The 144,179-nt window shown below is 42.9% G+C and overlaps 3 protein-coding genes across 3 annotated transcripts; all 3 read right to left on the reverse strand.

The window, feature by feature from the left end:
• Nucleotides 1-12,924: 12,924 nt before the first annotated feature.
• On the reverse strand, nucleotides 12,925-14,104 carry PTF1A (pancreas associated transcription factor 1a). The gene is made up of 2 exons (XM_058817542.1): nucleotides 13,480-14,104; nucleotides 12,925-13,385 (listed from the first exon to the last, which is right to left on the reverse strand). Exons 1-2 carry the CDS (start codon nucleotides 14,102-14,104, stop codon nucleotides 13,183-13,185), a joined length of 828 nt encoding a protein of 275 aa, XP_058673525.1. The 3' UTR covers nucleotides 12,925-13,182.
• A 23,729-nt stretch (nucleotides 14,105-37,833) lies between these two features.
• Nucleotides 37,834-47,127, reverse strand: MSRB2 (methionine sulfoxide reductase B2). The gene is made up of 5 exons (XM_058818747.1): nucleotides 46,947-47,127; nucleotides 45,883-45,989; nucleotides 44,837-44,913; nucleotides 40,746-40,893; nucleotides 37,834-38,219 (listed from the first exon to the last, which is right to left on the reverse strand). The coding sequence occupies exons 1-5, from the start codon at nucleotides 47,107-47,109 to the stop codon at nucleotides 38,112-38,114; spliced, it is 603 nt and encodes a 200-aa protein (XP_058674730.1). The 5' UTR covers nucleotides 47,110-47,127; the 3' UTR covers nucleotides 37,834-38,111.
• A 12,680-nt stretch (nucleotides 47,128-59,807) lies between these two features.
• Nucleotides 59,808-121,376, reverse strand: ARMC3 (armadillo repeat containing 3). Its single transcript, XM_058812432.1, has 19 exons — nucleotides 121,238-121,376; nucleotides 114,458-114,501; nucleotides 110,027-110,075; nucleotides 102,517-102,634; nucleotides 100,404-100,529; nucleotides 99,274-99,342; nucleotides 98,760-98,935; nucleotides 97,233-97,427; nucleotides 96,419-96,602; nucleotides 91,042-91,194; nucleotides 90,811-90,916; nucleotides 78,353-78,602; nucleotides 77,072-77,208; nucleotides 73,482-73,650; nucleotides 72,524-72,624; nucleotides 69,632-69,694; nucleotides 64,255-64,449; nucleotides 61,659-61,821; nucleotides 59,808-60,096 (listed from the first exon to the last, which is right to left on the reverse strand). Exons 3-19 carry the CDS (start codon nucleotides 110,072-110,074, stop codon nucleotides 59,896-59,898), a joined length of 2,454 nt encoding a protein of 817 aa, XP_058668415.1. The 5' UTR covers nucleotide 110,075; nucleotides 114,458-114,501; nucleotides 121,238-121,376; the 3' UTR covers nucleotides 59,808-59,895.
• Nucleotides 121,377-144,179: the final 22,803 nt, after the last annotated feature.

The raw sequence follows: 144,179 nt of genomic DNA on the forward strand, positions 1-144,179 counted from the left end.
CCGCAGCCCCGGGCCGAGCCGAGCCGAGTCGGGCCGAGTCGGGCCGAGCCGAGCCGAGCCGAGCCGAGCCGAGCCGAGCCGAGTCGGGCCGGGCCGAGCCGGTTTCTCTCCAGCTGTGCCCTCTGAGACCTGCTGGTACCCACAGGCAGCTTGGGAAATCACTTCGGCGTTTTGCCAGCTTTTAAGGGTGGCCCCAAACACTACCTGTAGATATCTAAAAGACTGTTATTGACTGTGATATTGGATTATTAACAACTTGGCAAAATCCATTGGAGTCTATGCTTCAGCTTCCTCATTATATAATCTCCCCTTATGTGGTTTGGGTTGAAGCTGAGAGTTTTGTCTGTGGATATGTTTTACTTTAGTCTCGTTTTAACATGAGACCACAAAGGAATATCGAGAATGCACACATTGCAGCACTTTAAAAAAATGTTCATATAGTAACTTGGATGCAATAGTGTAGGAAATACTGAAAATCTGCCCCTCGAAATACCTCTCAAGATCTGAAGATGCTCTTTCACATCACTTAAAGACTGAAGGAGCCTGTTCAGGTCCTGGGACCCTTCAGTCTCTTAGTGATGTGAAAGAGCTCCACTAGATCCCGTCATGCCTCTACAGGATAATCCATAAAAGTAGCTGCAAACTAATCCCTTCCAGGCCCACCACCTCCTAGATGGATTTATAATCAGCACTGCAGCTATGGCTAGAAAACTCGAAACAGTGGTAAACTGTCTTTTATTTAAACTTACATCTGCCCTTTTGAAATGATGCTGCGGAGAGATCCACCTTTAGGGATGGCAGAAGGAAGTGTGCAACACTGGAAGGTGAAATTTTGCCACAATATTTACTCTCTTCCTTGTTTGAAGATGATAAAACCGAACACCTACAAACATCTATGCTTTCCATTGTATAGCATCCAGTGTTGTTGATTCTTATGTACTCAGGGAGAGTTTTCTCACAGTCTGGTGTTTGCATCTATTGACTTTGTAATCTATAGACAGACTCTTAATGAGCAGAAAAGACAAGAATCTCAGAGATAAAGCCTTGGAATAACAGTGGGCCTTTACAGCTTGTCAGTAGGAGAAAGCTCAAACATAAATATCTGATTTACAGAAGTAACACAACTTATTTTGATAGATTACATTGTTTCTGTTTCAAATTACTCTGTCAATCGAGAAGGAGCAGGTTAAGAGGTCATATTTTTAAAAAAAAAATGCTTGAAAGGGCTCTTTCAAGGGATTTTTCTTAAATTTCACCCCCATAATTAATTGCTTATTTGTGATATTGCAGAACCTCTACTTTGTCTGACGAACATGCTGATATTGTGAAACGTTGCTTTACAATCCCCTCAAACAGACAGGAACAGCACCAAAGCCCCTACACGTGGACTGAAATGCAGTGGTTTGCGCCACACAGTAGCTCTTGGCATGTCTTCGTCGCACCTTTATTTCAAGTTCGATCCTTTTTCCTTTGGTGGGTGAGGCTTTGTTGCTGTTTTGACCTGTTTCACTTCGGAATGGATCATGCAGAATTCCACATGGGCTTTTTTGCTGTTTTGACCTGTTTCGCTTGGGAATGGATCATGCAGAAAACCACACGGGCTTTTTAAGCAGAAGTGAGGTCAAGGCTGAGAATGGTCTGTGTTGGAAACTTTTAGACCAGTGGTTATCCAGCAAGAGACAGGCGAGGAGAAAGGTTAGGGTGTAAATTCTTGAAGCAAGGTGCCTACAGTGGGGCTTAACTTCATTCTGGAGTATCAACCCAACGCCCTGGGCCAGCCTATCTACTGGAGACGGAGCCTTCTGTCTCTCCCGTGCCCTTTCCATGTCATCGGCACCCGCGGCCGGGGACGACACCCGGCGGGACACCCTCGGCACCCACGGGCATCCCGCCGCTCCCGGGGACGGGGTGCGCTCCGAGGGGGTGCGGAGAGCCCCGTGGAGCCCCCGCCGGTGCCGCGCAGCCCCTCGGGACCCCGGGCACGGGCGGGGCACGGGGAGGGCACGGCGGCTCCTCTGAGGGCCGGGTGGGCACCGGGGGCTCCCGCTCCGGGCAGAGCGGCCCGCGGGCCCGTGGGGGCTGTGCCCGGACAGGCGGCCCTGGAGGCCCCGGCGGGTCCCTCGCCCGCCCCGTCCAGCCCAGGGCGGCCCCGGTGGCGCGGCCCGACGGCGCTGGGCCCACGGGCGCCGTGCGGCACCGGGAGCGCCCTCACACGCGTGGGGCGGCGAGCGGCGGCTGTTCGGCCCCGGAGCCCGCCCTGCCCGCTGCGCCTTCGCTCTTGCAAGGGCTCGATTGCCCGGCAGCCGGCAACAGGAATAAATTACAAAGTCGCACTAAATGTTAGTGACTCTTTAAATGGAATTTTTCATTCAAAGTTTGTCATTAAAATAGAAAGGCCTTTTGGTTGTGACCATACAGGCATAATAAATTGTATATGTTTGCGATACTGAATGAATCTTGCCCATATGCTGCACTGCAAGGCTACATGAATGAAGCATTTACCAAATCAGGCCCACCACATTAAACAGAAAAACAATCTTTATTCATGGTAACTTATCAGTTTCAATTAATCAACCTCAACAATAGAAATTCTGATGTGTTCAAGCAACTTGAAAGCAATAGGTCATCTCCAGGGCAGCCATGTTGTGTCTTTGTGCCTATGGCTTCAGACAAAGCAACATCTCCAATAAATGTACATCCCCACACACAGATGTGTGACTATATCTGTATAAACATCCAGGCGCGCTGAAGGCCCTGGTGTACACGTACGTAGAAGTGTTTAGCTTTTTGTCATACAAAAAGTAATTGTTTGTAAAAGTAATTTTTTCTTTTTTTGGAGCTCCACAAGTTTAAACAAAAGAAAAGAAATTTCCATTGGATGACCATCCTTTCAGTTTCTCTGCTGCTATGTGAATAGCATTGTGCAAACCATTCCAATGGTATTGAAAAGGGGTAACCATTGGTTTGATTTGGTTACACGGTTTCGTAAAGAGCTCCCTCCCACTGCCTTAGGGTCTGTGAAAGGTCTGTGACCTGTTTAGAACTGCCAAGTGAAATGTCATGTCGCCCCTCCCAAATGGGAGTATCTGCATTCATTTGATCAGTATAAAAAATGATTGGGGATGGCGAGATCAGGGCTTTTGAATTGCAATTTATAGCAGTTTACAAAAATGCACATTGTTGGAAAAGAAAACATGGAAGTGTCTCTTTCTAAATTGCATTACCTGTGAAATGTCATTAGTCTTTTTAGGATATTGCATCCTATTTTTTATGATCTCAGAGAGAGGCTTAAATGAAGAAGTTGAGTGTTTGCTTGAGGTAGGAAGACACAGCGCACTACCCACATCACCTGTTAAGTTTTGCCATCAGCTGCTGGAGGAAATGTTTCCCCGTTCCTCTCCAGCTTGCGTCCGTAGCTCTGCTGTCATCACTTGGTGGTACCACGTATTTCAGGAGATTTTGTCATTTTGGTGCAATGAGACGGGGCTGCTGCTTTCTGGGAGGGTGGTTTGTTCATGTCCAGGGCTCAGCATCCTCCTGCCTCCCGCCGAGCGCTTTGACCACCACCGCCTTGTCCGGAGACGGCTCCGCCGAGCGCTTAATTTGTTCCTCCTGCGATTGCCCGCACCTGAACAGAAACAAAAGCAAAGCAAACGAAACACAACAGCAAGAAAAAAACGAAGGATCGGTTGCACTGATTTAAAACTATCCTTCCTTCAATGTGCCATCTCTCAGCGCCATAGCCCCGGGGGCTACGCCCTTAATGCGCCCTTAATGCGCCCGGGGTTGGGGCGCGGGGGGCGCAGCTCTGGGGAGCGCCGTGTCCTGGGGCTGGGCACCTTCCCTTCCCCGCTGCGTGCCTGTCACAGCCCCACAGCCTCAGCCCTGCCCGGGGATGCCAGCGCTGCCCGGGGGATGCCAGGGCAATGCCAGCGCTGCTGCCACCGCGGGCACAGAAGGGACCGCACGGGGAGCGGTGGCTGCTCTGTGAGCGGTGCGGGGCAGAGAACAGCGGGGGACACGGCTGTTTCAGAGGCAGGAGCGAAGGGTGAAGGGGTCCCGGGTCTGCCCGGGACGGCGGGTGCCCTGCAGTGTGCTGGAGCCGGGCCCCGGGGGCGAGGGCGGGCAGGGATGCTGCCTGCAGGGCCACAGACAGCGCAGGGAGCCCAGGGCTGCTCCTTCTCCTGCAGGTGCCGGCTCCAAGGGTGAAGCTCTCCCTCATGACCTCCACTCCTCATCTTGCAGGTGCTCTGCTGCCTCTGAAAAGGGCACCCACCCTCCGGGCCGGCTCACCGAGGCCTCGGCCGGCGGCCGGGTCACACTGGGACTTCTCTTCCCCCGCCCAGACCGAACTAAAGAAAATGTTTTCTTTTCCTGCCCGCCTAAAGGTGACACCTCAGCGCCACGGAGAGCCTTGGAGCGGCACCTTGGGGACGCCAGGCTGCCCTGGCACGGCTTCAGCGCCGCGGGCACAGAGCCCTGCGAGGGCAGAGTGCGTCCCTGTGTCCTCTGGGGCTGGTCCGGACCCCGGGACAGGGGACATGGAATGTCCTCGCCGCCCAAAAGCTGCACGTCAGGTTCTGCATCCAAGGAAGGGGTCACGGCACTGAGCCTGACAGAGGGCAAGAAGCGCCTGGACAATGGTCTCAGGCACATGACGTGATTTTTGGGGTTGCCCTGCTCAGAGCCAGGAGTTGGAGTTCTATGACCTTTGTGGGTGCCTTCCAATAGAGTGTTTTCTATGATTCTATGACCATGTTGACTGGGTCCGGCACAGATGGTCTTTGTAGCTGTCACCCAAGGCTGAAACGTTAAAACAGGACAGATAAATTATTAGGAGTAAAAGCCTCGAGCGGCTTAATTGGGAAAAGCAGTCCTGGTTCCAACCAATGTCCGTACAATTGCACACTGCAGTCCACCATTATTCGAGCTTCATCTACTATGCACTATATACCACCGTCTCCAAAGGATTGTTGCCCTAGAAACTTGTTTTAAATCTCCAGCTATATATCAACACCTTGTTTTAGCAGTCCTTGGCTGAATTACAGTTACACAGTTTGGCGCTTCTTTCAAATTTCCTCCCATCAGTTTGGCCAAAGAAAGGAATTTTTCTCCTTTAGAAATGAATTGGCTTAATTAGTAAGTAGATTAATGGCAATTGCTGGTGAGTTGGTTTCCAGCAGAGTTTCACCAGAGAGGGTTAATCGGAGTCAGGTCTGGAATCTTTCCCAGAACTGGCTGCCAGCCATTTCCGTCAACCAATCAACCCCGTAAACAAACGCGCCATCCGCTGAAATAGAGTTTATTTCTTACTGTCATCCCGCTGGAGTCATTTCCCCAAACAGCCGCCACCTCGCCATGGGTTTGAAATGGATCACCCTGAACTCGGGGATTCTAATTTTCGGTGATTTCTCCAAATCTTTGAAGCGTTTCTCCGGAAAAAAAAAAAAAATTGTTGGGCGCATAGGCATTCAATAAACAAGTAACCTGCTTTCACCAGCCTCCAGCTGAGATTTTTCCCTTCTAAGAAGCTTATAATTCGAGGCAAAATCAGTTAGCATAGCAGGGTGATTCAAAACTCTTTTCCAAAGTCACTGTCTCAAACGTGGGGCAAACAAGAAAAACGTCAGCATTGACTTTGACATCTTTTTCAGCCTTTCCACTTATTTTTTTTTCTATACCGATACAACGTATTCATACATCGACTTGCAGCTGCATTAGTCTTGCAAAAAAAAAAAAAAAAAAAAATCCCTGCTGAGAAATGCATATAATAGGAAAAACAGATCGGCTGGACAGCAGCGTAATTAATGCCAGAAAGGGCTGAGGCCGGTTTCATAGTTTGTCTTTTGAGGATATCAAGACGAGACCTGGTGAAAAATGACGCATGCTTTAACGTTTCAGAAAGCTGGCAACTAGCAGCTCTCGCCCCCCCTCCACCCCTCCTTTTTTTTTAAACTTTATGCCTCTGAACAAAGGGGTCGGCAGAACTAGCTAGGTTGTAATGAGTTCTGTGTCCCTAGCACATTAAGTGCATCATGGAAACATATTGTATCGAAATAGTTTGGAGGAGAATACTGGGGATGAAAGAGAAAGGGTGCTTTGATCAGCTCCCTGGGGTCCTGAGTGCGCGCAGACCGACTTGCAAGGACTTATTCAGCTCCAGCGAGACACACTTACAACGCCATTCAAAGAAATTTGCATATCTGTAATTTATCACATTTGTCCCCAACATTTTTGCAAGGTAAATAAAAGTTGGCTGAATAAAAAATATCAATCATCACAGGGCGAGGGAGAGAGGGAGCCGGGAGCAGGGCGAAGTGTCTGTTTAACCAGACTCCGTTTGGAAAACTTTTGCTGAGCGCGGGGTAAAACTGACCCCGAAGAGTTTTGCAGTTTATTTCAAGGCGGTGACCGCGCTTGTGACCGCGACCGGAGCTCCGCGCCCCGGCCAGGCCCAGCACGGCCCGGCTGGGCCGGACCCGCACCCCCGGGGCCCGGCGCTCCGGCATTCCGCGGCGGCAGCACCCCCGCGCAGCACCGAGCAGCACCCCGCGCCCTCGGCCCGCGCCTCGGCCCCGCCGGTCCCCGGAGCCAGGGCCGGCACAGGGGAAACGGGGGAGCTGGAAATGAAACCTCGGAAAGGGCCCCCGCCAGGGCCTCGCTCAGCTTCAGCCGGCGGCGACCGCACCGCCACCGGCATCTTCAACTTGACCTTGGCGAGGGGTCCGCGCCTTCGCCTCATCTGTCACCCGCGCCCGGTGACAGTGATGCATTTCACGCATTGTCGGGGCAGGGCACGGCGAGAGCCGTCGGGGACGGGACGGGCTGGCTGCGGAGCGGGTGCGCCGTGTCCGGGCGGTGGCAGGGAACAAAAGTTATAGCGAGACGTCTGTGCGGCTAATTCCGTGAAAGGCGCGTCCCGGTCCCCCCCGCGGGAAGGTCACTGTCGCGGGCTGCGCTCCGCCGAGGGGGGGCCGCAGTGCTCCGCGCATCCCGACCCCGCTCTCCCCACGCCGGCGGGCGCGATCGGTCAGACAAGTCCCGGAGGCACCGCGTTTTCCCCCATTTCCCAAAACAGCCATTCCCAGCCCACAGGCCCGAGAGAGGCTCTCCGAGCCGCGTTAACACTACAGGGTCTCTCCCCGCTCGCCCCACCGCGCCTCGGGCCGCTTCTCGCTTCCAGCAGCAAGGGGCAGCTCCCCGTGGTACCGCCCGAGTGGGGGTCGGAGCCGTCGGGGATGCCCGCCTCGCCCGGGGCCGTCCCCGCCCGCCATCCTCTGTGGAGCGTCCGCCCGGTTCGCGCCGTGGCTCCGGCCCGGCCGTGGCTCTGCCCGGGGCCGGAGCGCGGGAGGCGGGGGCGCTGAGCGGCCGCCCTGAGTCGGTCCCGGCCCCTGTGAACTCGGGGGTCTGTGCAGCCGTCGGGGCGCTCGGCGGAGGCATTTCCCAGAACGGGAAGCCGCCTTCATCCACCCGGGGAGTGCGGAGCTCCTCCGCCGAGTCCCCTCTCTCTGCCCGGTCCCCTTACCGCGCCCGTCACGGCAGAGGGCTCCGGCCCCGTCGGGGCGAGGGGCGCTGGCGGCGGCTGCTCCGGCCCGTGCGGCCCCGGGCGCTGCCAGTACTCGGGGAGCGGACAGCCCCCGCCCGGCGGGGCCGCAGGCTCGGGCCGCGCCGTTCCAGCTGGAAATCCCGGGGTGGCGAGGTTCAGGGGGACCGGGGTGGCTACGGTCCGTCCGGGCGGGGCCGGGCAGGGCCGGGCAGAGCCTCTCGACACCCCGGTGCTGTCCTGCGGGGCGCCAGAACGGGGCTGACACGGCGGCACCGGACCGGCCCTGCCTTCTCCAAGCCGCTCGGCGTTCCGGGTTGCGCAGAGGAGGTGCACGGGAAAAGCGGGGTCCGCACCGATCCGGGGCGGCAGGCGGAGGCTGGGGACGCGGGGACCGGGGCGGGCAGGGGGTCGGCGCTCCCGTGGGTCCCCTGCGCGCCGGCTCCCGGCCGCCCGGTCGGCTACTGCGCCCGCAGACGCAAAGTGGAGTGCTGCCTTCGGAGCCGGCGCCGCCGCCCCAGGGGCCGCCCGGGGGGAGCCCCGCTCATTCCGGCGTGGCCGCCGCCAGAGGCGGCCCCGCGGCGCGACGCGACGGCTCCTGGCGGGGCCCCCCCCTGGGCCGCCCCCGGCGCGGCCACCGCACAGGGGCGGCGCCGCCCTCGCCCGCGGGGGCTCCCGGCAGCCGGGCCCCCTCTTGGAGACCTCCATGCGCAACGCGGGCCGGCGGGCGGGAGAGCCCCCCTGCCGCCGCCCGCTGCCGCTCGCCGGAGCCCCGACGGCGGCGGGTCCGCACCGGGGGCCGCGGCCGGGAGCCGCCCCCGGCCCGGGGCCGCCCCGCCCGCCCCCTCCCGGCCGCGGCGGCGGCGCGGGGAGCGGCGGGGCGCACGTGCGCCCGCGCGGGGTCCGGTCCCGGCGAGGCGCGCGGCGGCGCGGGGCGCGGGGGCGGCGCGGGGCCGCGGCGGCGGCGCGAGGGGAGCGGCGCGGGGGACGCGCGGCGCGCGGGGGGCACGGACACCCCCCCGAGGCCGGACGGGCCCCGGGAGCGGCGGCGGCGGCGCGCTCGGCCCCGCCGGGCGGTCTCCGGAGAGGCCAGCGGCGGCCGGGCGCGCCTCGCCTGCAGCCGGAGCCATTCATCCCCCGCCCCTTTGTTCGCCCTGAGAGTAACGCCGTGAATTAAAAGAAATGACAATATTTCGTATCTGCTCGCCCGGCCAGGAGAAGGGCCCTTGAGCCTGGCAAAAATCAGGCGGATCATTCATCGTGCCACCCCGCACCTGTGGGCTTGGCATTGAAAACCCCGCGGACCTCTTCCTATTCAACCTAATTATTCCCCTAAGGCGCACAATGGTTGAAATGGAGCAGGTTGGAGTCTGTTTATTGGTCGTAAATGTTTTTCTGAAGATCTTCTGAATCTCATTGTTAGCTCGTTGTTTGAGGCTGCCCTCTTTCTTTCAGACGAGAGTAGCCTTGGACTTTTCAATTTTCAATCGTAACATCTGCTTAATCGTACGGATCAAAATATGGAGACACAAAACATATGTAATGGTTGATTTGTTAAATCCTGGTAATGAGTTATTAACAAGGGAAAACAATAGGGCAGGATGGTGAGAGCCTTATGGTAACAGAGTCACTTTATGCAACGCCTGACGTTTCCCTTCTTGATAAATGGAACTAAGGTCTGAGCGCCAGGTGATAGCAAGAAAATCAATGTCTTTAGGGGCCGGCACCGAGACTTTTTTTCTATGTGAAAAATTAGGAGACATAAAATTTAATTGGCTGATCAGGGGAAAGCAGTGGTCTTAAGTTTAATTGCCAGTAGGCTTAGCGAGAGAGACAAAACAAGATTTGGGCCTGTTTGTTTGCTTGCATCCCAGCGCCGAGTCCAAGTGTATCGTTGAAAATGTGTTTTATTATAACACATGTCATGCTTTACAGTTCCCATATTGTGTAAAGACAATAGTTAATGGTACATTAAAGACAAGCAAACCATGCCAACACGTCTTGGACACATTGTAAGGGCCTCTCTCTTTGCTCGCTTTAGGCAGCTGCAGTCCAGGACCCAGAAGCACAAAAAGAACAAGTTTGAAATACCAGGTGCATCCGAGAGAACCACGACAGGGATTGATATGTTATAGCCCAGGACATGAACCTAGCAATAAAGATATCATTGCGATTGTTTGCGGCTTCCACGCCATGTAAAGCCGGAGGCGCCGGAGCAGGCTGCTTTCTGGCAGCGGAGGCTCTGCCTCCCCGGGCTCCCCCGGCGCCCTCCGCCAAACCCGAGCACCTGTTGGCCAGACCCCGGCCCCGTCGTGGGAATCGCCTCCTGCCCACGCTTCCAGGTCTCGGCAACGCGGTTTGTTGTGGAGTTATTTAGGACCATTCCCACCGGCTGCGGGATGCTTTGGAAAGCGGGAGGTTTACCAGGGGACACTCAACTGGTGTTTGTTCGACCTCGCAGCTGGTACTCGGTGCCAGCGAGAGATGCGTGAATGAAAGAGGGATGAGATCCCGGGCTCGGGAGGCTTCACGCCCCGCGCCTCGCAGGGCGCTCACCCGACTGCCGGCAGATGAGAGGCCCTGGGAACCGCGGCGGGACGGGTTCACAGTGCCCACGGCAGCCCCTGCCTGCGCGCCGCTCTGCCCACAAGTCACGCACGCCTTCCCATCCCTTTGCTGGCTGTGCAGGCGAGCGGTCTGATGCTTCCCTTCCTTTGGGTGGGGGGCTTGTTGTTTTTTGGGTTTTGTTCGTTGCTTTGGTTTTTCGGGTTGGGTTTTTTTGTTGTTATTGTCGTTGGGATTTAGGGTTTTTTGTTTGGTTTGGGTTTTTTTTTTTTATGGAGGACTGTCGGTTTCGGTAATTAAGTCGTCTTCACACCTGGGGCATCGCGAGCGATGCTGGCTCGGGAAGCACAGCACCGGCCCGCACACCTAGAATCCGCACCTCCCTGCTGCGACCCTGCGGGAAGCAAACCGCCCGCAAGTGCCTCTAACATTCCCTCCCGCCCCAAGCGGGGCTGGGGATTCCCCCCTTTTGTTCTCTCCGGCCCTCCCTTCCAGCTCCCGCGGGGCCACGGGCAGCGGCGGAGGGAGGCGGGACGGTCCCGGGGCTCGGACCGGCCTCCCCCGCCCCCGGGGCGCCGTCGGGGCAGTGCGGGCGCGGAGGGGCGGCCCCGCGGAGCCGGTGCGGATTTGGGGGGACAGCGGGGGCTCTGGGAGCGGGGCAGGGGGCGGGGAGCCGCTGCCCACGGGGCCCCGGGGGCAGCGCTAGAGGGTGCAGCTCACGGCCGCAGGGAGGAGGGGGCGGGCGGCTGCGAACGGGGGTTGCGGGGCTGTCAGTCACGCCTTCCCCACGCCGGTCCGTACCGCGCCGAGCCGTGTTCCCCAGCAGCAAACCCCCCAGAGCTGCCGCAAGAGCTGCGAGCGGCGTTGCGTGAGCCGCCTCTGGGCCGGGGACCTGCACAGGCGGGTCGCTCCTGCCCTGCGCCGCGGATTCTGTCGCAGGAGCGCGGCGCTGGGGTGAATGGATGATGAGTCAGTCAAAAGGAGCTGTCAGTCTCTTTGAAGATTGCGTTTAAAGGGACTTGCCAAGTCAAGACGGGAGAGTGACAAGATAGAGACCATGGTGCTTTACATGCGAAGGCCGGCTCTTCCGCTTCATCTGCACCATACTAAAGGATGTGTTGAAGCATTGAATCACAAAAAAGTGGCACGCCAAAGAAAAGGTGCCACATAACAATGATTGTAGTGTTTTAATTGTGGGGGAATCGCATCACCAAAGCCAATTGAGACGAACGAGGCTATGCACAGAAGGAAACGGTACAACACTTCCATAACTTATAATTAAACTGAAGTCCGACTAACATTTGACTTTCTAATGAGTGTAATGAGATTACATGCCTGATGGAAGCATTTGTGAAAAAGCGACTTTCTGTGTTTAATGAGGTCCTAATACAGGACAAGATCGAATTATAGGTCGGCTCTTTTTCTCTCAAAGAGCCCCGTTTAAGTTCAATGACACCGGTACCGCCCGCCTGCCGCCGGACGGGGCGAGGCTTGCGGCCGGTCAGCCCCGCCGCAGCCCAGAATCGCACGAAAAGTGACCAAATAAATAAGCAATGACCCCCTCCCTCCCCACCCAGCCCCCGGCCCGGCCCAGCCTCGGCGTGTTTGTGTGCGTAAGTAGCTCCTCTAATTGCTATTGGAATAGATCCATGCCATCCGCGCTAGGGAACTAAATGTGTTTAACTAGGTTAATGCAATTAGCATGCATGCAACATATTGCTCCCACTTTGAGGCAGTTCGGAAAAAAAAAAAAAGAGAAGGAGAGATGTACAGTATATGATGAGTTATAATTATGCCTTGGCTCACCCGGGCCGTTCCCATCCGCCTGGGCACCGCGCGGGGACAGCGCTGCTCCGGCCGCGGGCCGGCCCGGGCATCTGGGGCTCTGCCGGGGGCTGAGCCGTCGGGGCCGAGCCGCGGGTGCCACGGGAAAATCAGCACCTGCGGCGTCGGGCCGAGCCCCCCGCCCCCGCCGGGAGCGCTCGCAGCCCCCGGCCCGCCCGGCCCCGGCCGCCCCCGCCCCTCGCCCCCGGGCAGGTGCAGCCCAGCCGTCCCTTCCGCAGCCGGGCACGCTCAGCTGGGGCTACCGGAGCCATTCTGCCACCAGTTGCACGATGGCTTTGCCATGCCCCTGTCCCCCCTCCCCCGCCCCCAGCGGCAGCCCCGGGGCGAGGAGCGCGGGGTTTGTTTCCAAGACGCGGCCGCGGGGGGAACCGCGGAAGGCTCGGGGCAGCCGGCAGACCCCCAAGCCCGCCCGGGCCCGGCCTACGCCCTTCCCTCCCCGGCAGCTTCAGGAGCAGCTTTGGGCGGCTCTGGACAGCGCGCCCATTCCCACGGCGGCGCGGTCGGGGGTACGAGGCGGGGGACGCACACCCTCGCAAGGTTTGTGTTGGGGGACTCGGGTCTTCCAGCTGGAAACCATAAGCGGTGCTGAGACACTGAAAGGAGGGGACCTTCTAGAGATACACAAAGACATCAGTTGGAAGCACTTCAGAAGAGGACGTCAAAAGGGGTGGAGAGAAGGCGAAAGTGTGTCCCCGCCCGTCCCCGTCCCCCCGGCGCTATAAGCGCAGCCCGAGCCGGCGGTGGGGCAGAGTGGGGCCAGCATCAGGCCTGAGGGTGCCATGAGCCTTGGGGCTCGCCCCGCCGGGACACCGGTCCAGGCGTTCATTGCAAGGTTTCCTCGGGATGTGGCGGCGCTCTCGGAAGCCGCTTCCCACAAATATACTGCTCCGCAAGGTACAATTCGGGTTTATTATTAACAAACACAAGGAGAGTCCACGTGCGGCAATAAATTATTTTCACAGGTTCTGACGTATTTCCCCCATTAAAATTAAAAAAAAAAAAAGGTGCTGGTGGAATAAACCTATTGCATATCTTTAAAAAAATCAAGATAAATTATATAAATTATATATTCAAAACAAACGATTCTACCTCATTATCACTATTCCGTAATAAATAGATAAATAAATTTGATTGCCCTTAGAGTCTGAATCTTAAATTACATTTACAATATAGTCTCTACATACAGCATGTACAGAGCGGGCGGGGGCGGGGACCACCCGCGCGGCGCCTCACGCCACGTAGTCGAAGGGGGGCTCGTTCTCTATGTCGTTGACGGAGGGTTTGTTGTTCACCTTCCGCGGGTCCTCGGGGGTCCACACTTTGGCTGTCCGGATGATGTTTTGTTCCTTGAGCTGCTTTTCATCAGTCCACGACAGCGAGTGACCGGCCAGCGGGGGGAGTCCGTAGTCGGGGTCGCTCGGAGAGGGAGATCCTGGAGGGCAGGAGGGAAAAGGGAGCAGGGGGTTATTGCCGGGGCCGGCATTCCTGCGGAGCGCGGTGCCAGGCCGTACCGGGCCGCCACTTACTTGTGCCGCGGTGGCAGATGATGATTTTCTTGGGCTGGCTGGGGCTCTCGCTGCTGGCGCTGCGCAGCGGCAGGTCGGACTGCACCAGCTCGCTGAGGAAGTTGATGTAGCCGATGGCCAGGCGCAGCGTGTCCACCTTGGAAAGGCGCTTCTCGTAGGGCAGGGTGGGGATGTGCGAGCGCAGCCCCTCGAAGGCGTCGTTGATGGACTGCATCCGCCGCCGCTCCCGCACGTTGGCGGCCTGACGGAGCTGCTGCAGCTCCGCCTCGGAGCGCACCCGCCGCCGCCGCTTGGCCGAGCCCAGCGCCTGGAGCCGCCCCCCGGGGGACAGCAGGGCCGCGCCCGCCGCCCCGCAGCATTCGTAGGCGAAGCCGGGCGAGGCGGGAGACGGCGGGAAGGCGGCGGCCGGCGCCGGGCAGCGGTAGCCGCCCTCGGGGTCGCCGCCGTCGCGGTAGTACTCCTGCAGCTGCCGGCTGAGGAAATCCACGTCCGGCTCCAGCAGCCCGTCCGCGGCCAGCGCGTCCCGCGGAGGAGGCTCGGAGAAAAAATCCTCCTCGTCGAAGTAGGGGGGCGAGGAAAAAGAGTCCAGCCCCCCGGGGAAGTGCTCCAGCAGCACGGTCTCCATGATGCTCCCGGGCCCGGCGCGGACGGGACGGGGCAGGGGGGCCGCCCCGCCGGGACGCGCCCGCAGCCGCTGTGTCCGGCCCGCTGCCCGAGCCGCCCCGGCGGTGGCGGTGCCGGTGGCGGGGCCGCCCCGCCCTGCCCGCCGCGCTGTGGCGGGGCCGGGCCTCGCCGCCGCTCTCCGGGAGGGGCCGGAGCCGCTGGCGCCGCGGGCCGGCACGCGAGGGGTCTTATAACGACATCCCCGGGCGCGTGCCGCCGGGCGCCGCCGCCAGCCAATCAGGGCGCGCCGGGGGGGGCGGGGGACCCCGCGCGCGGCCGGGGGGGAGGCGCCCAGCACCCGGCGGGGGGGGCGGGCGGGACCCGACGGAGCCCCCGCCCGGCACAGCCCGGCACGGCACAGCCCCGCCCCGCCCGACACCCCCCGGTACCGCCCGGCGCGGCACAGCCCCGCACCGCCCCGCCCCGCCCCGCCCGACACCCCCCGGTACCGCCCGGCACCGTCCCGCACGGCTCGGCACAGCCCCGCCCCGCCCGGCACCGTCCGGCACTGCCCCGGACCGTCCCGCACCGCTCGGCACCGTCCGCACCGCCTCGCACCGCTCGGCACCGTCCGCACCGCCCCACACCTCCCGACACCGCCCCGCACTGCCCCGCACGGCCCGGTACCGCCCCGCACCTCCCGGCGCCGCTCCCAAGGGCGGCCCCGCACGTCGGGCGAGGGGCCCCGGAGCGCCTCGGCACCTCTCCTCAGGAGCCGCTACCGAAACGCGCCTCTGGGCTTTGGCACGGCCTCCCTCTCGGCACCGGGAAGCGTCACCCGGCGCGTTTTACCCCCAGCGCTTCTCCCGCTCCCCGGGAGTGCCGGTCCCCGCCGCCAGCAGAGCCGCTGTCACAGCGGGCATAGGGGAATCGATGGCGCGGGTTTTTCGTGGCGTTCGAAGTGAAGGCAATTCTATCGCAACATCAAAATTCATCACGTCAGCTCTCGCGCCCGGCCGTGCATCGATTTTGACCTCATCGGGCCTCATTGCGTCCTCCCTTTCCCATTCCCATTGCTCCTCTCTGGACGTGCTCGCTCGGCGGAGGCTCTGTTAATAATTCCCTAACAGACTCTCACTGATTAAAGCCTTAAAAATTCTCACTAGAGTGAAATGGATTACCCGCCAGATTAGGAGAGGATTATCTCTGTCATTAGCGCTGCAATAGTTTGTCCGGCAGAGTCTGTCGAGGTTTATCGAAAGTGACTTTGCAGCGCGCCACCAACGCGGGCAGAGATCAAACTCCGCGTGGAAACGTCCCCGGGTCTATCAGCAGAGTAAGACAGGGCCAGCTCCGGGAAGGTGATAAATGACCGGACTTCAAAGCCGCTGACATGGCCGTGATAAGGGCAGGGAAACGCGTGAGTCACGGGAGGGAACAAAGAGCTTTGCAAGAGCCGCTTCGTGGGAAGTCCCGCCTGCAGACGGCCCACGCGAAAAGAGCGAGAAGGGAAGGCGGAGACCTGTGCGCGAAGTCAGGAACCGCCCACGCGTGGCCGTGGGGCTGCTCCCACTGTCCGGGAAAGGGGAAGCTGTGGGAGTGTCCCGTTACAGGGTCGATGTGACTGCAGTGCTATTCCCCGTTCACGTCCACCCGCGGGGCGGGACCAGGGACCTCGGAGGGGACTGGGATGAGCGCGTCCGGGCTCCTGTTCCCATTGACGCCCGCCACCCCTCGATCTCTCACCCCGCACTCTGCCAAGAGCCAGGCTGCTGGATGCCCGTCCCCACAGCGCGGCGGGATGCTCCCGACACCGCCTCTGCCCCAGGCTGAGCCAGCCCCGCTCCAAGGGAGCCTTCCCGCCCCAGGCAGCTGCCCCGGCTTCCTCTGCCTCGCCAGCCCTTCGCCCCTCACGGCTGTTTGCTGCACCGGCTGTCCCAAAAACGCCCGCAAGTCTTCGATGCGGTCTGACGAGCGTCGGGTGCGGTCAATTATCCCTTCCCTCGGTCCCGTGGGCTGTGATGGTGCCCACACCGCTCAGAGCTGCCGCTGGCGTTCCGTGCGGCCGGGGCACACGGCTGTGGCCTCTGTCCTGCTCGCTGCTCGGTGGCTTGGGAGGGACCGCTCCGAGCGGCACCGAGCACGGCGGCCAGGCTGTAGCTTGGCAGAGGCATCGCTCGCCCTCGGAGCACTCTTCCCGAGCAGCCCTGTCCCGCTGAGCCGAAAGATCCACCTGGGAGAGCAAACACAGCTTCGGCACCGCACCGACAGAGATGCTTTCCCTTCCCCGCCCCGGGGCTCCCCGAGGGGTCGTGCTGCCCCCTGAGAGCATCCCAGTCCCTCCTTTGCCCTCCTCAGGGCTGGCTGGATTAAACGCTTCGCCACCCCACGGTAACTGAGTGTGAGGCCAGGGACCTGGCGTGGCCAGCCCTTGAGGCTGCCGGGGGCGGTGGAGAGTCCGGGAGAGTCCCCGGCCGCCCAGCAGCCCCAGGGCCCCCAGGGCCCCCAGGTTACCGCAGCCGGTGCCGCAGCTGCGCTGCTGTGCCGAGGTGCGGTGCCCGCTCCCCTCCAGCAGCCCGGGCTCCGGGCCTGTGCAGAGCCGGGGAACAGGGGCTCGGCTCCTGACTCTTCCTGTCCCGCTGGGACACATCTGAACGGGAGCCTGCCCCTTCCCCACCTTGGCCCCGTGCAACGCAGAGCAATCTCCTTTTTCAAAAGCAAATGGACTTGAGTGCAGCCAGGGAATTATCGCTACCATAGCCAGAAGCACAAGTATAAATCTAACATATACCTTGCATCCCTCTCAAATCCATGTCACACCTACCGCAAAACACACGGAAAATGAAGAAAGCAAACCCCTAGCAACACCGACGTGATTTCCGGGCTCTGTTCCCTCCCTCCCAAGGAGTCATCACCCATGGGGCGGCGAGTCCTTGGTCATTCCACTTTCTGGCTGGGGCCGGACACTTGAAAGCCGATGAGCAAACCATGTCGAGTGGCTCCTGACCCCACTGCCTCCGCTCAAGACACGCAGAGCCACATACACCCACCCTACAAAGTTTCTCCCAGGTCAGACAGGCTAAGTGCCGCCAGATCCTGAAGGGGAGTAACACCATCAAACAGGCTCTTTCCCCAAAATCTCTGCCACCAGCCTTCTGCGAGCGCAGCGTTTTGAGCACGGTATGTCCCTCTGCTCGAGAGCACGACAAGGCACCAGGCTGCCTCTTCTTAACGCCGTGGTGGAGCATCTTCCCGACAGCCTTACTGAAGGTCTTAAGAGGAGAAGAGGATCTCTCCTGTTGGTCCAAGAGCAACATATACCCAGAGGGGCTGGGGACCCCAGCTCATTTACCATGGCAGTTCATTTACCATGGCAGTCTTTCCCTCTCCCCCAGGGCTGCCAGTGCGCTCAGCTCTGGCGCACGGTGGTGCCGCGCAGCCGGAGTGATGCGAATGCCACACTGGCGGGGTGGCGCGACACCACCGGGCCACAGAACTCAGGCAGGTAGCCTGGGAAGTCAGTCTCTGCGGTCTGTCTGTCCCTGAGAGGCAGCTCCGTCAGGACCGACGGCGAAGGGAGCCAGTGGCAAAGGGAAGCGGAGGGATATTTTGAGAAGCCACTGTTCCAAACTGTTGGAGGCTCGGAGCTTGTCTTGAAACTAGGTCAGACCTAGCAGATCATTGGAAAATTTGGGAGCAGTGTCCCAGGGAGGAAAGCGATGCAGGGAGAGCCCCAGGACAGGCGCGGCTAGCGCTCTGCCCGTGCGCTGGGTGCGCAGGCAATGAATGGAACATCGCTCTCCGGCTCCGCAGCGCTCGATGCGACACCCGGCAGGAGCGGTTCCCTCGCTGTGCCGGACTCAGCCCTCATCCCTGCGGCAGTGATGGCTTTAAAGACGAACGATTCCAGTTCGTACATTTGCCTTTGGGAGATGAGTACCGTCTCCGAAGGAACCGCCTGAGGTGCGGGAAGGTTCCTCTCGGGTTGGCCAAGATATTACAAAAGGAAATGTGCGAAAACCAGGAACGTGTACAAGCAGAGCCTGGGCCGCCGCGCAGCACTTGGGCACCACCGCCTGTGTCGCAAACTCCCTTCTTTCAATATTTGTCCAGCACGGATGTCTCACCCGGTCCCGTTTTGCTCTCGGGAAGGGCACCTCCCTGCACCGCTCTCCAGCAATGAAAATGGATGAACAGCGCTTGGCACTTCGCTATTTCTATTCACCGAAGGCAGTAACAAGTGTTAAGGGGGAGGGGGAAGGGGGGTGGACAACGAAAACACCTTTGGACACTTTTGGGCGCACGCCAAAAGGCGCATCGCCTTTCCCTCGGAGTCAGTGCCCACACGACAAGTCTAGCTGGCAGCCACCTTAATGGGAACCAGGATTCGCCAAAGGTCCAGAGACAGGGCGGGACACGGGGCCATGCAGGGCTGCCTGGGGAGTCTGGCCCAGCAGCACCCACTCCCGACACCCCACGGGACCACGCAGAGCCCTTCGCAGCGGGAATAAGGAAAGGGCACGGACTTTGCATTGAGGAGACCCAGAGCACTCTCGGCCCTGACTCTGCTGGGGTGCTCGGTCCTCTGCCCGTCCCCGCAGAGTAAAGCGAGCCCAGCCCAGGAGAGAGGTCGAATAGGAATTTATGATAGAATTTGTTTTATTTTTAGGGTTGTGCTTTGTTTTAGGGGGGTTGGCAGTTGCGTCTAACCGCTCCCATTGTGACGGGGTGCTGGGCTGGTTTAGCGGCAGCTGCAGGGTGTGGTTGGCTGGCTGGCTGGTTGGTTGGTTAGTTGGTTGGTTGGTTGGTTGGTTGGTTGGTTGGTTGGCTGGTTGGTAAGCTTGGGGGTTTCCTTTGTGTCTCTGGTGCTTGTTATGGTTTATTTAGGGGGAATGTTGGTGGTGTTTGTTTATTCAGTGTCGCTGGCGGCGGATCCTTACCCAGATCCAGCCAGCTGGGGAGTTTCAGGGGCTCGTCTTGTCCAGGGCAAGAGGCGCGCCTGGCCTGCCGCCACCTATCGCTTCCCGCTGATAGAGAGCTTTCCTCTCGAGGTCTCTCGGAAGCGGGACGGGAAGCGGGAGCAGTCCCTCGCCCCGAGGGGCTGCAAAGCTCACGGCCCCTGCCATGCTCTGTCCTTAGTGGGACAGGCTGCCCGTCCCGGCTCGCTGACTGTCCCAGCACCTGCCGCGCTCAGCACGTCGGGCCGGGCCCGAGGGTCGGGTCCTGGAGGGCTTTGCACTCCCCAAAGGTCTGCCCCGATCCCCACGAGCACCTTCACACGCCCATGTCCGGGCTGTCTTAGCGGCGGGCGCGGCGGGGAGCGTCTCCCGTCGGGCAGCAGGCACCGGGCGCTGCTCCTCAGCCCTCGGCGGGGATGAGCCGCGGGTGAGGAGGGGCAGCGCCCGTTTGCTCCTGTCCGCGCCCCCGGAGCCCCGCGGGTGCTGCGGGAGAGGCAGGAGCTGCCCGGCCCCGCTGCCTCCGAACCGCCCCAGCCCGCAGGGGCCCGGCTTCCACTGTCTGCCACGTCTCACCCAACAGCTGGGACACGGAAAATGCATAACGGGGGGCGTTACAGGGGCAGCAGTCCGAGGGGAAGGGGACACACAGGTGAGGGGGGAGATCCGCACCCCGCACGCTGCCTTTCAGCCCAGAGTCTTGTGAAGCAGCTGCAAACTCAAGTGATATTCCAGAACAACGAATCCTGTTAGCCAAGCTGAGGTAAAACCCCAGGTCCCCAGAAAGTGCTCAGGTGCGTTTGGTTTCCCATCCAACTCTTATTCCTTTATTACCTGCATAATTTTCCTGACTTCTATTGTTGATCCAATACTCTTCATGGGGGTCATTCCACAGCCATGGAAAGACAAGTCAGGAGAGCTCCATCTTCATCCATGCAGGCTCTACCCAATATTCTTCTCAAATCTTCATATCCACACTGTCAGCGTTTGGTTAAACAAGAAGTCTGAAGTCCATAAAGTCTCAGTGGAGCAAATTCTGAGTATGATTATTTTCCCCTCAGATTATAAAACTCAATAGCTCACCTGCTGGGATTCCTTGGCTTGCTACAATTATTCTGAGTTGCAATGTTTGATTGAGAAAGGAAGCAAGAGTATTTTAAAAGACCAGAGTTTGCCCAGCATCTGTGCAAATGATAATTACCAGGAGAGGTAATTTCCCACCAGGTAAGTGAGAAAAAAAAACCCTGCACTTTGTTGATCAACTTCTAGGAATTTTTTACCACTGATAGCATAATTAAAATCCCACTTTGTTCAGTGCAACCTTGGGGCACTGTGTTTTTCATGGTAATAGACATTTACACAACTTTCCTGGTCTCAAGACGCGGTGAGGAGTCCCGCCCGCCAGGCACCAGGCAGAATTGAGCTGCCAGGTACTGGAGACCCAAAACCACTTTGCAGATACGTCTGCGGGAGCTCGTTTGCTTCCCGCGGGCCAGCAGAACCTCCCGAGCCCACGGCACCCCCGGCTTTGCAGCCCAAGCATCCCCGGAGCAGGGACGGGCCCGGGGGGTGCGGAGGGAGCAGAACGGGCCGCGGCGAGCCCACCCCTTCCCCCTCGACCATGTGCGGCCCATAAACAAGGCGGGGAACGGCTCTCCCCCCTCGGAGCCGCTCCGGGGCGAGCGCGGCGCGGCGGGACGTGGCCCCACAAAGGCGGCGCGGCGGCCCCGGGGCTCGCCCGCCCAGAGGAGGAGGCGGCACCTGCAGCCGGGGTCGGCCCGGCTGTGCGCCCTCCCCTCCGAGCCGGTACCTGGGCGCTGGGCTGGTAATGCACCATGGCGGGCCGCCTTTCAGGCTCTTTCAAGCCGAGATCGCGGAGGTCACCGTGTCTGCAAACCCCCCTCCTCCGGCCGCGGTGCCAGTGCGGCAAGCTGGAGAGCAGGCACAGCCCATGGGAATCCCAACACTTGTGCCGCCGGCTCCCTCGGCCCGCCCTTCTCCCCCCTCCCCGTCCCGAGGAACCGCTGAATGTATCAAATGAGCTGCAATCGATCTGCGGGCACGGGGGAAAATCAAATTATATGGTGCGGCTGGGCGGTCGCGGCAGGCAAAAGGTGCGGGCTGGCGGCGGGCGGGCTGCCGGCTTCCCTGCGCCGGAGAGCGGAGCGGCTGCCAGCGCCAGCCGCGCTCCCACCGAGCCCCGCTTGGCTTCCCCTGCCGCTCCCTACGGGGGCTGAAAGGCGGGGGCTCGCCGGCTGCGAGGGGCTCGCCCCATTCCCGCTAAACGCCGTTCCTCGGCCGGTCCCTGCCCACCCCGAGGGGTCGGACGGGCTCCCGGCCCGCGCAAAGGTTCCCCGGCGGCTACGGCAAAGCGTGTGCGGGGGAACGGGATGGGGCGGACCGCAGCGAGGTCCTCCCTTCTCTTCTGGTGCCCGTTTCAGGTCTCTCCGAGCTCCTCTCCCGGGCCTGGGACTGGCAAAGGGGACGGGCCCGTCCCGCACCTGCGGATCCCGGCCAGAGGCGAGCCGGCCAGAGGCGCAGCGCCCCGGCCAGAGGCGAGCCGGGCACCCGCCAGCCCGCACGGCAGCACCTGCCGAAGCCGCGGGCTGTGAGCGGAGGGGTTTCAGACAGCGAGCTCGTACCTGAGCCCTTTCTCGCCCCCCAGACGCGCGTACGGGTTCGGCTCCTCTTGGGAAAGCTCCGCGCGGGGCCGGCGGTTGTCGGCGGCTCCATGGGAATCTGGCCACTTGTGCCGGCCGCAGCCGGGAGGGGGCTGTGCTTCCTTTACAAAAAGAGACACAATTAAGCAAAATGCTCAATGAACATTATAAATGATGTGCAATCGCCTCGCAGATTGCCTAGCAAATCAAATTATATGGTTGCTCACGGATGATTTCCATGTTCTTTAAAACGCAAACAGGTACTTTCTAATTCGGGGGGGAGGAGTGTTGGTAGTTTTTTTCCTAGACAAAACAACAACAACAAAAAAGCGCAGCGCTTTAAAATTGCGAAGCAATGCCACACGCTGAAAGGCGGCTGTGTGAATATTCACGTTCTCCTTTGTTCGCCCCTGAATTTCACAATAGCCCGGGAAGGGCACGTTCACTGCGCTCTTGTAAATTTACCAATCCTTGACGAAAACCGCCAGGCACCTGCTTGGCAAAGCACAAAACTGCCTGCGTTTCCACCAACAATTTACTGTTTCATCAGCTTCTAAATTGACCCGTCAATAGAAGGGCCCAAAGTTAATATCATTCCCACCAGGGAGGTGCCCGGGCTCGAGGCTCCGCGGCTGCGCCCGGCGCTCCCTGCGGGAGCTGCTCAGGTGCGAGCGGGGCGGCCGTGCCCGGCCTGTGGGGCCACCGGGGCTGCCCTGCCCGGCCCGGGGCACGGACACGCCGGAGGGAAATGCAGCCACGGGGCTGCAGGGTGCGGGATACCGGGTGAGTGCCGGTTTTGCAGGACGGGGTCGGCGCAGTCTCTCCTTCAGTGCGGCGCAGGGGAATGAGACCGCAGCAAACCCCGCTGGTCCCTGCAGGGATCGGGCTCCTCCGAGGGGCCGTGGCCGCCCCAGAAGGCGCGGGCAGGCTGGGAGCAGGGGCTGGCTGCCCGGGCTGCCCAGAGCCCCCGGTAGGGCTCTCCCATGCCCCCCGCCCATGCCATGCCGTACGCGGGTGCGGTGTCCCTCCCGTTCCCCGTGGGGAATGCATAAACAGGGCCCTGGAGGGAAGCAGTATGTAAAAAGCACATTTGGTAAGGAGTCTCTCATCTTCCAAGACACAAAACCACCCAAGAGAAGGGGAAATGGTTCCTTGAGACGGGGTCCTGACAGCCCTGCTCTGAGGCAGGATCGCTCGTTTGAAACACTGCACGAGGCTGTCCCCACGAGCGCAAAAGGGTTCGCTGAAACACAGCGGGGCAGGGCGCAGCTGGAGGAGCGCTAGAGACTTGCTTTACCATGTAACAAGGGCACTAAGGCTCCCCAACACCAGCTGGCAGGAGGCGCTGTGATTTGGCGTCAATTTTTTATTCCTGGCAATTTCCAACAACTCAGAGTCTTATCCCAGTGGGTAACAGAGCACTTCTTCACTCTGTTAAGCACCTGCGTTATGTCATTTCTTCCATAAATAAAACCAGCTCTAGATTAAATAGAAATTAAGCTTTCCAGTCATTGACCCTTTTTGTTGGTTAGAGACTCCATTAATTTTCTATCCTCCTCCCTTGAATTCTTCCTTCCTGGTTTATGCCCATCTGTTCCAATGTGGGTTGTTGGTTCCCACGAAAGATCTCAGTCTCCATGGGATTTTCCCTTAGGTCGATAGATGCATGCTCCTTTCCACCTCTCACTTTGCCAGGGCAAGCAAAGCAAGCTCAGGGTTGGACTCCCCCTTTCTTTATCACCTTTCCCTGCCCTTTTCCCCATATAAGTTAATCTTCTGGGATAGCCGGAACCGTAAGGGTGCACAGCTGTCCACAGAGTTCTCACAGCTCCTTGGAGAATGATGTCAGCATTTGCCTTTCTGCCAAAATCCCTCATTTGTACTGCAAAGGTTACATTTACCTTTTTCATGGCCATGTTCCTTCAGTGGCCCATGACCACTTTGTCATTAGCTGGCGACCCAAGGTCTTTTCCCTCCTCTTCCTGGCAAGGACTATGGAGACACAGCCACAGCACATGTTCTTAACACACGTGCCTGAAGTGCCACCTCGTAACGCTGGATTTCTTTCCTTCTCTGCCACTTTGGTCCTCACAGTGCTAGGCTTCTTCTGATTATTGTTCAAGCCCCTTCCACATGGGATGCCTTTCCTGCTCCATGACTGACAAATACTGTTTACAATGCTTCTTTTGTTCTACAGGTCTTCCTGAAAAATTTTATGTTTTGACCATAAGAGCAATGAGATTACTATCCTGGGCCATGGCATAGATCCATGTGTCGAAGAGTTCTTGATACATTTCCCTCTCCCTCCCTTCCATGAACTTGTCTAATGGCTTTTAAAACTAAAACAATTTTATTAAAGGTATTAGGCACTGTTTAGTAGAGCTGAGTTTTGAAATTATGATTCCTGTCTTGGAAAGAGATAAGGCTTGGAGATGCAGGAAAAACCAGAGACTTAAAAGCACCTTAAGAGTCCACATTTCTCAGGAATCACCCATCAACTACCACATAACATTACAAATGCCTCTCACAAGGAAATACTCTACATTGTTGATGTTTTTTTGAGTAGTCTTGGGTGTAATATCACGTAAAAACTATCATGATGACTTTTGACGAGAATGGCTGACCTGTCATGGTTGCTCAGTTCCAGGAAAGGATTTCTGCAGCAGATCCCTCAACCCCCACTTCTCAATGCAGTTGTTTTTGTCCAGCCCAGAGTCAGAGATATTTTTTGGCTCCCTACTGAGCCCAGTGGGTCTCTCCTACATTCTTTGTTGGTCACCTGCCTCTCACTATCCCAGGAGCCTTGGGGCTGTGTGCCCAGCACCTACAGTTTAGGCATTGCAAAACCACATCTCTGCATCCATTTAGCCCTGAGGCTTTTATCTTTGTGGCAAATTATTAACCAAGCCAGGGACATGAAAAACATCTACACAAGGAGATGCTGCATTTCCTTTGGAAGTTGTCAACACACTGAAGGTACTGTTTTACTCAGCCTGGTAGCTCTTCTCCAGAGCTCACCTTCTGGGAGGCATGGGAGAACACTGTTCATGCCACTCTATGAAAAACTTTCTTACAACAAAGATTGTTTTCATGTCTCTTCTGAATGACCTTTTCCTGAGACTAAGCAAATCCATATCCCTTCAAGTGTGCACTTCTAAAACATATTAACATTTTTATGGTGTTTGCTGCTAATTTCCCTGTACCATTTCTTTAAGTGTAGTGTCCAAAGCTGTACTTAGGCTAATCCTCACCAGCGCCAAGTAGAGCAGAATAATTACCTCAGTGCTTTACCCAAAACACTGCCGTTAGTGTACCCTCAAATGACATTTGTTTTTTCTGCATCTCCCATTTTGCATAGTGCATAGTTCACAACAGCTATCTGATCTATTCCTGCACTGCTGCTGCCTTATTAGTTATTTATTTCACAAATCATGCATTTGATCTGTCTTTTCTCCCAAGATTGCATTTTGTACTTGTCTTATTACAGTGCAGCTTATTGATTTCAGGCAAGCTCTCCAATCTGTGAAGATCAATGTGAGTCCCAATCCTGTTCTCCAAATCAACCTCTCCCAGCCAGCGCTCTCAGGAGTGGAATTAAGCACTCTCTTTCCTTGTAGCCTATTTATTGTTGAAACATTGGAGCTGCAACAGACACCTGCAGGACTCCACTTGGCACATCCAGCTTTGACAGTGAACTGTGGGTGAGCACTTTCACATTATTCAAACTTTATAGGCTCATTTCAATCCCTATTTTATTTAGATCTCATTAAATGGCTTTGTTTATAAGAAGAGTAAATGCTTTGGACACTAACAGAGTTGACATATATTACATATATGCCTTTACACACTTGGTTGGTTAGTCCTTCAAATAAGAGCACTGAATTAATTGGAAGTGATATGTTCTTGATTAATCCATGCTGATATGTTTTACTGCCTTCTTATCACTTATGTGCTTACAAATTGATTAATAATTGACTCTCATTATCATGGTTAGGCTGATGGATTTATCCTTCCCAGGACTCTCTTCTTTGCTCTTTTTTAGGCTTGTAAACACATGCCTCTGGCATCAATGTCCTCAAGCAAGTCACTTAGGGTGTGAGCCCTCATTAACTTCATCCAGTCAAGAGCTGGACACTAATTAGAAGAGGGATTCAGTCCCTCACACAGAGCAATGACATACATGGTCTAATACTCTGTTAAGTACTACAGAGTATCCAGAACTTGGGGCTTGCAGATATGACACAGGATCAACAGGAGACCTGCACCTTTCTGGGGGCTCAGCTGGAACTTCCATGCAGGCTGTCCTTGTGGGATACCTGATTTACAACAGGATTGGGCATCTACATCTATGCTAATGTAACTGCCCTCCTAAGTATAAGGTGTTCATTTATAGTCAAGGGGAAAAGATGGGTGCAACAAACCACCCTCAGGAGGGAACCTTTTTAAGGTGGAGTCTGGTGGCCATTGAAGATGCCACTCTTGGTTCACTGGCAACAGAAGGAACTGAAATAGTTTACCTGCAAGTCAAAGGACTAGTATTTAGGCAGCTACATGTTTCTCAAGGCATCCTGCCATTAATGATTCAAAAGCCTAACGAGAGTTTTGAAGAACTCAAGCACCTTGCACTCAGTCTGGTCCATACTTAGTCTGGCTGATTTTTTAGCACTACTGAAGATATGCCATGTAGGAAGCTAATTCAAATTATTTCTAGACCATCTTTACATGCTTATAGGTCACTAACAACTACAAAGAGAACTTGCACGGTTTAAACTTTAGCTTATGTGTTTTTCTTGATTCAGGAGAATCCAGGATTTCATAACACAGCCCTACCTACTGAATGCAGAAAACAGCCTTTCACTCCCTCTCAGGTGAGGATAACCAGAGGAAAGCTTGCAGAGCACTCTGATTTGTGCTAACAGAGCCACAGGCACCCAAGGCAGATGCATGAAGTAGTGCAGACTATGAAACTGGGAATTTGCATGAGCTGGGTAACAGCTCCCTCCAAATCTACAGACAGGACGCCAGTGGCAAGACATGCCAAACCCAAAAATATGCAACAGTCATAAGCAATAAATTTGGAAATATCACATCAGATGACAATTTAATATTTTGAACAATTTCTTGTTACCAAAACTCTCAAGACCTCTTCTGGACATAGCAAGTCCCAAAGGTGTGTGAGCACTGCAAATGCCCTGCATGCATACAGTCAGGCTCATCTAATGTATGAGGCTTTTATAATCAATTATAGCTTAATGAATTAATGAATGAATAAATTACATAGAATATGTGTGAGAAAAGGATAGCTTGAGAAAACAGCTTCTCCATCATCTGTGCCTTTATTTGCAAGCTGTCAGAAACCTGTAGAAGAAGTTCCACTGCCAGTATCTTACAGGCTGTTTGATTTGATTTAATCCATGGCTCCATCGGCTTCCCAATCAACAGAGCCAGCAAGGAGTTATCAAATCCAAATGAGCTGCTGCAATTTCCCACTGCAGCATGGGGACTGAACCTGAATTGCCCCAGGCCACCTGTCCCCCCTCACCACTGCAATGTACAGTAGAGGGATTTAGGCCTTATTTGTAATCTTTTGTCTGCAGCCTTGTTGTTTGGGTGGGGCTGCACCTGTTCGTGGTGAGTGGGAATCCCTTAATTATGGCTGTGGGATGGGCAGCAGAGCTGGCCCTGCACCCTGGCACACAAAGGCTCGGGGCAGTCGTGTGAATTCAGTGCCCTCTTTCTGCCATGCCAGCATTCATTGCAAATCCTCCATAGGGCTTCACGGCTCAGCTGCATTCCCAGGGCTCCTGCCTGGTGTTTCACACACCAGATTGTCCTCTCTTCAGAGGGCAGAGATGCTGCCTCCCTTTAGTTTGGATCCCTGGAGACTGCAATTGTTTAGGAATAGCAGCCAAGACACAATAACACATTTTAAGTTAACATTAACTTTTTTGGTTATAACATTGCCAGTTTTTGTAGTGTTATCAGATGCAAATGGAGTTTACCTGGTAAACATATCCCCATGTATTTTGTGTTGTTGTGTTAGCAAGGATAGCTTGAGCCACAAGACACATCCAGGTTACACAGGCTAAGGAGTCCTCAGAGATGCTGTTATCCATGGTATCAACCCAGGCTGGGGAATGGGCAGAGTGAGAGCAGCCCTGCCCAGAGGGGTTTGGGGGTCTGGTGGGTGAGAGGCTGGACATGACCCAGCCATGGGCACTCACAGCCCCGAGAGCCAAACCTGCCCTGGGCTGCATCAAAAGCAGCCTGGGCAGCTGGTAAAGGGGGGGGGGGGGGGGGGGGGAATTCTGTCCCCATACCCTGTTCTGGCGAGACCCCACCTGCAGTGCTGCATCCAGCTCTGGGGTCTCTAGCAGGGAAGGTGTGGGCCTGTTGGAGCAAGTCCAGAGGAGACCATGAAGTTTATTAGAGGGATTGACCACCTATGAGGAAAGGCTAAGAAAATTTGGATTGTTCAGACTGGAAAAGAGAAGAGTGACTTAATTGTGACCTTCCAGTACCTAAAGGGAGCCTACAAGAAAGATGAAGAGAGACTATTTAAAATGGTGTGTAGTGCTAGGACAAGAGAGAATGGCTTTAAATTGAGAGTAGGTTTAAACTAGACTTTATGAAGAAATTATTTACTGTAAAGGTAGTAAGGCACTGGAACAGGCTGCCCAGAGAAGTTGTGGATGCCCCATCTCTTGATGTGTACAAGGCTGAATGGGGCTCAGAGCAACCTGGTGTAGAGAGAGGTGCTCCTGCCCATGATAGAGGATTGGATCCTTTAGGTCCCTTCCAACCCAAACCATTCTGTGATGCTACAATGTGACCTCAGTCTCTTCCTTCACTCATTCCAGTTACCTGCTGAAACCCCTGTCCATGCTGCCTCACTTCAGTGGGTGCCTCATTCCCTTTCTGCCCTGTGTCTGTCACCGACTTTTGCTCCCTCTTCTCCTTCCCTACCCAAGATCTGTCCCTCTTCATTTCAAAGGCGACTGTCTCTCACCAAATGCTGGCAGAGAAGATGCTGATGGTGCTGCCAGCCTCCATGCTTTAATTCCAGAGGCAAATGCCATATAGAGCTCTCAAGACCATGAATAAGTTTGTGCCTGGATTGCACTCCGGGGTGGAAGTGCGACCTGCTAGGAAGGAAACGTGTGTGATGTGTGTGTGATGTACCTGGCTGCAAAAATCGGCCAAGTTTCCGTTTAGTGTGAGCACAGACACCCCCAAAACTCCCCACACGATAGTTTACTCCCCCTTTCCCAGGCAGTTCTCCGCATTCCCCCCGGGAGCAGCGCCAGGAGCGGGAGCCTCGGGGCTCTGCCGCCACCTCGTGTCGCGCTCGGAGCGGGCCGGGAGCGGCGCTGGGATCGCTCCGCCGTGACACGACCGAAACAGCCCCGAAAACCAGAGATTTGCTTTCTCCCTAGCTCTCACTGGAATGGCCTCTCGTTTGCTGCGCTGCTGCCCGGCCGCAGCCCGGGCTCGGCGATGCCATCCAGCCCGCCCTGGTTCGGCATGGAAGCCGGAGCCGAGCCCGGCCGCGAACGACCCCAGTGAAGAGAAAGAGCAAAGGTTTAACTGGTGCTGCCTCCACCTCCTCACAGCACCGGACAGCCCCTGCTCCCCTCGATCCTGGCAGCGGGCAGATCCCGGACCGTCCCTCCCATCCCTCCCATCCCTCCGCACCTTCTTTGAACCTGCTGTAACAGCCACGGGGATAACCGGGGCTGAGAGCCAGCTGTTGTGGGCTTATATGACAAATGAGAGATTCAGATGTGAGATTGATAGTAATTAGATTGCCACCTGCTATCGCTTTAATCCGTATCCCGGATTTTTAATTGTTATTGGGGGTGGGGGTGCAGTTGGCACATGAATACATGAGGACTATCTTGTAAGGCACAAAGCATTAGGATTGTGTCCCAGGCACCACAATTAGGGCTGCCCGTTTTTTGGTTTAGCCCTCACTGTGAATTTTGGTCTAATTTTTCAACATTTTCCTCCTGAGTTTTCTAGGACGTCTGCACTCTGTCCTTTCATCCGTCCATCCATCCGTTTGTTTGTTTGTTTGTAGCAAATGCAATCGATTTCATTTTAGGCTTGGACAGCACTTCCCAGTTTGGCTTCCTGACAACCTCCTTCATCAAGTGGCCTGCATTCATTGGCCTTGTGTCTGATTTTCATCAGGTTCCTCTCTGAAGCCTCTTTCTCCTGGCTGTTGCCCAGGTGAGCAGTCCTGCTGCAGTCAGTGATAATAGCTGTCTGTAATTAGTACTTAAACACATTTGTAGGTTGGGGCTCACTTCTTCCCCCCTGCTTTGGACAGCATCAATCTACTTTCAAGTCACGCTTCATCAGAAAAAGAGAACACCAAGAATTTTGAAAGGTTTGCTATCAGGTTCCACAAAGGGATGTGCTTGGGAGGAACACGTTGGTTTTGTTGGAGACACACACAAAATAGACTGTGATTTGCATAAGGAGCTAAGAGAGAACTGAATGAGGGGTCGAGGGAAGGGGTTCATTGACTTCAAAGAGTGTTGGATCAGATTCATGCAGACCATCTGCAACTTCCTTTGATGCACCAGCAAACTGCAGATAACAAGCCTCTCTTCTCTACATCCCTGTGTAGGGCATTATGTGAAGAAGGACTTTCAGCCTGGCAATGGCACAAGCCACTCTTAGAAGAGAAAGTAGATCCATATAATGTGTTTGGGGAAGCTGTTTTTCCGAGGTGATTGAGTGTGCAGCAGGTCTGAAAGCAAACGTGCCCTAGAGGTTACTGCAGAGCAGTCATTGAGTCGCAATGTGTTCGAGGGAAAATTGTCAGAACACCTTGGAATATCAGATTTATTTGAGGTGATTCTCAGTAGCCATTGTCCACCTCTCTCCAAAACCACCCAACAATGTACCATACCTCCACAGAGCAGGATCCCAAAGCTCTGCCTGGTTACCTTTCTCAGGCAGAATGTCACCTCCTTCATGCCGCACCCTCCACCTCATATTCCCACCTCTCCCTCTGCCACACCTCGCCCCGTGAGGTGTTCCTGCTGTGGAGCAGCCCCGAATCATCATCCTGTCTGTGTCACATCTCCCCAGCATGCACAGGTTCCCCCTCACCCCACCGTGGTTCCACCAAAGAGATTTGTTTGCCTTCCTCCATCCAGAGGAGTGGTTCTGATGGCACAGAGGGACAGGTCCTTGCCACAGGCTGGGAAGTCACCCCAAGCACAGCTGTACCCCTCTGATCAGCTGTATTTATCTGTGGAGAGGTGCTTTGGGGACTTTGGTAAACACTGTGGTATGGGTGGAGTGGAGGAGTTTTATTGCCTCTTTGGAGAAGTTCATCTGCTTCCTCCAACACTTATCAATTGGCAATTTCTGGTTATTCATGAGGCAGGTGTAGAGCAAAAAGGTGAAATTTTGCAGAAAAGATAAACTGGTACAGAGGTAATAGAAATAAAAATAGCAACAGGATCAAAATAATAAGCTGTCATAAGTATTTCTACAGCCCTTTTCCTCTGTGCAAGCCAAGCAATTTTCAAGAGCTAAAAGAATCAAGCCTCTCAGCAGTGCCCACACACCAGAAATGTGCAGTTTCTTTCACCTATTGCTTCACTGCTGTCACCCCCGAATTAGGAGAGAGAAGCTGTTCATTGCTCAAGGCAAGGATGCCTGGTGATTTAGGGTATGAGAGGCTAACTCAAACTGTAGGACAAGGCAGCATTTAGAGAGTTGGCCAGGCCACTGCCTTACAAAAAAAGCCATGGATCTTTAAGACCAAGTGGTCAGGCCCTCAGTTTGACGTCTCAGCTGATAAAACAGGAAAGGTGAAAGCAGGGGCAGAACCAATCTTTTAACAGCTGGCTATAGGAGAAGACAAATTTGTAAACTGAAAGAGGGACAAAAGAAAAACATTTACCCCCCGCTTTTAATAGAGATTCATTCATAAAACTTAAGTGAAGGCTACAAGGTCATAGAAAGTTACATGTGATCCAGTTTTGGAAAATGCCCTTCTTACAGACTAAGCCCAGAGGCAGAGGCTATTTTAGCTACTGCCAAGGAGAAGAGTCATGGAGGCCCCTTTTCTCCTTCTCTGGGGGCCTAAGGAAACTCCAGCTAGACATATTGTACATGACAAGGTTTAACAATCTTTGTTCATAATGGATCCAAGCATGAACCCAAGTGCATTCAGGAAAGGCCCAGGACCAAGAGGTAAAATGTAAAGGCTGAAATAGGGAGGGAACATTTTCTGGATTGGGATAGGGTCATTCCTGGGGCAGTGAACGTATGCGGGTTCATTTTGCACCTGGTATTCTGATTAACAGTGAGGTCAATCTCCCGAACGTCCCAACATGAACACCTGCTTCTAGCCCTGCTCATATCCCAGCCCTTCACCAGGCTTTCTCCTTCAGTAATCCCAGGAAATGCACAGGCATCCCATGTCTCTGGCAGAACCATCCCCAAGAGACTTTCACACCAGGGAGGATTGATCTCAGCTCTCCCATTTCTGAGAGCTCACAGACAGCTCTTCATCTGACATCCACCAGCTGTGTCATCATCTTTCAGTGCTGACTCCTCTGAAAAGGAAAACACAAATTCTGGTTGTCCCTGACTCCAGCACCTTCCTCTGTGCTGCCTTTGCCTCTTCCATAGAAGGTGGGCAACAGCTGCTGTTCTTTCCTGTTCCTTTTCCTGCTGTTACAAAATGTCTGGATCCATCTTTTGATCTTCCACAAATGACACCTGAGCAAAGATGACCCGGTTGTGGTCCACATTTCTACATCTCATTCATCAATAGTGCAACAGGGCAGCACAGCCCTTGTTTGCTGAATGAAGCAGGCTGTGCAAGAATCCCGCATGACATTTTACCATCTTTTTCCTGGTTTCTGTGGCAACTCCTCTGCCCTTGATAAGTTTTTCTGGAAGTTGTCTTGTAAATGTTGTCAAACCGTGTGTGCAAAGCAGGCGAGCAGAATGAGCGCAGCCGAGGTTTGCTCTGGCAGGGGATCCAACCCCGGAGCCTGCAGGGATACAAACCCCGGAGCCTGCCGGGATCGGACCCCAAGCACCTGCAGGGGATCCAACCCCAGATCCTGCAGGGGATGCAAATCCCGGAGCCTGTAGGGATCCAACCCCGGAGCCTGCAGGGGATCCAACCCCGGAGCCTGCAGGGGATCCAAAGCCCGGAGCTGCCGGCCGGATCCCCGCAGTCACTCCCGGCACGGGCAGGGAGCTGCCGGCTCGGACGTGGCTGCAGGACCGTGTGCTCCGTGTACCACTAGTGCTCCCTTGCGCTCCCGTGTGCTCCATGTGCTCTTGTGTGCTCCCCGTGTGCTCCCGTGTGCTCCCGTGTGCTCCCCGTGTGTTTCTGTGTGCTCCCGTGTGCTCCCGTGTGCTCCCCGTGTGTTCCCGTGTGCTCCCCGTGTGTTTCTGTGTGCTCCCCGTGTGTTTCTGTGTGCTCCCGTGTGCTCCATGTGCTCTCGTGTGCTCCCGTGTGCCCCGTGTGCTCCCCGTGTGTTTCTGTGTGCTCCCCGTGTGTTCCTGTGTGCTCCGTGTGCTCCGTGTGCTCCCCGTGTGCCCCGTGTGCTGCCGTGTGCTGCCGTGTGTTCCGTGTGTTCCCGTGTGCTCCGTGTGCTCCCCGTGTGCTCCGTGTGCTCCGTGTGTCCCCGTGTGCTGCCGTGTGCTCCCCGTGTGCTCCGTGTGTGCTCCGTGTGCTCCCCGTGTGCTCCGTGTGTGCTCCGTGTGTGCTCCGTGTGTTCCCGTGTGCTCCGTGTGCTCCGTGTGCCCCGTGGGCCCCGTGTGCTCACTCATCCCTCGGGCACCAAGGGGACCGAAGTGAGTGCGGAGCTGGGAAGGGTCAGGCACAAGGTGAGGGTGAGTGCAGTCAAGAAACCCAGAGCCCAGGGAGGAGGAGGGAGGAAGAACACCACAAAGCAACAGAAAAAAAAATAACATCACAACAAAAGAGAAGACAGTAAAAGGGAGCGCAATAATGGGCATGCATTTCTCTTTCTTCTGCCCCGTGGCAAGCCGCCAATCTCTTCCACACAAATTCCTCAGTGCTACTAAAACCAGTCCCCATGGACACACCTGCCTTGAGACAAATTCTTTTAGTCTTGAAAAAATCTGGGCACTTCTTCAATAAGGCGCTTTGCTTTTAAACTGCTTTGGCTTTGTGAATTTTGGCAGCAGCTCACACTTGGAGAGCTTTTGAGAACCCTTTCTGTAATGAGATTTCCCTGCCCTGCTCCAGGGGACTGCGGGCGAGTCACTTCCCACAGCTGTCCCTCAGCTTCCAATTCCGTGACGTGTGGCTCAGCACCACCTCAAAGCGCTGGGGCGAGGCACCGTTGGTGTGTGAAGAGCTGAGGAATAAATCCATGAGGTGCTGAGCAGCACATGACGTGCTGTGAGCGTTGTGTTACCATCAGCTCATCCCTCGGCTATGGCAGGAGGTGGGGCAGGCCCTGGAGTAAGGTTTAAAACACTTCACTGCCCGGTGCAGAACTCCATAAAGTGAATGAAAGAGGAGGCAGTGGAGCCATGTCACAGGACTTATTCCTTCTACACACTAGGGTCAAAGTTTAAGAACAGAAAATACAAACATGCTTAGGAGTACCAGCTAAATACTCAGAAATAAAGAAAAACTCAAGCTGAAACTTTTCCAGTTCCTTCTCATGCAGGCTATCTCCTGAGCCACCTTATGCTGGAGGTGTTTAGGGGTGGCAAAAATCCTGTGTTTGCACTGACAGTAGTCTCCCTTCTTTTCCTGCTCTGACCAAAATTAGACTAGGCTGTCCGCAAGCATTAAAAAGAGTCCAAATGATTTGCAGCATGGTGCAGTAGAAAAGAGCACCACTACAATTCTGTGGATACATGGCTAAAATAATGGGCATTACGACTTCTGCCCATTTCTGCCCATTCTGATTTTCTTCTGAGTTAAGTTTCTAGTAATATAAGAACAACCTGCTCCTTCTGTCCTCTTTTCTCTCTTTTATTCTATAATTTCTAACCAAGCCCTTATCGCATTTGCTCTAGGAAAGAGGTCAAATTTCTCTTTATGAGCCAAGTTGCCTGTGTTGGCTTAGACTTGGTGTTAACACCATAGCTTAGCAAACATATGCTAAATTTACTTCCTCTTTTATGGCAATAGACATGCTTTCCCCCCTAAATAACCAATTACCAAGAAAAAGTAGGGTCTGAAGATATGGATGCTGTCTTGAGCCATGCAGAGTCTAATTCTGGCTTGGCTGCAAATTTAATTTGAAGTCTTGAGCAAGCTAATAAATTTTTCTCATCAAGTCTTCCTTCAGCAAAAGAGGGAATAGTTACTTGCCTTGTAGAGATGCTATAAAGACTGAGAAAGTAATTAAATAGTTTATTTAATATGTAAAAAATCTCTTAAGAATTACATAGAAACCTCAGTTAGGGTTTATAAACAGGCTATTTAAAAGCACAATGGGATAAAAAGTATTACCATTGAAATTAATTAATGAAATAACCATGGTAAAAACTCCTCAGATATGAAGAATGGAACATAAATCTGCAGTTGCCTGGCAGAGTACATTCCACTTGGAAAAGCAACTGCTCTTTGTTCACTATGGTGGAACAAAGTAATTGCAGACACACAAGGAAATTCTTGTAGCCCATGATACTCCTTGATAATGCCTTCCATTATTGTTAGTCTTTATTTTTCATTATCTTATAACACTTTGGGCCTTTAGCTGGGATCTGTGCTGGTGTGGTTGGTACCACAGACACAGAAGACAATGAAGGGCCCTGCCCCAAAGAGCTTTTGGTCAGAGATTCCAAGTGTCCAACAGTTTACATGGCACTGGAAGGCCATGTACCATTGCTCTTATTTTACACACGTGCTCAAATTCTCCCTTTTCCCCTGTTTCACATGAAGCAGAACAAGGCTGCTTATCTCTGACTCCCCCCTCAGTGGGACCTTGCTGTGTTTGCTTGGTGTCACACCAGCGCAGGGCAGGTCAGTGCTGCTCTTGGAGCTGTGGATCTGCTCATGTGATTGTGTATCAGAAACACTGCACAAGTGGACTGAGGCCTTCCAGGACTCTTTCCTCAGGTCATCCTGCTCCATGCTGCTAACCCCAAATGTGCAGTTGCATACAATGATCTTTGTAGGTGTGAAATAAATGTGCTCTCTGCTCTGGCAAGCTCCCTCTGTGAGTAGTAGGCACTAACTTGCCAGTTTACTAAGAGCTGATCTCCACCAACCTTGTCCACCCATCCAAGGTACTAAACTGAGTGTGGTTTGCATGTAGGTCTGTGTGGATACTTGTTATGTCAGCTTCATGGTCTGTTTTGTTTGTATGGCATTTAAATTTGTAAAAGGTGTCAGTGAGACCTGGAATCTCTAAGGGCAGGAAAAAAACAGGTATTTTGCCCGTTCTGTTCTACTTTAGACCACTTGCAGAAGTGAGGAGCATTTCCATTGGTATCCCAGCCAAACGTCACTCCTCTAAGTGTCACTCCAAATGTCACTCTTCTAAGGCAGGTGCTGGCTTCTTCCACCAGCACTTGGCTGAACACAGCAGTCCTTGTGGGAAAACCTTCCCCCTTTCTGAGAGAACCCTCTTGTGCTAGGAAACGCAGGGAGAGGAGAGGAGGCTGCCTGACTAAAGAATGCCTTTAAAGGTAAAATAACATTTTCATTTGCGGTGCAATGGATTTTAAGACAAAGAAACATACAAACAGTGGATGAAAGTATATCAGGATAAGGGGGCACGTGAATTCAGATAGTGCAAAGACTGTGATTTCTGTACATTTCTTCTGTGGAGACCCTTGAGAGCAGAGACCTGAGCAGGCTGGGCATGCACAGCCTGGCCAGAGCAGACAGAAAATACAGTGGGTGCTGCAAGGGCAGCCCTGAGAGGCAGAGCAGGATGCAGCACAGGCACAGCAGCAGGGTGTTAGTGCTGTTAACAGACACCTCTGATGGCAATGGGACTGGCACCAGCTCAGACACTGCATAAAATCAGTAGCACCAAGTGTTGGCTTCACTTATGCTGCCCCACACCTCTGGTGGGCTTTGTGCCATTCTGGTTTAGGTTGGCTGTAGTGATCATTGCTTCTATGATGTTTTTGGATTTGTAGAGTTATGATGTCAGGGAATTGTAGAGCTCCCCTGTAGAAAGCAGAGGAGAATGAAAAACCACAGAGCTCCAAGATGGAAGGAGCAGAAATAAATTCAGTGCAGTAGAGGTCCATTTTCTGAAGACACTAAACAGCTTTAAGACTACACTAGTAAATGAACACACCCTTTTTATCACTGAGGCAACCAAAGTGGGGAGAGTGGAAACAGGCTGTTATAGGTAAAGCCAAATGAGATGTTGCCTAGTAACTCTCAGCAGGGAAGCATTTAAACCCAGCCAGTTTAGTGAAGCTGATGTTCTGAGTCAGAGATTATTTTCCCTGGAAAAAATTCTGAAGGAAGGAAAGCTCAGTTTAACAGACATAGGATTTATTTTGCTTTTAGGGCAAACCATAATGACAATGCTTGGGAGAATACAGAAGTATTTACAAACTTGTACAAGCAAGAACAGACAAGGCATCAAAAGCAACACTTTACCAAGCCTGATTTTTTAATGCTGATCTATTTCCCCCAAATACAGTAAATACCATATTGATTTTTATTTTTGGATTCTGAAATACATAAGTGATAACAGAAGTCTGCAAATATTACACATATCATTATATTATTATCATTTAATTGCTGTAAGAGAAGTTTCTGGAGCAAACCCTATTTCAACTCTGCTATTGGATATAGAATCAAAATAATTGATTTAAAAGAAGAAAGACTTCACGTCTCCACTAGTTCCATTGCCTGAAATAGTTTTAATTAGGTCCTCCTTCAGGACTTTGCTTTTATGGGTTCACTGAAAAGTCACTTGGCTCACCTAAGGGTCTCTCACATCATGGGAAAAAAAACCCTCAGACCTTATTTGAAGATTCATGTTATTTTTTGCTTCCCTTTAGAAGGATATGATGATTTTATAGAAATGTGAGTTTACCATGATCAGTCATGTCCATCTGTGTTTCTTAGTGCCACAACTACTGCTCAGAATAGGCAGTCAGGTTCAGGAGAGCACCTCATTTCACAGCCTCAATACAACTAATGATGATAGCTGCAAATGTGAATTAATGCACAGATTTTTTAAAATTAAAAATACAATAAGCAGATCAACACACCGCACTAATAATGAAAAGACAGACTGCCAAAGAGTTAAAACAAAAATATGTATTTTATCAACAATGATAACAGCTGGGAAACAAAGCTACTACAGCATAAATACTAAAATTTGAGTTATATATTAAATGAGAGTTTTCCACAAGCATGCTGTAGGAGCAGAGAAAGAATGTTCTGGAAGCCAGAGAGAGCCACCTCTCACTGACCAGAGCTTGGTTTGAAGTTCAATGAAATGCTGTTGATACAGAACCTCTGCCCAGAAGGTGTGGGTCCATCATCAAACACATGGCCTAGATGGGCATCACACTGCAACAGAAATCATTACCACTTTATTATTGTATTGCTGCAAAATGACAGAGTCATTTAGGTTGGGAAAGACCTCTTATTCACAGAGCCCATCTTTGACTGATCACCACCATGGCACTCATTGCCATGTCCAGTGGTTTCTTGAACACCTCCAGGCATGGTGACTCCACCACCTCCCTCAGCAGTCCATTCCAATGCTTAACAACCCTTTTCACGAAGAAATTCCCGCTGATGTCCAGCCTGAAGCTCCCTGGTACAGCCTGAAGCCATGTCCTCTTGTCCTGTCTCCATTGCCTGGGAGAACAGCCCAACCCTCACCTGGCTGCACCCTCCTTTCAGGCAGTTGTTGAGAGTAATGAGGTCTCCCCTGAGCCTCCCTTTCTCCAGGCTAAGCATCCCCAGCTCCCTCAGCTTCTCCTCATCAAAGTTGTGCTCCAGACCCTTCCCCAGCTCCATTGCCCTTCCCTGGCCTCTCCCCAGCACCTCAATGTCCTTCTTGTACTGAGGGACCCAAAGCTGAACACAGAACTCAAGGTGTGGCCTCACCAGTGCCAAGTGCAGGGGATGGATGATCTCTGCCCTGGCCCTGCTGCCACTCCATTGCTGAGCCAGGCCAGGATGCCATTGGCCTCTTGGCCACCTGGGCACTCTGTGGCTCATGTTCAGCTGCTGTTGAGCAGCACCCCCAGCACCTTTCCCTCCAGGCATCTTTGCAGCCACTCTGCCCAGGCTGGAGCTGCAGGGGTTGTTGTGAGCCAGGGGCAGGAGCAGGCCCAGGCCCTTGGCCTTGTTGGGCCTCAGAGCTCTGGGCTCTGCCCATCAGCGCAGCCTGTGCAGATCCCCCTGCAGAGCCTTGCTGCCCTCCAGCAGCTCAACACTCCCAGCCAGCTCAGTGTGTCTGCAGGGCCTGAGGGTGCCCCGGATCCCCTCACGTGGATCATTGCTAGAGACATTGAACAGAGCTGTGCCAGCACTGAGCCCTGGGCAGCGCTGCTGGTGACCAGAAACCATTGTCATTGCATTATTATCATTGGAATTATGGACCAACATTATTATTACTGTGCTATCCTGAATTAAGAAACTTCCATGATTAAATCACTGTGGAGTTGTGTGAGTGGGAGAGTCCTGGGGAGTGACAAGGAGTCACATTTTGTTAGTGGGCAAGTATCTGCCCCCAAACAAGCAGATACCAGAAGAGACATTCAAAAGGTATTATTGCCAGAAAGTATAGGAAATAAATGAGAGGATCTAAACATCTCAATATGTCATGAGAATTTCAAGTTAATAAGTCACTGTAGGTCATTCTCACAGATCAACTGAGGATTCCCCTCTCAAATTACTGACATGAAAATATTAGACACAGTATAGCTATCAGTGACATTATAAAATTGGAATGTCTTCAGCTGGGGTTCTTGAAGGTGCTTGCTGCATATGGCTGCAAATGTGAACACTTCCAAGATAAAGGGCTGCATCAAATTCTGGTTACATTTGCAGAGGTACCTAAGCCTGCTGCAAGCACACTGAAGGAAGTATTAACAATCTTAACAGTTTACAAAAACAGACACACAGAGACATAAAAAAACCCCAAATCCAAGATGCAATTCATTAAATTCAATTGCATACTTTTATACTTTAACATAAGTAAAAAAAAAAGATTCAGGCTTGGGAAGAAATGGTTAAAGGTGACAGTTGCTTAGAAAAAGAACCTGGGTATTACAGCAGGTTGCAAAATAAATCGGTGTCTGTGTAATATGGTCTGTGGAAAGGTAAAGGTGTAAGGACAGGAACATAATTTCTAACACACCTGAACAGCCTCTAACCCTGCTGCAGGCTGGGCCCAGCTGCATCCAACCTTACACTCTACTACAAGAAGGAAAAGGGTCAGTTGGGAAGGATGCAGAACAGAGCAACAGAATGGCGAGCACACTAAAAAGCACTGCATAAAAAGGAGCAGCTGAAGGAGCTGGAACTTTCTAGTCTAGAAAAGAGATGACTAAGAGGAGGGAAAATGACTGAGGGAGTCAAAATAGCTAGAAAAAAGAGAAGGGTACCTTTTGTGAAACAAGAGAATCCACAGAAAATAGCTGTGGAGATGCAGAGCACAGCTACCACCCTGCAGGACAAATAGCAATGGCTGCAAATGGTTTCAAGGGCTAGTGTCTCAATCTCTGAATATTTTAAGAACATCTACAGCAAATATTTAGTAAGGCTGAAGGAGGAAGAACTGTCCCTATGATGAGCCAAATGCATGGACCCTATCTCAGTCTCTTCTACCATCTCTTGTCACACCTTGCAGCACACCTTGAGTACATTTTCTCTGCGAGCTCCAGCATTTGGCTATACATACACAATTGCTTTCCCCAGTCACATATTTTTCTTCAGCTCAGACTTGGAAAGAATGGCTCCAGTGATACTGTAATTCTCACTTTGTATTTAGGTAGATTCATTTTGGTAAATTCATGGGCACAAAGAAAATTTGTCTGCTAAGTTTTGTGTCTTTGTGTATCATCTCCAAAATAAACATACCTGTTTGCAGACAACTTCAGTTCTTCTTAACCCCAGGGAGTTGTCTGGTCGTCTCACAATATTGGTGTTACTTTCATCTCTGCCACAAGTACCATAAGCCTCAGAAAAAGATGGCCATCCAGTGCCAGAATTGTACTTCTTCTCTGAGCTGTAGTGGAAACCAGATCTTCTTGTTAGTTAATAGCAGAGATGTTACAAAAGAGTCTGCTTCTATTAAAGAACATTGGTTTCTTCCCTCATTCCTGTGTTGTACCAATATTGATATTTGGCCCAGTAGAAGTTTTCTCATTGGCATCAAACTGTGCTGGAAGCTCTCTTCCAAAGGGAATTCTCAATCAGCTCACAACAGGAGATTTTGTCTCACTGTTTCTATTTCAATGTCAGGTTGTTATTTATAAAGTTTAGAAAAGGAGTTTTTTCCTGACAACTGTGCTATACTAACATTGTGCTGTAGTGTTTAGCTGAATTACACCTACAGAGCTGCAGTTTGAAGCCTGGCTCAATCCAGCAGTCCCAGAGAAGAGAGTTTGCAAGAAGAAATGAAGAGTAGACAAAGGCTGGGCTGGCCCACCAGACCAGGCTCGTGCCTGATGATGATGGAGGCTTTGTCTTGCAGTCAGCCATCAAGCTGGTTTGGAAAATCAAACAGAGCCTTGCTCAAACCATCAATCAACCAATGACAAATCCTCACAGCATAAAGATCTACTTTTCCCAAGAGATAATGGCAGCCATAAGAAACAGTACAACAGACTGTCAGCTTGTGGGTGCCCCTGTTAACATCCAGGGTGACCAGCCCTGTTTAGCTGTGTATTAAAACCCAGAGTGTGTTGGCAAATATGATCAAAATACATTTTAGAGATTTGGTACAGAAATGAGATAATCCCTTTTGTTTAAAATTGTGCAAGTTTTGACGGCAATATGAACCTTCTCTCATCAAAGAGGGACCTAGCATGAATTAGAACAAGAAATTAAGATAGGTTCACATACTTCTCAGATTAGTAATCTGGAGACTCACCACAACCATTTACTCACGATTTCTCATGGTTTTTTCCCAGTTTTGCAAACCCAATGCTCTTACTGGCATCTAGTGGTGGATGGAGACATCAGCACCACTAGCAGCTCGATCAAGGGGATTGAAAGGTTAGCTACGACAGAATTTAAAACAAAGTATGTAATACACATCATGTATATTTTGGTGGGTTGTTCACACGGCAAAGAAAAAACTGAAAATCTTAATTGCAGTGCCTTTTAGAAAGATAAGGCAAACAAACTGGACAAAAACCTTTAAAAATCCAAGCCAAAGAGCAGTGCATGAGTCGGCATTTTTATAATCATCTGTACAGGGCTGTCGCTGAGTAAAGCAGCTGTGGAAATAAAAGAGGATTTGGTAGCACAGAATGACCAAAGGCTAGTTTTTGTGTGGGCTGTTGCTTAGTGGCTTACATCAACACACAGATAGCCATGAGAAATGTTCTCCTTCCCTCCTCTCCATAAAGCTGGAGAGAAACAGGGCACAGCACAGGAGCAGCCTGCTCTGAAGCAAATGCAGTTTGCAGACTCTGTGTTTGTGCACCAAGGTCCTCAGGGCTACAGGCCTGTTTGTTTCCAGCTCAAGAAGGCTCCCTGCTTTCCCTGCCACAAACCCACAGGAACACTGTCCCTACCAGCCACAGAGTCCCCAAGAATGACCTGAGGGACACAAATCCATACATGACTTCTGAGCTTCCCTGACATACATCTGTCCTGTTTCTTTTTATCAAAACTCTTTTATTTTTTGACATAGGAATCCTTCTGTTTATTCACACATAGATACAAAGATCCTCTTTGAAAACCCACAGAGTCAAGGAAGGTCTTTAACACTGTGTGGGTTTTGCATCTGACCCTGAGTGACTCTGTCCCTTACATGCCACTCACAATACTTAAGTTTATTGTAGATGTTTTCCACTGCTAAAGGAACAATCTTTTGAGCTGTTAAACTAGCTCTCAACAGAAATGGTCTCTGTGTGGTTTTATTAAGAGTAATATCACTTAGACTCCCTAATAGAAACATTTTAGTACCCAAAAATATTGCTGTTCAAGATCATATTTGTCCTTTGAAGTATTTCACCACTTAATTTATGGATAAATGGACTTTCCCTAAACATATGCATTAGATTAGACCTCAACACACCATTCCTCCAGCACATGTCATTTACTTTGATCCCTGTTTCAGTTGTCCTGGATGGAATCCAGATAATTCTAAAAAGTGCTTTTTGCTGTATGAATCTCAGCTGTAGGTTTATGGTTTGATGAAGGTTTGAGATTTCATTAAAGCACCACAAATTGCTATCTGTAAAGGTTAGGGGTTTGTTCCATGTATTTCCAACTCTTTCAAATGTATATTTGGTAGCAGAAGGTACTAAATTATGATTTAAATGTATACACACATGTTTCAAAGAAAGGAAGAAATACTTCATGTTTACATGCAGCTATTGATCTAATGCATTTGAAAAAAACAAAAATTCACAAGAACATTTTTAATGGACTAGGAAAAAATAAATATGATGAATGAATCTCTTAATCAATACCACTTCTCCCCCTCATTGCTTGTGATCTCCACAGCACAATATCTCCATGGAAAATATATTTTCAGGTGATTTTTCACATTTAATAGTTTCCTTTCTTTTTTCCTACAAGATTTTTTTTTTCCAGAAAGTTTGGCCTTTTTTGTCTGTGAGGCTTAGCATTATCTTGTGCTGCAAAGGAAAGTGCTTATATTCCCTGAGAGCTGGATAGTGCAAAGGGCAGCCTGGCTGTTTGGTTATATTGCTGTTTTGTTACCAGTTTAACAACAGAAGCAATTCCCTCCAGTGTTTGTCTCTCCTCATGTTGGCCTGTCAATATCAATTGTCTAATATAAAAGGGGCCAAAATTGAAGGAAAACCTGAAGGAATGGAAAGAACTCTTCCATAGCTTAGTACTTTACATTTTCTCTAATTTATCTGAATTTTCCAGAGGTTTTTAGGTTTTATATTTCTCTTCAGAGTATTTTGTGATGCTGAGCAAACACCAGAAATTAATTTATTTGGAAGTATTCATTAGCAAACCTCTGTGGAAAATAATACATTTAAGCAAATGCATGTTTGCATAACAATAGTTTTCAGCACTTAGCCAAAGGAAAATAAAAATTGTGTACAATTAGTTTAATTGCTTAGTTTAGGTTTATTTTCAATACATTCATTACATTTTCCCCTCCTTTCTTACTAGCCAGATCTCTTGATCCTTAGCATCCAATTTGAAGTTCTGATCTGTGATTCATCCTTTAAATCAGCCACATTTCATTCAATTCTCAGTTGGGAATAAATAATGACTATTTTCTAGACCAAAAATAAGAGAAACTGTCTTTCCTTGTTCAGTTACAGAGAACAGAGCACTCTCTGCACATCCTACTCCAAGGCACTTTATTTCCTTTTACTTAGACATTAATGAAGTTGCAAAATACATAGTGTTGTAAAGAGCATAGAGGTTAACTGTGCAATCATTTACAGCCAGGCTTCAAAAAGTAGATGTAACCAAAAAGGCAAGAATAGTGGGATTTAATTTAGAGAACAAGGAGGGGGTGGGGGTGGAGAGAAGGTCTCACTGCAGTGTGAGGGACCCAGCAATGGGAACAACACAACAGCAGACAAAGGCAGACCATGGTCTCTCCAGCCCAGCAGCACGAGTGGCAGAAGGTGAGTATGGAGGAGCACAAGAACAGAGCAAACACACAGTGATACTCATGCATAAATACGTGGATTTTGCAGCAGCTTGTGGCTTAAGGACCTTTTAACCAGAAAATTATTATCAACTAGAAGGAAGTGTGTCAGGAGAAACAGGCAGACTGCAGCCTGAAGCTGTGTTCTGGCCATGGGCAATCCTCATCAGCTCAAGGAAAAGGCATACCATGGATCTGTGCCACCACAGGCATCCTGGAACACTTACACACAGCCCTTGGGCACCAAGGGATTGTTCTTCTGACCAACATTTTCCATACCATCCATGAAAAGACATTGCCCTTCCTGCCACAATCAGTACATGTTAAAGATGCTGGGAAATCCAGAGGCTGTTACCTGAAGAGGGGGGCATTGCAGCACACACAGCAGTATATTCCTGATTCTGTGTTATTCAGATAGATCCCACTGAATGGCTTTTCAAAAAGGAAGGAAAAAAGAGAAGTTAATAATGTAGGTCTTTAAAAGCTCACCATCTGGAAGAAGCATGTAGGAATCAGATTCAAAACAGGAGAAAAAACATAAAAAGAAGGCTTTGCAGGGGGGCTTTGAAGAACAAACATTAGCAGCCTGAAAAAATGAAGGGGAGGATACCTTTGGGCTAGCAGTGAAGACTACCCCCTACCCCCACAAACTTTGACACCAGTCAGATGCATAAATCATCCAGGTACCAAAGATGGAGTCATGACCTCCAAGAAACTGGTGAGATGTGCAGTATCCCAAAGGCCAGGGCTCTGCTATGGACTGCCACAACTTTAAAGTGGCTTTACAAAGAGATTCTCCTCCTCCCTGCATGGTCTGGTACTGGGATCCCTATTTTTCAGATATGGATTTGGGCACAGATCACAGGTACATGCTCCATGTGTGCAGAAGTCCTGTCTCTGGGCTAGGGACAGCCAGCACTCCACCCACAATGCTACATGGCTTCCTTCCCAGGAGGAGGAAATGCGGGGACATGTGGGTGGGTGATCTGGCACCTGAGGGAGAAGCCATCCCTTGAAGGGAGTGCTATGTTTATGATTTCCACGGCTAATCTACATATGGCCATAAAAAGGAGGCTACAGGATAAAAATATCTGAGGATCTCCCTGCCCTCTGGACAGGCCTCTACTCTCACCACACAAACAGTTAATCTGGCAGGAAAGTATCCCAGAAAAAAAATCCAATAAAATATGAAAAGAATGCAGAATGTTTTTCATCTGCAAAACAGTCTGGGTCAGAACAAAATCCACCCTGTTCCGTATGTTGAGTCTAACTTTCATCCACAGGAAGGCAGGGGAAGTCCTTGAATAAAGGGAGTGGTGAGAGCTCCCCAGGGCAGGTTTTCTGTGCCCAGCAGGCAGAGGAGGTGGCTCACTCTTGGGCAGCATCAGCATCACTGCTCACCGGTTCTGTTCCTTTTCCTCGTGTCACATAGAATTGCTCCGGAGTCAATTTTTTTTTCCAGTCAGTAGCAGCAGCTTCTTGAGCTTGTTTAGTGAGGGGATCTGTGTCTTCAATTAGATATGGAAAGATAGTTTAGTCAGATAGCTTAGATTCCATTGATGCTTTCCATCATCATCTCAGTTCTCCAAAAGTTTCTGTGGGTACAGACAAAGCACAGAGGGCAGTTCAGGGGCATGGGCAGGGGCACGTGCAGGACTTGGCATCTGCTTTCCATTTGGAGTGCTACATCCAGTGAGCTGCTCCAGCAAACCACTTGGGAATGCTTGTAAAGGAAATGGGCACCTCTGAGCCCAGGTACCACCCACTCTCCCAGCACAGCCCTCTGTCCTGGCTCAGGATAACCCCTGGTCTGCCAGTGCTCCTTCTTTATCCTTGGATAGCACTAAAAGGTTTGGCAAACCTCTTGGAAACCCTTAGAAACCAGAAGTAATGTTCATCTGTGGGCTCTGGAACACTGGCAACTCCCACAGGCTCCAGTGAAAAGTGGTGCTAAGAAGGAGGACTGGAAGAAAGCATCACCTACAGCCCAAGAGAAATGGGGCCACAGTTAAGTGAGGGACACACAACAGCAGAGCAGAAGTCGCCCATCATGGTGCAAACCTCCAGCAACACGTCCTGTGAGTTTGTACACACCAAGAACTCTTGTGGTGGTATGGGATTGGCAAAGAATTAATAGACTGGCTGAAAAACAGGGAGTAAAATAGTTTAATACTCTCCGAATCAAAAAGCCTGAGGGGGGGGGAAGTGCCTCCCAGCCTGTCTCCCATCAGCACAGGATCCTTGATAAACAATCAGCTCCTGAGGAACGAACCTGAATTCATCCCTTGCAAGGTAGAAGTGAGACTGGGGGCAGGGGGAAATTAATTTGAACATGATAGTTTAACCATAAAACCTAGAGCTTAGCTGGCCAGTTCAAGACAAAAACCTACAGCAGGCTAACGCAGCCCTTCCTAAGCGGCCAGGAGCCGGCGAGCAGGGGCTCCTTTCCTCTCCCCGTGCGGTACCTGTGTCTCTGTGCGCAGCGCGGGCGGCGCTCGGCAGCGGGGAGCGCAGCGGGAGGAGCGGGCGGCGGCTCCCGAGCATCCTCCCGGGCATCTCCCCGAGCATCCTCCCGAGCATCCTCCCGGGCATCTCCCCGAGCATCCTCCCGAGCGGACGAGCCGCCATAGCGGCGAGGCGGCACCGGGAAAGATTCCGGCCGTGTGTAATCCCTGCGTTCCACCTAAAGAATCAGACCTCATAAAAGCTATGAGTAAAGCACCCGCTTAAATGCCGATGCAGCATTTGCAGGTAAAGGTTTCAATCACTTCTTACCCAGAGCAGCTTAAAAATGAGCACTCGCTGCAGCCGTAAACGCAACAAAATCCCGTTGAGACATTTGCTTGCAGCTATTCTAGGTTGTTTTTAAGGAGAACAGGTCTGGTACTTGCATGCAAAAGCGCTCTTGCTGTCCTGGATGTGTGTTACAGGCACTGCTCTCAGCGCTGTTGCTCGAGGAATGGCGAAGGAGCTGTGCTGAGGCTTTCCTGCTTTCTGCCATCTGAGGCTTTCCTGCAGTGATTTGCAGTCACAGCTGCCTTGGCTTGGCCTATAAATATACCTGTAATCGGACACGTGTGTTAGTTTGGCAGCCCATCCTTTAAAGGTAGATCTAAACACAAGTTAGTTTTCTAGATTAAGCCTTAATGTCTGCTTCTCTTCCAATAATTTAATTTCTGATTTGGAATTAGTTCATAATTTCAGAAGAATGGGGAAGGGTTTTGATTACATTAGACAACAAAGCTAATAATGATGCTAATAATAAACAAAGCTAATAATAAATTTACTTTAATTTTAATCTAGTTCTTCTAGCCTAATTCTAAAACCAAAGCTAAAAAATAGTCCTGTGTAATCAGTCCTGTATATACACGTTTGTATTGAACCATCCTTATGCCTTAGACAGTGAGTTCCATGGCAGCTGAGGACATCCAACACAGCATCTGATCAGTACCACAGCTGCAACCACTGCCTCTGCTGGGATCCACAGAGCACTGCAGCACAGCACGATGTCAGCGAGGCTCCCCCGTGCTGCAGGGGGGAGCAGGGCACACGGCTGATTTATGGCTTTGTCCTGTGCAATAACACACGGTGGAGTGAAGGCAGAGTACCTGGATAAAAACCCTGGAGGTGTGATGCCTGAGAGTCCTCAGGACTGTGGGTCAGGCTGTCAGAGCAGTGTTGCTGGCAGGGAGGAGAGGGCCTTGCCACCCCACTTTGGTGCTGGCAGAAGGCAGCATCCATGCTATAGGCAGAGGGACAGCATTTTTCCATGTTCAGCCATTTTGGCAAGTGATGATCCTGTGATCTTTCCATACACTTTCTAGCTTGCCCCTATGGCATCTTATTTCAGTCATTTAGCCATGGTTCAGGAGGGAGGTGGAACAGGTTAGGGAGCCTTTGGTGAGGAGAGGCCCAGTCTGATGCATCCCCAGTTCTGGCAAGTGGCTTGAGGCCAGAAAGTGGTAGCAGGTGACAGTGTCACTCCCAGCCTCTGTCTCCAGTTCTGTAGAAAAGAGGTATTTCCCTCACATTCCTGGTCTTAATCTCACTCAGATGGTGTTTGCTCCTGAGGAGGACAGGTAATCAATAGAGTTCTCCCTGAATTATCTGAGAAATGAAGGAGGCTGAGAGAAAGTAGTTACTCCTGAAACTTGCATGTTTTCATGTAATTGACATCGATTTAACTGGTGCTTTTTCTAAAGACAAAATTAAATAAAAAATGAACTGTCAGTGTCTTTCTTGCAGGTCTCTTTTACTGGTACCATCCCAAAATGCAGCAGTTTTGAGGCAGTGGGAACTGAACCAACACAGTTCTGCTGCTGTACCATTTTCCCCAGATTCTGGAGCGGGGAAGTAGGGGTCTGGGGGGCAGTGGGAGCAGAAGGAGCACAAGGCATCAGGCTCATCAGCCCAAGCCTCATCATCCTCTCAGTTACCCCGTTCATTACAAGCCACACATTGGTTAAAATGAGGGGGGTGGTAGAAGAGGCAGATCCCATTCATCCCAACAGCTGTGATCCATATTTGAGGTGGTGCATGGCAGACCAGGAGAAAATCCTCCATTTTCCCCTCCAACAGAAGCCTGACCTGCAGTCATCCAAAGCAGCATGACAGGTCTTCCTCAAGTGGAAAACAACCCCCCAGCTGGAGGTAATTCATTTTTCAGATCTTCAGTGCTGAAAAACCAAATCATTGTCCTGTCATGCCTGTAATGTTGCCTCCCATGGTTACAGCACACACCAAGCCGTGTAGCTAGGCAGACATCCGGCCTGCCTTTCTCCCCATAGACTGTTCTGAAAGCCAATTAAACTGTTACTTAATTTTCCTCCTATTTTTTTTCTCCCTTATGCACAAGAGGAAGCATTTAAAAATCTCCCCTAGCTACATTATGTAAATTTCCAAGTAAATTCTCCCTGAGTTGTAATTCAGCAGCTTTATTGTTAAAATGTCACCTGTGTCCAGCATGTACACAAGCTGCATCTAGGACGGGGTCACTTATCCAAAGCACAGTGTCCCATTAGACACATGTGGATGGGGAGAAGCTCCTCAGCTCCTCCTGCAGTGTGGCTCAGTGCTGAGGCAGCAGCAGCACATGTGCAGGTGAGAGCAGAAGGCAAGAGAGAAGCAGTCTCAGCCCAGACTATCCTGCTAATATCTATTCAGGCTCCAGCCATTTCCCAGCTCAGGCTCTGCCTGGACTGGTGGCTGTGGGGACAAGCAGAGCATCATGTAATGCCTGTGCTGGCAGACACTGAGCACTCAGCCAGGCAGCAACAAGGTGAAAAAGTGGAAAAAAAAACACAACTGTTCAAATTCAAACCTCTGCTTACACAAATTTTGTTAATAAAGCCCCATGGCATTACCACGTATGGAAGAAAACGCTGAAGTAAATTGTGGTGGTTTTATTTTATATGCATTTGTATCCAATCAGTTTTCCTCAGCTCACTTTGTCAGACCTATGTGTGTCTCCTCCCATGGGGTGGTTCCACTGGAACAGGTGGGAGCTCACCAAGCAGCAATTTGTCTTGGACCTGTCATATGTGGGGTGCTGTGTGCCCAGGAGCCCGGGGAGTGAAGAGCAGGGTCTGGCATGAGCCCTTCAGTGGTGGCTTGTATCAGTGGGGGGGTCTGTCACCTCCATGGAAACCCTCAAGGCTTTTGTAGGAGATACTGCAGGAACTCCCCATCCTTCCTCAGCAGAGTCTTCTCTCTCCTCTGATAGATTGGATACAGCTCCACAGCCAGCCTCTAGCTGCTCAGGTGTGATAAACTAAGAGCTCATGGTATATGGAGATACTGTTTCCACATGGAAGGACTATCTAAAGATTTGTGGTAGTGCTCTGGTGCTGAATTCCAGTGATGGAAAGGGATTTTGGCAACAGTTATTACAAGCAGAAGTGTCAAAGTACCTTGGAAAAGGGTACTGCTGGTTTCCAGAGACACACAGAAACTGAATGCAGATCTGAACCTCCCTGAAGCTGATCTATGCATTCTGCTTAGATTAATTTATGGAGCAGCCTGATGTAATTTAGGTCAAAGACATCATCAGAAATAATGAAGACACAGCTTCTCATTTTGTTTGATTTATGGTTTAATATCTCTTTTTGCTAATCATAAGCTATAAGGATACCTGATTGTTCTAATGTTTGTTTTTGGAAAGTAATAGGTCATATTTGTGGGCTAGCTTAAGTGGGAGCCTTCTTTTGGAGTATAAGGGTGGAATTTGAAGAGGATAGAATAGAATAGAATGGAATGGAATGGAATGGAATGGAATGGAATAGAATAGAATAGAATAGAATAGAATAGAATAGAATAGAATAGAATAGAATAGAATAGAATAGAATAGTTGGAAGAGACCTAGAGGTTTGGTCCACTGTGACAAATGTTTTGAGTTGGATTAGACCAAATGCCCTCCACAGGTCCTGTCCAGTATAAATTATACCAGGATTCTAAGTGCTTTGAGAAATTTCTTGCATCACAAGTGAAGGCATGAATTCAAAGTTAAACGGGAATTTGCAATCACTCCTTGATAGAAAACTCAAGTCTGCAATTGAGCCATTGGTTCAGCTAAAAGTAGATATGCAGTCTGTGTGGAGCATGTGTAGCTTCCAGGGCAGCTATTGGGAAGCAACAAATCCAGGATATTTCCCTGCATTACCTTGTGCATCCCCTATACCATACCGTCCAGTTCCTTGAACCATGTAGAGAGTAATAATACATTCCACAAATTTGTGTGTGATTTCTTATCCCTTTTATCCCAAGATAGTGAAGAACTGAGTTGGTTCTTCCACACAGTACCCAAAGCCTGAACTGAAAATTGAATGGCAGCAACTGTCACAGTAGCAACTTTCTGTAGGTTATCTTAATGCATTTATCACCCTGAACTAAGCCCTGACCATCTGTTCTATTCTCTCATTACAAACACAGAAAAAGCTGATTCTTGATTGCATCATAAAAAAGTAAAATATAAATGATTTAAGAGTAGGGCATGCTTCACATTCCGATTAGGAAAATGCCTCTCTTCCTAGAGCAACTTCCCTGATAAGAGAGTTTGCCTTTCTCCCAGCAAATGGGAATTACTGAGGAATGAGGCTCGCTAGAACAAGTTTTATTTCCACTCATTCATCTTAGATGTATTTTTAAATTTGGGATTCATGTAAGTGAAGCTATGAATCTTCCTTTCCTTCTCTCTTAGGTGAGCCCCCAAAGATTTATTTTTGTTGGAAAAACTACCATTCTGTTCTCAAGGCATGAGCTGGTTTTCCACTTCATGAAAATGAAGTGCCTGGTAGCAATCTGGCCCAGCACACCCTGCTCCCACTGGAACAGGAGTTGGGGTTTCTTTTCCAGGACCTATCTGAGCAACTCTGAACTGAGCAAAAATTTCTCCAGCTTCATGTCATATAAAATTTGGCCAGATCTGCGGGGACAACCTGCTTATGCGGGAGCCTTAAGTGAGGAGCTTTTGAAAAGGCAGAGTGTACTGAGTCAGTGCTGCTGTGGTAGATGTTTTGATCCCTATCTGCTATGTAGGAAGAGGGTAGAAAGGATCAGAGCAGGCTCTAGGTTTCAGATGGACCTCTTCTTTCTGCACCATACTGCCATTCATCTAGCAAGAAAAAATTCTGATAAGCCAGGTATTGCTAGCCCATTTGTTAGTGAATTGCTTTAATTTCTGAGTGCCAAGCAAAGATACCTCCCCACCACACTTAATTGTCCAGCAGTGTTTCAGTATCAAAACTGAGCACTGACCTGACTGAAACCTGTGCTACTCTCTACTACGGAATTTCTATGGTCAGCAAATACACAGCAAGAGGCAACAACACACTGAGTCAGTGGCAGCCCCTGGATGAGGCACTGGAACAGGTTCCCCTGAGAAACTGTGGATGTCCCACGCCTAGAAATGTTCAAGGTTTGGTTGGATGGTGCTTGGGACAGCTTGGTCTAGTGGAAAGTGTCCCTGCCCACTGTGGGGGTTGGAATGAGATGATCTTTAGGAGCCCTCCCAACCCAAACCATTCTAGGATTCTGTGACTCCCATCCCTCCTCTATGCCATGGTAACAAATGCTACAGAGTAATCCCTGTGTAAATAACTCCAGAATTCCAACCAGAGGTTTTGCTCAGAAGAAGGCACCCTGAGCGTTGGACCAGTGTGATCCCTGTCACATGGAACCCTGCTTCCTGAGCTCGCCCTGCATTTCACATTATTTGTGTTTTAGACCTGTATCACATGCCACACAGCTCTTGCCCTGTGGAACCTGCAGAGAGCTTACTTAGGCCCAACCTTAAATTTGGCCCAGTGCTGCAAAGTCCAAGTCCCTGTCAGTTCCAGATGCTGTCTTGTCATTGGGAGTTCTTGGAGAAATTTAGTACCTGAATGGCCCAATATTTGGGCTTATAGTCCCTGGCTTTTTTTGCACATATTTATACCTAGGAGCCAGCCTTTAGTCACTAGGTCTCTCTTTGGTAATGCAGCTCCCATTAATAGCAGGTGAATCTCAGATTAAACCCACTTACATTAGAAGTCTGCAGAAGAAACAGTGTAATGAAAAGAAACTGGCACTCACAGCATATTATTCTTCTGTATGATCTACCATGGATAAACCGTGTCTTAAGAGTGCCCATTTGTCAGAGAATTCTCCAACTTTGGAAATTAGGTATCATTACCAACATCTGTTATATCTTGGGACACTGAGCAGACCTCCAGTCTTTCATAATATGTTCCCTAATGCCAATTAAAACTAATGAGTTGACATTTTGAAAAGCCTTTTGACTCTTTAAAATCTTTTTGACACCTGGCCTTTAAGGAATCTTCTTTCAGACTGTGTCACTAAAAGCACCTTGTTCAGGGAAGCTCATACTAAAAAGGAATTAAAAACATGCTATGGTGTGGGGGTTTTTGTTCAAATCCTTCTTATAACTAGGAAGAACAGCTGATCTGTAGGAAAAGGTGTGCTGATTTTGAATGGGATAGAGTTAATTTATTTCACAGTAGCTGGTGTGGGGCTGTGTTTTGGTTTTGTGCTGGAGACATTGTTGATAACATGGGCATGCTTGTTACTGCTGAGCAGCCCTTACACAGCACTAAGGCCTTTCCTGCTCCTTTCTCCACCTGTGAGTGGGCTGGGGTTGCACAAGAACCTGTGAGGGACAGAGCCAGGATGCTGACCCCAAGTGACCAGAGGCATTATTCTATAGCATGTAGCATCATGCTCCATGTATAAAACAGGGGGGAGAAGGAGGAAGGGGAAGGACATTCAGGGTGGTGTCCTTATGGTGTTGGTGGAGGCCCACTCCCTGTAGGTGTTTAGAAAAGACTAGACATGGTACTTACAACCATGGTCTGACTGACTTGGTGGTGTCTGGTCAAAGGTTGGACTCAGAGATCTCAGAGGTCTGTTCCAACCCAATTGGTTCTGTGATTCTGTGATTCTGTGATTCTGTGATTCTGTGATTCTGTGATTCTGTGATTCTGTTTGTCTTGCTGAGTCACTGTTAACATGTGATGGAGCCCTGCTCTCCTAGGGATGGCTGGGGATGGCTGAATACCTGCCTGGCCATGGGAAGTGGTGATGAATTCCTAGGGTTGCTTTGCTTGCAAGTGCAGCTTTTGTTTTACCTATTAAACTGAATTTTCTGATTCTCTCTCTGCAGTTACAGGAGAAGGAGTGCATGAGAGGCTGTGTGGGGCTGATGGCTAATGTTAAACCACAACAGGATGAGAAAACACAAGAGATGAGTATCAGACACAGTAAAACAATCTAAGGATGTCTCCTGGAAACAGTAAGATAAAGCAACAAAGAAATGGAGAACAGCCAGACTGCAAGCTGTGGGAGCAGCAGGAACTGAGGTCTCTGGTTGGGTGGTTAGCTCAACCTTTCTTGCAACAAAAGAATGAAGTGACTTTGGAGCAGTTTCTGCTTCACAAGAACTTGGCACCATGTTTTTACAGCAAACTTGCACAACACTGGCACCACAAAAAGGAAAGATGTTACCCTCTGTGGGACCTGGGGGGAGTTTTGTTACTTTTATGCAGCATGGATGAGGGAGTGAAAACCATCAGTGAGCAGCTCTTGCTGAAGAGCTTTTTTTGTCTCTTATTCTAAAATAAGCAAAGAGATCCCGTGGAGCCCAAGCATTTGGTCTGCTGGAAGACAGGGTCTGCTCTGCTCACTTGCAAGGTAGGAGCAGCAGAGGGGAGCTGCTTGTGGACAGTATTTGAGTAGGGGGGCCTAGCCTGGGCAAAGGGCTGCATGACTAACAGGATCTGCTGCCTACTCTGATACAATTGTTCTTCTCATCTTGCTGTATTTCCCCCAACATCTATCCAACTTCAAGTAAGAACTTGCTTTGTACAAGGTTTCCATAAATGCTGTCTCTTAGCATATCAGTGAAACATCAATGACCTGGAAGAACCAGCTGGTTCAGTACCATGCAAATAAGCTCACTCTTCATGAAAGAAAAGCTTTTACTATCTCATTTTATCTCCAATACTCCAATTTCTTCCATGTCCTACAAATACATTTTTATAGGTCAGAGACACATATGTGGGTGTGTATAGGTTAGGGTTAGGGTCATGTCTCTCTCCTGTATGTCTCTCCAGCTGCGTTTCACTCATTCCTGTGCATACTTTACCTGTAGGTGAAGTCTAAATTCTGCCTGGGTGACAGTGGACAAGGAAGGCCAGATAAAGTTATTCCACTATTTCTGATATCTTTCAGTGTCAGAGACAGTGTTTGTATAATATAAAAATAATAAGCTCATTAAGAGGGCCAAAGAGCTGTTAGTTTATCTGCAAAGATCTGCTGTAGTAGCAGTTCTGGAGAACTGTCCCATGTCCCATTTACACAGTTGTATTGCAAAGGCCACAGCCAGTGCCAGAGCAGAGTCCTTTGGTTGTTTCCATCTGCGCTGTCTGGGAGGAGGTACAGCTGTCTGGGAGGAGAGGAGGTCCAGTGCCACAGCTGCAGAGTTAGAGGGTTTGTGTATTGGATGTGCCAGTGGGTGGTTGCAGAGGTGTATCTGTGCTATGTGTTTTCATCTCTGTAATGTGTTATTAAATCCCTAGACACACAGAAATCCCCTCAGCTGTGAAGTGCTGAACATAGCAGAGTACTCTGGAAATGCAGAAATGTATTTGAGCCATGCTTTTTACCTTCTCTAAACTGACCATTGTTGGAGATAGATTACTTTCAAGGACAGACTCCTGGCTAGAGTCTGTCTGTCCATTCCTATGCTTTCTTCTTCTACTTTGTTGCGATGTGTTTGGGCTTTTAATTATATAGGGATTTTTTTCTTTTTTTTCAGTCTTCTGAAGGAAAATAGGTAGTGTCAAAGAGTTGTTGTGAGGAAGACCTTTGTATAAACCAGCAAGGCAGCTATGAAAATAATAAATGTTTTAGTGCACTTTTCTTGTTAACTAAGTTGACATGCTGACCAGTAAATGTCTACTGCCTCTGCAGTTTCCATTCTGACACTCTGTGTCGATAATGAGCTGGATTTACAGAGAAATGAATCATGTAGTAGAAGAGGTGCAGATCCATGCAAAGAAGTTGTAGATGAAATAATATGTCACCATTCAAAGCCCACATTTACTAATAAAAGACTTGTTTTTCCCTGAAGACAAGTTTAGGGAGAAAAGTAACAGAAAAAAGTTCCTCTTGCATCTGAAAATAAATACACATTTTGTTCTGAGAGCTCTGGATTCTTCTCAGGACCCAGAGTTAATCAGCAACAGAGATGTCCTGGAGGAAGAGTTCATTTCAATTTCTACAATCACGGGAGTGCACAGTTTGAGGGAGGGATATCAAGCCAATGCTCTAGTTTAGTAGTAGGTAATCAGAAACCATTTGAAATGTCCCAAATCTATAAATTACACTGCAGTTGTTCCCTGCTAGCATCAAGATAAAACAAGTGTAAGCTACCCTCAGTGTTCCTACTGCTCGGGATCGAGGGCAATAGAGGACAAGCATGGAAGAGCTGGTACTGCTGCTGCCAGCAATCTGTACTGCTGGGGGAAGCAGAGTCCACTTCTGCAGTGGGATGATTACCAGAAGCATCCCTCAGAAACAGGTCTCAGCCAAAAAATCATCTGCAGAGACTGGAATTACTCCCTTTGCCACAATGGTCCCAGATACACAGACAAGCAAAAGCAGAGGTTTGCAGGGCCAAAGCATTAGACTCTCTCATACCTAAACCTCTACTGGAAGTTGCAATCCCATTGCCTCATCACTTTGGTCTGCTGCTTTACTGACTCACATGCATCAGAGAGATAGGAATCATACCTGACCTTTTATTAATACAGCCCAGATTTGTATTTCTTGATATGCAGATGTGCTATATATTAAGTATTGTGCTTTTCAATGCCTAATCAAAACTAAAATTCTTTTTAATGAGTAGTGGGGGCAGCAGGGTGTGTATGCGTGTGCATGTGTGGTGTGTCACTTGCAGATGCCTTGGAAGAGACCATGCAGGAAGCTGAGCAGGGCACTTCATCATTTCTGCACAGCCAATACTAAGCTGGGCAGTTCCCATGAACAGGAGGAAAGTGTCTTCATGCCAGCTTCTCTCAGAAGCACAGACATGACAGTAAGGATGACTTGGGGGTGCTTCATTCAAATCAGGATCTCTAGTCCCCATCACTGTCCTCGGATAACCACCTACATGCCCTCTCTTTCAAGAAGCTGAGCACATCTCATTTGGTTTTCATTCTGCACAGCTGCTGGCCATGAGGCCATTTCTGTGTTTTTGCCTGGTGGTTACAGCTCTGGAGGAATGAACCTTGTCTCAGTTCTTACCTTTGCTTAAGACAGCTTTTCACCTTGCAGGAGAACACCCAATTATGAGGATCTTGTTCTAGGCAGGGTACAGTTTCTACATTTTACAGTAGATATTTACATGTCTAGGCAGTAAAACATAAGAACATTTCTGGAAGTGGGTACTGGAGTCCCAGACTATTTTTTCCCAAAGGAAAAGCCTAATTGCTGCTTCCAAATATTAAGTTGAAGAGCTTGCTCAACTTTTCTGTTTCTGTAGTCTATTAATCCTGCACTCTTTTCTGCATGACAGCAGATCTTTAAAAAGGGATGCAGAGTGCTTAGTGGCCAGAACAGATCCTGCAATGAGGTAACTGCAGACTGTTTTGTTTGTGCTTAGGAAGGCATCAAGCCTGACTCCTTCTGTGTGACTGATCTGCCCAGTGAACTATTATGTAAAAGGAAATACGAGCCCTTCCCCATCTGCTCCTTAAATGAAGGTAGGCAATCAATTCCCTCAGGAACAGCCCAAGCCAAATGGTGTGTGCTGAGCATGTCCTGGGAATACTCACCCAGCTGAGCTCTGTAGAAATGTTAAAACATTTTGTTTTCTGATTCAGTTCTGGAATGAGTGTGAGCTGAGCTGCTCTTATAAAAGGTGGGGGGATTCTTCACCAGGCCATGGACACAATTACAGGTCCCTGATTAACATCAAATAAAAAAGTGTGGCATTTCTTGACGTACTTGACAAATAAAGTGCAGTTTTCAAAGTAACCATTTTAGATTGAAGTGTTTATGTTCTACCTAGATCTTAATTCTGACATCCAAGTGCATTACAATTTTGAAGTGACAGAATTCAGACAGTACAAAGTTCAAAACTGTGAAAGACATAAAACATTTCTGGATCCTACATTTCCAGATCATCAAATTCTGCATTATGCAATGCAGGGTAGAGTATTTGGTTTTATTTATGTAGATAATTATTTTATGTAAAGTGAGCTTATATGTCTAGAAAATTCCCAATTTTTATTTTGAAAAACTGCATTTTGTCTGTTTTTTTTCATATTGATTTTTATTAGAAACAACAGAAATTGCTTTCTTTTCAAGACCTCCTCAAACACAGCAAGTCATACTTTAACATTATGGTTCCAATACAAAATAATGAAATTCCAATGTAAGAAAACTATACAAAATTATAGCTAGCAGGAAATTAATTCTTATTTTACTTCAATTTACTGGACTTTCAAAGTTGTGGGTTTCTATACCAAATCATACCTGTCAGTGAGAGCATATGACCTTCCATCAGTCTCCTACCTGCTACATAGCAATGATAAGAAACACACCCTCACCTTTCAGTTCTGCCAGCACATCCTGCATTTTGTTTCCAGATTTCTTTTTCATTCTGATGTCTAGAGGACTGCTGAACATAAGGTAAAAAAAAATGAACACGAGGCCATATAAGCAAATTTATAACATAAATTTAGATAAAATGTTCCCCTAAGGGCTACCAGGAAATCAGACTGCATGTCAGAGGAGGAAGGAGAGGGAGTGGTGGGATCATGCTCATGAGCAGTAATGAACACAACAGATACAAACCTCCTCCTCCTCAACCAAAGCAGTCAAGGCAAGTGACTGTGCTTATACAAACATTAAAAAGCTAAAAGAATACAGACTCCAATTTTTTAAATCACATTTTTGGTAGGCAGGAAGTAAATTCCTTGTTGTAGGTGTTCTGGTCTTCTGAAATTCAGTTCTGTTAGGCCTGCACTGGCCTAACTGCTGTACAGTACATTCTCTCAGCTTTCCACAGTGAACTCAATTGATAGTGGTGATCTCTGAAATACTCCAGTGCATCCCTGACAGTTTCACCAGGAAGTGTTTCCCAGAGTGTTCTAGCCAGTGTTTTACCTCTCTTAAAAGCACCACCACTCTTCAGCAGCACCAGTTTACCCCAGACAGCAGGAAATGCAAATTCCCTGTCTAAAACTGCTGCCTTCTCGGAGTCCATTTCATCTCCAAGTCAAAAATAAAGAACTTATATCACAAGCACTAACTTATCAATCATCTGTCTTTCCTGTGCCAGGACAAACAGTATATACTTTCATCCAGAGTATCCTATTATCTGTAAATATTAACTCTGCCAAGTTTTAAGAAATATAAATGGGATTTTTTTTCTATGGAGGCTGAAAGTATAATGTTATTGTAGTTCTAGTTCTCAGTTATTTGGTTATTTCACACAAAAATTGTCCAGTTGTTTTTAGGTGTCTTGTCATTTCATCAGATGTCACATTTTTTTGCTTTATGGACATGAAATTCCTATAAGTGTGCACGGGATTTGAAGGAAAATTAAAAAAAAAAGAATATGCTGTATTGGAATTTAACTTATTTAATAAGCATTGTAATGTTAGCATACACCAAATATTATTGATTACCAAGTTTAATCTGTAGTTTTGCAATTTAGTCTTCAAATACTACAAAAAATTAACAAAATTTCTTAGCACTGAAGCTAGATACCAAAACAACATTTAATTAAACATTTCAGAAAACATACCAGATACGCTTCTTTTTGATAGTTGGATATGAACCCCCTCATGTTTCATAAATACAGCACTGCAAACATATTTAAAATATTTATTTTGGTGATATTCATCAAGATTATTAAATTCGTTTGTATTGATCAGCCTTTGCACTTCCTTGTTTAAACAATAAGCCTGGTTCAAACATTACATCTACAACATACTCTTGAGGAGGAAGCAGAAGCCCTTTGGGAGTGTATTCAACCAATTTAACTTCATTCCAACATCTGTTATACTTGCCACGAACTAAACTACAGCCAATGCCGATTCTGTCTGCTATCACCTAAAAAAGAAAGAAAAAGTAGCTAATGCAGTTAATTCATGTAGCTTCTGTGATATACAGCAAGGCCCAGTGATACTTAAAAAACAAAACCAACACCTGAAAAAGAAAGAAAAAGTAGTTAATGCAGTTAATTCATGTAGCTTCTGTGATATACAGCAAGGCCCAGTGATACTTAAAAAACAAAACCAACACCTGGAAGGCCTAGAGCTTTCTTGAAATATACTTTATAAATTTTTCAAGTGTTCCAAACCTCAAACCTTTATTGTTGGTTTTGTGTAGAAAATGTAAGCTTTTAAATGTTATTTCTCACATTTCCAATGCACAGCATGAAAAACATTCATTTTAACTCTTTTCAAACACTGATATGGTTATCAGCCAGCCCTTCAGATCTCAAATGAAGTGCAACACCCACAGTACCCAGCAATGCTTTTTGTCTACTTGGAAGACTTACTTCCAGATAACATTTTAAAGTATATTCAAGCAATGAGGCGTAGGCACGCTGCACACATACAGCTAGCATGAAATATGAAGTGTAAAAAGGTAACATTTTTATCAGTGTAAGTTTAGGACTGTAGCTTCACTCTGAAGCACACTCCTTGCTTTTCAGCCCTGGAAATGTGGGAAGCAATGAAATGTGAGGCAAGTGTCTGCTAGATGAAACACCTGCCCTTCCTCTGGGCTGCACTATCACAGACAGACCTATAATCGTTTCCAGCTACCAAACTGCTTTTTCAACACACATCTGCTGGGAAGGAATGAAACCCTGGAAGATTTTTAACTTGTTACAAATGGACAGATACCCATTGCTTAGAGTGCTGTGGCTTTAAGAGAGATGACCTGTCCCTACAAAAGTTTCTTAGGACAGTGGAGCATAATTAATTCACACCCTCAGAATGTCATAAAATAAGTTGGAAACTTTATCTCCATATGGATATCATAAATTTAGGGTTGTACACTTTCTCCTGTGTACTCTTTCCTAGGTTCTTCCTTCGTAATGTGTTTGATTCTCTGTTTCTTTCCATTCAAGAAAGAGAAAAATCCAGGCAAGGAAAAAGGATGGGACAGATAACCAGGCTGCACCAGTACATCTTCATAGAAAGAAAAAAGAAATAAAACTTCCCAGTTTCTTCTAAGAAACTAGAACATAGACGCTGTTATATACTATCACATAATACTGGATAGATACCAAATAAAAAATTGTCTCAACAAGTTTACATTTGCAGCATGGAAAAAGAAGCAAGATGCATAATTCAATATTTTGCAGTTTACAGAAAATGTAAAATGTTTTGACTCCAAATCAAATACTTTGGTTTTTTGCCATTTATCAAGTATTCTGCTGATATCACTTAAGACAATTTAATGACAACAAGAATGTTTACAGAAAGAAGTGATGCTGGCTTTCATTCACTGGGAAATCAACCTTGCTGTCGAAAAATTATGAAACTGTATACCAAAGATTTTACATGATTATAAATAATGTATCAAAATGATGCAAGTATACTTTAGTTTAGATTATCCATTTAACAACAATATGTTATGTTGCAAAATAAATGATAGTGTACCTTGAAAAGTAAAGCCCTGTGATAGAATGTCCCTCTTTTGATTTTCCCGATAGGCACAATGTTGCTTTTCAGGTCAAATTCTATTTCACTCATGTCAAGTTCCCAGCAGAAATTATGTAGTTCCTCTTTTTCAACAGGGCCACCCATCCTCTCTGCAACAAACCTGTTTCAAATGCAACTGGGATCAATTACATCTATAATTCCTCTTGTATTTCTGTAGCACAATAAAATGTATACAAGCAAGACATGAATGACCTTTAAGACTGTAATACTTTTTCTACTTTTGCTTAATTTTTTTAATTCAGTAATTGGTATTTTAAATATGCTTACTGATTAAAACAGATAACCATAACTTAGGTAATTCATATTTTGTCACCTAAACCAAGGTGCAAAAGCAGAGATTCTGGAGAGCTGTAGTATAGGCACAAAGTCACCAGAAAAAGTCATCAATAACAGTGTAATTACTGAAGAAGTAATTACAGAAGCTGATGGTCATGTTTACAGGTAACAGATTAGGTGAGTTACATATTACAGTCTCCAGACCTATTATTTGTTTGAAATAGTAATAAAGGCATGAGAATATATATGACAAAAATAAAGCCATAGGCAATGATCCCAGCAGAGAAAAGCAGCTGTATTCGTTGAAGGTACTATCTTCAACGTGTGCTTTCTTATATTGAAGCCAATATTTTGGGGGTGAGCAGTATTTATCCATTTAAACAAATGGCTCAGAAACAGATCAGAACTCACTGTCAGTGCAAGCTCTGCCAAAACCACATCTTTTGGGGGACTGTGCACACACAGGACCAAGCCCTGGTTTGTAAGTCTCCCCATACACACACACCTTCATCTCCCCTGTGCAGGTCACTGTATGTAAAGACCTTTGTTCCCCTCAGTGCCTCAGCCACAGGCACAAGGGTTATTGAGGTCTCACTCTGGACAAGATGTTGCAGAGCTGACATGAAAATCACAAGCCATTGCTTCCAACAGAGAGCTAAAACTTGCATCCCCTCCTCTGCAGAAGCAGTAAATGTGTTCCTCTGCCCAGCACAAGCAAGGCAACCTCTGAGGCCTCACTTTTCAAAATTTAGAGTTGAGGAAGCATTGGTTGCAATAGCATGGGCACAGGGAGCTATCACCAAGCGTGTCAGACAGGGTATCTTGAAGCTGGCAATTACTGGGTGAAGCTGAGAAAGTGTGGGGCAGCACAGCAGCCCCTTGTGCTGTGTGTGCCCATGGGCAGCCCTCATTAAAGAGAGCAATGCTGCCCCAGCCAGCATGCTCACCACCACACAAAGGTGGGCTATGTTTGTTCCAAAGGACACATCCAGCATTTCTCATGTCCCTCATGTAGCCTGACCTCATCCCCAATGAGCACAGGAGGAACTCCAGCCAGGCTGTCAGGCTACTGAGGGACGCTGCAGCTGCCTTCTCCCCCACTCCCTATTCAACACATGCTGTTCAGGCAGGTGCCTGAAATGGAACACAGATAGAAAAATCCCCACAGAAAACATTCCAGTAAATTTTCCGTGATTGTTTCACTGGGTTGTGTGCCTGCAAGTGTTTCACTGGGTTGTGTGCCTGCAAGTATTTCACTGGTGTGTTAGAAGAGCAGATTTATAAGAGAATTTTATGGATTCCACCTTGAGGAAGGCAGCATGATTTATACACAGATGGATAGTTACGGATGAATTTCTGTCCTGTCAAATTCTGCAATCAATGGAAAATTCATTCCTCATATCACATTAGATGACTTCATTAAAAACGAGAGTTAGTAAAAGTAACAAATTTTGTGAAAGTAAGTGGGATCTGATGCCAAAATCTCCAGATTCAGGAGGCAGCCTGGAAACTGCTAAGATATAAAGGTTAAACTATGGAAAAGATGAAAACAGACGCACTGCTTGGAGGTGACAGTGATTGGTGCCCAGGCTGAGCAGTCAGTGCAACCAATGAATCACACATTGATACCAACAGTCTGTACATGCACTACTGCAATATTCTGGCACTATTAAATCGTCAGGATGTTAATTACAAGAGCACTTAAAAGCTATGTTAGAAAACTTGTATTATGCTTTTGGTTCAATAGAAAACAAAATACAACAGAGTTGCAGTCCCAAGGGTTTCCAAAACCAAGTAGGCAGAAAAGATGATAGGAGAACAGACATGATACATGTCACTTGCAACCATTTTGACTATTAGGTCTGGGTTCTAACCATGCTTTTAGGCTTTGCAAAACTTGGAACTCTGGGGCTCCTTGATTATGTAGATGCTATATGCAGTTGATGTGTTCACTGGAAAGAATCAGTATAGATGTATAAATGTGAAAAATAAGCTGGAATTGTCTATGACAATATTTTTTTAAACGAGAAATTGATACTATTTTGTTGCAAGTAATACTTTATTTTAAAATACATTAAATTAATTGCAACAAAATTAGAAACAAGAAGCTTAAAATCGAATATGTCAGCATTCTGGGCCAAAGCAGATTTGGATTCCACTTAAGCATGGGAAAATAACTATTTTGAAAAAGTTGACTTTGGATAAGAAAACAGTTATTTTACTAATTCAGCTTATGGAAATACGATTTGGTACTCACTGTGCAAGAGCCACAACCTGTTCCCGGGTAGAAGTTATTGGTAGAATTGTTTTGGAAGCATCATTAATGTAATCCATTAAAACGTAGTCAGGTGGTGGTACCCAATGGGAATTTTCTAGCTTTATTTCCTCCAGGATTGTCGGTGCAACTTGAATAACTTTTGGTTTTTCCTCCTCTTTTTTCCCTCTCCCTTTTCTTACATAGAAAAAAAAAAATGATACACTTATCTAGAATACTGTATTCTCTAAAGTTCAAATTCAAACACGTAAGTTCTCCAACAGGACATTTAGACATATTGACTAGGGAGAGGTGGAAGGTAGGAGACATCTTTTATCTTGATAACAAATATCCAAAATCTACAAAGCTGTAGAGAACACTTGTGGAACATGCCTACAGGAGGTGGTTAGGAATAAATGCCACTAGCTCTGTATTAACATTGTTGTCAATTCTCATTTTATTTTTAGTTAATAGCTCTGATATGCCTTTCCCATGTATGGATCATATAGAGGAGGAGATACTTACTTACCTACTATATACATATAGGGCATATTTTTAGTTATGGTTTGGTTTTGTATGGATATGAACTAAAAACCACAAACTCCAATGATTTTTTACTTGATAAAAATCTGGTCTTCAAATAAAGGAAAAAATGGTATCAAAAGCACAGCTGAAATCTCGACAGGACTTCCCAAAAGACAGCCTCTGTAATTGCAAGTTCAGGTACTTAAAGCATTATGCAAACTAGAGCATGGCTTGTCAGAGAAAGATTTTACAACAATTCTGTGGTTTTGCTGACTCTTTTTCAATGCACATGCTTCACATTTTCCTAATGCTCAGGATCTGAAAAATTACTATGATCCTAAACAGGCATCTTAAGCACCCAGCATAAGTATAAATGAAATTACTGTTCTGCTTAAATTAAATACTGTGCATTTCACAAGTTAAGCAGCAACTATAAAATCATTATCTTACAAAAGGTATTATTAAGGTCTATACAATCAGACATTTTAGGATCTTTTATTTGTGGGAACACATGAAATGAGTGTTTTGTAAGCATTGTGTCTTTTTTCAGTGTAGATCCTGAAAATTTTTACTGTGAAATACAAACAAAACTTCTTTATTTAATTTTACAGTTCTGGCTCATTTTTTAAAATCTATAATACTTCTGGTGATCTTGGAAGGAAAAAGAAAAAAAAATAAATAAAGGACTACTAGAGTACATGGCTTCAAGACACACTATCATTATTGCATGCTCTTCAAATTATTCTTGAAATTTATACTATGAATAGCACTCTAAGATGGAAGGCATTGAACAAAGCAAAAGGGCATACATCATTATCAGTAGTTGAATTCAAGCAATTTGTCTTCAGAATACTTTGCAAACTTTTCTTTAACCTATGGGGATTTACCATATTCACAAAGAGCCCTTTAAATACGTGTCACAAAGGACATTATTTTATTAGGGTAACCAATTAAGATTTAATCTTAAAATTATAGAAAATTCACCACCCTCTTAAATAAACTGTTCTGGTTATTAATTACACTTACACTTGGAAAAAAGCACACAAACAGTTTTCTTTATCTAATTTGAACTCTATCTAACTATAGCCAGAGAACCTTATAATGCTAGATTAAATAGCTATCTACTTATCAATTTCTTATCATTCTTATCATACTTATCATTATGGTCAAAAATACTGTATTTTAAAAATCTTGAATTATTCCCAACTGTCTGGTGTCCAGTTTAGGAGGTTTTCAAGAGAACAACATTTACAAATGCTGTAATTCTTGTTTCTCTGCCATTTTCCCTTTCCCCCCCTTCTTCCCTTCTATCCTTCCAGTACTTTCTTTTCTCTATGAGAAGTGCACCATTAAATTACAGTGCTGTAGGAGAATTTGTTTCCTATTCCTACCTATTCAAATGACTCTAGAATCACACTTATTCTCCTCCTTTCCAATTTTCAGGAACAAAACACCTGAGAGAGATGAGTTTGAACAGTGATTTGTTTAGGTTTTATGCTGCTGCTTATTTCTCTCAGGTATGACTATGTTGTGTTCCTTGGAGGAATAGCTGATTTAAGGTTGTCTTCCACACTTGTCTCTCTCTTACTCCTCAACTCTTCAGTTCATCATATCTGTCTAATCCTTATCTCATAAGGAACTGTGGAGCTGCAGTCTTACAGCTCAGTGCTATAAAATAACCAGTAACCTCTACAGGAGACTTCTACTGCCCTCTTTTCTTGCCCTCTTTTTTAATCCCCATTTTCTTGCCAGTGGGAATTGTGACATCAGAAAAAAAAATCACTCTCATTTCTCAGAGCTGTCTTCCTACTTGTGAGACTACTTGCTGTGAAAGCAGAGGAATATTGCAAAGGAGAGCTCATGGCACTTAATAGTCTCCAAGCTGTTTCTGATTCTTTGCAACTTTAGTACAAGAGTCCAACGGGTCACCAGAGCATCAGCTGGAGGAAGAAGGCAGCCAATACAATATTCTACCATCAAAAGCGGCCATGACACCTATGTTCTTTCCCATTTTGCATAGCTTAAATGCCCTGGTTCTCTTTTGAAAAGGAGCAAGTGGGCATTGGGAAGTATTTCCTTAAATGCAGTATTGAAACATAGGAGGGAATAAATACACATTTATTAGTCTACATTCAGTACAATCTTTTAGCCCAGTCAATGTGTATATCAGATATGAAACTGCCTGATTAAAAATGTTGCTGTCAATGAAAATATATGTCAAACTATCAACTAAGCACTTCATCACATCTAATTCAAACATTTCCAGCAGACAATTACAACTGCCCTTTCTCTTGGCTTTCAACTATGGTTTATATAAAGTAGTATCACTTTTTCAAAACAATGGTTTTAAACAGTGTTCAGTAGTACTTTGCAAAATAATGATGAAGAGAAAATATGATCAAAGGAAAAAATATGCAGGAAAAAGTCTAAGCATGTTTGAGACTTGGAGTCAGCTACTGACCTTCAAGTAACTCCCATATATCTCAGAAATTAATAATAATAATGATGTATGAATTATGGATTCAAAATGAATGACAATGGGGTTATAAATCATAAAACTTGATCATGACATTCAAAAGCAATTATTTCTTACTTGAAGAAAGGAGTCCTTGTACTCCTGCAAGGTTTACTATGGGAAATTGAGTCAGGCATTTATTTTTTCCTAAAGAAAATTTTTTGCTTTTCAAAGGAGCTATGGTTGCAAACAGAGCAGTCATTTACACTGTAAGTGATATAAATTACATTAGAAAGCAACTATCCAAGTGTATCTTCATCACACACTGTAATAAACAAATACATTATCTTGTCAGAACAGGTCTCCCAGCTCCTGAGACTATATAAAATGGCCTATGACTCTAAAGCATCTTCCAAGGTGAAGGAACTCCCCACTGGAGCAGAGAAAAAATAAGTGGGGCTCAGTATCTCCCCTTGCCTCTGCTCCCTTTGACTAAATTGGCAGAGGCACAGTGGGTCATGAGCAGGGCACATGGGGCAGCAGGGGGACCTGGGAGGGGGCAGAAGCTGGGACAGGTCTCCTAAGGCACTCAAGCTGCTGTATCTACTCTGGTGCCTCCTGAAACAGGAACCTTCCACAACACAATTCATATCCATTTCAATCCATTTCAGGTATCTACTATAAAATTATTTAAACTGAATTTCAGAAGTGCTTGCAGTCCAAATAACTAGTCAAATGGGAATGTCTGCCTTGTAAGTCAATAACTTTTGGATGGACTAGTCTGACAATCTGGGTCCTGATTTAAGTCAAAACCTCAAAAATTCACAGTCAGTAGCTATTATCTGTCAGTAATTTGTATCTCTCTCATTGCATGTCTGTTCCAAACAAATTTATATAATTCAAACATATTCAAATATAACTCAAAGTATAATACTTTTAGCCTTTTTCTCTAGTGCTGCTTTTGCTGAGTGAACACCATTGTCCAGGTAACTTCAGATTTTCCTCTATTGGAGATACCACTGAGTTATTGAGATCAAAAGCAGGTTTCAGTTTTGTCTTGATTTTCTTACTGCAAATTTCATTTCTCAAGTGCAGATGCAATCACACACAGAAACCTACAAGCAGTGTCAGAAATAAGCCATTATCTCTGTCAATAAAACACCTGTACAGACAGTAGGGTATCAGTTCATGAATGAGCTCCACAATAAAAATTGGAAACACAGTACATCAGCTCCTACAACAGACACACCATTTCTCCTTTTTCTCCAACCCTGCAGCACTCAGCATTTCCACCACTGACTGGAACTCACAGCCCTTAGCCATTACCAAGGCTCCCTTTACCATAAAGAATGGAAAATTAGGAAGTTAGGCCTGGGACCCACAGAAACCAGCATGATAAATAGTCACTGCACTAAGTTAGCTAACAGAAAAGCCAAGGACAGTTGTAGGTTGTATGACATTCCTATCAAAAACTAGAGGCCATTCCACTTTTGGCAAGGAGGCTCCATTGGGACTGCTTTTGGATTCCCCTGGAATCAGGCATGCACACCTGCCTTCTGCAGAAGGCACTGTTGTGGTCACAACTGTGCAGCTGTTTTACAGGAAGGACAGCTGGGAGACCATGGCTCAGTTTCCTTCCACGGGAACAAACTACAGATCAATTATTTTATATTAGACAAGGACTAAAAGCCTGGTCTTGGTGAGAGTAAGGAGAGTTAAGTACCTGAACAGGTCAAGTAAAACACCCTGTTCATTGCACCTCATCGTTAGTGACCAGCTACAACAAACCACAAAGAGACTGCTAAACCCTAAATATCTTGTGGTCAGCTCTCTGCAGGTGTGAGGGACAGACTCAAATCCTCTTTCTGTAAAAGAAGGAAATTAATTTTCCACTACAAGAATAGTGGTTCTGATCTACTTGGTACGAAGAGACAGACTGCAGCACTGTACCTGGTGCATTGTATGGCTCAGGACAAGTGCTGCAAGACTCTAGAAATAAGGAGGCCTGTAGGCAGGGTAGGAACATTTAATGGGTTTAGGTTCTAAACTGAGAAGGAACTTCTACTGTAATTTCTCCGTGTCTTGGTTGTTAAGTTGTAAAATAACAGCATTTCACTGCTTCCAAGGGATAATGAAGAAAAAAAAAAAAAGAGCAAATAAGCATGAGCTGTTCAAATACAGCATGGGAAGAGAGGAAGAATAATCACTAAGATAAACAAAGGAATATTACTGCAAATAGGAGATGAAAGAATGACAGAAAGACTCCCAAAATATATTTAACATTGTGTTTAGGTATTTGTACTCCATTCAGAAACTATCTGTCACTATTTCCTCAGACTTCTATTTCTAATGTTACAGCAATAACACAACATTGACAACTAGCAAATCTGAGAGCCATACCTTGGTTTTTCTTTGCTGCTTCTTCCTGAAACAGATGGTGATACTTCAGGTACTTCTACAACACTGAAACAGAAGAAGATATTTTTGCATTTGTTTGCAAAGTTAATATTTGCATGTGAAGCTATGAAAATGGAGTTTGGACTTTAAAGGACAATAAATATATTCATAGGTGGTATATAAGTGAAAGAAATAACATAACTACTAATAAACCAGACATTAATTCAGAGATCAAAAATGAAGTATGGAATCACAGAATGACAGAATATGCTAAGCTAGAAGGGACCCATCAAGATCATCATATCCAACTCCTGGCTCTACACAGAACCATCCCCAGGAGTCATGCCATGTGCCTGAGAGCATTGTCCAAATTCTTCTTGAACTTTGTAGGGCTTGGTGCTGTGACCAGTTCCCTGGGCAGCTGTTCCAGTTCTCAACCACCTTCTGGGGGAAGAACCTTTTCCTAATATCCAACCTAAACCTCCCCTGACACAACCTCAGGCCATTCCCTTGGGTCCTGTCACTGGTGACCACAGAGAAGAGATCAGTGCCTGACCCTCCTCTTCCCCTCAGGAGGAAGTTGTAGATTGCCATGAGGGCTCCCCTCAGTCTCCTCCAATCTGAACAGATGTCAGTCACTTCTCACATGGCTTCCCCTCAAGGCACTGCATGTTGCCATTTAATATATTTGAAAAAACTCTTTTCCTTGCCCCCCCCAGTTCTGGCTGGCTTCAACTCCAGACAAACTTTGGCCACATGAATTTTCTCCCAACAGTGGCCAGCAGAGGCTCTATTTTTCCCATGTCACCTGACCTTGCTTCCACTGGGCATACACCTTTCTATTTTTCCTTATTTTTAAGAGAAGAATCCTGTTCAACCAAGATGGCCTTCTGCCTTGTATGACTGACTTCTGACATTTGGGAATTGTCTGCTCCTGTGCCCTTAGGAAGTGATGTTTAAAAAGTGACCAGCACTGATGGACTGCAGCACCTGCAAAAGCTTTTTCCCAAGGGATCTTACTCACTAATTCCCTGAGCAGTCTGTAGCCTGCTCTCCTCAGGTCCAGAGAGGTTTTTGCATTTTTCCTTCTGTTAACAGAGATTTTAAACTTGATCTCTTCCTGGTCACTGTGGCCAAAATGGCTTCCAATCTCCACTTGCTCACAAGATCCACCCTGTTGACAAGGAGTAGATCAAGGAGGGCATCTTTCCAAGCCTGATCCATAAGGTTTTTAGGAATCTTCTGGCCTGGGTTGTACCAGCTGTGTGATGTTCCCAGTTAATTTCTGGCAAGTTGAAGTCTCCCATAAGGACAAGGGCAGTTGACTTGGAAGTGTCTCTTAGTTCCTCAAAGAATAATTCATCCTCGTCCTGTCCAGAAGGTCTGTAGTGAACTCCCACAATGGCATCTGCATTATTTGTTTGTCCCTTGATTCTTACCCAGAGGCTCTCAGCTGTGCCATTGGCAGCTGTGAGCTCCACACATTCTGCCCCTTCTATTCCATAGAGTGCCACCCCTGCAGCTCTCCTGCCCTGCCTGTCCCTCCTGGAGAGCCTGGAACCATCCAACAGGGCACTCCAGGCACAGGATCCATCCCACCAGGTTTCATTCTTCCAGAGATGTCAAATCTCTGGGACTGGGCCAAAGCCTGGATTCCCCTTGTTTGTCTCTCTTGCTGGGTGCTTTAGTGTGGACACATTTCAGGTGTGGTGCAGTGTAGCCAACACCTCCTGAGGCAGATTGAGGGATCCTGTTGGTGTTCCTTTCCTCATGTACTGACACCCCATCCCATCACTCATCACTGGGCAACCTGGCTTTATCCCTTTCCCCCTTCCAGGCTGGTTTAAAGCTCTGCCAATGAGCCCTACCAGTTCCTGTGCTAGAATTCTTTTTTACTTCTGAGAATGCTCAATGATGAACACAAAAATAACTGGGGAGTAAGGCTGCTGTCAATGTGCAAAAGCAAGAAGTTGTCTCAAAGTCAAAGAATGAAGACCTGATAGTTAGAGACAGCTTGAGGGATCAACAAAGAGCATGGAAGTCTAATTTGTCACAGATATTCCCAGACATCTTTATGGTGTCATATACAAGCTTAAAAGGGAAGCTAATGATACTGTAACCCAAATATGTGATGTGTTGGCAGAGAAGAAGTTTTTGGACTTGCAAAATGTTGGTAGAGTGATCTTTGATCTGTGAGACTGTTTACAGGAAATGGCTCCCAGTTAAACAAGCCCAATACCAATTTCCTGCATTCAAATCTAAAAAGATTTGTTAGGCTGGCTTCAACTTAAACAGAGAAGAAATGGACACAGGTTCTTTATCAAGCCTGAGAGCTTAATGCTTGGCTTTGTCCCACCCCTTAGAATGATGTGGTTAAAATTCCATGCATTTGTCTGTACAAGAGGACCATCAAATCATAGCTTTCACTGTCGAATGTTGACATTCAGCTCAGATGACATAATTATTACAGCAGATGACAAGCTTTGTTACAACTAATAAAACACTGGGTGTCCCATCATCAGGAATCAAAGAGAGTTAAATGAATGAGTCTTCAAGGCTAAGATAAATAAAGCAATTCAACTGAATGAGCTATTTTCTGAATTCTTATTTTATAAAATACGAATGCTTTGACTCCTAGGACATAAAAGCACCATGGTGGGAATAAAATAGACGTTGCTATTTATATATATGTGTGTGTGGATACATGGATGGATGGATGGATGGATGGATGGATGGATGGATGGATGGATAGATAGATAGATAGACAGACAGACAGACAGATAGATAGATAGATAGATAGATAGATAGATAGAATGAAGTTTGTACTGGAAACAGTGAAAACCATTAAAAAGATGAGCTATTACAACAAATACTAACAGATCTAATATGACTCACCTTTCTTGGGGTTTAGCATTAATGAAGATTATTGCCCGACGGTCAGTGAGCTCTTGCTTGCTTAGTTCTTCCAAAGACAAAAATTTCCCTCCATGTTTTACCTACAAGAAAATTAGCATAAAATACAAGGTTTTCTGCTAAGTTAAAGATGCAGAAAGAAAAATCTATTTAAAAGATACCTAAACAGTAATTTAAAATTCCTAATCCTAAGCCAAAGACTGTGTTAGAACTTATAAAGCTATTCAAAATATCTGAAATTATTTTCCCCTAAATTTGAATTTTCTTAATAATTTTTTCTTAGAAAAGATTGTAGTTATTGGTTTGAAGCATTCCAAACTGTTCCAGAATAAGGTTATGTTCCTGCCTCTGAAGGCTTCACAACAGAGGATGGAGTTTTCAAAAGCAACCAAGTGCTTTAGGAGCAGATATTTTACTGATTGTCAGTAAGACTAGTATTTCTAATTTTTCTGAGTATTTGGAAAAGTCCTTCTCAGATTTAAATTGAGCACAGTACTAATAAGTGATAGTGGAGTCAGACTTTATACACAAACACTTCTTTTGTAAGAGAAGGAGTCATGCCCAAGGTGAAAATATGAACTCTTTGCTTCCTTATGTAAAAATTAACAAACAAAATGTCCATAGGTCATACAATGTCAAGCTAGCATTAAGTATAGTGCAGGGAGAGAGACCAGAAGAACTAAAGTTTGAGAAAGGATCTGGAAGGGTCTGAACAGCTCAGATAGGATTGGGAAGATCACAACTAGGGAATACCATGAAGATGATTTCATCCATTAAGAAAGATAATCAAAAGAGATCTGTATAACAGCCGTGAAATTTCAGGACAAGAAAATGATATATTTTCTGTAGCCAGAATTTGGCTGTTGCTACAATACTCTTTCTAAATTAAGAGGAAACTGCTACTCTTTCTAAATAGAGTAATTTGTTTAGAATAGCTTACCTGACCACAATCATAGAATCCATTAGTAATGATATTACTTGGTGATAAATATCCCATCCGGCTGTACTTTTGGGAAAGATTATTATCAAGTAGCGTTTCCAGAGCAGCTTCACTGAACTTATTTTTACGCTTTGAAGACAGATTAATTTCTTCTAGGATGTCTAAAGCACTGATAAATTAAATACAAAGGCTAATTAATCATGAAATACGAATTAAATGTTATTATACAGCTCAGAGTTAGTTTTCAGCATTACCAAGGCCAAGATAGATTCACTTCCAAGTGCTGGTCCTGTGCCCTCTGGGCCAGCAAGGAGTGGCTGTGCTGCTCAGAATTCCTTCTCTAGGGAAGGAAAACAGTGCTCAAAAGCAAAAGCAGTGCTCAAAAGCAAATCCTTTAGGTAGTTAAATGCTACCTAAAGAAATGCAGACAGGATGCCACAACCTTTTATCTAGAAGGATGTTATAGAGCACCTCTGAGAGCTTGGGAGAAAAAACATGTAAAAGGAATAATAATCAGAGCTGACCATATGATACAGTCCAGGCAACCTCTCTCCCTCCCTCTCTCTTTTCAGCTGCAAGGCAATTTGCAGATTCAGTTGTGCATTATGCAATGTGTGAATCCTTCTGGTCTAGCATTGTTACAGTGTTTGGGGGAGCACAGCTGGCAGATATTTGCTAAACATGAACAAGCATGGAAACACAAGGACACAAGGAGTCGTATCAACACCACCAGAACGGCAGGATTTTTGCAGTATAGACATAGAAACAAATAGTAACATGGGGACATGGGAAGACAGGAATTAATTTCCTGAGCTTTTTCTGGTGCTGAGATCCACAAACTGACAACTTTTTGACCTGAAAAACTTATGAAAACATCACCAAAAAATAAAGGAAACTGAATCAGGAAAACATTGCATTCTGCAGTTCTAAGACTGTTCAGGAATGAAAAAAAAAACCTAGGAAAAAAGGATTATATATTCTCATGTGTGTGTAAAAGCACATATTCAAATATCTGTGTGTGACTATGCACACATGCAGACATTCTTCATGTCCCAAGGAATCAATTTTATATATACAGTATATATATATATATATATATATATTTCTGTGAACTAGATGTCTTCAGCTGTGGACATCTACAATGTAGACTTCTGAAGGGATGAATTTGGATGAATTCCAGAGAAGAAGTTTTTCAGGTAAGGCAAATGACATCTTTCTCTTACAGTAGAGAGAAGTGGGAGAAGATAGTGGAAGAGAAGTTCAAGCTGTGTATCCACAGCATCTCGCAGATAATCAGCAAGTAACACAGGGAACAATTTTAAAGGGGAAAATGAATAAAGGCAGGCAGGTAAAATGTGTACAGCAGGGTCTAAATCAAATGACATTACAGGCCCAATTACCCTCATATGGAACAAAGATAAGCCAAAACAAAAGACAAATAAAATGGCTACACCAAAAATTCCATAAAGAGTTGAAAAGCAAAAAAAAAAAAAAAAAGAAAAATATGCCAGGAATCAAACAGAAATGGAAACATTGACACTTTCAACAAAATAGAAAAAGGGACAAACCTGAAAGATGAGACACAACTATTCAGGGACTGAAGCAAAAATGAATGTTTCACATGCTCCAAGTAAGAGAGGAAAATGTACATCTATTACTCAATGTGGGAAGAAAACTCATAACAAATGGCACAGAAAGACTGAAGAGTCTGATACCTTTTTTGTTTCAGTTTTCATAGAAAGGTTTCAAGCAGATGCCTGGCAGTAATATTAACAAGGAGGTAGAAACAATAGTCTGAAAATGTTGAGGATAAGTTTGAGGAGACAGGGTTAGCAGTCCCTGAGGACACTTACCTCATACAATTTATTAGTTTGCAAAAGCAACATTGGAAGTATTTATACTTGTATAGGAAAATTCTAGGCTAGACGGCTGGAGAGTGGAGAAGGGCAAAGATACTATCTAGTTTTGCAAAAAACGACGAACAAGGAAATTATAATAGAGATCATTCAGCCAAATTTCAGTGTCTGAAGAACACCATAGCAAATTATTAAACCATCAGCAGGCAAGCAACAAGAGATGAGAAATAGCCATTACACATTTGTCAAGAATCAACCATGAAAAGTCAATCTGATCCTTGCTGCAATAGGGTAATTGACTCAAAATCTAGGCAGAAGAAGTAGTTGTGAGATATGAGCTGAATTTGAGATACATTTTGACTTTTATAAGTCTTTTCACTTATTCCTACTTGGATACTCATGAGCAGGTCAGGGAAATATGATCGACATGAAAATAACATGAAGTAGTGCTTGACTAGCTGAAAAACTATGCTTAATGTATTATTATCAATAATATGCTGTCAAACTTGAAGGACACTTAAATTGGAGTCCTGCTTGGATACTGTCAAAAAAAAAAAGGATTAAATAAGAACAGTGCCATATGCAGGACAGAGAAAATAATTATTGAGCTTTATTTGATGGTGGCATGACCTCACCTGAAGTACCTCATCCAGGCTGGGAGATGGTACTTCAAAATGGCATAAAAAATTAGAGAAACTCAGACATGTGTGACGAAATGATACAAAAAAAACTTGTCTAACATTTTTACTTTGTCATGAAAAAGAAACAAGGGGGTTTGAGAATGAGAAAATTCAGTGAGTTAAACTCAAATTGCTATTAAAAGTGGTTATTCAATCTCACTGAAAGCACGTCAACATGATTCATTTAAAGGGATATTTAGAACTGAGAAACCCCTTTTAAGTGTAAGATATTCTAGCACTGGAACAGGTTACCTCAGAATGTTGTCAAACTCCAGCAGGATCAGTATTCACCCAAATTTACCCAAGCCAAAATATGGCAGTGTACCTTATTCAGTCTTACACTAGGATAGATGGATAATATCACCTTTGAGGGCCCCTCCTGATCTGAATTTCTGAGAGTCTCTGAAATTCCCTCATAGATGGATTTAAAGTATCTGTGCAGCCACCAGAGAAGTGCCCAGCAGAGGGAGCAGGGCAATTACAAATATTTTAATTTAACAGTAACTAAAAGAGTTGCCTTGACTGAGGAGTCCCGAGTCATAATTCTTATAACCTAAACCAGCCTTTCTAATTCAGATATTAATATATGGACCTGGGAGTTCCTAAGAAAGAATAAAACAGATCCACTTTTCCATGACACTTCAGCACACCTGCAGTTAACCAGAGCTTTTAAATCAAATCTAGCCTGTGTGTAGTAAGTGCAATTTACTGTATATTAAACTTAGTCTGAAACCTTTATTTCACTTTCAAATGTATGGGGTACTGTAGTCCCTAATATTGACTGATATAAGTTATCTTCAATATAAAGCCTATTTCAGTCACTGAAACAATAAATGTTTTATAATTCTAGACAGTTCTATCAACAGGCTTATATTTTGTCAGAAGATCTTGTTCCTTAAAATCAATACCATTTCATCTGTAACATCTGTGGTGCAAAAGTAGTTTCAGCTTATCAGAAAGCTTTGTTATTCAGCTATAAATATGCAAAGATTCACTTAAATTGAGTTCTCTCATCAAAAATTTTCTTTTGACTTTTGATATTATTTCTACTCACCCTAGCCTGCACAGTTCAAAAGCAGTTACTTCATCACTTCCACAGACCATAACAGCCCAACAGGCATTTCTTCTGACTTCTTCATAATTGGAATGCAGCAATTCAACGAGTGGTCCCAGCCCGCCGACATTTCTTAACTATTAAAAAGGTGAAAACACTGCCACTTACATATTTCATCTATTCCAGCAAGAACAGCTTGTGAAATTCACCTCCCAAAACATTCAAGTTTTGTAGAAAAGCCACACTGAAAAAAAAGGTAATTTATGGGGATTCTGTGCTTCTGTGAAGTCTGCATAGGCTGGAACTTTAAAGTGGTACAAGGCAGTCATCCCTTCTGGCTCTGCCCTGCTCTTCAGTTATTAGGCTGCAGTGTGGAACCCAAAGAGACTATGCAACCCAAGACTGCCACAGAGACTTACACAGCTTTTTCTGTGCTCTGGTGCCTCCTAGCAACTAATTTCCATCACAATACATTTGAATTTGTATTGTATGTATGACAATCTTATTAACATCCTATTCTCTTGTGTGCTACAGTATCTTTCCTATACATGCTGGAGGAAATATTGCTCATTTGGATTTTTGAAGAGAAAGACATTTTAAGGACACTGAAAGAGGTAGATTAATTATCTATGCCCCTTATTCATGTCCTAATTAATAGCCTTGACCCATGAGAAAACCCTAGCTTATGATTTATGAATGCACATAGCATCATTCTTATTTATGAGAAGAAAATACTATGACCAATTCATAAACAGAAAGGAGTTCAACTTGCTAGATGTCACTGATCAAAGGATTAATTATATTTTGAGTTTTGTCTGAAATACATTTACTCCATGCACATCCAGTATCTCATTAATCAAGGTCAGACATTGCCGTTCAGGCCTTGAAAATGGGCAAAAGAACACTGAGGGAGAGTAAAGAGGACTGAACTTCCCATCTTCAAAGTTGAGCCGACAGTTGCAGCTGAAAGAAACCTTGATGTTTAATGCTCCTAAATATACAGATCAAGATATAGCCCTAGTTAAAGTTCATTGAAGCCACTGAAAAGCTGCAAAGCATTAATTTGGTGCAAGCAAACACAGTCGTGGAAACTCAAGTCAAAGAAAACCCTTTCCAAAATCTCCTAAAAAACTGAGCTATATTTAGCAGAACAAGTATCACAAAAATAAGTAACTACATAGAAAACTCAGGACTTCTAGGTCAGACACAACAGATTCTTGGTCAATATAACTCCCACCTCAGATCTAGAAACATCATCAATAAACACAACCTCAGTTTTACCTCAGCTCGTGCACCAGCATCACAAGCAAAGGCAGCCACGGCAAAGGCTGCTTTGCTCTGCACTTGGCTGTTGGTTGAGCGCAGTGGCCCCACAAGGGCACTCATGATGCCCTGGCTCTGGATACTGGCACGGATGGGCTCTTGCAGGGCCAGATTGGTGAGCACTGCAATGGCATTGGAAATGGCTCCATCCCTCTGGGCATTCAAGGTTTTAATTAATGGCGCAATTCCTTCAGCCTTAGCTACGACACTAGCAAAATGAAAAACAGGAAAAAATATTTGTTATTTTAGGACCGTTTTTTCTTGTCAGTATGCTGTTTTTATCAACTAAAGTAGTATTACAATTCAAGGTTTACATATACACATATGTAGGCATCTGTACATGTACATGTACATGTGTGTTTGTGTGATTTCTATATGACTCATGGTGAGAAGTTCAAGAGGCAGAACCACAGACAGATCAAGTCACAAACTTTTGGATTTTAACTTACAAGGACATGGATTTTTTCTGAGGTATTGAACAAGTCAATTAAATCCTGCATATTATCTTTAGTTCCAGGCAAATGCTTCTTGCTACAGCCTCTTACCACCTCTCCCCATAATCATTCCAGCACTACTAATGAGGATTATAGCAAACAGAGTATCCAGATCATCTAGTCTATCAACAGCAGATCCAGTTTACATATTCCCTCTGTTACCACATGATATTGCATCCATGGCTGAAGGGTGTGCCCCTCAGCAGTGCTGGAACAAATGCTCCTGTGGACAAGACCCAAGATAGATGTGCAAAATAATCTATTATTTTATTGTTATTTCAATATATGTTAATATTATTTCAAATAATATTGGGGAAGATGGTTGGGATTTTTTCCTAAGGAGAACCTCATAGATTTAGGTTAGAGAGCAGTCAAGGGAAAAAAATAGTTGAAGAAGCATTATTAATGAAATAGCAACTTTGAGCAGGAGACAGCAGAAGGTGAAAGGTGCTGTACTATTAGAGGATATATAATTTTACTTAAGGCTAATATGTTTGTTAAACAAAAGTTGGCAATATTGTTAGCAATGTGAATGCACAGATGGAAAGCTGAATTTTCACTGCAACTGCTTTTTATGCCCTCTACATGTTGTCTACATCAAAACCATAAAAAATCTTCAAAAAAAGAGTTTACACTTTTTATAAGTTCTGCCGAATTTCTGTGAACACAGTAATAAAAGGCATCTCTATGTGAAAATCCTTTACTGTAACAGTACCTTACCAAAATTTGATTAATATTTGGGTAACTTTCACCGTCACAAAATAAACCAAGATTAGAAGCATCACATATAAAAGAAACCAATATACTACCAAAGACTGTTGGCATTGATAACAAAAAAAACCATGAGGAAAGCTGACAGTCACACTTTTATGCAAACAGGACAGAAAGTAGAACACATACCAACCTGTGAAACTAATGATAATTACTAAAATAATCCCAATACATGGGCAAGATGATGTAGGTCTTACTGTGAACTCATCTTAGTGCAAGTATCTCCACATGGTCAGAGAGGGGGATACAGATGCTCCTGAGCATACCTGCGATGAACGAGCAGAGCCTAATGGGGTTTGTTACTCTCATCTCTGCCTCAGGTGCAAGGCAGTGGCAGCTCACAAGCAGTGCTGGAGCATGGATCTAACAATATCTGGCAGGCAGACAACAGTTAACTTGTTTAGAAAACCAGGGAAAAGCAGCAATCCAGGGACTGAAGGTGCAGCATTAAGATACGGGGTCAGTTTGGTGTTTTCTAATTAACCCTCCTGGAACACCAGTAACTTTAATGCAAGCACTTTGGTCTCTATTCAGAAGTAATTCCCATGTTTTCAGATGTCCCACACTGCACCCCTCTATCTTCCTTCAAGTAGCTGGATTTCCCTTTGTGTCCTCTTTCCCCTTTCCTACTTGACCAGAACAAGAAGAGCTGAAAATGTTTCATTTGTTGGGTGGCTTTTTTTCCCTGTAGTTGTTTTGGGTTTTTTACTTAGGTAAGGCCACTATACTTATTTAGTTAATACTATCTTATCTTGCCCATGAAAATGTTATCCAAATTTTCAGCTTCAGGACTGTTGTAGCTCTATCCAGGCTGCTGTATGTGAAGAAATTCTGGACATGCTGATTGCACATGTAAGAGTGAGCTGTACACCACATGTATCACAGGCTTGCTGGAAAACATCTCATTAACAGCATGTGTAACAATGGCATGAGGTACCTGCTGGCACAGCTTGGGTGAGACCCACTATACACACAGAGCTGCACACAGTGAGCTGGGTGTCTATGAGCTATCAGATTTACTGCGTCATGCAATGCATACACACACACTTTACCCAGGAAGGAAAAAAAACCAAAAAAAACCAAAACCAAAATCAAGCTGTTTCTTCTTTACAATGGATACACAGAAATTCCAGGATTTATGGGACAGATTCACTAGTCATAAAATGCGGCACTGCATCTCACAGGTGTAGTATATCCAATATTTCTGCAGTAAGTACAGGACTTACTATTCCTACAGTACACCCAAGAATACACATATTCTCCCACAGGATCTCCTAGTAAACACACAGTCCCTAACAGACTGGCTACAGAATGATACACAGCACTGAATGACATAGCTCACATCATAAGCAGATTTATTATAATTTCCATAAAACAGCAAGTACACAGGCACTTAACAAAAGAGCAAGGTGACGGCTCCTCATGAGCTCAGAGCTGACCTCAGCAAGGTACAGAGCACAGCCAATTTTCTCAAGTGCCACTCAACTTCAAAAAGGTTGAGAACCACTGATTTAGAAGATCATACATATTTATTTCTATCCTACACTCTACTTCTGCGCAGACTCGTTTTGAATCCCAGTTTCATGCACACAGTTTAGTCAAGTAGCACATCTGAGCACAAGGCAAAAAGAATTTGTTTGGAGAGACAATGGCTGGTAACAAGAGTTGAAGGTAACCAATACATTTGAGAATAAGTTTTTAAGAGGGCATGAACATCTGAGGCCAGTGCTGTGTCCTGCTAACAGAGATGCACATAGGAGGAGGAATGGGGAATCCGTAGTTCAACTCACTCCTACTCCACAGGCCTCTGGAGAACACAGAAATAGCACTGTCACCCTGGCCCACAGAACCTGACCTCAGAAGGGAGCTGAGAGAATGAACATGGCTAAGTTTAAGGTGCTGAAATACCACAACACTTAAGTATGGAGGTCCTTGTTCCCCTTTTATCTTGGGCAGAGACATGCACTGTGTAATTTTTTTATTATGAGCCAACAAAAGTCAGAGAATGTTTTTACCAGCTCTGTCTTCAGTTACTGCAGATCAGCACTAGACTCTCCCTGCCTCCAGAGCACTCTCCTTCAGACACATCCTACTGAGACTGTGCAATTTATCACCAGTTCTTCCACTATACTACTTCAAGGAAGAAGTGAGCCTTGGTTTAGCTGAAAAGAAGATGATACTTTTTGATGTGGGAAAGGAGTAAATTAAATGAATTCACAAGTTTTTTCCTCCATGTTTTGTATAGATTCAAAGAACATACTTTCCTAAACAAGAAGAAAAGACGTTAGGAAAAAGGAAAGAAGATAACAACAAGAGAAGAAAAAAAAAAGGATGGTGCATCTGCCACATCATCTTTTTTTTCCTCAAAAGTGAAAGCTGCCTATTTGAACTACAAACAGGAAGAAAAAATACAGGACAGGAGTAGGAATTTCAGAGTTTAATTAAAGTTAAAATAAATTAAATGCTATTAATTATAAGCACATATTATGATCCTTAGAATGCCTAACCTAACACGGTTAGGCATTTACCTTAATCAAAGTATACACAGTTCAGGTACCCAAAGGAGCCTAAGCATGCTCTTTAGTGAAACAGTAAAATTCTGATTACAACTGGATTCAAATTACTGTATGCAAGAATAGCTAAAATATTTTTTCAGCTGTCATTTGGAACACAAATATTAAAAGGTTATATAATAAATATTTAATTTATTCATTTTAAATATGCACTGCAATGTTAAGGCATTTTCTTGAAAATTCTCTAAAAGATAGCACAAAACTCAAATAATAAATGCTGAAAGACTGAGGATAAACAAACATTTTCTTTACTGATTTTACTGCAAAAATAAATTAAAAGTTGACAACAAAATCATTACCAAAAACTTCACAATATAAACTTTTTTTTAACAGACATTTTAGAGATGTGTATGAATGTCACTGAAGTGAGTATTTTGTTGCTTTAGTTGTCAGGGGTGTGATATGAAAGCTCAGATACTGGAGTGTGCTGTGAAAACAATCAGCACTAAAAATTTGATGAAAATCCTGTAGGTTTTTATACTTCATTTTACTTGCACTCCGCAGCAAGAAACACCTCTTTGTTGGTATCACAGGACCATAAAAGCTCTGGTCAGTGACCAAACCTTCTAGCCATGGCAAGAAAAATAACAGATTATTTACTTAGAGCATCAGGAATGATCCAGCTAGCTTTTTTTCCTGAAAAGAAAGTCTAGCCTAAGGGAGAAAGCAACTAAGAGTGCTCAAAGAGCTGCCAGAAAACACTGAGATTGCCCCTCAAACCCCCAAGCTAAACAACCTCTGGGGGAGGGGACAGAGAGGAGAAGAGCTGTACAGCTTGACACCACTGTTTACTCAGGACTGTACTAAATTTACACTAGTGAGACTGACACTTCATAAAAATGGTAAAGTATGTTTGGTTTTGTTTCTTCTACCATGACTGAACATAAACTGGTTTGTAATCAATTATATTTTTATTCACTTCTATGTTGTTTACTCCCCCACTCCTGACTGATGATTTAACACAATTTGTGCTCAGAAAAAATTCAAATTTTTCCTCCTCACTGGACTTCATTTTTTTCAAATGTGTTTGCAACTGCATGTTTAATTTCTGTGCAAAATTACTGTGATTGTGTGTGAGGTGCTTAGCTAGCCATTTATGCCTGTGCATAGCTAATTTTCATACATAATTGCATGTAAATTATGCATAAGAATTATGCATCTAATTACACACATTTTTTAAAATCAACTCTATCTGTGTTAAATCATATGACTTCTTTTTCACACAAGACATTTTTGATCCAGCAATTTCTGTCTGAGAAAGAATATCATAACCAGAAGTTTGAAAAAGCATCAAGAAATAGCTTCCTTTTTTATTCCTGAAATGTATTCATATTCTTCATTAGCCTTGTTATGCCATCAGAATAATCACATCCAATAAATGTCTTCTGCACTTATCAAAAATTTCACTTTGTGATTTAATTATTTTCAAAAGCAATTGACTGTTGTAAATAGTCACTCACATTTTATTTAAAGACTGATATTACTTCCGTTTTCTTCACTAGACAAGGGAGATTAATGTCAGAATGTTTATTCTGAGTAAGGGAATCTAGCACAAGAGACTCTGATCTACAATCTGGGGGCCCTTTGTGCTCCAATAAAAATATTGATGATATCAACAAACCATATTAATTTTTCATTTCAGGAATTGAAGCCTATTTTCCTATTTTATAATGACAAGTATCTTGTTAAAACTGTAACAAAACCAAAACTCAATAAACCTCATAGTCTGGATGCAATAAAAACTTAAACTGTCTGGGTTAGTAGAGACTCTAATACCTGACTCTCATTTAGCAATTCACAGAGATCTAATGTCTATCATTGAACTCATCTGACAAAGTTACACAGATCTCAGTTCTAAAACTGTAATATACCTAATTTAAAATATTACAGGAGCATTGGTAATGAACTATCTGTTCATGATGCCTGAGACTTCCAGCTATAACAATATTTGCAACCTTTGTAAAGAATTTCTGATATTTCCACTATTATGTGAAAGGCTTAAAATTCAACAATAGAAACCCTTTTTGCTCCTGAAAGATCCCGTGGTTCTTCTTTGGAAGCACCAGCTGAGGAAGGATAAAAGAGCTGTGTCAAGTCAGTCTCTACACACAGTACTTTGGATTTTGAACTTGAGCTTTCACTTCTGGATAACTCTTTTCTGGACAACTGTGAACATATCTCAAATGGCAGCTCTCTGTTTTGCCTTGCTACAAGCTCAAGCTCTTACAATGATTTAGAGTGCAGAAATTTATGCTTTTAGCTTTCTCTCTTTAAATTACATCTCTAAGAAAATACATATATATGACTATGTTATGATAAAATTCCTAAGGTTGTATGTCAAAATGTTAAAGTTACTTGTGAAACCCTATGTTTACCAGATGACAGTCCAAGTGGCCAACATGTTGTAGTCAGTGCACAGGTTTAATTCACAGCAGGGCAGAATTAAGTTTGCATGGTTAGTCATAACCCTGAAATTTCCTTACAGAAAAATTTCCTTACTTCAAATAAACAACTTCACACTATACTTAAGTACCTGAAAATGTACACTTAAATAATTTAACTTAGAAATCTACTACAAAGAAAATGTGTACACAAAAGCACCAATACATTTATCTGAAATATTTACTTTTATGTAGAACAACCCTTGCCACTTTTAATTCATAAAAAGCATAAATTATCTCAGTGCATATCACTGAATGACATTGCAAGGATACACACTCAAGAATAATCATGGTACTTGTGCCACTACACAAAAGAAAGTTTTCTCTCCTAGGCTAAGGAGTCTCCATCCAGAAAGAAAAAGTTTTCACCTGATCCCACAGAAATCCATCACAGGAAGTTACAGGTGACAACAAACATGCTCTAAGTGAAATTCCAGCTGTCCACAGCTAAGATAAACAGTGATCATGCTGTAAGGCTTTGAAAGTAGGGTTGTACAAACAGGCCAAAACATTCTGCAGTATCTACAAGGAGTAAAATTTCTATGCAGTTATCATCATCCCAGATCAGAAGCGTTCTGTGTTCTGTCTGAAACTATTTTGGATCTACTTAGGTTTCCATTCACTTTAGGATGTGGTGACATGAGATCTGTGTTAGATAGAGATAAATGTTCTATATTGAATATAACCCCAAAGTTAAAAAACAACCACCAAAAAAAAAAAACCATCCAGGAGAATGCATAACAATTTTTTTCTTTTTTTGGTGAAAGTCTACTGGGAAGAAAACAGTTACAGTGCCTGAGCCTAGAGAAGGACTTTCCCATGCAGCCACACCTTCCCAATCTAAGAGAAAAACACAACAGCTGGCTGTATGAAAGGTTTTGACTGCCAGCAGGGCACAGCCCCATGTCCGTGGGTTGTGTATCAGATATCTGATGTGATGTTAAAGTCAATGGAAGCCCATTTCTCTGTGACATCCCAGGCACAGGACTTAGCTCTTCTGCCAAGGGAGAAACTTGTCATAAAACATTTTGCAGTTTTCAATGGAAGTCAGGATGGAACTTGCAGGGAAAAGCTTGTGAGCTCTTAGGTAGTGGGTCATGACTTTGTTGTCTTTTGTTTTTTTGGTTTGTTTTTTTAAAAAACAGTTCCTCCCATAATATGTATATAAAGTAAGAGAAAGGAAAAAGAAGAAACTGTTGGTGGCCTGAAATAAGTGTATTTTACAGAGTGTAGACGTGGATGCTAACATAAAAAAGTAACAGCACAACCCAAAAAATTCAAAAACATCCCTTTACCTTGCAGCACATTAGCTCAAAAATATAATTCTGTCACTAGGGGTCAGTATTAAAACATATTACTGCTACACAATACAGTCAGCATTCTATTGTTGATTTCCTCCTTCAGAAAAACGAACTTATGTTATAAAGAACTAAAACCACAAAAAAAGACAAAACCTACAGTGAATCATCATCTTTTTATGTTATTAAATTTGTGTTCCTGTTCTCATAAATTAACACATATATTGATGCAAATGTATTATCTTAAATAATATCAACACTTTAATATTTATGTGAATTAGGTACTATTTACAGTCTTGAAAGAGAAAAGCTATTAGTAAGTTTCCCATTTTCTAATAGAGAAGATTACTACCTAGAGATATTACTACCTAATGGTATTAATCCTTACTTCCTAATAATAACAATATTTTGAATGTAAAAAAAACCTGATGTTCTTCAATTTCAATTTTTTTCCTTGACAGCCATACTCGTCTTATAAACAATAAAAAAAATCTATTGTGCACTGAAAATCTCAGCTGAAAAAGGTGAGACGCTCTCACTACAGGTGAAACAGATTGAGGATGTATTTTGAGTCATTAGATCAGTGTATGAATTTCAGTTTGGAATAAAAGATATAACACCCACTAAAGTCAAGGGAACAACTCACTTTCTCCTCTCTGGGCACTGTCCACGACCAATGAGTTCCCAGCCTCTGTTCCTATCCCAAACTGTTCTCAAATCTTGACAATCTTGGTACATTTCAGAAAGCATACTTTCAGATGCTGCACCAATGCCTGGAACTGCCTATATGGATATAATCTTTGTGAATTCAAATAGGTTCTCTGATTCCTGTGAATTTAAGAATTAGAAAATTAAATTACATCAAGCTTGCTGACTTTGTAAATTTTGGGATGATACTTCACTATCTTGAATCCAGATATAAAACAGAATTTTGTCACCTGACATTTATTATAAATATCAGGAGAAATATTCTGCCATAAGTCTGTCATGTACCAAAACTTTCTGCAGTCCTTAGTACAAATGAAGAAAAACCATTCTTTTCCTTCTTCCCTCATACCAAATTCTAACTGAATGCTATAAATTTTGATGTTAAAATAAACAATTGAGAACAAATATTATTGAGGCTTAAAATAAGTTTTCTTGTCCAGCACAAAGTTCTAAATTTCAGAGCATATGTTTTCCTTTAGTGGCAAATCCATTAGGTGCCCAGAATTCAGACATTGCCAGATTTATGAAGGCAGCTATTAGAAATGGCATTTGTGCTACGACAATACTGAAGGAAAGAGCTGGTCAAATTCATGTCTGACTAACTGGTATACACGAGAGCTGATTTCTATGTGCTACTTCTCATATCGTACTTATATTTAACATGATTATCTAATCCTAAATACATGAAAAGCGAAAATAATTGATTATACTTCAAATGAGAAAAAATAGGCAGAGGCTGAGGTAAGCCATTTGTTCCAGGATTAGATGTGTGGCACAGAATCGCTTATTTTCCTGCCCAACAGATGACGCTGCTGTTTCTTTGTTCGTGTGCAATTGTTCCACTCGTGCATCACATCCGTTACTGGAGTGACTGCACCCACACTGCCCGGTGCCTGGACACAGCAAACCCACAGAGCTTCAGGATTCTTTAAATGGCATTCTGCTGCCCAAATAAATGTTTTCAGTAAAGCAAGTTATTGCTCTGGATTAAAAAAATGTGATAGAAAAGATGGATGCAAATACCCAGCTGAACATAATTCTCCTTTTTTCCAGAAGCAGGCCACAGAAACAAATTCTGACATATATATCAAGGATGACCTCAGAGCTATGCACACATAGCAACATAAGACATTAGAATGAGCCCATGAGATTTTTAATTGCAATATACTTTGCAAATTTATTTTTACTGAGCCTAAGTATTAACAAGGATTTATCATCAATATTGATCAGCATTAAAACTCTGTCCTTATGGTAAAATTCTTATAAAAGCATATTCTGAGGATGTCAGTCTGTAAACTAAGGAGGCATTTGACCACCATATTTCTTCCTATGTGCTATTGAAGTGGGACACAACATCAGCTCTGCAGCAAAAACCTAAATGCTGAAACATTTTATAAGTTATTTGTATTAACTGCTATGTTTTCTGGTAGAGAGCCTATTGAAAAATCCACGTTGTCCAGTAAACCTGAAAACCCAAACCACTTGTATGGGACTCGTGTCCTGTTCTGCTCTAGATTTTTTGTTAAAATACACCGGGAAGCAGAGTAATTAATTAATTTATTTATTTTTGCTGAATTGTGGTTGCTTGAGGACTCGTGTCAAATGACAAGCTGGTCTCTGTCCCGTTCATTGTGAACAGGTGTTCTAATTACCAAACCTCCACCGTATTTGACACTGTTATTAGCTGTCTCAGTGGAGGAACAAAGGATTGATTGGGTAGGGGTATAGAACCAGCCTTTCATTGCTGTGGGGAAGCACCTAAAGGTCAAGGTTAATATACATTAGTGGGGGGTAGTATTGCCCATTGCCTATGCTGCTCTTGTGCTATTAATCAATGAAAGACTTTATCATTATGAGCTACCGATGGTGGGAGTTTTAATTACACGATTGCTTTAAATTGCATTTTTTTCTGTATTATATGAAAAGCTGGCAGCACCTTTTGATACACCTAATAAGAACAACAAATCTCCAGCAAAAATAGAAACATCTTGTATTCATTTTATATCCTCAAACATATACTGTACCAAATAAAAGGGCATCCTTCAATCAACATAATATAGAAGAATGCTTATGAAATGAAATACAGCAGAATGCATGCAAATGAGTTCAACAACGTTGAATATTTGACTGGCCAGTGAAAAGCACTTACAGCAAATAGTCTTCCCCATCACTGGACCCATTTTGTTCTTGCTATATAAAGTCCACCTGCTGCTACTACCTTTCTGATTTTATATTCTTGAAGAGTTTATAACAAGAATCTAACACATAGCTGATAAAAGGGCACTAGTCTCATCAGTTTCATTTGAGATCAGAATACTGTCAACATAATCACACAGTGAAGTCACATTATTATAAAAGTGCATCAACATCTTCATTATTTATACACTTATTTTCAGTGGTCTACAGGACATACAAATGAAACATTCTGGTATGGAATATGATTATGGTAACTCAATATGGAACGAATTTTCTCCAAACTATTTTTTTTTCCTATCATGTGAATGTAAAATAAATATGGGCCTGATAGTCAGTCAGTGAGCTGGAACTATACCAATTTGTATCAGCTAAGGGTTCAACACTATATATTCATTTATAGATCCTAGTCACACTCAGACCCTTCTGTGACTTATTAATGGTTTTGATTTAGAAATGAAGCTTTGAAGTAATTATATAGTCACATGGAATTCATCCAATATACATATTTAATGTAAATTATTGCTTCCTGATTTTCACAGAAGACCTCTGATTAGATTATCTGGTGCTTCCATATTGTACTTGAAGCTGGATTGCAAGGAGAGAGAAGTATATGTAAGCCACCTTTACAATTTCCTGACTCTGCCCAGCAAGAAACAAATACGGACTTCATTATAATGCAGAGGAACAGAGACAGCTATTTCCCTGCCTGAGGTCTCAGAGAATTGTTCCAGCAGTTGAGCTAAACAATGTCCTGACTATCTCCTTAGCAAAAGAAATGGAATGAGTTGGCATAAACTGCTATACCAACTCAAAACTCTCCAGAGATCCCCTTTTCACAATGTGAAACCTCAAAGGGCTGCACTACGAAAACCAGCTGTAGCAGAGCTGAAAGTTTGACCTCTGGACTCCAGCACTGTGCTCGTTTAATGTGTGTGTGACTCCCACTGACACCAACTGAAGAGTCCAGCACATGAGGAGAGCAGAATATCAGACAAAAAAAATGTACTATGTGAATCTGAGAGCAGAGTATTATTCTCTTTTGTCAAATTATTGCTCCATCTGGTAACATTAAGTGAATACGAGTAACTATTAGAGCTGAATCAATAAATTGAAACAATTTGTTTTGTGAGTTACTTTACTTTTTCACTTCAAAGAAAACCCTTGACTCCATTAGAACTTCTTTAAGTATATTCCAAGAAACTTTGAAGGAGCTTTTTTTTGTTTGTTTGTAAATTACATGTGATTGCTCATATACATCACACTGCTGTGTTACTCTTCTTCTAGGAAGAGACTTCTAGTAGAGTTGGGATAAAAGAATGCTGCATAGCTGACAGTAGAATTTAGTTTATATAATTGTTTTGGAATGTATAGTGAGCTAACCATTGTTACCTTTGTTAGTAAGTTTGGATTCTGAAGGTACACTTCTTTTCTTTCAGAGAATGCACTACAAGCATTCTCTATGACTTGGGAAATAATTACAAAAAGGAAGAGCAAAACAATGCCAATATTCAGGAGATCTATCTCCCCCAAAGAATGGATTTAGATCAGTCAAAAAGGTTGTATGAACCATTAAGCTTTAAAATATATCAATGATTTTGGATTTTAAAAAAAGCCTCCACATCAAATGCTTTAGACTATAAGGCATATTTTGCTCATATGTTCTCTTCAAAACATGATTTACAGCTCTGCCTTCATTACATCTGCTTCATACCTTTCCTTGATGACGCTAACCTTAGTAGAGACAGCACAGCTCTTGTAACACTGATGAGAACCTAGTTATTCCAGGTGACTCATAAGCACCAAAAAGTGCCTGACAGTCAAATTCAAACACACCTGCCTTGTAGCATAAGAACAAGATGAGGTATTCTTTAAAAATCCAAATATTAACACTTTGGATAAGTGTTTAAAATAATAATTTAATTATTGCAGACTCACCTTGCATTTCTAAGATTGGCTGTTGTCAAATTAGTTAATGCTGTCACTACAACTTCTTTTAGTTCTTCATTATCACTGCTTAGCAACTTTACTAGCTGAGGAATCCCTTTGAAAGAAATAATTATATATATGAACATTTAAATAAGCCATAGCAATCTGCAAAATTATAATATTCTCCTTATAAACAGAAAAAACACAAATTCATATTTCATCCTTTCCCACCATACTTACCCTGGAGTCCAAGGACACATTTACTGTCTATATTCTCACACATGGCAGAAATGGCTTGGGAAGCAGCAATTTTAACATCATCATTGTTAGTTTCCAAAAGCCTTAGGAGAAATGTCTCAACCTCTTCCCAATGTAAGATTTTTCGTATTTCAGCTTTAAATGAGAAATAACAACAGCATTAATCTGCATTTGTTTTCTAAATCAGTAAAGGACATTAATTTGATTTAATTTAGTTGTTGGAAATATTTTGGTAACAGAGGCACCAGCCACTAAGAAATATGCACAAAGGACCTGAGCCAAATCCCATCACAGAACATTCTGAGTTGGAAGGGATGCACAAGGATCATCCAAAATCCAGCTCCTGGATTAGGCTTCATTGAACTCTGAACCAAGCCCAAATAATGACTATTAACCACAGTATACATAGCCCAACAGAATGCAAAGTTTGTTCTCTGCAAGACTTTAAAACCACAGAGTGTATACAGGCTTGATGGAAACAGCTTTTCCAACACAACAGATCATACTTATTCAGGATTGTGCAGAACTTCAGTTTATGCTAACAAAGTCCAAGTGTATAAAACTGAAGAACATACCAGTAAATGTACAATTGAACTTGGTGAAATATCACTCAATGTATTAAAATAGCCAAAAATAGGCAAGGAGTATTACAAAGAAAATTTTCTGCCCACTTTGCAGAGAATTTGAATTTTATAGTTTAGCACTGCTGACCTACACTGCACTGACCAGCAGCAGCTGTAGAAGGACAGAGATGTTCCTCCCTCTGCACAAGTAACAACACACAGCACCCATGAAGTACCTACAGACATCTGTATGTAGATACCAACAAACTGATAAACTCCCTCATCTCAAAACTGATGAGACCAGAAATGCAGGTATTTGCTAGAAAGATCCCTGAAAGAAACTTTCTCATGCAGAAAAGCACTGGAGAGCACGGAAACTCTACAAGGAGAGAGAATAGACATTTAACCATATGCATAATTTAAACTGGACTAATTACATGCTGAAAGTTATATCGACATAGTAGAATTTGGAAAGTATTAAAGAATTTCAGGGACTGAAAATTCAGTGGGACTTCAAAATATTTAGAAATTTTACCACTGCATTCTACCATTCTGAGGGATCACTCCCTTGTTTGGATTGCTGTCCCCCCCCAAAAAAAAATTAAAGGGGAAAAAATATTTTAAGTATTATTTTAGATAGATCTGAATCTGTAGTGAATAAAAGTAAACAAATACAAGTCCACAAAGTCAATGAAAAGCAAAGCAAGTTTGATCAAAAATGTAATAGAGCAGAAATTACTCAAAGCATGGAGATGAGACAGGTGCAGCCGATTTCTCCTCTTCAGCTCAGTTTTAAACTCTTTTAGAACCCTCAGATACACAAATGAAATCTCAAAACAAAGATGCAACAAATAAAACAGGGAGGATTTTAAGTATCAGCAGAACTTTGGCCACAAGCTTGATGCATATCAGCCAGCTCTCAAGAGAAGGCCTCATTGGGATGAGAGACTGTTTTGACAAGTTGTCAAGTGTGTTGCTGGCCTGCTGCTTGCCAAGGTAGTCCATAATCCCTAATAATGATCTCCAGAGGTTCTTCATGCCTCAGTAATTTGTTTATTCTACAGCAAGTTACTTATTTGTTTACAGATTTTCTTTTAAATTATTCTTGCTTTTAAAAGCACCTATGATGATGGGTAAGCATTTATTTTAAAGACAATTTATGCCTATACGAAATAATAATATGAATAAATAATTTGAATGACTGAAAACAGTAATTAAAATACTTTAAACAGAAAAAGAATTTTATAATAACAAAGTCATCTTGAAATTGAACTTACAATATAGAGTATGGATGTATATTTAGGTAGTTAGATCAATGAAAATTATTAATATTTCAATATCCAAGTGCCAATTCTACCTAAGGATTGAACATTTTCTGCTGATCCTCTCTCTGTGTGCATGAGTTGTTTCCTTTGTGTCCTTTACTACAGACTAGAAAGATTGCACAACTGAAAAGCATAGTTTATACTGAAGTACTTCGGACGTCAGTGCCAACACCAATTTTACAGTGATTAATTTCTTGACCCCTAAATTATTTGAATACATTGATTTAACATGAAGGAAAATAAAGCATACACAACTCCAAAAGAGTTTGGAGTATCTACCATTCAGTCCAGATTTTAATGCACTGACCTGATGGTGAGACAACCTTTATTTTTCAATATATTTTCCTATTTCTCCCTCTTACCCCGAAATCATGATCTGAATTCTACTGATTACTTTTCAGGTCACTGTCATCACCTTATGTAATTATTTATACAATTTTCAAATGGAAAAAGTTAATGCTAAATAGTATCATGACCTCCCACTGATCTTGAGCTAACTGAGATAAACAAAGATCTGTATTATGAATTGCCTTTGTTATTCAGGACACAGAGCATGTTTAGTGTGCTTCCCTTTGAGCATGAGATGCACTGAGATACACAGAAAGAATGTGGAGAGCTTCAAACCAGAAGTTTGGCTTAGCACAGAGTGATCACCACTTTCCCCATATACACTCCACAGCATTTTGTTGTGGCTGGTGTGTCTGGCATTGTCAGGGGAAAATCAGGCTCTCCTTAATCAACAGCCCAGATAATCCACTCACAGACATTCAATAATTTATAGCATTAGATTATAATTTAGCATTCTGAATTGACTGCATTATTTGGTGGGCAAGGCAAGAATTACAGTACAATTCACCAGTGTAATTCTGAGCAAACAAAACAAAATTATCAATAAATTAATATAATAAATTCAAAATTATGTTAGAGAACAAAAAAAAAAATTCAGAGACAAGGGCATAATGATTATGTATAGAAATATGATCCATTTTAATGTACTTAAACAGAGAAGCATCCTAAAGATGCTATTTAAAGCTGAATATCATGTTTATACTGTGTAATTTATTCTGATACTGAGAATAACTCTTAAGGGATATATATATTTCTTATAACAACAACACCAAGTTACAAGAGTCCCTTTCCAAAGGGTTGAAAGGGACATAAAACAAAAATGCTTGCTATGATCACATCTATCAGGAAAAAAAAACCCAATCCAAAACCAAATTCCATCTGTCAACAATAATAATTTCAAAACCAGATACTGCTGTATACTCAGCTGCCAGGATTAAAAAAAAAAAAACAGCTAGATACATGTTCTGTCATGGCAAAAGTAGGTTTTTCATTCCAGTGAAAAGCAGTATTTTTTTACCCAAGTATACAGGAAATGTTGGTAAATTGCAATCATGATTATCAAGCCTGAAGAATGTGGGTATAGCTACTGCAAATTTAATGAAAAAGTCACTAGAGAACTAAGAGCTGTGTTGTCTTATACTGGATTCAAATCAAGGCAAGTACTAGTATAGTATATGCTAGTGTTGCATTTTGGATAGGCTGTTTAGTATGCTTACAACCACAATCCAATCAAAGAACTGAAAATATTTCTGTTTTCTTTTTGCACTTGGGCTGTTTCTTATAATGGCCTTTTCTTTTCACTGCAAGGCTGACTTTAGACCAGTATCTCTGGGTAGCTGAAAAATTTTCAGTGCTTTTGGGGACTACATTGAGCAGCAATTTTACTGGACTGTGTTTTCCACTGCACCAGGACAAGAAGTTTCCTGTTGTCTAACTGGGTGTCACCAAAATTCCACAGCTTGAAAGCAAATATTTTAAATCTCCTTTTGATGTATTTTCCTAGCTTGCTGCATCCATACTAACTGTCATAGGCTGAAGAAGAGAGCAAACCTTTATAATGAAACCTCATTGACTCCATTTGTAAAGAAGCATGACAAGAAGATGCATCTTCACTGACGGTAACATCCCATGATATAAGATCACAGGCAGTACTGTAATATATTATCTGTGGTTCTTGCAACCGTGCTTTAAAAATGTGCTCAGACATGCTTCTACTAACAGCTGCTAAAATATTAGGCCACAAAAACTGAAAAAAAAGTGTGAAAGAGGAAAAGAAGGCTATGGTTATTTGAAAATAAATATGATAAAGGAGGAAGACGCAGTAGAAAGCAGTGGGAGCAAATATAAATCTGCTTAGCATACAACTTACAAGCCTGTCACAGGACTATAAAAATGATACTGACAGTCCTAAGTAGCGTAATAAAATAACAACACAGAAAATACACAAAGAAAATACTGACATAAGAAGGTCCCTTTCTGCCTTTGATAACTGAACATTAATGAAAACAATTTTCAGTGACTTGCCAAGCTTCTAACAGATAATGATAAAAGCAAAGAAAAATCTACAGAATGCTCGGACATTCTTTCTGTGTATCATTTTCAATCCAAATAATTACAAATATTCAGGATATCAAACTAAGCAAGGTGAGAAAAGAATCAGAAAGATAGCATGGGGAGAGATGAAAGGAGGTCTGAAATATGGCAGAAAGGAGAGATTATTTTATCCATGTATTAAAGTAAATGACCTATTTTTAAAATACACATAAAGCCATGATTCAACCACAAGGTGCCAGAATTATGAATGAAATATTTAAATTCTACTGTCATAAAAGTCCCTTGACAGAAGTAAAATCTATAGTCAGAAGTATGTTATTAGTTACATTGCATTTTGTTATACAACACTACTTGGCACGTTGCAACTCAGTAGCCAATGTATGGAAGGAATTTCAAATGTAGTTTGATTAAAAGAGCATCCTTGTGGGCATAAATAATGAGCATGTTCTGCCTAATTCAGAATTCCTCAGTGAATTAAAGAAAAGTATACGAAAAAGAACTATAGGATGAATAATTATAAAAAGATTACAATGAAACTATTTAACTCCCCTGGGAATAATAATCTGCAAGCCATTTGAAAGGTTTCCTTTCATGCCTCTGTTAAAGGAATTTGTATTTGAAATTGCCTGACATTTAGAAGAGCAGTTGAATGCAAAAGGAAGTCAGCTTGCAATGAAGTCTTAACAGATAGAGGCAGAAATAGTGCCAGCAAAGGTGGCTTAAGATGGCAATCAGCTGGCATCACTAAATAAAAGACAGGGATCATATTTTCAGAGGTCCATTTTCCTTTGAGGACATAATTTTACAAGACCATTATAAAATAAAATAATAAAAATAAATTGAAAATAAAATGAGGCAAAACCATAACATTTTAAAATATATATAGATATAAAACCTCCTAGCATTCAATTGCTGCTCTGATTGGCAAGATTCATCACTGTAATTAATTCTTGCCAGTGCTTTCTTCAACACAAGTACTACCCTCAACCAGAGAAGATGACCTCATTCTCGATAAAAATTTACTTCATAAACAATTTCATGTCTATGGATTGTTGAAAAGTCACATACAGTCATAAGCTGCATTGGTAATTGCCTTTGCTGCATTCTTCTGAATATCAGGAACAGTAGAGACTTTTAAAAATGAAAGTAGTTTTTGAATGCCTCCTGTCAGCTGAATCTGTTGCAGAGTATGCACATCCTCGAGGCAATTTCCCAACACAGCAAGAGTTTCGACATGTAGATCGTTGAGTTCCTAATTAAAAAAAAAAAAAAATTAAAGCAAAAAACCCAAACAACCTTGAAATCAGGACTAAAATATCTTAGGCTTTTAAGTTTGTAAGATAATTGTTGCAACTTTCTTTTGGACAGTTTATTCATACAGCAAAGTACACATTTAAAAATACATATTTTCATATAATTTATTTGATGATGACTCTAGGATTCAATACAATTTATTAAAAATAGTAAAACTCCCAGAAGTTTTTAATTTACATCAAAGCGGGCTAGACAGGTACTCAGAATGTGCCTGTGATCTTAAAAAACTTCACTAGTATCTCTGTGCATTATATTTCCCACTGTGACATCTGAACCCAGGTAGTCCTCTGATTCTCATAATAACAGAAACAATGCTAGTAAATTGTGTCTAAAGCCATTTTATAAAGTAAACTTAATTCAAAAACTGAATAATAATAATAAACATTGGGAAATGTCTTTGCTTCTTTTCTTAGATATCCTAAATTATCCTATTTCTATCAAAGTTCCCTACAACTAAGTAAATCTTTATTCTTATATCTCTCTTCCATAAAGTAAGTATTATTTCTCAGTAGTAATACAAGCATCAGCACCAAGAACAAAAAAAAATCTTAAGGCAAGTAAACCATACATTGTTTTCCAGTATATTCAGAAGGCAATCTAATCCCTTATATTCTTCCAGTAATATCCTGGTTTCTCTGTCTTTGCTAATTACTTCTAAGGTTTGAAGGGCCAAGGACTGAATGACTGGATATTCAGATTCCAGTAGTCCCAGCAAGGGTGGAATTACATTCAGTTCCCGAACTGCAGCACGGTTTTGAAAATCCTGCAGTAAAATAGTCCAACAAAGAATGTTAGTGATAGAGAATATAACAATACATCAATTTCTCACTTTGCAGAAAGAACACCAAAAATCTGAATTCAGATATTAAACAATGAGTCAATACTGCAGAGCTTCCAGTTCTGCAGACTTCTTTCTTTTAAGTTAAGAATCAAATTGAATATAATCAAGCCCCAGAAACCTGAAATTCTAGGGGTTTTCTGCATGACTGACATACTCACCACAAAATCTAGTCCTGTGTAAAAAACCCTATTCACTCTTTATTTTACCATGTTTGCCTCAACATAAATGTTTCTTTGAGAAAGTTTTTAAATTTAGTTTCACCATTTTTATTTACCTCAGTGGGAGGAAAACAGTATTTTGCACTCTGCTGTGGTTGCCTGGTTATATCTTCTTTTGTTTTAGTAATTATAAAATGACAATTTAAAATTTCAACTTTAAACAGTGAATGTGCAGCTTAATAAAAAGACAGTAGCTGATTATATTAAAAAAGAAAATAAATAAATAAATTACAATTTGCTTTTAAATAGCTTATTGCACATGTGCAGCATGCAATTATCCTTATCAATATAAGCAAGCACCAGGTGCAGTTATCCAGATATACCCTGCAACAAAGACAGCGAGATAGTAAAAAAGGAGAAAGAGTAAAATGTGATTCTGAATAGACATGCTCTGATGCCCCAAAAGAGATAGAGTTATAAACTGAATTCATTACTGAATTGATTCGCTTAAGCCATGGGAAAGAACTGCCACACAAATGCACCATTCTTTTGCTAAGCAGCATATGGATGACATTAGTGGAAGTAGCCAATAACGAATCTATTCCTCCCAGTATGGAGAGTAGCTGTTGACAGCATTCACCTATCATTAAAAGATGTTCCAAATTGTGCTATGGACTTGCTGGTCAAAACAAGAAACAATGCAATTGGTAGTTCTTTAATTTACAGGGTGATTCCAGCCTTTTGGATAGACAGATTACAACTCTCATTACTAAGATTAACATTTTTCAACTAAGACAGAAGGCAAATTGTTATTTAGTTTTAAAAATCGGAACCTCCTACTGATTTTACCTTTACTGCAGTACAGCACAGACAACTGCATTAAGTTTAACAGAATTAAAAACAGCTCTATTCATAACCAATTTAACATTTAGAGACAGGTGCAAGGACTCAATATTTCAAAAACATTCACGAACACTGTGGAGTAAAGGGAGCAAATATTTTAAAATTACTAAACCCCATAGAGAATGTCAGGGGTAGGGGTGCAAATGCTTATCTGCCTCTGAAGTTTAACACAACAAACAAGAGCAAACTTTACCTGTACCAAAAGGTAGATACACTCAAGTGAATTCTTCGTAACATCAGGATCAGGGCTACCTAACAGTCTGATAAGTGGTTCTAACCCACCTTGCTCAAATATTTTTACTTTAGTAGTATATTCAACAGCCATATATGCTAGACAAAGAGTAGCAAACTCATGGATAACTACATCTTCTGTGGGGAAAAAAAAATAAACATTTTGATTAAGTTTTATTCAGCACAGAATATTTTCACTAATTCAATAGAGAATTAATTTTCATTTAAAGCATTATTTGAAATCAATAAACAATAGTTGTTAACCATACCCAATATGTCCATACTTGTTCCATCTGTACAACACAAAACACTACTCAGTGAGCTACAGAGCTACTCCTATAAAAGCACTTACCTATTAAACATGTACTAAGAAATATCATTTTACAAGATAGATTTTATTTAATTGTCTGATAAAATGGCAATCATAAATTATTTCTGACTGTACTTTTGTACAAGGAATGAATACTATAAGGTACCTTCTGGAGCCAGCTGTGATATAAGTGAATTAGTGACGTCCAGTTCCCTCAGTAACTTCCTCACATCATCTACGATGAAGAAAATACAAATATCAAGTCATTTGTTTGGCAGTCTTAGCTGAGTAAGGAAACAGAATCTTCTCCAAGCAAAATGTACTTATGGTTATTCCCTGAGTGACAAAAAGACCTGACTGGGAAAGACACACAAGTTAGACCAAGATCATAATGGGCCCAGAAAAAAAAGCAGAGACTTTCAAGTTGCAGATGACATTCTATGACATTTGATACACATGAAGTTCCTCTATATTTCATTGAAACTCTATTCAAAATACTTCCATCTAGCAAGTACTGATTAAATATTGCATGATTTTAGCTGCCAAAGAAGTCATACCCTGATAGTTAAAATTATTTGTGGTTAAAATTATCAAATTAAAAGCAATCCTTCTGTTGTTTAGTTTTCAAGCCATCACTTTGCAATTTTGTGCTGATGCCAGCCCACACAGCAAATGGAAAACATGAATTACACAGGTCTTACTAAAATCACAGTAAAGTCTTTCAGATTGCATTTCTAATGTTGTCAATGGCAAAGTAGCAAAACCTCAACCCTTGGATAGAAAAATTGAGTAATATTTTTTGGGACAGACTTCATGTGATCCTACAGGGCTGTGTTGTTATTATCAACATATTCAACATGTTGAAATGTGAGGAAAAAAAAGGTATGAGTTTAATTTACTTCTAAATAAAAAAACAATTAAGATGTGAATATAAATGGGAGATATTTGTTCATTCAAATCCATGTTTGTGCAGCACCACTGACAATATGCTAATGCTGAATTAAAAGTAATCTAAGAGGGCAAGGTCCAGTGCAGCATGACAAGCAGCTGATGAAAAGACTGAGAGTGTGGTTGGGATATCCTCGTGGAAGACAACTGGGTAAGACATTCACCAAATTAAGACCTGTTTAATTACATTAATCAGATACAGGTCTATAAAGCACTATAAAATAACAGCCACTGAAACTCAACCTTACATCACTTTAGTCTGGGCATCAATATAGGATTTTTTCACATGATCAACCTCTTGTTTTGATGACCACACACTGAAAAATAGTAAAACCTCGAGACTCTTACTATTAGAAGCCATGATGCCAACTACCATGACGGCATTTCTGCGTACAAGTGGATCTTCGTGTGAGAGGAGCTTATACAGATGTTCCAATGCTCCAAGACCAAGAAGTGTCACCTTGTTTTCATCACCTGAAAAGGAACTGGGTTAAAAGCCCAAGAAAAAGGCCAGCAACCTCACAGCTCTAATGAATCTAGGTAAAACCACTACCAATCTTTTATTGAACAGCAGAACCAAAGAACAGAGGCCTGACAGCTCCTTTGAAGATCATCTGATTTACACCCCTAATAAATATGTGTCAGATAGTTTAAGGATTAATAGTATCTCAGATTAATTCACATTTTTCAAGCAAAGGATGCTTCTGTCTATTGGACACTCCACTCAGTTGTTGGAGAAAAATGGAAGTGGAAGTACAAAGGAAAGCTTCCTACTTAGCAAAGTATAGGTGAATAGTATCAGGTGAATACTCTACACCTGATAAAATTCAGGTGAATATGCATTTTATTTTCCTCCTCTCTTGCCTCCCAATTGCATTTTTCCCAACATAACAGTTCACTGATTCTGTGAATCTTTACTATTCCTCAAGGGAAGCAACTACCAGGATTTGCATCATTAATTCCTACCTGAGATTTCTAGCACCTGAGAATGAAGTGTTTTGTAGCTGAATAGGTGCTGGACATGCAAAGAACAGAGGAGTTTAGTGTGATGACAGCTTTCTGTTCCTGCTCACACAAAACACACACAAGCCCCAAGAAACAAAATCGCAATTCTACTCCTATTCTCAGTTCCCACAACATTTTCTAATGAACCGTGCCTGCCCTTCCTGGCTACAAGTGAGAAATGTGAGAGGAAACTGGAGATCTGTGCTCATTCTCAGGCCAAGACATGCTTAAAATGGAGAAGGTATTATTTATTATGGGACTTTATTTACCAGCAACACTCCAAAAAATAGATTAAGTGCAATTAATTAACTGAAAACAACCCCTTCTCTTGTGCCACACCACAAAGTTAGAGTCTACTCTTCTGGAAGATTACGGGAATATCTACATTAATAATTTAAAGGATTATTCTTTTAAACATAAAAGACATAACACATCTGTCCTTCTGCAGTGTGACATATTTTGCTGTGGACAGGAGGGAAGGAGCCAGCAAGAGCTTATGGTTCATGGCTGTCTCCCTACAGTCCACATTCTCTCTTCACATATTCAGAATTCAATCTCATGCCCTCAACCAAGCTTGCCATATTAAGCAGAATCTAAATATCTTTCAGAACCCAGTGACCCCTAGCCAGCTGTCAAAGACTTCAGCCATTCTCACAACTTCATCAGTGTTGGTAATTTACATCAGTTTAATAATCAGCATATAAATGCATAATTTTTAAAGAAAACACAAATGAAATGGAAATTAAAATTAAACCAGATTAATCAGAGCAAGAATACCACCAGTGCATACCAATGTGAGTGGCTAACATTGAATAACATGGAATAAGTAGCAGACAACTTAGGAAATTATGTGCTACATAAATTTTAGCCTTTGTTATACAGCTGTTTGTCTCCTGAGCACCTTGAACATGATGTTTAGCTATAGATTATACAGGAACCTTTGGAAGATTTGGAATCTTGGAGACTTGTTAGATTCCCAGCTCATACAGAAATACGCTTGATAAGGGAGGCTGAGCAGCCTCCAATGAATCACCTGTACAGAAACACCAACACAACAACTTTGTGTCAAAATAACTGAAAAAGGCTAAGAGGTTCTTGTCATTGAAAACTGAAGTTTAAAATTACTACACTGGTACAGATGTTTCAAACTCCAACATAAAAATAGAATTATTTATCAGCTGCAGATCTGTTGCTTATAAAAACCTCTATCTAATATTAAAATGAGCTCTATTAAACAGTAAACATAAAAATCTCCAACAAAATTATGAAAGTTTCCTTCATGCAAACTACAAGACTTCTTTATTACTGCAACTACAGGTTGGATAGACATTTCAAAAAAACTCCCCCAAACTTCAACAGATGCCTTTGAGGAGAAAGTAAGATTTCAATGCTAGGAAATGAAACAACTATCAAAATATAAGCACCGCAAAACAAAGCCTATGGCAAAAATACTAACCTTTTGATGCAAATTTATATAGAGCATCACATGCTTTGGCCAAAACTTCATTTTCAGGAGAACTAAGCATTAGCACAACTGTTGCTGGTGTTTTGCTTTCAATCATTAAAGGATCAAACTAAAAACAAAACAAAAAAAAAGGAAAAGAAAAGTTTGATTTATACTGAGTCTTCCTGTGTGCTGCAGTAGACTCCCACATTTCATTTAAAATAAAATAAAATCTTGTTTGATATCTACACTGATTAAGAAATATTAATGAGTCACTGTTTCCTTGGAAAAGTCAATTTTTGAAAAATTAGAAAGAATAATTGACTTCCAAATAAATCCAACTATGATTTCATCACATATGAGGATTTTGGGAAAACCTTCATGCTTCCCTGCAAATCTAGAAATTTTTGAAGGTTACAAGCTATGTAGTTGTTATACATGTAAGAGCATTCTGAGACTTCAGAACCAGACATGAGAAGTTTTTTTGAGCAGCTGTACACAGAGCCCGTGGACTCAGCAGGTGTACAAGGAAGAGGATTTCGTTACTCTGTGGCAATATCATTTTGCTGCTGCTTACAAAATAAAAGAACACTTTCTGTGCCTTTGTCAGCTCAGTTCACCAGCTCACCATGATCCTGTACTAGATGAAGGACTTCCAAGATATAATTCCTGCTCACCCAGCTAGAAATGATACAAAGGTTTCATTTCCATTTCTGAGCTCCCTCATGCAGAAAGAAACCTTCCAACAAATCGGACAGTTTTCACCCTCTTAATAGACTCCTTAGGACTAACATCACTTCAGCAAGGGAATCCTCTAAAAAAGCCTTTTGTTTCCTAAGAAGACTCAAGGAATTCTGAAAATTCTACTTATTAAAAAGTTTTAAGCTTCCTTGAATTTAAACTAAATGTTTAGCATGGTTTGTATCCTCACACTTCAGGCTTATACAGTATCTGTGTTACATACAGAAACTACTAGATACTGGAGTCATGCAGTTTTTCAAAAACAATGTGTTTAAAATATAGCAGACTATAAGATAGCAATACAAATTAATTTTAAATGTTATTACAATATATATACATACATGTTTACAAATGTCAATCATTTGATTTACTTCATTGAAAAAGCTTCTAATAGCTACAACAGAGGCACATGCATACTATTTATACATTGATCTAATACCAAAGTCAGCACTGCATTGCTCCATTTTCAGCATTTCTCATGTTTACAAGTAATTGTATGAACCCCAACTCAATGAAAATTCCTGGGATTTAATGACAGGTTGGCACATGAGCAGAGTGAAACTAGTCTAATCTCTACCCATTTGATTAGGCATTATATTTGCTATTACTGTATGCAATATTCAATAGGCACTTTCCTATTAAAAGCACTTTTGTGCTTAAAACGCAGTAAAAATAGTCACTGAAATAAATGTATCTTTAAGAATCAGAGGCCTGAGCAAGTGAGGGATTAAGGAAGAATTTCTTTAATGTGTGGTGACTGTGCGCTGGAACAGGTTGCCCAGAGAGGCTGTGGAGTCTCCCTCACTGGAGCTATCCAAGAACCACAGGATGCAATCCTGTGCCATGTGCTCTGGGATGACCCTGCTGGAACAGGGAGGTTGGACCAGATGCCCACTGTGGTCCCTTTCCACTCTGTGATTTGCTGGGAGGTAATGCTGTTCATCAAAACTATCATAGAACTGCTTATGACTTCTCCTTATCATTATGTTAGCATAGCTAGTGTTCCACCTTTTTTTTTTATCCAAGGCTTGCATCTAAATCTTCATTCATTATTGCAGATTCTTCCTGCAATGGCACATACAGCATATTATATGTGCTAGAATAAAATATTTGAAGTTACAAACAACCTTGAATTAAACACAGAAATTTAACTAATTTATAAGCAACAACATTTCTATCATTCCATTTGTATTAAGAAAATAGCAAGTTAAATGAAAAAGAAAGCTATAATGTGTCTTTGATCTTGGCTTCTGTGTATGTTTGACCTCAAAGCCATTAGCAACTGAAGAGCATTTGGGGTTTGGTTCTGGTTTGGAATTTTTTTGTTTGTTTGTTTGCTTGTTTTGGTTTTTTATTTGTTTCTGTTAGGGATTTTTTTAGGGGGGAGGGGGGGTGTTTTGTTTTTCATTTTTGGGGTGTTTTTTACTTCCATGAACTTAATTTAGTTGAAATTAAATGTAATACAAAATATGTCTCCAGTCAGACCAAAGACCCACCTAGTCCCACATCCTGTTTCTGACAAGGGCCAAGTAATAGGTGTGGGCAAGCAGACGATTAAATTTTACTTATATTCCCTCTCAGATACCAGCTCTGCAACCCAGAGAACTGGAGAATCTAGTGATTTTATCTGTGTTCAAAAAGTCCAGGAAAAATTTGCTACGTAATTTTTGAAACCATCTGTATTTTAACACTCTTAATATTCTGAGACACAAGTATCACAGTTAAATATTCATAAAATAACTGTGCCTCTTCTTTGTTTTAAAAATACCACCTGATAATTTTATTTATCCTCCACAGTTCATTCACTATAAGAAAAAGTTAAATAAATTACACTCATTTGCTTTCGCTGTATATTTATCATTTCAGAGGTTTCTATGATATTCCTCTTCACAGTGATTCCTTCTGAGAATGAAGAAACTGACTCCCTTTGATCTCTCCTAAAACAGAGATCACCCTGTCTGTTCTTATGGTCTTTCTTAGTTCATTCTTTGTTCATTCTGTTGTCTTCTTATAGTTCAGCTCTACCTTTTTGGGATGGGAACACCAGAACTGTTAATGGCATTCATGTGCATGTACAGGGAATTTCCTAGTAATATGATGTTTTGTCTTTTATTTCTGGAACTTGAAATTTTGTACTTATTCACTTTCTCCTACTTAGGAACTAGATGCCATTTTCATGAAAATATCCACATTAATTCTGGTACACTGGAAGACACAGCTGCAGAACAAAAATTCCATGACTGGCAATTTCTCCCCATTACGACATCTGAACAATAACTTGTTTTCTCACCTTCACTTCGTATTTTATAACCAGACATTATTGCTACAAGAGTAATTGCTTTTTACCTGCTCATCTTTATGAGAGTGAAAAGCCTGGTCTGAAAACTTTTGGAAAAGCTAAGCAACTGTACCAATTAGAATACCATTATCCCAAAAATACCCCTCTACTTGAAAGAATTCAAGTAGATTTCATAGCTCAAACTCTCCTCTACACAAGCACCAATGATTCTTCCCCATTACTATCATATTTATCCATGGGTTTGGTTTTGTTTTTTTCAAGAACTATTTCTACCAATTAACACAGCACAGAAGATAAACTTCATGTAATTATTGCTATATTTCCTTTCAAAAGCACAATTTTCTACCATCCATTCTTCCAGTACCACATTTTCTGATGTTAGCTATTTTTCATTTAGCACAAGACCCGGGCAAACACTATTTATTCCAACTTGGGCAATTTTATCACATTTATTTTAGGGATTACCACATTGCTTTCTCTTTTGACAGAAAAATAAGTAATTTTGCTTTTCTTTCATGACTGCAATCACCTAATAGTGTTTCCCCTAAGACGTTTCTTGCATCTAGTCAATTTGAAAAAGCTTTACTGCAGTTTTTGCATCTCTCCCAAAATATTTTGATGCAGGGTGACAGTGCTTTTATTTCTCATTTGGGAGTGGAAGCATTTTTTTGTTTTCTCATTTGGATGAAAATCCCACACTTTGAAGGATGCATTTATCTGCTAATTATTCTATTGTTTAATCATGCTGGTTTTTCTTTTTTTTAATCCCTTATATTTGATTTAAGGTCAGTTTTAACCTTTCACCTCTCATAGAATCTTCAGAAGCACTACAGATATCTTCACTACTCTTAGTCCCTTTACCTAGAAAACCAGATTTTAGTAGATACCTAGATATGCTAATTATTTCAGTTCTGTGAGTGTCTGATCTCCTAACAATAAACCCCAAGATATTCACTGAATCACAAATAGTTGGTATTAGAAGGCACCTCCAAAGATGATCTGGTCCAGCTGCTCTGACCAGAGCAGGGTGAGCTAGAGCTCTGGGCTAGTGCACAGTCTGATTTTGAGTAACCCCAAGGATGGAGACTCCACAAGCTCCCTGGACAACCTATGCCATGCTCCATCATTGTTAAGGCAAAAGAAGAATTTTTTTCCTTATGCTTAAATGGAAACCTCCTGCATTTCCCTTTGTGCCTACTGCCTCTCATCTTTTCGCAGGGCACCACTGAGAAGAGCCTGGCTTGATTTCTTTACTTCTTCCCATCAGTAAGTTTCACACTTACAAGACTCCTCCAAACCTTCTCTCAAGACCAAGCAGTCCCAACTGTCAATCTCTCCTCCTGAGACAAATGCTCCAAGACTTTGTTCCACTAAGGCCTCATCTCTCTCGTACCAGAGAATGCAGAACAGAACACAGCACTCCAGGTGTGGCCTCACTCACCAAAACTGAGTGAAACACAAGAGTCCCCTCTCCCAGGTTGCTGGCAACACTCTGCCTAATGCCCAGGATTTTGTCAGCTTTCTTTGTTCCAAGTTCCCATTTCTGGTTCATGTCCACCAGAATCACCAGGTTCTTTCCTGTAAAGCTGCTTTCCAGCTGGTCTTCACCCAGTCTCTACCGGATATTCTTCCCCCAGGTGCAGGACTTAGCCATTTCCCTTTATTGAACTTAATTAAATTCCCAATTTCCTATTCCTCTAGGAAATTGTTGAGGTCCCCCTGAATGGCTGCACAACCATCTGGTCAGTCAATCACTCCTCTTAATTTTGTATCTTCTGCAAACTTGCTGGGTGTGCACTCTGTCCCATCATTCAGGTCACTAAGGAAGAGGTTGAACAGTATCTGCTCCAGGATCACCCCCTGGAGCACAACACGAGTGCCTGGCCTCTAACAGGATCTCATGAGGCTGATCACAACCTTCTGAGCCTGTCAGTTCAGCTACCTTTTGGTTCATTCACACTGTCTGTTTATCTCTTCTGCTCTTCACCAGTTTACCTATGAGGATGTTACAAGAGGCAGTTTGAAAGCCTCACTAAAGTCAAGTCAAATTAATATTTAGGCGTTAATCAAAAGAAGATGTTTATGTGGGGACAATTTCAGGAGCTGACTGGGCCAATTCATACATTCCACTTTTTTTAACATCAGTCTTGTGAATTAAGCCTTTCTCAGAAATACTCAGGTATCTATAGCTTTCTTTAAGTGATAACACTTCAATATTTTCTCCAGGGATAATCTCAGGCTCCCCTTTCAATATCCATGACCTAGCTGATGATCAAATAATAGTATTGTCTAGACCAACCTAATGTAGATATCATGTGAAAAGTCCCTATCAATCTATGTCAAAGCTAGCATATTTTATCTGCCTGAATTGCTGTCTTAGGTCATTCATATAGAGATAGTGGCTCAAAGCAAAGTTTTTCTTCTTGGAGACCAATTCTTAGAACAGAGAATACTAAAAGACAAATTAGGAAAGGTAGTGAAAACAGAGACCTCAGGAATACTTCCTGAAACATATAAGCAGTGGCTAGGCTAAGAGATGTGTTTCCCACCTGTTCCTAGAAATCTATAAAAAATTAGTGGTCATCTGCAGTACCATATATTCTCAGAGCATTCCACATGCACAAAGGCCTTCTTTTATAAGCCCGTCTACATTATCTCAAGGCTTCTTTTCTTGGACTTGACATTTTCATAAACAGATTATCAATCACAAGATAATAGCTAATACATCTTTTATTTTGTCTGCATCTCATTTCCTGCCATCTGAAACACCCAGGTGAAATTTAAAGTTTTCAGATTTGATTTTACTTAATCATTATGAACAAAATTCTTATTATGGTAAGATTTTCTTCATTAATAGTTAAAATTATCTATTTCCATGTTTAATACTGTCCTGATATGACACATTTCTCCTGCTACAACTGCCAGAATAGACATGCTAGGCTGAAGTACAAAAAGGGTAAAAACTAAGCCAAAAGCTGTAGATGCCATCTGGAATTCACTCTTTCCAATTCATTCCTTTTGATAGTTTTACTGACTTTGTCTGTGTATTCACAGGTTATTGTAGTACCTAGCACGCTGTACCACCATTTTCTCTGGAAAATCTAATTGTATATTTGGGATATAGAAATTGTGGTGCTGCATCTACTGATTTTCTAGCTATTTACTTCAGCTCCTCTGTATGACTTTAATGTGTTGCCCTGCCCTTCAAACCTTTTCTTAGGCTGCAAAGATACTTAGTCTTAATTTCTCAGGCCTGTTTGAATTAGACTCATCCACATACACCTTCTTTGTGAGTATATTCTTTATACAGATAGAAGTTATGTTGAGGTTTTATGCAATTTCCTTTCATAAGGATTTATTATTGATTGGAGGTTATGAATTACATTTGTAATATTCACCTTTCCACAGAACAGCTGGGTCAACCTGATGTCAACTGCTATGTCTCAGTGACATCATGACCATTGGATATTACTGTCTTAGTCAAAACTATATATGCTTATTTAATATTGAAATTGCAATGTAGTTTCTGCTGACTTTTCTGTGACTTTGAAAAAGCTCTCGCAGTACTACAACTCTTTACACATAAATCCACTGGGTTTTTTAAACAGTGTAAAGAACTTGGCATTTAGTGGGACTCACTGAAGGAGTGGGACTCCCTCTGTGGGACTCATTGAGGTCCCTATTTTCATTAATTTTCTTGTTATTTGACACAGAGTTGATACTGTACTCTTTTCAATGTTCTATATTTCCTCTACTTCTTTCTGAAGAAAACAACTAAACATTAAAAACTAGCTGTGTTTCAAACAATTGTCTTTTTGGGAGCCTCTTTGTACCTTGTGAATTTACAGAAATTCTTGAAAAGTGTGCTAGTATCAGACCCTTAACCTCCACCTTTTGAAAAAAAAAAAGTCTCTCTATCACCATTATTCTATATTGGGCTACAGCTTCTCTACTTTTCACTCTACTTCCAATGACAACAGAAAAACCTAAACTGCTTCTTAAGACTGTACATATTTGCAAAAGAGACAGAGTATGTAGTATTATTCAAAATATTTGTCAAATTTTGTGTTCTGTAAAAAAACACAGATCTATCTAGGCTTTTAACTCTTTCATCCTTAAAGAAAGAGAATGTATTCACAGTTGAAAAGACAGGCAGATTTCAGGTTGCTCTTCTCCATTCTCCTTTGATTTTTACAAAGAGAAAGCTAACACTGTTCTTCAAATAAAAAGAAGCCTGGATTGTTTCATACATAACTGTTTGCAATGCCTGCCAAAGACAACAATCTCTACAAAGAGCTACACATGCCCAGTCACTCTGGTTTGTATGCTGTCCAAGAAAAGCAGAAACAGAGACATCTTTAAAAGCCATTTTTAGAATAATGTGGGTAAACTGGGAGAATAAGGAACTATGTAAGGACGGTAGAGCTGGGCCTGTAATTGTGTAATGTTTATTTTATAGCACATAGCAGTTTATAAACTTACCACATCCTTGGGTGGAGACTCTGTTTCCTTCTTTACTTTTTTACCCATTCTAAAAACAAACAAACAAACAAAAATAAAAGCAGGCAAACAAACTCTCTTTTGTGTTTTAGGAACCAGTTTACCAGTAATTCAGGGAACCTTTTAAGACAGACTTTCTTATTCATTTGACCCTCCAAATCAGTCTGAAAATTTCTTTGACTTAGTAATTTCTATAGAGAAAGTAGTCCCTCTTTCTAACATTTGTACACATTTGGTAAAATACATCTGTCAACAATATATATAGCTAAAAACTCAGTACAGGCTGAGGCTGTAATGTGGTACAAATACACAGAATATCCCTTTCTGTAAATTAGTTTTATTTGCATCTATAAATCATATACGAACTTGAAAATCCCTTTAGGGCATTTCCCCATGTTTGTCTATACATTCTATGTTGTCAAACATTCCATACAACTGCAGAATGTACAAATCAGTTCTACCTTGAAAACATGGCTCAAATACAATTTGAATTCTATGTTCATATTTCACAGGAGACAAAAATCAGGTCTGCAGGTATTAAGAAACAGTTCTGCACAGTATAAATGTCATTGATTTTTAAAAAGTTACATTTATTTACACAAAGTCCAGCTTGTCTTATTAATTTTTCTTTTTGTATCAGCACACGTGCACATAACCAAGAAGACCTCCTCAGCTGCATCTAATAGCAGCTTCTGAAGCATATGGATGTAATACCTCATGTGGACCTAATTTCATGTAGCTTGCAAAACTTCAGCAGAGCCTTCCAGTTGAGGTACAGGCAAAAGTAAAGGGCAACATGAGCCACTAGCATAGAACATAACTCAAGTTATGGCAAACTTAAGTTTGTTTTAACACTGTGTAAAAGTGAAATGTGCACCGCTAGTACCCCTTGTTAATTGCTTGGTTATTTCTCAAAGGGAGACCACACATTCACCCTCAGCCGGAGTTTATTGAAATCCTACCTCTGCTATAAGAGATTATTTTCTAGTGCAGCATGAGATGTAACCTGGGTGCTTATTTGTTGTTTTAAACAAAAATTTCAAGCTGTTCTTGAATTTTCCAGTACTGCTCCTCTACCAATCTCTGCAAATAAATTAACACAGCACTAATGAAAGCAGTTGATAAAGCACATCCTAAAAACAGATCTGAAATTTCAAACTTCATAGGCAGGTCACTAATTACAATTTTGAGAGGAAGATCCACACAGCCAAAGACTTTTCAGCTCTAATCTGCTTTATCCTTTTGCATCTGTACACACACACACATGAAATGCACACACATAAATTCAGTGTGTCAGAAAGCACAGCTTTGGCCAGAGACAAATTAATTTATATAAGAAAAAGCATAAGGACAATTTACTGACAGTATATTCAACAGGTGTGATGGACATACTTCCTTCTGATTTATGCAGTCACTGTAGAAAGAAAGACTCATGCACAGATGCAAGAACCAAATTTAGATGGACATTCAGGAAATCTGCGTTATTTAGACTGTGCTGATTCCGGTATGGAGATATGGACACATACTCAGAATCATTCGGTTCAGCTCAATTCATTTCAGATATAAATTAAGCTGCAGTCATAAAAGGCAATTTTAATTCTGAGTGAGTTTAATTAAGTTTAAACCAACTAATTTTATAAGTTAATTAATGCAAAATTATTTATAATGTTATATAATTAATGTTCTCAGATTCAAATTATATATATTTCAAGACCAAGAATAACTGAGGCTTTTAATGGCAAATATTTCTTCACTCTGTATAAATACATCCAATTTCTGAGCATATTTTAAAGAAACTTTTACATATTTCTCAGTGTTCAGAAATATTTGGTTCCTTAAAAAATTTCATTTAAAAACAAGCAGTGTGATTTGTAGCAACAAGCAGAGAGAACAGGTCGATTACTTTACTCTCAGTTATGCCACTCAGTCTGTTTCTTCGGTGCAGTTACTAATCTAAGTTTCAATACATTCTGCCATCAAACGTTGGTGTGAGCTTTGTTTCCATAAACCTCTCTGTATTCAGTGGTCATTCTCTGACTTGAGGGAATGATGGACATGGAATTCTTTGGCTTACTGATAATTAAAAATGTGTCTTCTGCATTGAACTGTAATTATCACAGACAATCAATGTGTGCAGGTATTGAAAGGCTACTGACCCATAAAAGAGCTTCTTTATTCAAATCCCTTTCTCTCCAAGATAACTGCATGCTGTCTTTTTCTCAGTAGGTTCTCAGTTAACCAATCTAAATATTTAGAATTTGGACAACAATTGTAGTAGGGCTTAAATTTTTATACCTATAAAATTCTGGCTTAATGTTCCCTGTAAAACTTATTTTAAAAATGAAAATTATTTACTAGTAATTACATATACATGTAATTAAATTAATTAATTCCTGGAAAAAACTTGCTGTTCATGGTTTGGATGGGTTAACACTTTGCCTGGAGGAGACTCAGGGGGACCTTACTGCTCTCTGCAACTGCCTGAAAGGAGGGTGCACCAAGGTGGGGGCTGGTGTCTTCTTCCACATAACAAGGACTACAGCAAGAGAAAATGGCCTCAAGTTGTGCCAGGGCTGGTTTAGATTGGATATTAGGAAATATTTATTCACCAAAAGGATTGTAAGCATTGGAACAGGCCGCCCAGGGAAGTGCTTGAGCCACCTGTCCTGGAGGTATTAAGACAGTTGGTGCTCAGGGACATGGCTTAGTAGTGGGCTGGGCAGTGTTAGGTTAAGAGTTGGACTTGTTCTAAAAGGTCTTTTCCAAACTAAACGATTCTGTGTTTCTAAATTTTAAAGACAAAATAATATTCTCATTTGAGTAATATCCTCTACTTCACGTCCTGCACATTTCTGAATCATAGGAGCATGCCCTTTCTACATATGTTTTTTGAGATTAAAGGGTTGATTGTTTTAAATCATGTAGAGCTAGAGGTAATAAAGTACTTTGACCTAACAGATGTAGCCAATACATAGCCAAGCAATCCATGAAGTTATCATTCCATGCTACTTCCTGTCCTTCACCTGGAATTTATTGCCTCAGTGGTAGACAACCCAGCCTGCTTTTCCTTCTCCAAACCAGTTTTAGTGCAGTGGTGCAATCAGGTGGTGTCTCTCAAGCAGCAGGACAGTCATTATGTCTAACTAAACCCTCATTCCAAAACCACAATCCCCAAAGCTCTCCCTCAGCTCTGGCTATTCTTAGTGCCTTAGCTCAGTAGGCAGTTCCCTGTTTCACTCTGAACTTCATTAGCTTTCCCACAGGACCAGAACCACTCCAGTATGAGCATCCTAAGTTAAACCCATATCCAGAATCCATGAGTAGTGTCCATTAAACAAAACTAAGTATCAGCACTAAAGTTAATCACTCTGCTTGATAATTGATGGAGATCTAGTCAACATATTCAACAGCTCTTAAGGCAGATTCATCTTAAAGCAGGTACCTAAAATGGAATAGCACCTTAAAAGTAACTTTTTCCTTGGACCAAGACCAGAGTCTGGAGTTGTTAGCTCATGTATTTACATTGACATTGAAGTTTGTGAGCTAAGTTTATTACCCCATTTCTCCACATGAATCCACATGCCAGGCTAGGTCTGGCAGACACTATCATAGCAGACTGAACACCAGCAGAACCAGGCATACAAAAAAACACAGCCACCTTGTCTTTTTTGCAATGGCTGCAGGAACAGGCACACCACCAGTTATATCTCTATGACCAGAAAAATCTGCCTGTGAGTGGAAAATGATTTTGCAGAAGGTCACAAATGCAGATTTTTTGGTTCAAAGTGGAAGCCTCTAACTTCTAAACTATTTTATCAGGAACTGGCATCTCTGCCATGTCAAATAAAATACAGAAAATTTATTTAGTTTTTGGAAGAGTTGCTGCAGATTCCTGCTCAGAGGAGCAGACTCCAAGTACTAGATCATAAGATAATGGTGGCCCTGATCCCTGTACTTATTTATTTTTACTGTGACGCTTTAATGTGAATAGTTGTTTTTCTCAGTCTCTTAGATTGCAAATTTGAGATATCCACTTATATCTAGTCACTACACTTTTTATTTTTTAAAAATACAAGATGATGGCTAGCAAGTGAGCTTTAACAAAGAAAGAATCTATAAATTGTACTTTGAAATATGAGGAAATATTTCTGATTGTTTTTCTGTTTGAAATATTGAAGTCTTATAAATACTTCCTTTACCCTGTTAGAGTCCTGTTGCATACACCTAAAGAACATAGTATTTCCTGGGTTTAAATCAGACAATGCACTTAAAAAACACTTCCTGTTCCATTTGCATCTTCTGTTTTCTAAAACCTTAAATAACAGCTGCAACAATCTAGGACCCTGCACATAGTGTGAGAGCTGAGTCGAAGAACAGGAATAAGTCAGAGGCACTGCCAGCAGTGGAACTTACCTCTTAGTCAAGGAATCAAAGGTCTGGGCTCAGAGCAATTACCCCTGTGGAAAAGCAATGCAAGGAGAAGGATTTAGAAATAGCTTCTAACCAGTTGTTTATTACATGATCCACTTTCAAATTAACAGTCCAATTCTTAAAGATAGTCTCAATCTGTGTTAGTACAACCTAGCCACGATTTTCAGGTTCTTACTGAAAATGATGCACAAGTGAGACTCTTTTTGCCTTACAGGTGATAATTTCATCATGTCAATTTAGTTGAGCAAATTTAATTGAAGTATAGCTGTTTATTTTTGTCTCAGAGAAAGTATTATTTTTTCTTATGATAACAGTGAAAATTGCCTATAAATCCGTCATTATCATTGATTATTCCAACTGATTTTTGTATGGACATTCTAGTACTGCTGCCCTCCAATGGAATCAAAAGATAATCATATCATCAGCAGACAATCTCACTCCTTTCTTGAGTCCATAAAACAATATGTCCTCTGTATATCAGCCTTAATATCCTCATCATTCTCAGATAGCTTCACCTTAACTAAGAGAATAATGTGGAATAGTCTTGAAACTCCTTTCCTTCTCCAAAATTCTCCTTTCATCTTTTTTTCTGCCCAAATCCTTAAATATGGATCAATAGACTTCCCTTTCTCTGTGTTGTCATGACAGTGCAAGCATTACCACACTATTAAAAAACTTGGCTTCATATAATAAGAGAGTTAAAAAGAGATAGCAGGTCCAATTTAATATTCAGTTCCTGCAGATATAGATATTTGTGCCATATGAAAATAATACATTATATGGGAGACCAATTAAGTCAAGGCCTTTGAATTTACCCACTGTTTTATCTGTGTGCATGTGTATATTTGTTGAAAAAATGATGAGGAAGTTCCACCTGAATGAGGAAAAGCTTCTTTACTCTGCAGGTGATCAAGCACCGGAACAGATTGTCCAGAGAGGGTGTGGAGTCTCCCTCACTGGAGAGATTTAAGAACCATCTGGATGCAATCCTGTGCAATGTGCTCTGGGATGGCCTTGCTTGAGCAGGGAGGTTGGACCAGATGACCCACTCTGGCCCCTTCCAATCTGACCCACCCTGTGATTCTGTGATTCAGTGAATAAGAACAGTTTTCCACATGGCTGATCAGTATCCAGCCTCCAGAATGACAACAGACAAATGTTTCTGATAAATGCCTGAAACTAATCCCAAAAGTCAGATTTCTTCCATCTGTTACAGGGTTTCTATTTCCCTAAAGTACCAAGGTTTAGATCTCCTAAAGTTTTTATGTTCTTCCTAACAATAGTAGCTATTTTTACTGTCCACATAAATGCCTAATCCTTTTACTCCTCATTCTTAGACATGCTACAGCATATATCCAATTGTCAAGTGTCCTGTATAAGGAACTACTCCTTAGATTTAAAAATATGTAAATAGTTTAAATGTGTTATTCAATCCAACACAATAATCCCTCCTTCTTATATTACAACTTTAGTTACCAGATGCCTTGACTTGATCTTTTCTACCTTCCTTTATAAGTCACTGTACATTCTGATTTACCTCCTTTCTAAGCTGTCTTAATTATTTTTTTCCATATAGCTTTTCCAGACATGTATGTTTCCTGTCTCAGAGTCCCTCTGTGACTGTGAAACCTTTCTCAGATGTGACTTACCTAAGGAGAAATACTGTAATCAATTCTAGAACACTACTGACTTATTCGAGTGACATTGTAACTTTCAGGGAATTTCTTTTAACCCAGTTTCCTCAGTGAAGATTCTCACTAAGTTATCCACATATGGTAAACAGCTCATTTACTCAGTTGATCACAATTAATTTAGATTTACTACTGAAGAGAATATTGTTCTAAGTATTCCTGACATAAATTACACTGCTTTCATCAACAATGAGTTTTATTTGTCATGGTGTTACTTGTTCACCCAAATGCAGAAGAGCTCTCAGAAGTTTCTAAAAGTCTTCTTTAGTTGCAACAAATTATTTTAATCTCATCAGAATATTTTTATTTCTCTATGTTATTGCTAATTTCCAAATTAAAATGAACAGATTGAATAACATCAGACCTAGGATCTATCCTTGGAGAATCCAAGCTGTGACAAGATGAATTGAGGAGATTTTCAAGTGTGATTCTAAATGTCTGAGATGCATAGTGAAATCCCTCATCCCATGAAAAACAGACTAAAGAAAAATTGACTTAATCTAAACCAAATGAGAGACACTAGTTGCACATTCTGAACTATAATAGCCGGACACTTCCCATTTAGAAGGCAAAGATGGTCTGACTCAGGAAGAAGTACTAGTAAAAAATTAAAGACACTCCTAAGATTTTAGCCAGCTGTGACAATCTACCTGAATTAAAATGAATGCTTCCTCCTGTCAGTTTCATGGGGACACTGGGGGAAAGGGACATTCTGAATGAGTGGACTTGTCCCTCTCCCCATCACAGCCACTGCATCATGTTAATCCCACCTATCACACTATATCTTAAAAACCTTAAATACTTTTCCCACCTCTCTCATTAAGAAGTTGTTAAAAAAAAGTTGTTCAATTATTTCAATTACTTTCTTTGCTGGCATGTATGAAAATATTTATTATAAGTATTTATACTATAAAATATATATTTACTGTATTCTATTCATGCCATATAGTATATTATATAAATTCCACATATATTTACAAATATAGAATCAGAATACATTTAGAATCCTAGAATGGTTTGGTTGGAAGGGCCCTTAAAGATCATCTTATTCCAGCCCCGCTGCCATGGGCAAGGACATCTCCACTAGACATGGCTGCTCAAACCCCCACCCAACCAGGCCTTGAACACTGCCAGGGATGGATCCACAACTTCTTTGGGCAACTTCTTCCAATGTCTCACCACCCTCTGAGTGACTATGTAACCTAAACCCACTCTCTTAGATTTTTAAAGCCAGTCCCCTGTGCCCAATCCCTGCATGCCCTCGTAAAAAGTCCCTTTCCAGCTCTCCTGTGGGCTCATTTTAGGTACTGGAAGGTGCTCTAAGGTGTCCCCAGAGCCTTCTCCTCTCCAGGCTGAAAACCACCAACTCTCTCAGCCTATCTGCACAGGACAGGTACTCCAGTCCTCTGGTCATGCCCTTCCTCTACCTGAAGGTAACATTTCATTTTGTTAGCCTAAAGAATTCTACTTTCCTCAAAAAGAAAGATTCCTTACTTCCCACATAGACTCATAGAATCTGCTGGGTTGGAAGGGACCCATCAGGATCATCGAGTCTAGCTCGTGGCCCTGCACAGCACCATCCCCAAAAGTCACACCATGTGCCTGAGAGTCCAAGAGCTTCTTGAACTCTGTCAGGCTTGCTGCTGTGACCACTTCCCTGGGGACCTGTTCCAGTGCTGTGACCACTTCCCTGGGGACCTGCTTCAGTGAACAGGTCCCTGGGGACCTCTTCCAACCACCCTCTGGGTGAAGAAATTTTTCCTAAAAAAGAAATCTCCCTTCACACATCTTGAAGCCATTCCCTCAGGTCATGTCACTGGTCACCACAGAGAAGAGATCAGTGCCTGACCTTCCACTTTTCCCTGTGAAGGTGGGGGGAGAGGGGGCTCCTCTTGGTCTCCTTCAGGCTGAACAAGAGGAGTGATCTCAGCTGCTTCTCACACAGCTTCCTCTCCGGACTTTCACCATTCTCATGGCCCTCCTTTGGACACTCTAACAGTTTTATGTCTTTTTTACATTGTGGCACCCAAAACTGCCCCCAGCACTTGAGGTGAGGCCGCCGCAGAGCAGAGCAGAGCAGAGCAGGACAATCCCTCCCTTGCCCTGCTGGCCATGCTGTGCCTGATGCCCCCAGGACAGAGTTGGCCCTCCTGGCTGCCAGGGCACTGCTGGCTCAGGTTCAGCTTAACATGGACCAGGACCCCCAGGTCCCCTTCCTGTTCATACATCCAGGCTGTCCCGTCCCTGACACTTGACCTCATTAAATTTCACATGTCTGGTAATTGCCCAATACTCTAAATAGTCCAGATCTTTCCCCAGGGCCTCTTTTAATGTAAATAACTGAAGAAACATGTATCTAAATTCAACCAGAATGTTTAAAAACTTATCTACAGAAAAAGATGCTCAAATAAGGGGCTTCCCAAGCTCTCTGAAGACACTTGCTGTTGAGTGAAGTGTTCAGATTGCTTTAGAAAGAAAAATCATGTCCCAGCAGGGTGTTATTCATTGAATAATGTTTTAATAAAAATTGTAAAACATTATAATAACTTAGAGTGAAATTTTATAATTATTCAGACTTTTAAGAAATAGAAATCCTAAATTAAACACAAACAGAATATTTATCCCCCTCTCTATTTCAATTAATAATACACATATAATACACAATATATATTATCTATAATAATTTTTCATGTATATATGTACATTACATATATAGTAGGCTCTATTTTAAGGATACAAAACTGCAACCTTAATCAAAGGTCTTCTCACACTGCACATACTGAAATGCTATGTTCTTTTCTTTCTTGGTAAAAAAGTTTACCACTGCAAATATGGAGTTTATGCATGTACAACCAAAAGAGCAAGAAGAGACATGGCCATATGTCACCATCTGGCTAACTAAAGTACAGGTGAAGAGCATGAAGTATTTTTCAGAAAATGAAGCTATTTTAAACAATATAAATAGGCTCTGAAAAATGGCTATGATGCAACATAGTAAAGGCAACAAAAGAGTTTCTGCAGGCTGTAAAGGGGACTCAAAAAAAAAAAAAAATAAGGCAGCAACCACAAAACACACACACACACACACGAATTATGAGTAAGGAACACCATAACATAAGTAGAACTCCAGGAAATGAGATAAACTCTAAGTTTAGCCCTTACTTTTCCAAGACCCAGTAAGAATATAGGGATATGGAATTAATAGGAAGAAGAATATAGGAATATTTCCATTAATAATTTTATCTTCAAAGAAATGTATTGGCTGTTTCCTTTTCTGAATTTTTGCTTTAGAAAGATCATCCTCATAAACGTTTTTAAGTCCTTTTGAAAACATGGATGACCTCTGCTGAGCACCCCAGATGAAACCTCTCCTGCCTCGTACAAAATTGTACTCATACTTCTTTGTCAACACGGGAAATGTCTCAGATGTGTTACTATCACGTTCATGATTTGATGGTTATGTCTGCAATGGTAGCCCTATTGTTTCATTTGAACTGCTCATTTACCAGGCTCTATTATGTTTGCAGTAAAAAAAAAAAAAAAAAAGACATTTGTTGCAGTTTAAGACAAATATGCAGGTAGCAGATTTGCAAACCTAAGGACAGTAGTGGACATATAGGCCCATGTAAGTGTTCATTGTGTTAGAGGAATATTAGATAATCAGACAATGGCAACCTGATAAAAATAAAAAAATGAAAGGAAGTTAAAAAAGGAAATCTTGCTTTCATCAATAAATGTGAAAGTGATCTTGCTCACTGTCAATGAACAATAGAAAGCAGATGTCTTTACCTTGCATAATCTCAGACTATCTTGTATTGATAACATCAGATAGCCAAAAAGATTTTAAAAGAGTTCTGTACTATAGACAATGCTTCTCTACAAGCTGATCCATATTTTGCTTTGAAATTCCATCTACAATAGTCCCAAGACATTTGAAATATTAATAAATGAGGTGAGGTTTTCCTCCTAATAGCCTAATCACCTGTTACTGTTCTTTTAGAGCAAGCCTCTGTATCCAATTGGGTTTTTTTAAATTCTCATCTCAAATCCACAGAACCTTAGATTTCAGACCTCTCATGTTACTGTCACACAGAAATTCCACGTCTCACTGAAGAGAACTGTTATTTTTCTTTTTCCATATTATCTATCTAGATTTTAGAATAAAATTCTTTTTCCTCTACCAGCTAAGCTTCCTTATGGCAGGTCATTCCTTACTGCAGTTTCTTGCTTCCCAATTCACATCTAAAAAGACTGGTACAGTTGAATGTGTCCACTCATTGCTGACATCAGTTCCTAAATTCCCAGTTTCTAGTATGAAATAGTGTGAGGAGCCCTTCAGTGCAGGATATTCTGTCTGGGTCTAAATTTTATTTATATTCATACTAATGCACTTCAGTTGTTATTAAACACCACAATTTTAATATAAATCTTGCAATTGCCACTACTGTTAGTAGATATCCTTATCATGCAGACAGTAAGTTTTTAGTGGGCTTTTTGGCTGTGGTTGGAGGAAACTTCAATGTATGCCTTTAAGAATTATAGAATCTTAGAATGATAGTTGGAACGTGATCTTGACAATTATCTAGTTCTGCTGTGGGCAGGGCACACTTTCCAGTAGACCAGGTTTCTCAGAGCCCCATCCAACCTGGCCTTGAGCACCTCCAGGGACGGGGTATCCACAACTTCCCTGGGCAACCTGTTCCAGTGCCTCACCACCCTCTCAGTCAAGAATTTTTTCCCAAGATCTAATCTAAACCTACTGTCTTTCAGCTCAAACCCATTCCCCCTTATCCTGTCACTATGTGCTCTCGTAAACAGTCTTGCTCCGTCCTTTCTGTAAGTTCTCTTCTGGTACCTGGAAGGATGATATTAAAAAAAAAAAAAAAAAAAAAAAAAAAAAAAACCCAAACAAAAACACTAAAACCAAAACAAAAACACACAAACAAAATCAACGCCAAAACACCAACACAAAAACCAAAACAAAAAACCCCACCAACAACAAAAAACACCAAAAAACGCCAAAACCAAAACAAACAAAAAAAACCCCCCAACTGTTAAAACTTTAACTCACTTTGAAGGTCTACAGACACTTGGCCCTCAGTTCACGGGCAAGCGCCGAGGAGCCAGACCCCCCGGGAGCCGCGGCACGGCCCGAGGGCTCCGGCCGCTAACGCACCGCCCGCCCGACACCGCCGCTGCCGCCCGGCACCGCCGCGGCCCGGGGGCTGTACCGGTGATTTGTGCTCACTGCCCCGAGCCCCGCTGCCCTCGGCGCTGCCAACGCTGCCCGGCCTCGCCCGCGCCCCCCGCGCCGCCCGGGGGCGATCGCGCAGCGCCGCCCGCGCCGTTGCTTCGGCGTTGCCGGGAGACGGCGGCGGCCGCGCCTGAGGGAGGCCGGGCCTGAGGGAGCCGGGCCCGCCGCCGCCGCGCCTCCTTCCTTCCCTCTGCTCTGCCGGTTGTCCCTGGGCAACGGCTTCGAGCGTTTCGTGTGAGCTCCCAGAAGCCTTCAGGGAAGCGGTTCGCGGTGGCACACGCGTTTAATCCAGTTCTTCACGGTGTATCCCGACTCCGAAGTGCCGGTGACGCTGCTTTGAGGGAAACTTCAAGTCGTAAATGCTGATGGGTGCTGGGTAATGATGGAAAAAGGAAGCAGTTATTTCTGCAGACTAAAGGAAAAGGCTACTTACTCACCCAAAGACACAATTTTTGAAAATTAACTGTGTGCAGTCTGTCTAAAATTTGCAAGTTGCTGTGTTCACGACTTACTTCTGTGATTTTTCTCTACCCCGTTTCACTGTCTATTTTCAGAGCATTCATAAAAAAAAAAGAAAAAAAAGGAAAAAAAAGTGGAAGCCAGCAGCTTTCAGGAGAAATGGGCAAAGCCTCTCCCCAGGTAGAGCACGGCTCAGGCGAAGCTGTGTCAGTCGGAGCCCCGTGGGGGCAGACATCGGCCCAGAGGCACAGTGGGCCCGAGGGGCGACCTCCTTTCCTCAGCTCTGGGCTGGTAGTGCAGGAAGCTGTGCCCTGTGGGCAATTGTGCTAGTCTCAATAATAATTCATTCCAGTGTTCTCTTTTGCCAGCCAGGGCTGTTTTGGAAGGAATCCTAAGCTGAATTCTGGAATCAAATAACATTTTCTACTTGAAAAGCAGCATAATTGCTATCAGTAGCTGCAGGAGTAACAGAAATCAGGCAAATATAATCATTTGGGGCCTCAAAGTCAGGTAAGTAATAGGTAAAGAAATTACAGCTGCTACCGTGTCTCTCCTGTGATTCCTTTTAATCATAAATATCATTGCTTTCTCCCCAGATTTTTTACAATGTTATAAGTATAAATTTAGTTCTATTTTTATAAGCCATATCATTCTGTTGAGATCATGGCAGAAACATATCCTGGCCTCACACTATGACAAATATGTACCATCATAACAGAAGAGCCAGTGGGTCATTTTCAGCCATAGGCAAGACACATGTAAAGGCATCTCCTTCCACTTTCAACATCATAACTCCTATAGGAAATGTATGGAGATTTATAGTCGTCTTCCTTGGAAAGCAACTGCCATGACAAGTCAAGAACAATTTATACTGACTGGTACCTCTGGAGACAGAGGAAATCACACTTTGTTTTCAGAAACTTTGTGACTGACTGGCTGACTTTCCATAAAGCCTGACCAATGGAAGTCTCAGGTTTACAATGGTTAGTATAATCTCACCCTGGCAGGAAAGGAAGCAAAAATTTTTGGTAGAGGCAAGTCACCAGCTTCCCTAACTTCTTCATGGACTTTTCTCTAAAAGGTAGGCACCACAGTGACAAGTAGGTGCTATAAATGTAAGAGATGGATGTAAATAGTAAAGGCAAAAATTTGGGTTTAACTCTATGCTGGACGTGGCTGGGCTGCAGATACTTGTCTTCATAGCAGCTTGTATGTTGCCATGTTGTAGGTTTGTGACCAAACTGTGCTAATTACACTCTTGCTAAGCAGTACTTGCACAATGTCAAGGCCACTTCTGTTTCTCTCACTGCCCTGCCAGGGGGTAGGCTGGGGGTGGGCAGGAGTTTGGGAAGGGGACACAGCTGGGAGAGCTGACCCTGACTGACCAAGGGGCGATTTTATGCCCAATCACATTAGGCTGAGCTATAAAGCTCGAGGGTGGTCTTCCTTGGGGACTGGCTGGGCCCTTGCCTGCTGCTGGGAGGTGCTAAGTCTTTGCAGATCATTGGAGTTTTTTAAAACCTTTTCTTCATTTATTACACAGTCTTTATCTTGAGCCATTTGTTCTTTTCTCACTTCTCTTTTTCTAATTCTGTCCTGCATCCTGCTGTGGGTGTGGAGGTACAGTGATCAAGCAGCCCACTGGTACATAGTTGCTGCTTGGGATCTCCTTATGCCAAACATAATGCCCATTACTGGGAAAGCTTGTCTTTTTTTTTTTTTTTGGCCTTCAGTAATGGTAGTTCTTGTTGCTATTTCAAACATAATTCTGGCCAACTGCTAGCTGGTTAGATATTTTCCTTATTTCATATAAATGATCACATAGAAGATATGTAGAGATGCAGAGTCCATGTGGAAGAGGAGGGACATGGTAATCAGGTGCACATTCACCCTGCATGTCAATACACTCACATGGAACCATGGGCTTGGTTGTCCTTGAGGACTAAAGGGTCTTCTACAGGTAGGAAAAGCACAGGTACTGTCAGACTCGTAGCCAGGACTTTTAACAAATTTTGTGAAGAGTGTGAGTCTGTTTTGTCAAGCAGAAAGGAAGGTGACAACAGCAGATGACCAGGAGAAAGTCAAGCCTGCAGTGACAGAAAGGAGACTTGGTGTTTTTATTTTCATCTGTGTTTGCCATGAGAAGTGGCAATCAAACACTGTGTGACAGACATATAATTGCAGTATTTTTACCTGTGTTTTCGCAAAATTATACAAATATATCAAGAAAAATATTTTAAAATTTAATTTTGTGGAAATTTTCTGAATGTGTCATTAAGTAACAACTTACTAATAAGGAAGCAAAGGGAGAGAACAAATGAGAACAGCTACAAAATGCCATGAAAACTCACAACAGGCAGAGAGTCAGAAATGACAGAATCCACAGAAAAACAGAATATTCTGAGTTGGAGGGGATTCACAAGGATCATTGAGTCCAAATCTTGGCCCTGCTCAAGACAGCCCCAAGAATAACAGCATGAGCCTAAGAGCATTGTCCAAACACTTGAGCTCAATATTTAATTGAAATATAATTTATTTTAATGCTAAAAATATATAAACGAAAATAATACGTATTGCATTAAAGATAGGAGATTATGAAATAAAATAACTTCCTAGAGACTCAATACCTAACAGAGCGAAAAACTCTATAATTACAAGAGCTTCATTAACTACATATTTTAATGAAATTTTGTGACTAAACTTTTGATAAAGCCACTATAGAATTTGTGTGCTGTCCTATGAAGGGACAGGGCTAATCAGTTTGATTAATTTAAAGGTTCTGAAAAAAACCCCTCAAGCATGAATTAAAAACATATTTGAAAGAATATTGGGGAACGACATTTTAAAACATTTAAAATATTTAATTTCAAAAGGTATTTAAATGAATAAGCAACAGCTAAATCAAAGTACTTGTTGAATTTAAGTGTTGGAAATTTGCATGTTGAAGTGTTCAAAATTATCTTTCTGCTTTTACTGGAAGTGCCACTGGGGGAGTAATTTCTCATTTCCTGAAACATCAGAAGTAGAATTACTATTTGCTGCAGTGCTTGTATGAAATAATTCTTTTCTTCCATTAAAAAAAAATCATAATTTATGCTTTAAGAAATACCTGATGACATACAGTACAAACAGTCTTGTCATATAACATGTTTTATATCAGTCTCAAAAGACACTTAAAAGGAACTTTCCTTTTCTGACAAGAAGCAGCTGGCTTAAGGAGTGATGAATTTACAACACATCATCTTGGCATTTCAGTTTTCTGTATTACTTCACACATTAAATTACTCAATATCAATGTAAATGGACCTCTTTCTCTAGGGAAAAAAAAAAATCAAAATGGAGAACAAGCCTTTCCTTCTTTCAATTTGCAAGTGAGATTTGTAAGTCTTCATTTTTCATAGGCACCCTGCCTGAACAAGTGTATGGTATGGGAGTATTGAAAAATGTTCCCCCAGTAGTTGTATTCTCTGCTATAAAACAATAACATTAAATTCATGAATTATAACTTTTAGCAAATAGCATAGCACTATCATTTAGAAACTGATGACCTGCAGCCACACCTTGTACCTAGTGCTGGTCATGAAATGTCACATCAGTGCAGGTGTATGTGTTATTTCATAGCTTGAGACTCTCAGGAAGGGACAGGTGGTTCAGCAGTGAAAGCTTTAAGCCAGGAGTTGTGACCACAGAACTTTCTGTGTAATCTTGAATAAAATGCATAAAATGAAACCAATTTAGTTATTTAACAGAAATGACCAAATACTTCAGTGTTTCTATTGGTGAATTTCTGCCTATGAAACTGGGGACTTCTGAAATTTTCATCATACACAGTGTTTTGAGATGAAATTCATTACAGTCCTCAAAAATTGTTGCTGCAGCACATAAACATTACAAAATCAGGAAGGAGATGCTTGATTGGTACCTGGGAAATCAATATGTGGCACACGTATTCCTTAGGGCATATGCATCCCAAGAAAATGAGAGTCACCATTACTATCACATTTTTTGTAAAAGTAGGTTAGGAGTGACCACTGTAAGCTAATATAAATGAACATATACAAGTATGGTTTTTATCTAAAGTGGTGTTTGAAAACTGCAGATATTATCAGAGATGTTGAAGGATGACTGCAAGGAATGACTGAAGGAAGGGAAGAAAGTGAAGAAATTTTTGACTTTATATCTAACACAGATCAGATAATTCTGCCTAAATATTTTCACATCTCTTAGCAAGTATATTTTAAACTTTGTTTTCCCAAGACATAGATCCTTTTAAAGGCTAAACTGAGTCAGTTCTCAGGATACTGTTAAGTGTCATCCTGGACAGATTGTTTGATATCAGGTGTTCTCAGAGACCGCACTCTCCTGTGCCAATGAAGGAATACACATAATGAAGATTGTGCTTAAAAATAATGAAGATTGTCTTTAAAAACCCCAAGACTTTTCTTGCCCAAATTTCAATGTGCAGCTTCATTCTTCAAAGGTGAAATATTCTGTAGTGTCCTCAGAACACATTGTGCTGCATTGTTTCCATTCTTGTAGCAGCACCGATCCTCTGAAGCCTTGCCAAAGGCTGTGTTTCAGCAAGGCAGTGTTTTCCCTTCTTTTCTTGCATTTGAAGGCTGGAGTCACAAAATATAGAAGATAGTTTAATGAATATTTTTAAGTTGATTCAATACTGCAGCATTCAAAATAAAAATTATTCTTTATCAAAGTCTTTGCTCTTTTAATTATAGATATAGATTTCTCAGAATTTGAGGGTTTGGTCCCTTTCTTTTTCTCCTTATGTTTCTTTCAGATTCGTAGGGGAAATTGAGCAATTTTTTCACTTTTCTTCAGTTCCTCTTCATAAATCTACTCTGTAATTTACATAACTCTCTCAACTCAAAAAACCAGTACAGAGTACACAAATACAGTTGCGTTTTTCTTTTTCTTACTGTGCAACTTTTAAAATCTTAAGGCAAAATATCACTGCATTTAAGAGGAAAAGAATCCCCTGCATAGGGTTTGTTTTGTTTAATTCTGCAAACAGAAAAGAAATAAACATTTTAAAGCTTGAGGTTATGCACATGAGTCATAACAATAAATTTTCCTTAGAAAAATACTAGTTTGGATGAAAGTCCCATTGTGGCTTTTTTTTTTTTTTAACTGGAAATTCCTTTTATGTCTAGAGAATGGGTTCAGAAATGAACCCAATATTATTTAAAATATTTTAAGTTGTCAGTCTATATATTATTTTTAATTATTCTTTCTTACATTCTTTACTTTTACCCAGGATACATCTCTCTGTTGTCCTTTCTGATATTAAGTTGTGAGAGTATGTCAATAGCCTGTTACTATTGCAAAAAGTCAGATACCTGTATTTAGGGATATCAAAATATCTTCAAGCTGCTTTCTTCCCTTCTCCCATCACAGTCAGTTAGTGGAACTTTTGTAAGATTCAGTGCACCTATTTGTTCCCACACCCTACACATGCTTGTTTTGGAGCGCTTTTGCCAGACCCGCCAGAATGAGAGCCCAGCATCTTTCTGGCCAACTGCTCAGTGAATGGGTAACTTGGAAGGAGCCAGCACTGCTGTCTACCTGGTTGCAGTGCCAGGCCTTACTGTTAGAATAGTGTCATTCACATTTTCAATTAGATCTAGATATAGATTTAGATCTATCAGCCAAGCTCTTCTTATAATTTTGCTCCTAAAAGTGCTAGACAAAGTGGAAGAGGAGCACAGAAAGCAAGATAAGCCGTGCTTTAGTCAGTAACCTTGAACTGCATAGAAATAAATGAGACTCTCATTTTTACTTGAAATTATTTTGAATTTCACACATTTCCTTTCCTGTGTCAATTACCATCCAGTTCTTGGTTTGGCATTATTTGTGTTGAAAATTACCTTGGCATATTGTCAGCCTACCAAAATGCTCCATATTTCTGGATGTTAAGAAATTGGTCATCAGCCCTTTGAGGTGTTTGTTGGGGTGCATTGAGGAGTTTTGGTAGGATTTCTGCACAGAATTGGTCCAGAGCTGCGTTTAGTTTAGAATATTAAATAAGATGCTTACTAACATTAACATTTCTTGCAATACATGCCTCCTTTGTTTTCTGCTTTTCCTGTGTTCAGTTAGGTGTCATTGGATCTGGCACTCCCTTTGACTCGAGAAGAATTGCAGGTTTTGTTCTTGCCCATTCCTAATTTCTGAGTGGATACGTACTAACTAATGCACCTTTTGCTATGCTTAAATTGGACGAGGACCAAATGCTGTGTGGTTTTGCAAAATCACTGTTGTCCAGAACAGCAATAATTCAAAGTTAGTTGCCTTACATGGCTCATTTATATAGCAGAGCAGAAACTTTTCAAAGAACTTGGGAATTTCAGGCTTGAGGATATGGTTTCCAATGCAGAGAGTAATGATATTGGGAAAAGCTTTTAGATATATGTGTATTTTGTTGCCTACCTTATGGTCAGTGAGATACACAAATGACTGTACCCAGATGGAATCAGGTCTGTCTTCGTGGTACCCCAGGATCTTGTTCTTTTCACCATTCACATTCAGGAACTGTCTTGCAGAATTAAAGCAGGAGTGAGAAGGGGAAGGATGCAAGGCAGAGACTTCACGGGGTTTAGCTCCTGACACAAGACACATGAAGCTAACCACACTCAAACCAGGGTACTCAGAAGCATTCCCTTTTTTTTTTTTTTTAACCTCTTTTCATAAAGATGACTGATTTGAAGATGTGCTGGATTTATGATTACTTGCTTTCTAAACATTTAAATCTGTACACTAGCACTGCTTCTCGTCACTTGCTGCTTTGTTGTGGTGATGTGTTAAACTGAGCAGGTAGGAGAGAAGCTTGCTGGCTTGCCTGCAAAGGGGAATCAGATTTTAAAAGCATTTACAAAAGAATGGCTGGTGTCTGCTTGCAGACTTGCTGGCATATTTTAAATTTGGCCTTCATATTGGAAGTTTTTTAGTCTACTGATACCAAAGTGTGTATTTAATAGCTTCCCACATCAAATTGGGCAAAGATTAATGTGATCACTTTTTCTTGTTCAGCCCAACTTTTGAGACATTTTTGCTTGCAAAAGCTGGTGATGCAGCCCATGCAGTTAAGCAATGGGTTAACTGTTTCCTTGTGACAGTTCCTCAGTTGCTATAGATTAGCAGAGCTGACTTCAGCAGAAGCAGATCTATTTCCAGCAGCTCAGGATATGGTCTCTTGAGCTATATTACAATTAAACAAACTTGTTCAATTAGCAACAATTACTTTTGACAGTGAAAGGATAATAGAGGATTTTGCTTACAGGTGTCTCCCTTTGATCTTAGTCCATTGAACCGTTTAATGATTCTGTTTTGTTTGGTGCTGCAAGCTACAACTAGACAAAAAAAAAATTAGTTCTATCATTTTCAAAGGCCTTTGCCATTAAATGTTCATTACTAAATCTATTTGTGTGTGACTTAGGAGGCAGTAGCAGCAAGAAGAGCTGCAGTGAAAAACAGCAAAATGAGAAGACATGCAAGGTGCACAGAGGAGGCTGAAATGGATTGCTTGATGACAAAGCTGGAGCATGAACAGTCAGAGAAATAAATCAAAGAAAGGTTTTGCTTGTTCTGTTGGATTTTCCTATATTTGTGCAGGGGGCAGGTCATATGCTTAGGATTACAGCTAATGTGCCTTCCAAACAAAAAACCCCATTCTCTTGGGTTTAAATTTTCTGTTCTCCAAACTTGTGAATTCAATGTTGAAGTTATTAGCAATTTATGGGAGAAGATAAATTGCCCTTCAGGTCTCCCTGACTGGACCTGAAGAATCTAGATGCAATATTTCCCCAAATGACAGCTTGATGCCAATCCTTATCTCTAGCTACCGCAGCCTGGTTGCATGTTATATTAAAAAAAAGGCTGAGAGTAACAAAGTTACTGAAGACCAACACAGGCATACTGACATTCTTTAGAACAAGTATTTCATATTAGGCAGACTTATCGATAGCTACACCTTTTTAAAAAATTTTCAGGAATACTCTGTTCCCATGTCTGCTGTCTACTTCACTGTCACAAATAGTAAATCTGTGTATAGTAAGTCATAATGAATCATGCTTATTAGCAGTTAGTATCTGATAAAATATCTAGTTTATTAGAAAATTGAAACCACTGGTAAGGATTTATATATTCATATAAATTATATTTAGCATTTTTCATAATATTCAGTTCTCTCTTTCCCAGAATAATATGAAAACCCTATCACAATGATTAACTATATGTGTTTCTGTTATTATTCTGACAGGTTTATCAGAACAGTGTATTTCAGATTTCTGTAAATTATAATAAGATATGACAGGCAGGCTAGATAAGAAAGGATAAACATCTTTGAGAAGGAAAATTGGAATAGTTATATATTGTATTTGGTAAGACACAGATCTCATTGGAAAGAAAGATGGGGGAAAAATATAACCATTGCAAGGCCATAGACAATTTTAACAACAGATTCTACTTATTTTCCATTTGGCAGCCATTATATTAGCTATGGCATAGGGCAATCAAATATAAGTAGAAAACAGGAAGTTCTTTCACATTGCAGGTGACTGTAATGGGTATTGCAAACAAAACCTAGTCATTTTTATTTGTCCCTTTCATTGTGCTAATGAGACTGTCTTTCTTATAAAAGGGTTTCACTTGGCTATTCAGCTTTCTGCCAGTTTAGAAATTGGCTAGTACTATATAGTTGTATTGTATGTTTTAGCACCTGTTGTTATGGTCATTACTCAGGGATAGTGACAATTGCCCTTTGGTCTCTGTACATGTTGTTCTTTCCAGCCTCTCTATGGTGTATTGTTTTTCGGGCTCTGAACCTGCCATCTTCCCAGCCTGAATAATTTTCTCGCTGTAGGACAGTTAGTGTCTCATCAGTCAAATACTTCCCTCTGGAAGTGATTTATTCAAAGCCGTGGGGTTTTACAAAACTATCCAGATCACTTTCCTGAATGGCACAAATGATACCATTACTAAATATAATACAGAGGGATTTATTGCACTGTCTGCTTAGTAATAAACTGCAAGTTCTGTGCATTGCATGGTATCAGATATCGGTGCTTTCTGTCCTATTTATTTCAGTACCTGTGAGAATGCTGTGAGAGGCCAGGGCACAGAGGGAGCACTGAGTGATGGGCTAGCATGCAGCTGGGGAACTGGGCAGCACCCAGAGAGCACATCCCCCAGCAGGACCTCTGCAAGCAGATGGGATGGGCTTGCAGCTTCATTCCTGCTCCATGATCTCATGTCCCAAATCAAAGGATCTGTGTAAGTGCTGAATACGTGTGTGTGTTGGATCCCCAGCTGCAGGAGAAGGCCAGGCAGGAGCCAACTGTGGGAGCCCTGCAAGCCGTGTGAAATACTTGGAAGTCTAAATTCAGTTATGTAATGGATGTGATTATCACAGACTGGCATCTTGTACATTCAATCACATCTTTTGGATAAAAGAGATAGAAGGCTGTAACCACATTGTGCTTATTATGCCAGAAGCAGCATACAGCAAGAAAATTAGCACCATCAGGTATTTTTAATTTCTCTGCTAAAGAAGGAGAGAATATGGCAATAATATCCCAAAAAAGATAGAGACTGTTATAACAAGTCACCTAAATCCAGAAAAGAATCCTTTACTATAAGTAAAATGAAAGGTTACACTTAATGTCAGAATGCTTTGATGAAGCTGGTCATAGTTGTCAAGTTCAATCTGTAATTAATATATTGTGCTGAATAATGATCGTGTGGGTGCATTTGGGAGTATTTTGGTGGGTTTAATATGCAAATATTTTGACCAATGTAGACAGGATTATTAATTATTTTCCCTGTAGTTATATTCACAGAGCTATGCAGTTATTTACAGTCTAGGACATAGGGGTCTGGTGGACAAGGCTCTCTATAGTTTTGATGAAGACTACCTTCATTTTTTTGAAACACTAAGTTTTTAGTCCTCCTCTTCTACATTATTTTGAACTTTTGAACTTTCCAGTGAAGAGTTTCAAGCAAAAAGATGGCCAAAAATATGGGAAGTTAGCAGCATTCCCTTCCTTTGTGAAGAGAATCAAATCCACATCTCAGTTCCAGTTAGTGGGTTTGACCTCTGTTGACTGTGTAGTTTGAGGTCCAGCCCCAAATGTTTCTAACTTCCCATTAGGTAGAGAGTTCAGTAAAATCCTAATTTATTAGTTGCATTACTTATCTTCCCTTACTGAAGCTGTTGTTTGTCAGACCACTTTGTCAGACCACTTTGAAATTGAGGATTTTGTTTTTGTTCTGTGTTGATCTGTCCTGAATTTATTTCTTCTCTTTTTATATGGAATAATATAAACCAAACATCAACTGATTGTCTGTCCAAAATGGACAGAGGCAGTACAAAAGGAGACATCATTATTTGTAGTTTTTATCTGAAATACATGAAAAATACAGGGTTGTTGTCTAGAAAGTACTTTCACTTTTTTCTAAGAACATTATAGTCAGATAGTTGGAGACAAGTATTCCATAATTTGTAGCTTGACAACCAGCTTGACAATTCTTTAAAATCATGGTCTAAACAAACAAACACAATGTAGATATTTCCAGGAAAATATAACCCATGTTTGTATCACATATATCTAGGGGTTATAACTGATTACCAGGTTTGGCTGTTAGTTGGCAGAGCAGGTGATATGTGCTCAAGGACTAAATTTGTGGGTCTGGAGAGGATTGTAGGTTATGCCAATAATGGCAGGGACCAGACTCACCAGCACTGAAAGCACTTTCCATTCCAGCATGCCAAGTACTGATACACCCAACATTTGAAATTGTATACCTGATGGTGATTTTTTTTCCCATTGAAATCCTTACAATTTTCTTTTCATGATTTCACTGTATTTTGTTGAATTGTTTCCTTTGTTATTCTATTCTTTTACAAGTTACATGCAAACTGGGGACTAGGGCCTCCAATTTAGTTCCCTGTATTTGAAGGTACTCTGTATCTTTTCAGACATCCCAGAGGATCTCAGGAATTCTCAGGTAGCTGCCCAATGTAGTGTATGATTGGTTCTCTCTCTGTAGTGCCCACACAGAGGCTGTGGTGGGTTTGCAAGAAATTAGGACATCTCAGAGATCGCCAGGTGCCTGTGTACAAGTATGTGAATCAGACATTTGTGATGGACTTTATTTTGCAGAATTATGAATTTATATAGAGCACAATATCCTACAGTCTTCTCCAAAAACACAGCCATCAAAATGCCTAAAGAATACTGGACTGAAAATGAACTTAGATTAATGAAGAGCCTTTGCAGTATTTTTATTGTTGTCACCTAGACTCTTGCCACAAAGGTCCCGTACTGGGGGAACTTATATACTTTGAAAAACTGCTGGGATTCTTTATATTGTTATCTAGACACATGTAATTATTTAATTGAATGTAATTCTTGACATAGCATATTCTGCATATTCCCTAATCTTCTAATCTGTATCACATCATTTTAAAGAAAGCTGCTGACAAACACCACAACCCTTCCAGTTATGCCTCATCTGGCAGCCTCTTCAGAAAATCTCAATAATTGAACTCTGTGCAGAAGAATGTGGAAGGCAGGAAGGCATTCACGCACCAGTTCGGTGGACTGGTCACGGTCTACAATTTGCCATGCAGATCTGCCAGCACAGGCAGAACCTTGTGGCAGAATCTGACAAATGGGCAAGCAAATCTGCTGTGCTGTGGGGGAGAGATAAGCAATGCTGTGATGAGACACAAAAACTCAGTAATGTCAGAATTGTGGTCAGGGAATACCATAACCACTGTGTCTTGTCTATACTCAGTGGAGGGGGGGTGGGCAGGAAGGAATATGTACAACAGATGGCCTGAAAGCAGCAGTTTTGAATTAATCAGGATGGAGGATTATGAGGATCTAGATGACAGATTTAGTGTATAGATGCAGATATAGAAGCTAGATATGAGAAGTATTACTGTGGTAGGAGTAGCAGGCCATGCACACAGGCTTAGAATTTAGTTGGAAAGGACTATTGGAGGTCACCACATACAGCCCCCTGCTCAAAGCAGAATTGGCTTTCAGGTTGCTGTGAGTAGTCTTGCTGAAGTCTGAGTATCTTCAAGGATGGATTCCTGTTCTTTCTGGGCAACCTGTTCCTGTCCTTTAGTACTCTCACAGAAGAACTTTTTCTGTCTCCACTCAGAATTCCCTTTATTTCAACCTGACTTGTCTTTTCCTTGTGCAGCTCTCAGAAGAGTCTGTTTTCATCTTTCCTGTAAACCCAGTTAGGCAGTTGAAAGCAGAAACTGGATTCCCACTTAGTCATCTCTCCTCCAGACTGAGCAAACCCAGATACCTCAGCTTCTCCTTGTATGTTGTGTTTCTGGTCCCTCAAATGTCTTGGTGTCTGTCTGCAGGCTTGGTCCAGTGTGCCTGTGTTGTTCTTGTACTGTGGTTGCCAAAATTGGACTTGAGTGTCAACTAGAGGGGCCTGCTTGGTTCTGTGAGCCAGGAGGCCGTGCTGCTGCTCATGCAGCTCTATGGCATCAGGTCTGCTGCACTGACAGCCAGAGCCTGGAAAATGGGGAGCTGCAGAGAAGCCATCTTTGTAGCCCTAGTTTCTGAGAACCATTTAAAAATTCCAGATCCCATTAGAGGGCCCTTTTATATCTATCATGATGTTTGATAACTCGTTTAAAAAAACAACTGAGAGTTCTGAGAGTTCTCCTAGCATGGATGAGTTGCCTAAATTGTCTAAAGGAAACTAACTGCAGTGCTCAAGGATAATATATGGTGGTTCATCAATTGTTTTTTGCTAACAAAACCTGAAGTTAGGGAATTCACTAAGGCATACGACAGGGCATCGTGAAGTTTGAATAATAAAAGAAAAGTTATACAAACCAACAAAAGCAGTGAATTTTCTATCCAGTGAAAAAATAAAAAGCCATATGTATTTTAAATCCAGTTTATTTAAAGTCTAGTGTATGAAAATTCAGTTGGTCCATCCATGACTAAAAAGAAACAAATACTTTGTTTTATAAAATTCTCCATAAACTGGTATAACAACTTTATCTGTAAATATTATGATTAGAGATTATTCTCCAGATATGAGGATATGAATGTAAAATATGTGAGTAGCACAGTATAACTAATGGTGTTTACTTTTACAGGATTCAGGCAAGAATCATATATATTAGGCTTGTTTTCCATTTACAGTGCTATTGTGAAATTGTTGAATGTCTCTTGAAAGATGCTGAGGACTCTCAGTTTCCACTGTTGGACTTTGACTTTAACTTCAATATATATTTTAAAGGACTATGTGAGCTCTTAAGATGCTTAGTATATTGAAATAAACGTGTTTTAAAATATTGCTCTTTTGGAATACAAAACAGATGGTGCAGATCCCTGATGTAACTTAATCTAAAGCAGCCTTGGCCTTTGTCTGTAGTTCTGTCATAATTTATTTTCTTTTGTACGTCTATTCTATTGCAGACTGAAATCACAAGGCAGAAGTCAGAGGTATGTGGAAACCTTCATTTCCCTTTTTAATTCCTGACCAGTAATACTTGGTTGAATTTTTCATGTTCTCTTTTGACTAGTATCATCAAGGATCTCTCTCTTGGTCTTGCATCAGATCAATTTTAGGCTCCATCATGATTTCTTTCTTCATTTAGTATTTGCAATCTACAACAGCAGAAGTTGCTGTGCTGCTAGGTGGCAACCTTCTGATTCTGTGAGGTGCACTCATACCAGCTCTGGAAGTATATCACTCTGAATTTTTTTTCAGTTGTTTTAATTCTGATTAATGCTAGCATAAAATCAGAATTAGACCGGCAGAATTATGGTGGATTTGAGTTCACTTATGTATTTATTTATATTTCAGTGACTCCACTTTTAATTCTAGGTGATATACCAAGCTAAAAAAAAAAAAAAAACCACACAAAATTTAATCTGATGTATAGTACATTAATAAAATAAAACTGCATTTGCCAGATTTAAATAAACCATTAGTAAAAGCTGCATAATGGAATTTTAGTCTTAACTAAGCAGAGATATGAAAACCAATGTTCTCAACCCATGTCAGGGTCTCCATGATGGCAGGTCTCTCCCTGCTTGCAATCCTACTGTCCATAGTGCCACACAGTTAAAGCAACAGAGAGATGAGCAGAAGTGTTCAGGTGTAAAAATTGTGATAACATGGCATATATTTTTTCACAGGTCTAAAACACCTGTTTGCTTGACAGAGGCAAAGAGCTAATGGCAAAGTCTAATGGCAAAGAGCTCTCTACTGTGTCCACATTAGTGAGTAATTTGGTGCAATAAAAGGAAGAGTTATTGAACTGAACAGTTCTGAGGCCTGTACATCTGCATTATGTGCAGTCCAGGGGTTTTACTGTGCAGCAGTTTGAAGTTAGACTGCCAAACCCCCACAATCATCATGACCACAGATATGATCTGAAACTCTCTGAGGCTGTGTCTAAGTTAGCAGATTGTGTGCTGCAAGAAAAGCAGCCTGCAGAGGGGAGTAGCTGGTGCTGAGGACCACGTTCAACGTGTTTCAGAGGATGTATTTCAAATTGGATCTCACCTGATCTTATACACTGAATGTCCATTAATAGCTGCAGTGCCCCTAGGTAGATTTTCTAGTTTAGTTTCACCTACAAGGAATCCAGTTTAGGCTCTCTGAGCCTCCTCTGCAGTGCAAACCAAGAGTGGGCAGCCAGGAGATCTGCTTCAAACAGACTTTTGATGGAACTGACTCACTGCAATGTGTGGTGCTCTGGAGCAGCAAGAACTGTTACAGACTCATGTCCCCAGCAGGGCTGGAGTGAAACTGCTGGCCATGTGGAACACCACCACCAGGTTAGATAGACATCCCTGAAAGGAAACCCAGTTAGCATAAACACTGCTCTGTGGACTGCACCAGTGTGCAGGAATTCCATTGCCTCAAAACACACCAATAATAGAGATGGAGTTGTAGCCTGGATTTTGTGGCAGAACATTCAATCCTTCTTGGCATCTAAAATAGAACTGAAGCAGACCAAGGCTCTGCACTGGGACTTGGGAGGCAAGGATGAGAAGGATTTCTGGAGATGGGTTTGAAAATTAATCTGTGTGCAGACATGACGATCCAGTGCCTTGACACAGCCCTAGGCATTTAATGAGATCATACACCATGAATTTTTCCCTCTGTAGAATAACACTGGTGGAAGAACTTCCCTGATTTCTGAGCCCCTTCTAGCCTGAAAGAATAGAGGCAGGGACTCCTGGAAGTGGGGCAGTGCTTCATTCCAGAATTCTGGGCACAGAATTCTGGGCACAGGGGTGTTTTTATTTTGTTTGGTTGCTTCGTTGCTTTTGTTGGGGTTTTTTTGTTGTGTTGTTTTGGTTTGGTTTGGGGGGGGGTGTCTTTTTTTAAAAAAACACAGTTGCCATTAGGTAAAGATTCAGTGTGAAAGTTCTTCAGCTGCTGGTGGGAGAAGGTCACAAGTGTGTAATGGCAGCTGAAGTCTAAACAGGTGGCTTTGTGTTTAAGGACTATTACAGCTGTTATGAAGAAGACAGAAGTCTTTAATTACAAATTCTTTTTCTTAGATAACCTGAAAAAGTCTTATTAAAAACCACACTCACTTTGGCTTTTTTAAAGTGTTCCTCTATCATTCTTTACATACTATAGTTTGTTCCAACAAAATAGAACTGGTCCCAAGAATAATTAAAAGTCAATAATCATAATATTCACCTCACAAGCAAAAGAAAGACTTTTCACGTATCTAGAGCAAATATTAAAATTTAATGCAGTGTAGTTTTTAGCTAAGTAATGTCATGGGTAAATTAGAATGTGTTCATGTTCTGGGCCTTGTATGAGACATCAGGACAATCCAGTAGAAGACTATTTATAATTATGGAAAGCAATAGGCAAAGACAACTGTCGTAGTGACAGTAATGATTAGTAAGTCACTCTAATTTTATCTAACTGCATTTTCTTGATTTTCAGGTAGTTTTTTGAAGCTTAATCTTCAAGTGCTAAGCACGTTGTTCATCGGATCATATTCCCAGTGATTCCACTGAAACCAATCCAAACAAACATACTTTTATTTAACTTTGAACATTTTGGAAGGCTATTTCCACACTAAATTAGCAATCATTAAGAACTATTTTAAAAATACAATGATTTTTGATCCATGCTGCTATTTGGAAAGTCTTTATTTTACAAACTTGCACAGCAAAACTTAAGAATGGTTTTCAAAAATGCTGTAGCTCAAGCAATATTTTTTTAATAGTTAATTCTATCTCTTTAAGTATTTTTTTTTGTTTGATGTGAATCTACACACCTGCCCTAATGTTTGCTATTAATAATTTTGTTTTCTTCTTTAGTGGCATAGACCTGACCCATTAAATGAAAGTCATTAGACAGCATTCACTCTGCTAGAAATAGAGCAAAGAATTTTTGTACAAGTGTTAATTTGGGATAGAGTATGCATAGAAGTGCTAAAGCCAGAAACTAAAGTTCTTCAAAACCATAATCATATAGACACCTGATTTGCTTACATACAGTGCTTTATAAATAGTTTTTAATAGATATCCTGTTGTTTTTCCTGTGTAAATTAATGGCAACACATCTGTTGATTTATGGAATTTCAGGATTAGATCTAAGTACTAAGGTAATTATAACAAACACATGTAGGCTTACAGTAAAACAAAGAAAATTCTAATCTGTTGATTGATACATTGTGGCAAGTGTTTAACCAGCTTGCTTATTAATGGCTGTCAGCTAACAAATACCACTTTAATTAATTTAATCAAGAACCTTATTTAGAGAAGTGATAGCTGAAATTGTCAAGTGCTGTACAAGCTGAATATGCCAGAGCTCTCCTGGTCACCCAGAGTGTGAGTGAGGTCAGGCCAAGCAAATCTCTGATGTATAAGGTATACTGCTATTTGTTTGTTTGTTTGTTACCCCTCACTCCTCATCCTCTCAGAGAATTGAATGTGGCACAACTTGTTCTTAAACTTGCTCACTAACTTCTTAATAGAAAAAAATGTCCTACATGTGTATTGAACTGTCTTTTTTGGAGTGGCAGACGTGCTTCAGGTACTGGAGTCCTAAGGAATGAGCAGCTTTTGTACAATAGAAATAGTGTTTTATGCATACACAGCAGTGTCTGCATGTAGGTACATACAAATTTTCAGGGTGTCTACAGGAGAGATGGAAATGCATGTGCTGCCTATTTAATGGTGCAGGAAGCAAGGAAGGAGGGATAATCTGCACTTAAAACAATGTGACAGAGACAAAAGAGAACAATGTTTGGGGTCACCAGCGTAGGATGAATTTCAGAAGCTTTTATCTTTGATGAAATGTTGCTTTAATTGTTTCTCTTTGAAATGTGTCTCATTTCTGATGGCTGTTTGTGAGGAGAAGTAGCAATGTTCAGCACTTAATGCATTGGATGGAGAGATCTGGGATTTATCTGTCTCTGATTCCCTGTGTGATCTCCAGTTAATCATTTCCTCTCCCTGTCTCAGTTTCCTTATCTGTAAAGTGGAGCTAATAATCCTTTCTATCACCCAGTGCATAGTGAAGTTAGACAATTCAATTAATAGTAGTAAAACTAATTTAGCTGCCTGGGGCAGAAAAATGATAAAAAAATGTAAGGAATTATTCATAAATGTGGTAAGCTATCACTGTCCAAATCTGAGGAACAAATGTTCTACTTCATGTTTTTACCAAAATTCTGCTAACTTACTTGCATCATCATTTGTCTTTCTCTTTACTTAATGTATTTGTTTTAATGTAAGCAAAATCTTTTCATATGGAGTATTATATTAGCTAACTGCTAATATCAATCAAGATTAAAGGTATGGACCATATGCTACCTCTGTAGATCACCAGTGATTGTAAGTTTGAAATTAAGACCCACTGAGGTATTGGGGGAATTTGGATTAGTCTTTTGTGTGGTATATATTTATTTTTTTTAGCCAAATAAAATATAATCAGACCATGGACTAATAAACAGTATTTCACACTGGTACCTAATTTAGTATATTTTGATTTTTCATTGTAATAAACCATACATCCTGAAGACTGTCAGAGACATGTAATATGTCTTAAAGCTTTCTGTTTACTAGCTAGCTGTACAGGCTTCTACAGAAGTAAACAAAAATCCATTGTGTCCTTAGATGATTGTTTCCCTACATGCAATTGTGTGCATAGGAGGAAGGCTCAAAGCAAGTACAGTGTTCTGTTAGCTGCCTGGCTTTTTATGCATGTTGCAATAAAGAGGCAATAAGGGGTATACTAGTGGATAGTAGACCTTGTTGAAATTATAAGGCTTTTACAAAAAAGATTGAGATATTGCAGGGATGTGAGGGATGAGAACATAGAATCACAGAATCATAGTGGTTATATGAATATGCTGAGTTGGAAGAGACCCATTAGGATTTTTGAGTCCAACTGCTGGCCCTGCACAGGGCACTCCAAGAATCACACACCCTGTGCCTGGAGAGCATTGTCCCAAAGTCTTCTTGAACTCTGTCAGGCTGGTACTGTGACCACTTCCCTGGGGAGCTGTTCCAGTGCCCAACCAACCTCTGGGTGAAGAACTTTTCCCGATATCCAACCTAAAACCTCCCCTGACACAGCTTCAGGCCACTCCCTCAGGTCCTGTCACTGGTCCTGTCACTCTTCATATGAGTGAAGAGATCAATGTCCTGCCCTTCTCCTTGTGAGGATGTTGAAGACCACAATGAGGTCTCCCCTCAGTCTCCTCTTCTCCAGGCTGGACAGACCAAGTAACCTCAGCCACTCCTTATAAGGCTTCCCCGACAGACTCTTCACCATGGCTCTCCTTTGGACACTAACAGCTTTATATTGTGGTGCCCAAAAAATAGCTCTTCAAAATGCTGGGAGAAACAGATGGCAAAAAACTGTGATAAAAACCATTATTGAAAACTCTCCCCCTCCACCTCCCTCCCCTCCAAAATGTAATCCGTTTTATCAGTATTAATCTGTGATACTTTTCCTGAATTATTGTGCTGCTTCATGACATCAGCATCAACACCAGCAGTCCCTGTCTACCTCTCTGGTCTACATTGGCAGTACACGAAGTGTCTCCTGATGGAGATGAGGATTGCTGGATCTGCTCCTCCTTGCTTTAAAGGCTGATTTCAGCTGATATTAGCCCCAGGCCCTCAGCAAATGATACTTTGTTGGAATGCAGAGTGAAATGCAGCCTCTCATCATGAAAACATCAACTGAAGTGGCCAAGATACAAAAAACTGCTATGACCCAGATCTAGGACTTGAGTGTGGCTCCTACATTTCAAGCTGAAGGATGAGCTTTGGGACAAGAGCTTGAAGTCCCCAGTGAAAGAGACTTGCATCATTCCTGAGCTTTGAGTGACTAGGGCAGAAGGAGCAGAGATCACAGGGGATGGCAGGGAAAGCCAAGCTGTTGCAAATATCCAACACTTACAGTGTTAAGAGAAGGAAGCAGGGTAATATGTGTTCCCTAGTACGGTGGTACAATGTTGGTTTTGTCTATAGCAACGGGTGAACAGCATTTCAAGTACTTAATTCACTGTGCTATGAGTGTGGTGCCCTATAGGTCAGCAGATGACTGTGAGGCAGGGCAGAGATCAGCACACTTGTCAATGGTCAGCTGATACTTTCTGTTATAGATTTTTTTTTCCTGTTATAGATTTTTTTTCTCCTCCTCTTACTTGTAGATTTGCACATCCCCAGCATTTGTGGCTGAAAAGGTCTATCTTTGCGCAGAAAAAAAAAAAAAATCAGTCAATTTTCCTTTCTTAAAAGATTTGTAAATTCTTATAAACTCACAGATTTGCTCATGTTCAGTAGAGACATTTGCATTTTGAAAGTAAAAAAATGTGCAAATTCCCCCTTCCTTAGGGTAGTCATATATCTGACAGCTCCCCAGGATTGCCAAGATTTCACAAGGAGCATCTTTTGCAACCTGAGGACTCAGAGACAAAGCTGAACTTTCTTTTATGTTGAGCTATACTTTGGAAGAGATAAAGCTGAACTGGAAACTGATCCTGTCCTATGTGAAATCCATTGATACACACAATAAAATAACAAAAACTTAAGGAGTACTGAGACCTGAGAGTATTTTTACCTAGGGAACTTGTTAGAGTGACTGCAAGCTTGCCCTGTGCTTGTACAATTTCCCAGGCATGTATCCCATCAGTGGACAAAGTAATGAGCCAGAAAAAGCACAGGTGGAATAGGAAAAGTATGAACCAAAAAAAGCCAAACAGAACAACCAAGAGGCAAGTGGGAGGCTGGCAGTCTAAACCATCTACAAAAGAGGTGCAAATATGCCTGCAAATGTTTTTTTCTTTAATTAAATAAATATTTCATGACAAAACAGTCCTGTTCAGAAAAAAATCTCCACTCAGTCCTATAAATAAACATTCCAAGTCAGGATGACTTCTGAGCTTCTTCTCTCTACTCAGGGACTTCTTTCTCTCAGATTATATCTGGTTAGTTGAGGCAGCTACTGCACCTTTGAGAATAGGACACTTAGATACAAGAAGAGTGAGGGTGGCTACATGAAAGCAGCTGCATTCTGGTATAATCATGCAAATTGGGTTGGGGTGATGCCCTAGAAGTTCTGTACCAATAGAGACTATTCCATCCAATGCCTCTATGACCCAAAATACCGATTAAACTCTAAGTTCTCCAAAATGCTGTGAGATGTGGGGGATTTTTCACCCTTGAAAAAAACACTCTAGATAATACTCTGGTTACCCACCTAAAAAGGTGCATGGATCACCCCACTGAAGTATAAAAATTAAGTGTGCACTTTCAAAAGTCATAAAACAGAAGCATTTGGAACAGAAGTAATTAAAAAGACAGCCAGTACACTTCCTGTGAAGAAATTAATTTCTCTTGTTCATATCATTGACCTGTCCCTTACTGTTTCCCTGTAATAGGAGCCAAAATGCCAGATGCCCTAATAGCGTTACTCTTTCTAGGTTGCCTCAAACAAATCTTTTTCCCCACGTGTTGTTTATTGTGGTTTGGTTTTTTTAAGCAGGCTCATCTTTCTTCATAGCCAGAACTGACAGTTTCCAGTGGCTCTTTTATGGCTGATGTACAGGTAGGGCTTTGGAGAGCTTCATCTCTAACTTTGGGTGGCAATGCAAGAGTGTCTGTCAGACCAAGTGATCCTAACCTCCTTGCATATTCCCACTGAGAAGAAAAAAGAAACTTTCCAAGCATGGTCCAACAGTCCCTGCTATAATGATAATTAGAGCTTCAGTGCTTAGAAAGGAGTCCAGATAACTAATTCAGATGAAGTCTTCTGAGTTGAACAAAAACACCCTCTATTGAAATTAAAATCTCCCTGTCCTTTGCTATTCAGGTAAGTTGCTTCTAAGCAAAAAAGCAAAGCTTTTAGAGAAACTGCCAACCTCTTAAATGGAGAGGAGAGAGGAGAGGAGAGGAGAGGAGAGGAGAGGAGAGGAGAGGAGAGGAGGAGAGGAGAGGAGAGGAGAGGAGAGAGAGAGGAGAGGAGAGGAGAGGAGAGGAGAGGGAGGAGGAGAGGAGAGGAGAGGAGAGGAAGGAGGAAGGGAGAGGAGAGGAGAGGAGAGGAGAGGAGAGGGAGAGGAGAGGAGAGGAGGAGGAGAGGAGAGGAGAGGAGAGGAGAGGGAGAGGAGAGGAGAGGAGAGGAGAGGGAGGAGGAGAGGAGGAGGAGACGGAGGAGGAGAGGAGAGGAGAGGAGAGGAGAGGAGAGGAGAGGAGAGGAGAGGAGGAGGAGAGGAGAGGAGAGGAGAGGAGAGAAGTGATGAAAAGGTAACAGGTTTCTTTGACTTTTTAAAAGCAACTGCATTTCTTTAGAAAATTATAATAATAAAAGAATACATTTTGCTTCCAGCACTTCCAAAGTAAAAAAGAAAAATGGATACATCTGAATAAACATATTTAAAGAATAGATGTAATGTCCTTGCAATGTTGATGTTAGCCACGCTGTAACAACAGCAACTCATTACAGTGACATGCCTTAATTTTCCAGATCCAGATATTCTTAAAAGAATACTTGCAGTGTAAGTACTAGGTGAACTCAGAACACTAACAGAAAATATATATGAAAATTGTGCATTTCAGTATATGAAAAATAAAATATTATATGCTTCCCTGAGAATTTATTTTCTATATCCAAAAAGCCCATAATAATGCAGGAAAGCTGGCATCATTTTCTGAATATAATGGAAACTCTGAAAATTGCTTCAAAAAATTCATTAAATGAGATCTTAAACAATTGCTTTGACAAGTAAAGAAAAAAGTTGAACTTA

The sequence above is a fragment of the Ammospiza caudacuta genome, chromosome 1 (assembly GCF_027887145.1).
Source record: "Ammospiza caudacuta isolate bAmmCau1 chromosome 1, bAmmCau1.pri, whole genome shotgun sequence".
Lineage (NCBI taxonomy): Eukaryota > Metazoa > Chordata > Aves > Passeriformes > Passerellidae > Ammospiza > Ammospiza caudacuta.

Bases quoted from the DNA above. Each gene is read 5' to 3' on its own strand.
- PTF1A (XM_058817542.1), bottom strand. From the start codon at position 14,104: ATGGAGACCGTGCTGCTGGAGCACTTCCCCGGGGGGCTGGACTCTTTT. The intron at 13,386-13,479 runs GTAAGTGGCGGC...CCTGCCCTCCAG, and splicing joins CATCTGCCACCGCGGCACAA to GATCTCCCTCTCCGAGCGAC.
- MSRB2 (XM_058818747.1), bottom strand. From the start codon at position 47,109: ATGGCGGCTCGTCCGCTCGGGAGGATGCTCGGGGAGATGCCCGGGAGG. The intron at 40,894-44,836 runs GTAACAGCCTCT...TTTCCACTACAG, and splicing joins TGCAATGCCCCCCTCTTCAG to CTCAGAGAAGAAGTACAATT. The intron at 38,220-40,745 runs GTATGTTTATTT...TTTCTGTTGCAG, and splicing joins CTGAAGTTGTCTGCAAACAG to TGTGATGCCCATCTAGGCCA.
- ARMC3 (XM_058812432.1), bottom strand. From the start codon at position 110,074: ATGGGTAAAAAAGTAAAGAAGGAAACAGAGTCTCCACCCAAGGATGTG. The intron at 99,343-100,403 runs GTAAGAGTCTCG...TCTTCATCGTAG, and splicing joins TGGCATCATGGCTTCTAATA to ATGATGTGAGGAAGTTACTG. The intron at 77,209-78,352 runs GTAAAACTGAGG...CCTTTTTAATAG, and splicing joins ATGCTGGTGCACGAGCTGAG to TTAAGAAATGTCGGCGGGCT.